The sequence below is a fragment of the Leucoraja erinacea genome, chromosome 15, assembly GCF_028641065.1.
Source record: "Leucoraja erinacea ecotype New England chromosome 15, Leri_hhj_1, whole genome shotgun sequence".
NCBI lineage: Eukaryota > Metazoa > Chordata > Chondrichthyes > Rajiformes > Rajidae > Leucoraja > Leucoraja erinaceus.
In genome coordinates, this window is record NC_073391.1 from 34974404 (window position 1) to 35086431 (window position 112028).

A 112028-nucleotide genomic window follows, 5' to 3' on the forward strand; every position below is an offset into this window, starting at 1 on the left:
TCCCGGGATGGTGGGACTGACATATGATAAAAGAATGGGTTGACTAAGCATGTATTCGCTGGAATTTAGGATGAGAAGGGATCTTATAGAAACATATAAAATTCTTAGACGATTGGACAGGGTAGATGCAGGAAAAATGTTCCCGATATTGGGGGAGTCAAGAACCAGGGGTTACAGTTTAAGGCCATTTTGGACTGAGATGAGGAAAAACATTTTCTCCCAGAGAGTTACGAATCTGTGGAATTCTCTGCCACAGAAGTCAGTGGAGGCCAATTCACTGGTTGTTTTCAATAGGGAGTTTGATTAGGTCTTAGTGCGAAGGGAATCAAGGGACATGGGGAAAAAGCTGGAACTGGTTTTGGATGATCAGCCATGATCATATTGAATGGCGGTGCTGGCTCGAAGGACCGAATGGTCTACTCCTGAACCTATTTTCTATATTTCTATAATCAAGGACAATTGACACCCTAGTCACTCTCGCTTCTCCCCTCTCCTATCAAGCATGAGGCACAGAAGTGTGAAAATGCCTACTTTCAGATTCAGGGACAGTTTCTGCCCAAGATAGACACAAAATGCTGGAGTAACAATGGGTAAGGCAGCATCTCTGGACCCAAAACATCACCTATTCCTTTTTTCAGGAAATAATGCCTGACATGCTGAGTCACTCCAGCATTTTCTATCTCTTCAGCGTAAACCAGCATCTGCAGTTCCTTCCGACACGGTTTCATCCTCGCTGTTATCAGGCAACAGATCCGTCCTCTCACCAACTAGAGAGTGGTTCTGGCCTCCCATCTACCTCATTTAAGACCTTTGAACTATCGGACTATTGGACTTTATCTTGCACTAAACATTATTCCCTTTATCATGTACATAGAAACAGATCATTCGGCCCACCACGTCCATGCTGACCAAGTCATCATACTGGGCTAGTCCCATATGCCTGCATATAGCCCATCACCCTCTAAACCCTTTCTATCGATATATCTGTTCAAATGTATTTTAAAAGTCGTTAATGAATCATGTTCATATATAACATATATAGTAAAACCCATAACTAATTTTAGCTCTTTACTTACAAAGTTCACATTTTTTCTCCATATCGTCCAGTCTGTTTGTCGCCTCGCTATCCCCTTACATGGGTGTCTGTGTTCTCCCTCCCTTCCTCTCACTACCCCCCATCTCTATCTCTCTATCGCTCTCCCTCTCTCTCCCTCTTTATCCCTCACTCTCTATCCCTCCCCTCCCTCTATCCACCCTCTTCGTCTATCCCTCCCTCTTTCAATCCCTCCCTCTTTTTATCCCTCCCTCACTATCCCTCAACCCATCCCCCTCTCTCTATCCCGTCCTCTATCCACCACTTCTCTCTATGTTTCGCCATCTCTCTCTATCCCTCCTCCCTCCCCTTTCTCATTACCCCCTCCCCCCCACTGTACAACCCCTCTATCTATATTCCTCTCTCTATTTTTCTATCCTCTCTCCATTCATCCGACTTTACCTCCCTCCACCCCTCTCTCTATCCCTCTATCCCTCCTCCTCTCTATCCCCCCTCTCTCTATCCCTCTATCCCTCCTCCTCTCTCTCTGTCCCTCCCCCTCCTTCTACCCCCCACCCCCCTCTCTATTCCTCCCACCACATGTCATCTCTCGCCCTTTCCCGTCCGCACCCCTGGACGCGTTGCCATGGCGTCGTATTTCTTCAGTTAATGAGATCGAATAGTAAATCGGAGTCCTGGCCGAAACAGCCAATCGCACGAAAGAATGCTGTCGCTTGGCAACGGCTTGGTTTCAAGCCTGGGAGTGAGGCGGAGGGAGGGAGTGAGAGAAAACGAGGGAGTGAGAGAGAGGAGAGGGTGTGAGAGGAGAGGGAGTGAGAGGAGAGGAGAGGGAGTGAGATAGAGGGAGAGGGTGTGAGAGAGAACGAGGGAGTGAGAGAGAGAGAGGGTGAGAGAGAGGAGAGGGAGTGAGAGAGAGGGAGTGAGAGAGAGAGAGGGGGTGAGAGGAGAGGGAGTGAGCGAGACAGAGAGGAGGGGGAGTGACAGGTTGTGAAAGAAAAGGAGATAGTGAGAAAAGAGTGAGTGAGAGGAGAGGGTGAAGGATTGAGAGGGAGGAGAGGGAGTGGGTGAGGGAGGGAGGTGAGAGAGCAGAGGGAGAGAGGTTTAAGCGTGAAGGGTACAGAGTGTAGAGAGAAGAAAACGGAGTGTGGGCCGAGGAGGAGAAGGGAAGGGGGGGGAGTGAGGGCAGAGGAGGAAGGGAGGGGTGGTGTGGGGATTCAGGAAAGTGGAGGGGAGGGAGAGGGAGGGGAAGGGCAGGGTGGGAGAGCTAGTGAGCGAGGGGAGGTGCAGAGAGGAGGGAGTGAACTGAGTGAGGAGAGAGACTGAGAAGAGAAGGAGTGAGTATCGGAGGGGGGAGGGGGGGGGTGGGTAAACCGTGGACTGAGAATGGGGGGGAGTGAGAGTGAGAAAGTGTGACTGGGGCTGAGACAGCTGCGATCGTTTACCTGTCCCTCACACTCACCCTTGCCCTGTCCATCACACTCGCCCTCACACTCACCTGTCGATCCAGCCATCTTGGGAATATCCTCGGCTGGTGAGAGAGCTGGCAATGCAGAACAAAGATACCCTTACACTCAGGTGAGACCCTCCACAGAACCATGAACATTTTGTTTACGGCCTTCGCTGTTGAGGAAGAACTTCTAGAAAATGGCAGGGGAAGGAGGTGTGTGGCTGAAGCTGTGGACTGGGCAGTCTGACCCATCAAGAAGGATGTTTGGCCCATTGATACTGTACTAGCACCATACAAGAGCGATCCAGCTAGATGCAATGTCTAGACCTCCAAATTATCTCCTTTCAGATTCTAATCAATTCACCACCGATTGATTCTCAATTGTCCATTCCAGACCATAACCATTTGTGTAAAGTGTTGTTTTTCATGTTGCTAGTGACTCCCTTCACATTTATTCATATAATGTGGAGATCAGCATGAGTTCAGCATTTAGAAATGTTAGAAATAAGATCAGGTTCAGGCCATTCTGCCCCTCCAGCCTCATTCACCATTCAACTAGAGCATGAATGATCTTCCCCCATCAATCCCCTTAACCCGTGATTCCTTCCATATCCAGAAATCTATCATTCTGTCCTTCAAACCTCTTTTTAATTGATCTCCATCGCTTTCACAATTGTGTAAAATTCAATTGTGTAAATCGGTCAAGAGTCAAGAATCAAGCGTTTTATTGTCATGTGTCCCAGATAGTACAATGAAATTCTCGCTTGCTGCAGCACAACAGAATGTGTAACCAGAGAGCAATATGATAAACGAGAGAAAAAAAAAGTTCTGTGTGTTTCGCCATGTGCCTTTGTTTAAAAAGATAATTAATTTAACCTTTAACATTGCACTGTTCTAGCTAAAAAATATCCAGAATATATTTTAGATATTGAGACTACCTCGTTTCTGATCTAGATATCTTTCTTGCACACATCCCAGGAATTCCTTTTTATTCCTATTCAATTTAGGTTTATTATTGTCACAGTATCTCCATAATTTCCTTTGGCCTCTGCACCCCTTTTTACCTCTGTAACATTCTCTAGGTTTTATCGTTTGCTTATCCAAGATCATTCCAGCACTTACAAGAGGCTATCTTTCTTCTCTCCACCTTTTTTTAAGATACTCATTTAACACCTTCCACTTTGACCAAATTGTTGGCCATTTCTCCAAATGTGAAGGTGTGTAATTGGGATACCTCTGCTAAGGGTGCTTGGTATAGGCGGGAGGTAATGTTAGGCACCGGGGGAATGTAATGGGTCTGGGCAGCTGCAATCACCTTTACTATTCATCTTCTTCAGATGGGTGAAGGGTTACACCACGCAGAACGTGCTATTTGTCGACGACAGCACAATATGCTACCCCTGCGGGAACTTCCTGATATTTGTGGACACGGAAACGAAGGAGGAGATGGTGCTGAAGTGCGAGACAGGGAGCATTGGGGCTTTCACGGCCAACAGCAACAGCAAAGTCGTGGCCTTCGCGGAGAAGAGGTTAAAGCCGTCCATCTATGTGTACAATTTCCCTGAGCTGAGCAAGGCTGCGGTCCTCACTGGTTAGTTCCCTCGCAGCGCGCCTGCTGGTTATTCCCGAAACTGGCTCAGAGGCACTCCATAAACCACATACCATGTGACAGCTATTATTGCTACGTTTATGTTCATAAGTTATAGGAGCAGAATTCGGCCCTTCAGCCCATCATCTACTCCGACATTCAGTCATGGCTGAACTATCCTTCCATCTCAACTGCATTCCCCTGCCTTGTCCCCTTAACCCCTGACACCCTTACTAATCAAGAATATGGTAATTTCTACCTTACAAATACCCATTTACTTGGCCTCCACAGCTTTTTGTAGCAAACACTTAACCTGCACCTGAGGAACATATTTGTCCACACAGACAGTGGTGGGTGTATGGAACAAGCTGCCAGGCGAGGTATTTGAGGCAGGTACAATAACAACATTTAAGACATTTGGATAGCTACATGCATGTCAAAGATTGAGAGGGATATGGGCCAATGCGGCCAATTAGGCCTAGCTTGGCTGGGGCATCTTGTGATCGAATTGGGCCGAAGGGCCTATTTCCATGTTGTATGAATCTATGACTTAACATTACAATTGCAAGAAATCATAGAAGCAAGACCACATTTGGGCACAGTGTACAGTTCTGGTCACCCTGAGAGCCTTTATTCAGCAGTGGGCCTTTCTTTAAAACCCCTGCACCTACGCATTCTCTTCTGTGCCTTTTTTGCTTCTTTCAAAAATGATTTTATTAAAAGTGAAGAGACAAATGAGACCCCGTGAGGTGCCGACTAATTGCAGGTCTCAGTGTATCAAGGACGTTGTGTACAAACTCTCCTGGAATGCTTTGTATGAAGATCACCTCAGAAAAGAGCAGGGCTGAATTGCCAGCTGTCAGGACCTTCAAACAGCCACCTTGGCAGCCCTGGGGTAAATGGGCAAGGAGATTGGCATCCCCGCTTGGGAGTGTTTGATGAATATAAACGTCATGTGGGAATCTCACCATAGAGTCATCGAGTTCATGCAGCGTGGAAACAGACCAACTTGCCCACACCGACCAATATGTCCCATTTACGCCAGTCCCATCTGCCATATGCCTCTAAACCTGTCATCAAATTTCCCTTAACACAGTCCTCTCTAAGTAGAGAGCAGTCCTGACCTCCCATCTACGTCATTGAAGACCCTCGGACTATCATTAATCGGACTTCAATGGACTTTTTCTTGCACTGAACTTTATTCCCTTTATCCTGTCGTCTTTACACTTTAGTCTGTACACTGTAGACAGCATGATTGTAATCATTTGTAGTCTTTCTACTGACTGGATAGCATGCAACAAAACAGCTTTTCACTGTCGCTCGATACACGTGACAATAAGCTAAACTAAACTAAATCACTCTCTGCAGCCCTCCAACCTGCATCCTGTCTACCCAAGGATCCCACCACTCCCCTGCGATCCACAGTCCAACCCTGCACCCCTGGAGAAAGGTCTTGGCATGTCCAAGTCCAGTTCTAATACTGACTCTCGCATTAATTGAATACATTGTGTAGAAATGCTGGATTAATCTGCAGGCCTCACCGGTGCACGTTTTCAGGGAAGCTCCAGTTTCTGGCCTGAATCATTTTTAATGTTGTTTGTTTGTATTATTCAGATGGGGCAGAGCTGGAGTACACACTGCTGGATTTTAGCTACATGGGATCCTACTTTGCCAGTTTCTCCTCAATCCCGGACTTCACTTTAACCATCTGGTACCTTTTACGGATACTTAATTCTGTTTTACAGTGATCTGAACCTGTGGGGGGCACAATCAGCATGGATATGTTTAAGGGGGAGTTAAATAAATGCACAGAGGAGTGAAAAATAAAAAGTCTTGCTATTGGGCTGGAAGGAGAAATGTGCAGAACAAAATGACCAGAACAGACCATTGGGCAGTGTATTATTCTACATTGTTTCACAGGATCTATCTGCCCAGGGAGTGCGTGACAGGGCCATGTAGAGGGAGCATAACCCTAGATCTAATGAATTGTTGTACCTGCCCTATAGAGTTTGATGGGACAACACAGGGTGAGCTTTATACTGTGGTTGTCCCATGACTTGCCCTAGGATCCTGGTACAATGAATATAATAAAGCTCCTTTAAACATTCATTGGGCAAATTCATTCAATCTTAACATTGGAGGGTTTCCCTCAGTAAATTATTGAGGTTAAAGAAATTAATATAGTTCATTGATGGAAAGTCGTGTTGAGTGATTTAATCACAGTTATAATATTTCTTCTATACAGAATAATTTATTTTTGTTGTAGATCTCTTGTGCTGGTTGTAACATGTGCCAATAGTACTTTGTCACCACGGTGCAAGGAGTTAGTCAATGGTGATACCACTGGGCGTCACAGTGGTGCAGTGATAGAGCTACTGCCTCACAGCAACAGAAACCCGGGCTCGATCTTGACCTCGGTGGCAGTCTGTGTGGAGTTTGCACGTTCTCCCTGTGACCGCATGGATTTCCTCCAGGTGCTCCAGTTTCCCCCCACACTCCAAAGAAGTGTGGGTTTTGTAGGTTAATTGGCTCTCTGTAAATGAATGAATGATACTTATTGTCACATGTACCAAATGCTATGTTGCAAAAGTGCCAAACTGTCCCATGCGTGTAGGAAGTGGATGAAAAAGTGGGATAACATAGAACTCCTGCCCCAAATTTGTTTATGTGGATTATGTGAAACCACACAGCAACTTGCAACTATAAGATGAGTGGCTCCACACCATTAATGTCCTGTGTAGGTGCAGGTCTGATGTTCATAGCTTTGCTGGGATGACCACGCCTTGAACATTTTGGCTCTTGCAGAAGGACCGATGCATGTATCGCTGACAGACGCTGACAATCTCCTTTTGTTGTTATCTACTGTCTTAAGGAACTGGAAAACGGGCCATAATCTCTGCAGCAAGTCAATGATGCGGATGCAGGCATGTGTCCTGTGCTTCAACCCTATGAACCAGCTGCAGCTGTGCTTGGCCAGCTGCGACTGTCTGCTGGTGTGGAATATTGAACGCTGCAATGAATTTCACTTATTAACACAAGTGTAAGTGACACAGGCTGAAGAGTGGTAGCTAAGCAGATCATTTGTCTTAAGACACACTAGAAATTACAGGTGCTGGAATCTTGATCAAAACACAAAGCGCTGGAGGTATTCAGCAGTTCTGACTGGGAGCACTCGTTCCAACTGGGAGTACAGGTGCACAACCTTTTATCCGGAGTTCCGGAAACCGAAAAACTCCGAAAACCGGCCATTTTTTCCAGGATGTTGTCTGCACACCAAAGCTCGCGTTTGGCGCCAAACTTGACCCGAAACGACCCATGGTCAACCCAGGTCTGTACTACTGTAGCGGCTGTCTCCTCCCCGGAGATCGGGGAGACACTTAAACATCTGTAAATCATTGCTTAAATGTTAGTCAGTTAGTTTGGAGGGCTTTTATGTGAAGGAGGAGGGGAGGGGTAAACTTTAATTCTTAGTCCCCTAGCTGGTCGGAGAGGCGGTGAGCGGTCAATGCCTTACCGGGTCGCCGTGCAGTAAGCTCCGCAGCGCTGTGGCCGCCAACTCCCAGCTGGGGCTGCGGGTGTCCGGCAGCGGGCGGCGCCGGTTGTAGCTCCGACCCCGACAACTCTACCCCTGGCTGCGGGGCGCTCCAAATCCACCGCCGCCCGCGGCCGGACGCCCGCAGCCCCAGCTCCGCGAATGTTGGGAGTCGGCGGCGTCGCAGCGCTGGGATACCAGCGGGGAGCGGGCAATGCCTTACCGGGTCGCCGTGCGGTAAGCTCCGGGGCGCTGTGGCCGCCGACTCCCAACATTCGCGGAGCTGGGGGCTGCGGGCGGCGCTGGATTTGGAGCGCCTCGCAGCCAGGGGTAGAGTTGCCGGGGTCGGAGCTCCAACCGGCGCCGCCCGCGGCCGGACGGAGCCCCCAGCTCTGCGATGTTGGGAGTCGCCGACCAGGTAGGGGACTAAGAATTAAAGTTTCCCCCTTCACCCCACCACCACCACATAAAATCCCTCCAAACTAACTGACTAACATTTATGCAATGATTTACAATGATTCCCCGGTCTCCGGGGAGGAGGCAGCCGTTCCAGACTTTTCAAGCCGCCCGCGCTACCTACCTAATCTACGCTAAAAATCTTCCATTCAGAAATCCGAAAATGTCCGAAATCCGACAAGTGTCTGGTCCCAAGGCTTTCGGATAAAAGGTTGTGCACCTGTACTACTTCTGTCTGGGAGTACTCGTTCCGATTGGGAATACTAGTTCTGACTGGGAGTATTAGTTCCAACTGAGAGTACTAGTTCTGACAGGGAGTAATAGTTCTGACTGGGAATACTAGTTCTGACTGGGAATATTAGTTCCGACTGGAAGTACTAGTTCTGACCTAAAATGCTAGTTCTGACTGGGAGTACGAGTTCTCACTGGGAGTGCTAATCAAAAGTACGTCCTTACCTGAAGTACTAGTCGTGACTGGGAACACTAGTCCTTAGCTAAAGTAGTAGTTCTGACTGGGATTACTAGTCCTTACCCAAAGTACTAGTCCTTACCTAAGGTACTTGGTCTGATAGGGAGTACTAGTTCAGTCTGGGAGTACTAGTTCTGTCTGTGAGTACTAGTTCTGTCTGTGAGTACTAGTTCAGTCTGTGAGTACTAGTTCAGTCTGGGAGTACTAGTTCTATCTGGGAGTACTAGTTCTGTCTGGGAGTACTAGTTCTGTCTGGGAGTACTAGTTCAGTCTGGGAGTACCAGTTCAGTCTGGGAGTACTAGTTCAGTCTGGGAGTACTAGTTCAGTCTGGGAGTACTAGTTCTGTCTGGGAGTACTAGTTCTGTCTGGGAGTACTAGTTCTGTCTGGGAGTACTAGTTCAGTCTGTGAGTACTAGTTCAATCTGGGAGTACTAGTTTTGACTGTAGCAGGAAGAGTGGGTAAATAGCTGGAGCTCTGGTTCACTGGGTGTTGATGGCAGAATAAACCGAAGCGTGCAGAAACTGGGACAGAGTGAAAAACAACTAAAGAGAAACATAATGAGTCACTAATCTGAAATGTTCTCAGTCACCCCCCGCTCTCTTCAGTATTTCCTGTGTTTTGTGCTTTTGTTGACAAAGAGGAGCTATATTAGACCAAGCTGCTATTTGGATAATTCTTGCTTCTATTTCTCAATCAGACTGTACACATATTGTAGAATAACATTTATTAATAATTACAATAATCCTATCATACATTTAAAAGACATTTGGACAAGTATATTGATAGGAAAGATTTAGAAGGATATAGGCCTAGTAAAGATGGAGCATCTTGGTTGTCATTAGCAAGTTGTCCCAAAGGGCCTGTTTCTGTGCTGTGTGGCTCTATGAGAATGTAAAATATCAACGGCATAAATCTCAACCTTGTTTGGCATTGTCAGATGGATGATAGTGAGTTAGCAAACTGCCAAAGAGTACTATGTACCTGGAACGAGCAGTTAGAGGAAGATGTTAGAGAATCAAGCAGTTAGAATGAAGCAGATGCAATGATGACTTTTAAACATATGTGGATAAAGATATGGATAAGATACAAGCCAAGTGCATTGAACTATGTATTTTGACTTGCACTATCATGGTCTGGTTTACCTAGAATAACTGAACATTGCATATATTGCTGCATTTAATAAGTCTGTAATGTTGCAGCTAGCAAGAATGTACTTGTTCCGATCCCAATACTGATTATGGTTAAACGTTCTTAGTTTAGTTTGATTTAGTTTGGTTTAGTTTAGAGATACAGCATGGAAACATGCCCTTTGACGCACTGAGTCCATGCCGACCGTAAATCACCCATTCACACTAGTTCTATGTTTTCCCATATTTGCATCCATTTCCTGCACACTAGAGGCAATTTACAGAGGCCAATTAACTTACAAACCCACTCGTCTTTGGGATGTGGGAGGATACCGGAGCATCTAGAGGAAACCCATGAGGTCACAGGGAGAATGTACAAACTCCACACAGACAGCAGCCAAGGTCAGGATCAAGCCCAGGTCTCTGGTGTTGTGAGGCAGTGGCAATTACAACTGTGTCACTCTGCCACCACTTGACTCTCGCGCTGCAGTGTCCAGTTGCGTCCAGTTGCGGGTGCCACTCTTCAGGAAAGATGTAAAGACTCTACTATGATACAAGGAATAATGCTAGACTAGACAAGCTGGGATTCTTCTTGCAACAGTGGAGGTTACAAGAGGATCTGATTGAGTTATTAAAATCATAGCAGGCATAGATGGAAGATGGAGATAACTTCCCATTGGTAAGGGCCTCAAGTACAAGAGGACAGAGAATGAAGGTAATTGCAAAAAGAACCAAGATGAATTCATTTATTTAATGCATTGCCTGGTGTAGTTGTGGAGGTAGATTCAAATGTAGTGTTCACATGAGACGTGGATAAATATCTAATGGAAATAAACTGCAGGGCCTCAGGGAGGGTATCAAGGACTGAAGTTAGTTGGTTTACTCTTGCATAGAAACAGAATAATGAACTGAACGGTCTCTTTCCACACTGCAACCATTCTCTGGTTTAATATTTAATTGCATATCTTAATGTAGTTATCAATTGGTAAGTGATGTCACCTTTTTGTATAATTCAGAATTTCACTAACAGAAGAAAATAATGTTTTATCTTCAGAAATGTAGAGCTTCCTACAGAGGATGAAAGTATGACATTTCATGAGGATTTTAGGATCAGTCCTGACTGCAATGCATTAGCTTACTATGGACCTAAGATGTTAATATCAGCACAGGCTGGTCTTGTGGGAGAAATGGCCAAGACATTTGTGGTAAGTTGCTTTGTGGTTTTGCTCAACTGTGTGCCTATCAAAGCAAAGAGTTTGATTTATGTCAACACATTGAGTTTAGTTTTAGAGGCACAGTGTGGAAACAGGCCCTTCAGCCCACGCCAACCGTCGATCACCCGCATTCTAGTTCCATGTTATCCCACTTGTACACCCTAGACACGGGGTAATTTATAGAAGTCAATCAACCTACAGACCTACGCATCAATAGAATGTGGGAGGAAACCGGAGCGCCCGGAGAAAAGCCACGTGGTCACAGGGAGAATGTACAAATTCCACACAGACAGCACCCCTAATCAGGATTGAACTCAGGTCTCTGGCATTTTGAGGCAGCAGTTCTACCACTATGTCATCATAGGGTCAAATCTCTCACTTCTTCTCAAGAAAGGTCCAATTCCTGCAGGGGTCACTGCTGAACTGTTCAGAATAGGAGGTTCCAAGGCGCAAGAACTTTAGATACTGGAATCCTGCGCTTACAAAAAAAAGGGTCAGGGTGACTGTGCACAAATACTTTTCCATTCCCCTCCTCTGTACACTAGTCTCCCATCCTCAAGCCCCAGGAGGGGCAGCACAGTGGCGCAGTGGTAGAGTTGCTGCCTCATAGCTCCAGAGATCCGGGTTCAATCCTGTGCTGTCTGTACAGAGTTTGTACATTCTCCCTGTGACCGTAGGCTTTCTCTGGCTCCTCCGGTTTCCTCCCACACTCAAAGACGTGCAGGTCTATAGGTTAATTGGCTGTTGATGTCCTGTGCGGACTTGGTGGGCCGAAGTGCCTGATTCCATACAGTATCTCTAATGTCTTAAGTCTCCTTTTATCCTCCCTGTTTCACCTCCCACCTCCTGTCCTCTTTCACCTTTTTGGCCTCCCTCCGGTTTTACATTTCACTCTTCTCTCCTATTCTGACGCACCTTTGTCTCCTTTTCACCTCTAGACTGTTACTCACCACCCACCTTCCAATCATCCCCCCCCCCGCCCCCCTCCCATCACCTACCACTGAAGAATGATCCCGACAATGGGTGATTGTCACCATGGATGCTTTCATTTTGATTTTCCTCATTTTTATTCATCTCTCTCGTTTGAAGACACAAGAGCTCCAGAAGACCATTGTCCAACCCGTGTCTGTTTGCTGGACCCCGACCTCTGATTTATACGTGGGCTGTAAGAAAGGGGAACTGTTACACGTGGATGCGGACCTGCATAAAGCTGTTTTAGTGGCAGGTTCATCTCTTGAGTCGTTCATCATAGGTAAGATAATTTGCTTAATTACAGCTGGGAATGAGCATCATGTTCATCCTATCCACCAACTCTGGTGTGGCCAGGGGATGAGCAGTGTTTGAGAAACATTTTATTTAATTCAAGTCTAGCCACGGACCATTCATACTTTCCCCTTATAGACACAGCAAGGATGCCCGACCCGAAATGTCACCTACCCATTTTCTCCAGATACTCCAGCATTTTGTTTCTATCTTTGGTATAAACCAGCATCTGCAGTTCCTTTTTATTACATACTCTTCCCTGCCTCTCTATGTTCCCAGCGTTATGGCTATCTGGACTACACTTCTTCCCACCCTGCTTCCTGTAAAGAACGTCCCCTACTCCCAATTCCTCCATCTACGCCGCATGTGCACCCGGGATGTGGTCTTCCAAACCAGGGCATCAGAGATGTCCTCATTCTTTAGGGAATGGGGATTACCCTCTTCAACTATAGATGAGGCTCTCACCAGGGTCTCCTCTATATCCCGTAGCTCCGCTCTCACTCCTCATCCCCCCACTTGCTACAAGGACAGAGTCCCCCTTCTTCTCACCTTCCACCCTACCAGCCGTCACATACAACAGATAATCCTCTGACATTTTTGCCTCCTCCAACGGGATCCCACCACTGGCCACATCTACCCATCTCCTCTCCTTTCGACTTTCCGCAGAGACCGCTCCTTCCATTACTCCCAGGTTAATTCGTCCTTTTCCACCCACACACCCTCTCACCTGGTACTTTCCCTTGCATCCGCAGGAAATGCTACACTTGTCACTTCACGTCCCCCCTCGACTACATCCAAGAACCCAAGCAGTCTTTTCAGGTGAGGCAGAGGTTCACCTGCACCTCCTCCAACCTCATCTATTGCATCTGCTGCTCTTGGTGTCAACTGCTCTACATCGGTGAGACCAAGCGCAGGCTTGGCAATCGCTTCGCCCAACACTTCCTCACGGTTCGCATTAACCAACCTGATCTCGGTGTCTCAGTACTTCAACTCCCCCTCCCATTCCGAATCCGACCTTTCTGTCCTGGGCCTCCTCCATGGCCAGAGTGAGTCTCATCGCAAATTAGAAGAGCAGCACCTCATATTTCGCTTGGGTACTTTACACCCCAGCGGTATGAACATTGACCTCCATTTCCAGTAGTTCTTGCTTTCTCCCTCCTTCCCCTCCCCAGCTCTCCCACAGCCTACTGTCTCCGCCTCATCCTTTCTTCTTTCCCTCTCCCCACCCCCACATCAGTATGAAGAAGGATCTCGACCCAAAACATCACCTATGCCTTTGCTCCATAGATGCTGCCTCACCCGCTGAGTTTCTCCAGCATTTATGTCTATCTTAGTTATCAGCAGTGCTTGTTTGTAGAAAAAAGGTGCTGGTATGCATAATAAAAAATTAAGCCACAGTTATCCACATTTTTTATTCCTATCAATATTGGAAATATAATGTAAAAATCAAACTTCATATTAAAATAATGCAATTATACATCAAACATGTGAAAATCTAGTTTTTAACTTTTGAGAATTGCCAGTACACCGTAGCAGCGTATATAATCATAATAAAAGCATTGTTATAGGTAATTCAGTGCTCATTTCCTCTGAGACGGCACTTCCTGTATCCTCCCAGTAATGACACCACTGCACACTCTGCTAACTCCTCCGTCATCTCACTTTTTCCTCAAAATTCCAATCAGTGCACAGGATTCCCATTACAGGGAGCTAGGCACTCCACCCCAATAATGAGTGTTAAGCTAGTAGTGGTCACTTTTCTACAAGAAAGATGCCACTAAGCTGAAAAGAGTGCAGGGAAGATTTACAAGGATGTTGCCAGAAATCAAGGACCTTGGCTATAGGAAGAGGATTGTTTTTGGAAGTTTACCCTGTTATCTATCGCTCAGACTAAGGGGGCTGTTCCACTGTGGCGACCTAATTGGCAAGTTTAGAAGAGTTCGCCCTCGACTCATACTTGCAGCATGGGCGACACGATGTTCTAGGAGATCGTTGTAACTCTCCTTCATGCTCTAGAGTGGTCCCCGCATACTCGAAGCCTCAGCTAGATTGCAGCGTATTTTTCAACATGCTGAAAAATGCCCGCGAGTAAAAAAAGGTCGCCATGGAAAAAATCGATTTTTTTTTTTACTCATAGGTTTAGTCGAAGTAGGTCGTAGTAGGTCAGCATGTTATTCGTAGGGAATCGAGGGTGGTCAAAGGTAGTCGAAGGTAGTCGTAGATAGTCTTCAACATAGTCGAATGGAGGTCGAAGGAGATCGAAGGAGGTCATCTTCACTCTCCACTATTCGGTGTCCAATTTTCTCGAAGCTAGTCGAAGCTAGTTGAAGCTAGTCTTCAACATAGTCGAAGGAGGTCGAAGGAGGTCTTTTGCATAGTTGAAGGAGGTCTTCAACATGACACTTTTTCAAACTCTCCTAAACTCTTTTAAAGTCACCAATTAGGTCACCGCAGTGGGACAGCCCCTTTAATGCCCCAAGAAGCATTGGTGATGGCAGGATCTGAGCATGCTTGGGATGCCCCAAAAGGCTTGTAAGTTGTAAAGTACTTTTTGTAGGATAGTTACTGAGAATGGTGTCAAACATCATTCATATTACAATGGACAGCAACATCAGAAGGAAAGCTGGAAAAGCCATTCCCCATCACAGATCCTGCCTGACCCGCTGAGTTCCTCCAGCACTTTGTGTTTTCCTCTGAAACTAGAATATAGTTTTTGGGAGCCTGTTGGCTAATTCTCTGAACTGATAACTTTTGATTCAAAGCAGAGACATGGAGATGTTTTTCAGGTGTCTGCTCAATGCACAAAAATAGTTGTGTCTGTTCAATGATAGTTATGATTCCGTTGGTGGGATCTTGCAAACATGGGAGATTGATTGCGAGAGGAATTATGGTCAGAGGAGTCTGAGAAGCATAGAGTTGTACAGCATAGAAACTGGCCCTTCAGCCCACCATGCTGATTAAGTTGGCAAAATAAGCTAGTCATTTGCCTGCCTTTGACCCATATCCCTCAAAACCCTTCTGATCCATATATCTGCCCAGACCTCCTTTAAAAGTCGTAATTATATCTGCTACCACAGCTGCCTCTGTAGCTCATTCCATATCTTCTAAACAAAAGCTGATCTTATATCTCTCCCCTCTCACCTTAAGTCTTTTCCCTCTTGTTTTCGAATCCTCAATTCTGGGAAAAAGAGTGTGACATTTATCCATGCCCTTTCGATCTTACACACCCCGTTAAGGTCACTCCTCAGTCTCCATTCCAAAGAGGAATCCTCTGACCGGCAGCTCCTTCAATGGGTCGTGCAGACAAACTTCCATTTAATGTCTCACCTGGAATCTAGATTCAAGCCCTTTGAATGAAGCCTTGCCATCTCTCTGTTCGCTCCACCCTGTTTTACAAGTGTGTCCAATAAAAAAATCTTGCGTTCTCGTCCCCTGTTTCAGGTGCGGGGAATGTGCCGGATTGGCCTACATCGACCATCAGGATGAACATACATCCCACCCTACAGCCGTGCTCCGTGAATACGCTGGCATTCAGTACAAAGGGACTGTTTACAGCAGGGAAGGTACGGACTCAGCATGCTCCCAACTATTTTCACTACAGTTGCCTGTCCTAGGACCAGCACACCATGTTCATAATTCATAGGAGCAGAATTTGGCCATTCAGCCCATCGAGTCTACTCTGCCATTCAATCATAGCTGTTCTATCTTTCATCTCTCAACACTGTTTTCCTACCTTCTCCCCACAACCTTGGACACTCTTACTAATCAAGAATTTGTCAACCGCTGTTTTTTGATAATACCCATTGACTTGGCTTCTACTGCAGTCTGTGGTAATGAAATCCACAGATTCACCACCTTCTTACTAAATAAATTATTTTCATCTCCTTTCTAAAGCTACATCCTTTTATTCTGAAGTTGTTATCCCTGGCCTAGACTATCTCACTAATGGAACCATCCTCTCCACATCCACTCTAACCAGGCCTTTCACTATTTGGTAAATGTTAAGTTCCAGTGAGTGCAGGTCTGGTGCCGTTGAACATTCATCATACATTAACCCAATCATATCCAGGATTATTCATGTAAACCTCCTCTGGACCATCTCCAATGCCAGCACATCCTTCTTCAGATATGGGGCCCAAAACTGCTCGCACCAGTGGGGTTTGAACTACTGTTTGGAATTGGGGTGGTCAGAAGTCATGCTTTGGGAAATTTCAATTCAGCAAGTTAGTCTGTTTTTATAGAATGTATGTAAGTGGAGCTGAAGTTTAACCAAGAATTAATGGTTTTGATTATTTGACCCAAAACCTACAGTTCCACTTTTCCAAAACTCCTGAAGCCATAAGTCTTCAACCTGACCTCTGATAACATAGTTTAACTCATGTGTCGTTCCTGCTTCCATATCCCATCATTAGTGAACTGTCAGTGCAAAATAAATCCATTGGACGAAGTGGGTCAGGGGTTTGGGGTGCACTGGTTAAGGAACTCTTGCACTATCAGACATTATGCCCCTGATCTTAGCATTCCCCTTCCCCTTGCTTTCATCCACTCCCACTGTTAAAATCAAAGATATTTGGTATAAACTAGCATCTGCAGTTCCTTGTTATTACATAGCATAAAATTCACTCCTCTGTGCAAATGTGTTCATAACTAAACATTCATGTATCTTTCAGGATGGAAAACTCTACTGCCTCACGTTCAAATTCCACAATTTGGAGGTTGAAGAGTGCTGGTCTGCGGCTTCATCGATTAGGAATATTACATTTTCATCTGATCACACATCGCTGCTCATTGCTACTGAGGAGGTAATGAATCACCTCTATCACATCCGCTGCCCGGAGAGTTACAACGTGGTCTTACCCCTAACTCTAACTCATTCCGTTTTTTTGGTACAGCTGGTGCAACTGCTGCTCTACAACGCCTGACACCCCGGGTTGGATCCTGACCTTGGGTGCTGTCTGTGTGGAGTTTGAAAGTTCTCCCTGGGAGCAGTTTCCATCCACATCCCAAAGATGGGTGGGCTTGTTGGACAATTGTCTTCTGTAAATTGCTTCTTGTGTGGAGATAATAGATGGGAAAGTCGGATGACAGAACAAGTGTGAACGGGAGATCGATGGGCAGATGTTTCTTTCAATCGATACATCAATAGATTCCTTTATTGTACTTTATGTTTCACAAAAATGTTTTACACATTAGTTTAGATTGCATTACAACTTTGCATTACAATTGCATTACAACGTTGTACCATTTGTCATTATATTTATTGTTGTATTTATCATTACAGTATGTATAGTGTTTAATCTGGGAGCTTCATGTGAACGAGGAATTTCATTGCTCCCTGGTGTATATGACAATAAACTAATGGGAAGGTAAATGATCAAGGTCAGGATTTCCTGATCACAGGCGTGAACACTGGATGGCGCTCACGCACCATCCAGGAACCCGAATTACACTCAGAACTCTGTCCAATCTCGCCCTCTCTGAACACACAGCCCTCTGAGTATGAAGAAGGACCCTGACCCACAACGTTACTTATCCATGCTCTCCATGATGCTGCCTGACCCGCTGAGTTACTCCTGCACTTTGTGTGTGTTTGTTGTAAACCAGTATCTGAAGTTCCTTATCTCTCCAGAACTCTTTATTGGTTCCTTCCTGTTTGGTTCAAAAACACTAACTCCAGCTTCCCACGTGTAGTCCACTCACTCATAAAATATATTTATGCATTGCTTCTCTTGTAGAGAAAAAAGGTGCCAGTCAGTGTATCATTCCAGGGTGTTGGTGTTCTTGACAGGTTGGTGTTTAAGGACCTGACTGCCTAAATTAATTAAGATATTTAATTTTTTTAAGCAGTTCGTTCCCTATACCCACCATCCTCTGCGTGGAAAAAGTTGCTCCTCAGATTCCTATTAATTTTTAAATCTTTCCCTTCTCACTTAAAACCTATGCTTTTGATTCCCTTTCTTGATTCCCCTGCTGGAAAATGATTGTGCATTCACCCTATCTATTCCTAATGTCATCATCGTGCCCAGTGTAATATTAAACATTCTAAACATTTAATAGGAACCTGAGAGGCAACCTTTTTACACAAAGGGTGGTGGGTGTATGGAAGGAGCTGGCGGAGGAAGTAGTTGAGGCAGGTACTATCACAACAGTTACATGGATAGGATAGGTTTAGAGGGATATGGGCCAAATGCAGACAGGTGGGACTAGTGTAGATGGGGTATGTTGGCTGGCATGGGCAAGTTTGGCCGATGGGCCTGTTTCCAAGCTGTCTGAGTCTATTTGAGTATCTATTTTGTATCTTTATCGAGTTGTTGATATGCCATACAAGCACAAATTGAAATGTAGAAAGCACTGGGTTTATTCCTGCTTTCTTTCCTCTTCATCCCCATTTGAAGCCATTCCACGTCTCCCTCCTTTCTATAATCTCATTCATTGCCCTCGCCCCCATCCCCAGGTTGGCCGATACCCTAACTCCTGTGATTCTCCCCCGAGGCATTAAGAGGCTCCTTCTACGGTGTATCTTTGACCAAGCCTTTCCTCGCTGGCTCTCATGCCTCCCACTATAACGCAGCATCTAATTGTATTTAATAATCAGTCCTGGGAAAAGCTCCAGGACATTTCTCCTAACAAAATGACGGAACAAAATGTTTTGTTGGCATCAATTAGGGGAACTGCTTATCGTTCACTGTTGTGATGCTGATCCAGTCCTTACACGTGTGTAAAGTGAGCTGAGAGAATTGTTCTTTTTTTCCCTCAGGGTTTGGCATTTTTATATAACCCATTGGAGAAAGCTGATGTGAGCACAGCCTTGAATGTGTACAGTGGGGACTTTGTATCAGCAATGTTTCTGGGCACTGGGACTCAGTACTGTGTGGTAAGATGAAAGACTGGTGCTTATTTTTCCTTTGTTGGATCTTGTAGTGAATTTTTGTCATTTGTTTTGGCGCAGGAATGGGATGTCATTCCTGGGACAGACACAAAAAATGTGGAGTAGCTCAGCAGGTCAGACAGCAACAGAGATGCTTTCTGACCCGCTGAGTTACTCCAGCCTTTTGTGTCTATCTTTTGTTTAAACTGGCATCTGCAGTTCCTTCATACACATGTCTGTCCTGGGGCCTGGATTATTTCCTCAGGCACAGTCTTCCATTGATCAGTATTAACTACTCTTATCTCTGGGTCAGTTGGACTATGGTTCGAGACCCATTCCATAGAGTAGAATATATTATCAATGCAAATGGTGTGACTAAGAGAGTGCCATGTAATCAAAATACCTTCTTTCAGAGCCAAGATTAAACCGAGGTCTTACCCTGCGGGACCTCATAGAGTGTGATACAGTGTGGAAACAGGCCCTTCGGCCCGACTTGCCCACACCGGCCAATATTTCCCAGCTACACTAGACCCACCAGTCAAATACATTGCTGAAGTCCAGGTACACAACATCCAACCCCAGTTCTATCAATCCTCTAGTTAACCTCTTCAACCTCTTAGTTGACATCTTGAGAGACATGATTTCCATGCAAAAGTCCAAGCTGATTATCCCTGCTCAGTCTTTGAATATACAAATGGTGTTAGACCCTGTCCGTGCCAGTAACTAGGTAAGGACAGGAATCCATTCCTGTGTCTTGCCCATCACTGATGGCTCACTTACCTGTAGTTCCCTGGCTTGTTCTTGCTGCCCTTAAATAATGGTATGACATTAGTCACTCTCCAGTCTTCCAGTATTTCACCTGTGGCTAATCCTGATGCAAATATCTTGGCAAGACCCTCTTCAGTTATTTCCTGAGCTTCCGACCAGGTCTGAAGATGCATGTGGTCAGGCCCTGGGGATTAATGCGTGTGTAGGTCCCAATACCCCCTCTCTAGTGTTTAGTCCAAAACATCACAACTCATATTCCTCATTTCCTCCACAGTAAAAACTGATGAGAAATATTCATTCATAATCTCACCCATCTCCTGTGGGTCCACACATATACAGCCAGGCTGGTCTATAAGGGACTTTTTCCTCTCTCTGGCCACCCTTTCACTCTCTGTAGACTTTGCTTTATCCTGCCTCCCTCTTCAATCTCATGCTCACTCCTGATGTGTCCCAATTTATTAACATGCGTCCTCTGCTTTATTGTAGTCAGCAAGAAAATTGGGTATCATGCAAGTATGGTCACTCAAGGATGGAAAAAACATCAGCACTCTTGCACTGCCAGAAAGGGTAAACAATTCTTCAGCTGTTATTTATCTTCAAATGTGTGACATGGTAATGGGCAAAGAGCAGGGGAGTGGGATTGGTAGACACTTGGAGTACTGTATGCAGTTCTGGCCATCCAGCCACAGGAAAGATGTCAATAAATTGGAAAGGGTGCAGATCATCAGTTTACTTTAGTTTAGTATAGTTTATTATTGTCACGTGTACCAAGGTATAATGAAAAACTTTTTGTTGCTATCCAGTCAAAGACAAGACTATACATGATTACAAACAAGCCATCCACAGTGCACAGATAAGGATAAAAGATACAACATTTAGTGTAATATAAAGTCTAGTAGAGTCTGATTAAAGATAGTTCAAAAGTCTCTAATGAGATGGATGGGAGGTCAGGATTGCTCTCTAGTTGGTGAGAGGACGGTTCAGTTGCCTGATAGCAGCTGGGAAGAAACTGTCCCTGAATCTGGAGGTATGCATTTTCAAACTTCTGTCCCTCTCATCTGATGGGAGAGGGGAGAAGATGGAGTAACCTGGATGAGACATGTCCTTGATTACTTGGGCTTGCAGGCTTGAGTTATAGGCAGAGGATAGATAGGCCTGGACCTTGTGCTTTAAAGGGTAGAAAGCTGAGGGTCACCTTATTGAGGTGTATAATATCATTAGAGGCATAGATTAATTTTTCATATACCCACCATGCTCTGTGAAAAAGTTGCTCCTCAGGTTTCTATTAAATCTTTCCCCTCTCACCTTAACCATATGTCCTCTGGTTCGCGATTCTCCTACCATTAGAAAAAGGCTTTGTGAATTCACCCTATCTATTCCTCTCATGATTTTATACACTTTTATAAGATCACTCTCCAACCTTCGGTAAGAACCTTGGACTAACGTTGATTGGACTTTACTGGACTTTATCTTGAACAAAGCGTAATTAACGTAATTTCCTTTATTATGGATCTGTACCCTGTGGATGGCTCAATTGTAATCATATATTGTCTTTCTGCTGCCTGCTTCAGCTTGCAACAAAATATTTTCACTGCACATCGGTCCACATGACAATAATCTAAACTCAAACTCAAACTCAAACTGTGAGTAGAAGGCAGGAGGGAGGGAAAGATAGATCAGCCATGATTGAGTGGCAGAATAATTTGATGGGCCGAATGGCCTAATTTTGCTCCTATAGCTTATGAATTGAAACTGAAACCCCACAGCTTCTGCGTTGCAAGGAGTAAAGATTTTTAAAGTTTGGCATGCATGTTTAAAGGAGACATGTCATAAATCATAGGAGCAGGGGTATGCCATTCGGCCCATCGTGTCCACTCTGCAACATGGAGGGAGAGTAAGTGATATTGTCGCATGCATGGGGTGAAGAGGGTGAATCATGTGGTCCATTTTAATTCGCCTAACAAATGATGTACAAAGAGCAGGTGAATCTTGAACCCAGTGCACATGAGATGGACGTAGATGATACAGCTTTGGGGGATGAAACCTAATTGTATTTACTTACTCACATTTACAGATCAGTGCCATGGCATGCTGTCCTTCCTCTGACCACGTGGCTCTGGCCACTGAAACTGGTCATATCTATTATGCCAACTTGGTGACAGTGGAGACTCCTCAGCTGATCCACCAAGTCTTTCTCCACAGAATGGCAATACAGAGTCTGAAGTAAGTCGAAGCAGTAGATGTTAGTGAGGCCACATTTGGAGTATTGAGTTGTTTTGGTCCCCTGCTACAGAAGCGATGTTGTGCTGCTGGAAAGAATGCAAAAATGATTTCTACAGATGTTGCCAGGACTTGAAGGGCCGAGCTATAGGGAGAAGTCTGCAAGGCTAGGACTCCTTGGAGCGCAGGGGGATGAGGGGTGACCTAATAGAGTTGTATAAGATCATGAGGGTTATAGATTGGGTAAATATACAGAGTCTTTTACCCAGAGTACTGGAATCAAGAATCAGAGGACAAAGGCTGAAGGTGGGATGGGAATTTTTATTTTATTTTATGAAACATTGCAGAATTTAGATAATTTCGCTATGGTATGTATTATGTGAGATTTCTTTGCTAGTCCTTGCTATAGTACTGTCACCATTGCATCAGCTCCAAACATTAGATGGAACTGTGCCAGTACACATATCAATAAATAATTAAACCTCACTTTTCAACTAATTTTTTCCCATTAATATACCTAACGTTGGATAAGTTTTAACTTGCAACTTGACAATTGCATTTTAAGTCTAAACAAATAAATGTTCTAATTCATTCACATGTTATCCATAAATAACCCAACGTTTCATGTTAGAACGATACCACTACATGTCATCACAAAAAAGCACTGCTTGCACTGAGAAATTAAAAAAAAATGGAATAGCAACAGTCATAAGACATGAACTAGAGAAGTGAGCCACAATTGGTATTATTAAAATGGATCCTTTAGATTGCGAAATTGTAGCTGTAAATGATCAGGGAATGGGTCACGTCTGCAATAAACATTTACATTTGCCACATGCACAGTCCCGGACAGTGAAAGTATGCTCAAATTAAGAGGCCTTAAGAGGAGTTATCTCCATCAATTCCTTTTACCGACCATTAACCACAATGTACAGTTCATGGTTCAAAGTAAAGTGAAGTAAATTTAGGTAAAGATCTTGAGGAGCTGGTGGAAAACTGTGCAAACAGAAGATGCCAGAGCCATCCCAGGAAAACACCTGTACAGTGTTAAAATAGTTGGCAAGACCTTTCCAAAGAACACACATGTTAATTATTGTGAAAAAATGCTTGATAACTTCATACCTATCACTCAAAATGGATCAAGGAGAAACACGTTGGGTCCTGTATTACCCTGTTGATGCATTTCTCATGACAGTTTAAGGGAATAGCTGGCGGTGATGAACAGCCTGCTGCTTCATTGAGTCTTTTATTGGGAGCATTTTAAGAAACAAAACACAAAGTGCCGGAGTAATTCAGCAGGTCAGGCAGCATCTACAGACGGGGTTGCAGGCCAATTGTTTCTGCCTGCTCCTTCCCCACCAAACTCTTCTCCAGCTTTTCCACCCCTCTTCTGATCTACATCCGATGCACCTCATTCGTTCTTCAACAATTTTCAGTTCCTTGGTTCCCTTCGCCTCATCTTTAGAATGGACGCCCTGTCCCAAATTCTTTTTTATAACACATTTGTTTTAATCTCATATACTGATTTCACCAAATCAGGCAAGAGTTGCAGTGGAGGTTGATGCGGTTTAAAGAAGCTATGAAGAACCAGGTATTCCAAAAGTCGTCAACAACATGAGTTTAATTAGCCAAGATCTTAATAAACGTCATAATATCGCTACATTCAACAAGGGATTTTCACTGTTGCTGAGTTGCTAATATCCAGACCACTCAACACAGTCCAGTTAGTCCTGAGCAGAGGGAAAGAAGAGAAATTGAGACAAAATAAAATTATGACTCAAACGATGAAGAAAAATAACTTGAGCAACGTGATGGAACTTGTGTTCCATCAGACAGACATGAACATCTGAAAGGCAGCAATGGGATCAAAGTGTACGGTACAAAGAGAGATTTTGTGAAAGCAGATTAACCCAGTAATGTGTGCATATAATTCCCGTGAGGGAGAAATAGCAGAGAATATCGAAGAGTTGTGTTATTATGAATATGGTCAAGAGCCTACATTTGGTGAAAACTATGGAATAAAAGGGCACAGGATTCTACTGAATTTGATTGAGAATTGATTGAATTGTGAATCATATTTTTCACGAAGGGGGAGGCTGTGGGGTGTAACTAACTGTGACATGTGCAGTGAAGTGGTCGGCTAAAGCAACAGGATACATTCCCCTCACACATCTCCTCACAATTCTCTGTATGAACTGGGTCAGACGTAAAGGAATGCATCTTAGGCAGACTGATGGGAACAATGGTGACTTGCTTCCATTGTGATTACATGGAACATAGAACATAAAATAGTACAGCACAGGAATAATGTCTGTGCATAACATAATGCCAAGGCCTATTATTACTTGTCTGCACATGATCCATATCCTTCCATTCCCTGCATATTTGTGTGCCTATCCAAGTCTCGTAAACGCCACTATCATATATGCCTCTAACCCGCCTCCCTTCCCCCAGCACATTCCAGGCACTCACCATGCTCTGTGGAGAACAAAAATACCCAGCACATTCACTTTAAATTTTGCCCCTCCAAACTATTCTCTCCAGTATTTGATATTTCCATCCTGATGGAAAGGTTCAGGCTATCCCCTATCTATGATTGTTGAGGCCAGTGAGAGAGCCACAGGTCAGGCAAAAGGTGGCTAGCTTGGGAGATGAAATGCTTCATCTGCTATTTGCATTAAGCTGAGTGCTCCCAATACATCGTCTTATGGTGCCCAACGCCACTGCAAATGCTCCACCTCCACTTTGAGGATGGAGCACCAGAGGTTCCCCACAGCCACTTACTTACTACATCCCAACCACTGACAATGAGGAGGACTTCCTTAACAAATAGGATGATGAATCTGTGGAATTCATTGCCACAGACGACTATGGAGGCTAAGTCATTGAGTATATTTAAGGCAGAGATTGACAGATACTTGGGATTAGAAACAATATCAAGGGTCATGGGGAGAAGGCAGGAGAATGTGGTTGAGAGGGTAAGATAGATCAGCCATAATTGAATGTCACTTGAGTTCACTTGATGGGCTGAATGGCCTACTTCTGCTCCAATGACTTATGAACTATCTTTCAGGTATGATCCAGAGGGACAATTCCTTGTGGCTGGATGCTCCGATGGGTATATATTCAGTATGAATGCCAAACCCTCCAAATTATTTAAAGTATTTGGATACACAGGTAACTGTTGAATGAATTGCCTTGAAACTCCCTGTCTCAGTCACTCTGACCAGTGAGCCCTCCCACCGCGTAGAATGTTGCAACAGAGACAAGATCCATCAGTGCTGTTTACAAGTATGTTTGCATATGATGTGAGGATACTCTTAAGGATTTCCTCTGCCTCCCCTGTCCTCCTTCTCAAAGTTGCTCCTCCACCCCTCCATGGGATGCAACATAAAGATTGGACCAGGAATGGCGGTGCATCCAAGGTGCTTTCGCCTGATTTAGTCTTTGGTCTTGACCACAACCCTGCCTGTTTGCGATAAACCTTCATTTCTCCATAGTCAAACATCACCCGCTTCTCTCAGCCCGGAAACATATTTAATAACTCCACCTCTAACTTTAGTGGATGTTTCCTTACCTACAGACTGTGCCCCGGTCCTGTACTCTCCCACCAGAGAAAGTATTCTCTCAGTGTATCCCTTTCAAGTCCCCTCAGAATCTTATTTTACACAACAGAATGTAGGCCCAAGAAAAATAACACGCAACAGGTGTTGGAAATCTGAAATAGAAACAGAAAATGCAGATAAAAAATCAGCAGGTTAGGCAGCATTTGTGGAGAGAGAAACAGGTAATGTTCAGGTCGAAGACGCTATATCGAAAAGCACATTCTCAAACTTTTCTCATGAAACCAGCACTTGTTCCAGAGCAAGTATTTCCCCCGTTAAATACAGAGTCCATAATTGTACCCAGTACTGTAAGTGGGAGCTCACCACAGCCTTGGACAGTGGTAGCAAGAATTTGCAACTTTGTGCTGGATCCCACTTGCAATAACTGGCACGTTTCCCATTGAGTTCCTCCAGCACTGATTCCAGTGTTAGCAACCAGCATATGATTTTTAAAATTCTTGTTAACTTTTTATGTTACTTTGTATGACACTCGAGTCCTTCTAACACCAGGATTTAATAGTCCCAGGTTACCTAAACAATATTCTGTATGGAAAGACAAAACTGCAGATGCTGGAACCCTGAGCAAAACGCAAAGCGCTGGAGAACTCAGTAGGTCAGGCAGCATCTGTAAAGGGAATGAACAGACAACATTTTGGGTTGGAACCTAATTTTAGACAACGTTTTCCTTTTATATTCTTCCAAAGCTGACATGCTTACATTTCCTTACTGTGGACCCCGTCTTTGTTTGACCTACCTATATTCCTTTCCAAACTTCTTGAGTTCTTGGCAAACCCTCCTCCTCAAAATGTGCCTCCTTTCTTTGCATCATCTGCAGACAGTCCCTCTGTCTATATGATTAACATGGACTGCAAATGCTTAGTCATACAGTCATAAGGCATGGAAAAAGGCCCTTCAGCCCACATACCCATGCCAACCGAGATGCTCCATCTCAGCTATCCCACGGCGGTGTAGTTGAGGCATGACAGGGTTTAATACTCAGTATGGCTCCACTATGGTATCTCATCAGACAATCCCATGACAGGAACATCCTGGGTTGGAGACACACTAAAACCCAAATGTGTTTATAAATGTTTCCCCACTTTGCACCCGCTGATCATTCCCGTTGCTGTGCTCGATGTTCTGACTGAACTGTTATTCGACTGTTGTTGCCGCACCTGCAGTTTTCACCCCTTGCTCTTTTTGTGTCCAAACAGAGATAAAAGCTGAGATTTTGGGGGTGTCTGTTGTGTTGAACAATTTGAGGAAGAACGTGGACTGCCTGACACTGTCCTGTCAGCCTGGAGAGCACAAATGTCACGGAGGGACCGAGTTAACCATGTTTCAGCTGCTGGGAGAGGATACTGCAGGTAAGCAGGCTATCATGGCACTGGACAGGAGATCAGTGGGAGAACCTACTGCACTTCATACCTGAGCTCTGTACTAATCACCAAATCTGCACCTACATCTCGGCAACCTGTGGGGCGGCACAGCGCCAGAGTCACGGGATCGATCCTAACTACGGGTGCTGTCTGCGCAGTTTGTACATTCTCCCTGTGACCGCGTGGGATTTCACTGGGTGCTCCCGTTTCCTCCCACACTCCAAAGACGTGCATGTTTGTACGTTAATTGGCTTCTGTGAATTGTCCCTAGTGGGCAAGGAAGAACTAGTGCATGGGTGATCTCTGGTTGGCACAGACTTGGCGGGCCGAAGTGCCTGTTTCCGCAACTTATCTCTAAACTAAAACTAGAACTAAAACCCTCCCCAGCAGCGTGTAATAGCACTGAATCTAGTTTAATGTATTCATTTTGATTATGATCTGACCTCTGTGGACAACATTGTCCTTGCGAAGGTGGTGTGGCCCACGTATGGTGCCATGGAAGATTTCATAAAGTGATACACCACAGAAGCAGACCCTTCAGCCCAACTTGTCCATGTCAACCGCAATGCCCCATCTACTCTAGTCCCACTGCCTGTTTTTGGCCCATATCCCTCTAAACCTTTCCTATCCATGTATCTGTCCAAATGTTTTTCAAATATTGTTATGGTACCAGCTTCAACTTCCTCCTGTGGCAGCTTTATCCATATACCAACAGCCCTCTATGTGAAAAAAAAATGCTCCTCAGGTTCCTGTTAAATCTTTCCCTTCTCTTGATTTCCCCACCCTGAGTAAAAGACTGTGCACTTACGCTATCTATTCCCCTCATAATTTTATACACCTCTGTATGATCACCATTCATTCTCCTAGCCTGCTCAACCTCTTCATTTTGCTCAGACCATCGGGTCTTGGCAACATCCTCATAAATCTCTCTCTACTCCTTCCGGCTTAATGCCATGTTTCCTACAGCATGGCAACCAAAACTGAACACAATACTCCATATGTCCCCTCCAACTATGATACAACTGCAACATTACACCCTAACTTCTGCACTCCATTCCCTGATATGCAAGAGGAGCCTGCAGGTAATGGTTCCCCTACACCTGAAGCCCTTGTCGTCCATGTAGGTAGAGGCAGCATCATTAGTCTAGGTACTGGTGTTACGTTCCTGATAACTTAACTCTACAAAACCCTTAACTGCTGATCAAAGCCTCGCCACTTACGTGGTGTCACAAGTCCACACGGGGATCGGTGTGTGCCCATCGCTTGCAGTTTTCAATACCGTGCGATGCGATGCGATCCAATATAACTTTATTCATCTCAGGAGGGAAATTGATCTGCCAACGGTCATTAAAAACACAAAATATATGAAACATGAAATTAAAGTGACGAGTGGAAAGGATTGGGGATGTGCAAAGAATGGAGGGGGGGGGGGGGGGGGGGAGGAGTCAGTCTCAGTCTACCCCATGATGGAAGGAGGAGGAGTTGGACAGTTTGATAGCCTCGGAGAAGAAGGATCTCCTGTGGCGTTCTGTTCTGCATCTTAGTGGAACCAGTCTGTTGCTGAAGATACTCCTCAGGTTGACCAATGTGTCATGGAGGGCTGAGCTGTATTGTCCAGGATGTTCTGCAGTTTGAGGAGCATCCTCCCCTCCAAGACCACCTCCTATGAATCCAACTCCACCCCCAGGACGGAGCCAGCCTTCCTGATGAATTTGTTAATCCTATTGGCGTCCGCAGCTTTCACCCTGCTGCCCCAATGCACGGCAGCGAAGAAGGTGGCACTAGCTACCACCGATCTGCAGCATCTTACTGCAGACATTCAAGGAGCGGAGCCTTCTCAAAAAGTACAGCTGGTGCTGTCCCTTCTTGTACAGAGCCTCAGCGTTCCTGGACCAGTCCAATTTACTGTCCAGGTACACACCTGGTAAACTGCATATTCACACCGTTGATGGAGACAGGGGTATTCCTCTCCTCCTAAAGTTCACCACAACTTAGTCTTGTCAGTGTTGAGCTGCAGGTAAATCATCCCACACCACTCAACAAAGTCGTTGATGACATCTGTATTCAGTGTCCCTCCCCTCACTGATGCAGCCCGCAATTGCAGAGTCATCTGAATACTTCTGCAGGTGGCAGGAGACCGAGTTATATTTGAGGTCCGAGGTGTAGATGGTGAACGGGAAGGGAGAGAGGACTGTCCACTGTGGGGCCACTGTGGTGCTCACTGCATTGTCCGAGACACAGTTTTGTACCCTGGCATACAATTTCTGGCAGAGACGGGTGAGTATGCAGAGATCGGTGTATATGCTTGCATGGAGAGACTGGCGTGTGTGTGTGTCTGTGTGAGTGTGTGTGTAAGTGTGTGTGTGTTTGTGTGTATTTGATGTTGTTCTACTGATTAAGTTCCATCTTGTTCATTTATTGTTCAGCTAAAACGTACATCAATAACCGAGGAATGATGAGTGATGTGGCCATTAAGAAGATGTCCTGTCGTAACAGGCTGCCCCTCACCTCTGCAGTCCATGACTGCGAGGATAATCTGTACGGGTTCTGCAGTCAGACCCGCAGCATCCTCAAGTACAAGATCATCAAGGTAACTCTGACCCCCCTCTCCCACCCAATCTCCGCACCCCACACTCTCCCTGCTCTCTCCGCCCCGACCCACTCGCCATGCTTCCTTCCTACTCTCATACATGCTTCCTGCTCTCTCACCCTCTCTCTCTCACCCCTCACTCTCACCCCCTCACTCTCACTCTGTCTTTCCCTCACTCACCTTCTTTCTCTCACCTTGTCTCTCTCACACTCCCTCTCTCACACCTACGTTTGCCATTTTGTCCTCCTCTGCTCGTGCAATCACTCACATGCACTTTTTTCACCACTCCCGCCCCACTCTTTCACTCACACTCTTACACCCTCCCCCACTCTCACTCACGTATCTGCCCCCACTCGCTCACGCTCACTGACTCCCCACTCTCACTCACACTCACTCCACTCTCTCACTCACACTCATTCCCCACTCTCACTCACACTCACTCCCCACTCTCACAAACTAATTCCCCACTCACCCACTTCCCACTCACTCACAGTCATTCCCCACTCTCACTCACTCCACTCTCTCACTCACAGTCATTCCCCACTCTCACTCTCCCACGCATACTCACTCCCCACTTTCACACCCTACTCACTTCCCAATCTAACTCACTCACTCCCCGCTCTCTTACACCACCCAACCACTCACAGTTCAGTAATAATGCTCGCCTTCCTGCTTTTTCCCACCATTACTCTCTGAAACGTACTCTCCACTGCCTCTCAGTTTTCCTTCCTTCTCTCCCACTCCAACATTGACTCTTCCATGCAGATGCACTCAAGACCCACTCATTCTACCTGCCTCTCTCCTTCTACCCCCTCCCCCTCTCCCCCTGCCCCCTCTGTTTTATCCCAGTCACAGCTGGTTTCATTTCACCACCTTCCCTCTCTCCCCCTCTGCCCAGGATGTGAACAACAAAGCATTTAACCTGATGCTCCAGGTCAAGGTGCAAGCCCACCAGCTGGGACCTGGATTCCTCCACCTCTCCCAGGATCAGGAATACTTGGCTTCTGCAGCCAGGGATGGATTCATTCAGATCAGAGATGCCAGCAGCATGGTGAGCAGCAGTGTGGGGCGTGAACGCCACTGAGGTGGAAAGGCAATATACACCTCGCGGGGAATTACAGCCACTGGAATCCCGAGCAAAACACAGTGCAGGAGAGGTTTGATGGGTCGGGCAGCATCTGTGGAGGGATTCAGAGCAGAAGGGTCCCAACCTAAAACAACATTGGTCCATTCCCTCCACAGATTGTGCCAAACTCGCTGAGTTCCTCCAGCACTTTGTGTTTTGCTCAATATATAGCAGATTCTCAAACACCCCCTCCTAACCAAGCTCCCCACCCCAAAGCCCCCCCCCCCCCAAACCACCCCCCCCCAACTTCCCCCTCAAGCTCTCCCTCCAAGCTGCACCCCCAAGCTCCCCCCAAAGTTGCCCCCCTGCTCCCCCCAGCTCCACCCCCGACTGCCCTCCCCAAGCTGCCGCCCCTCGCTCCCCACACACAAGATTCCCCCACCCACCCCAAGCTCCACATTCCCCTCCCACACACCTCCTCACTTTACTCTGATGGTGACGTTTTTGCTTACATTTTAGAATCTAAATTGAGTGTAATCCCCTCTGGAGTTGGTTGAGCGGGAGCTGGAATTGAACTGTTTGCAGATAACCACCCGACTGTTTCCCATCCCCAGGAGATTAACTTCGAGACCCAGTGTCACTCGTACCACTCCGGGGGAGTGAGGTCAGTGGACTTTTCCTTGGATCGGCAGACAGTTCTGACCACTGGCATTCATGACGGCACTCTCATCTGCTTTTCGTCAAAGTAAGTGACCTGATGATGGGAATTAAGAAGAGGACATTTAGTCCTTCCAACCTCTTCCTCCCATTAAATCATAGCTGTTCTGGACTTTAACTCCATCTGCCCTGTCCCAAGAAAGCTCCCTCAGTCTTGGTTTAGTCGGGGAGGAGAGTTGGAGGAGTCTTAATCACATAAAACTCACAACCTATTTCAGCTAACCCCATTAAATTATCCCATTCCTTTTGCCTATATGTGTAAGAAAGAACTGCAGATGCTAGTTTAAATCGAAGGTAGACACAAAATTCTGGAGTGACTCAGCAGGTGAGGCAGCATCTCTGGAGAGAAGAAATGGGCGACGTTTCGGGTCGAGACCCTTCTTCAGACTGATAACAGGGTAAGGGGTAGGACAAAGATAGAATGTAGTCAGAGACAGTAAGATTAGTGGGAGAGCTGGGAAGGGGAAGGGGATGGAGAGAGAAAGCAAGGGCTATCTGAAGTTAGAGAAGTCAATGTTCATACCGCTGGGGTGTAAACTACCCAAGCAAAATATGAGGTGCTGTTCCTCCAATTTGCGCTGGCCAATGACAATGGAGGAGGCCCAGGACAGAAAGGTCAGATTGGGAATGGGAGGGGAAGTGCTGAGCCACCGGGAGATCAGATAGGTTAAGACGGACTGAGCTGAGGTGTTCAGTGAAATGGTCGCCGAGCCTGCGCTGGGTCTCGCCGATGTAGAGGCGTTGTCACCTGGACCAGCGGATACAGTAGGTTGGAGGAGTTGCAAGTGAACCTCTGCCTCACCTGGAAAGACTGTTTGGGTTCTTGGATGGAATCGAGGGGGGGGGGAAGTAAAGGGACAGGCGTTGCATCTCCTGGGGTTACAGGGGAAAGTACCTGGGGAGGGGGTGATTTGGGTGGGTAGGGACGAGTTGACCAGGGAGTTCCGGAGGGATAGGATGGTCAGTTGGACAATTCGGTGGGACATGATCAAGCAGAAACAATAGGTCTGCCAGGATTGTGTTTGTGGATTTATGGAATAAGATAAAATCAGGACGTGCGGGGCTGGGGAACGATAAGGTTGGAGGTCTTGGAGGACAGAGAGTGGAAGTGATGAAATTAGTAATGGTGCTTGAGATTAAGGCCTGGTGCTTGTCTGTGGAGTCATGGGCGAAGGATTAGTAGGAGGAGGTGTCTGAGAGTTGTTGCCTGGCCTCAGTCCGGTAGAGGTCAGCGCGCCAGACTACCACGGCACCTCCCTTGTCGGTGGGTTAGATTCTCCAGTCGGGGATACTGCAGAGTGAGCGGAGGGCTGTACGATCAGGGGGGGGGGGAGGTTTGAGTGAGTAAGGGGAGTGGAAAATTTGAGGTGGTTGATGTCCCGCCAGCAGTTTGAAATGAAAAGGTCTAAAGAAGGTAGAGGGCCATCCGGGGAAGTCCAAGAGGATGGGATCCGTTGAAGATGGGAGAAGGTGTCATCACTGGATGGTGAGGATTCCTTCCCATAGAAAAAGGCCCAGAGGAGGAGGCGACGGAAGAAGAGGTCATCGTGATGGATTTTACAGGAAACAGGGTGGGAAGAAGTGTAGTCAAGGCAGAGTCACCCTTGTCCTCAGCTTCCACCCCATCAGCAAACAGTGGGATCCCACTACTGCCCACATGTTGCCATTTCCACCCCTTTCTGCTTTCCACAGAGATCGTTCCCTCTGGAACTCCCTGATCAATTTGTCCCTTCCCACCTAAACCATCCCCTCCCCAGGTACTTTCCCCTGCAACCACAGGAGATGCAACGCCTGTCCCTTTACCTCCCCCCCTCGATTCCATCCAAGAACCCAAACAGTCTTTCCAGGTGAGGCAGAGGTTCACCTGCACCTCCTCAAACCTCATCTACTATTTCAGGTATCAACTCGCACCCCCTCCAACCTCATCGCTGTTCCAGGTGTCAATTTCTCTACATCGGCGAGACCCAGCGCAGGCTCAGCGATCGTTTCACTGAACACCTCCGCTCAGTCCTTCTTAATCTACCTGATCTCCCAGTGGCTGAGCACTTCAACTCCCCCTCCCATTCCCAATCTGACCTTTCTGTACTGGGCCTCCTGCACTGTCAGAATGAGGCCCAGCGCAAATTGGAGAAACAGCACCTCATATTTTGCTTGGGTAGCGGTATGAACATTGACTTCTCTAACTTCAGAAAGCCCTTACTTTCTCTCTCCATCCCCTTCCCCTTCCCAGTTCCCAGTTAGGGTTACTGTCTCTGACTACATTCTGTCTTTGCCCTGCCCCCTCCCCTGATATCAGTCTGAAGAAGGGTCTCGACCCGAAACGTCACCCATTCCTTCTCTCCAGAGATGCTGCCTCACCCGCTGAGTTACTCCAGCATTTTGAGTCTACCTTTCTCCTATATGTTTATCCAGCCTTCCACCCTACGCTCTATGAGGGGTGGATTCCACATTCTTCCCTCTCTCTGGCTAAAGATTTTTTCTTGGATTGTGAATAATATTAAGCTGAAAAGGGTGCAGTAGAGACTCACATGATGTTAGCTGGGCTTGCGGGCTTTGTTGGATAGGCTGGGACTTTTCTTATTGGCGTAGGAGGCTGGGGGTTGACCTGATTGGGGTGTACAAGATTATAAAGGGCATGGATAAAGTGAACGCTTACAGTCCTGTTCCCAAGATAGAGGACTCTAATACTAGAGGGCACAGGATTAAGGTGTGAGGGGAGAGATTTAAGAAGATCCTCAGGGGAAACATTTTTACTCAGAGACTAGTTTGTATCTGAAATGAGCTGCCAGAGGAAGCTATAAAAGTGGATACAATTATGTATTTTAAAAGATATTTGGTCAGATATGTAGGAAGGGGTATGGGCCAAATGCAGGCAAATGGAATTAACCCAAATGCCAACTTGGTCAATGTCGACAAGGTGGGCCGAAGGGCCTGTTTCTGTGCTGTGTAGTTTTGTGACTAATTTTCTGTGACATTTGTTAGTGACTGGCTGCAGTCCCTGGTTCTGGTTCCCTCCACACAAGATATCTTCTCTACATCTACCTTTCCCCATGGCCAGGACCACCATCCATGTCATTGCTCAACCAGGCTCCCCTGTCGCTCGCTCTGACCTGTCAGCCTGGCTTTGGCCACTTTTTCCCTGCCCCACTGACGACATTTGTTTTGTTTAGGTTTGACACGGAGAACACTTTGCGGACTAAGGCAGCAATAGAATTCAGTGTCTCAACATTTTCATTGCTGAGTCAGACCTCCAAGACAGAGAACAAAGTGCTGGACCTGATTGAACACAAGCATCAATTGGTGAAGAATAGTGCTGAGTTCAATGTGCATAAGTACAACTGCTATCGTTCTTGTTGCTGTGACTGCCTAATTAGTTTGCAATGACTGGCCTGGCAGAAGACCAAATAATATCAACCTCCTTCATTTATGTACCTCCCTCAACAGAGGAAGATGTCCCATGGTGGCTCTGGGGAACTTGATTCAGGGAGCTCACAAGGAAGGGGAGGTTGAACGAGCAGAACCCTAGGCGCAAGGTGCTGGAGTAACTAAGTAGGTCAGGCAGCATCTTTGGAGAACATGGATGGGTGACGTTTCAGGTCGGGACCCAGATTATTGGGTGGGTGAATGTGCAACCAGTAATGATGAAGGGTGGCTCCTCCTTAGACATCCCCTAGGGCCCAGGATTGTCTGCTCTGTGGGTCTCAGGTGACTGATGGAGTGGGCACCACAGACCCAAGTGGGGTAGGATTTGGTGAATGAGGCAATTGGGACAGGGTCCCCTCTCTCGCCCTCGAGTTTGGGCTTCTGGGTGCTCTTGTCTGAGGACCGTAAATTCTCTTTCTCCATTCTGAGCAGCCACAGGTCTGGGATCTCCTTCAGTGAGTAGAAATGCAATTTGCAAGGAAGCTTTGAGAATGTTTTCATTCATTGAGGTGACGGAGGAGATTGATGAAGGACGGTGGATGTTGCATTCATGGATTTTAGTAAGGCTTTTGATAAAGTCACTGTTGGTACATAAACGAGCCAGAAGTTTAAGATGCACAGGATTCACGCTGATTTGGTTGTACGGATTCAACACTGTCCGATTCTTCGAAGATAGAGGGTTGTAGTGGAAGGAAGATATTCTGGTTGGTGGCCTGTGACCAGTGGAGTTCCACAGGAATCTGTGCTGGGGCTTCTACTAATTATAATATGTATAAATGACTTTAATGTTGATGGGTTGGTGAGTAACTTTGCTGATGACACCAAATTTGAAGGAGTTGCAGACAGTGAGAAAGGCTGTCAGAAGATACAGAGGGATATAGGTCAGCTGCAGAAATGGGTGGAGAAATGGCAGATGGAGTTTACTACAAGGTGTTGCACATTGGGAGGTTAAATGTAAGTGCAGGTTATACAGTTAATGGCAAGACCCTTAACAGCGTTGATGTGCGGAGGTACAGTATCTTGGAATCCCCAAGTTCATGGTTATGAATGCTTGCCTTCAGCAAGAATGAGAGGGGAAAGAATAGGAACTCAAGGGCCAACTTTTTCACAAAGAGGGTGGTGGGTATATGGGCCAAGCTACCAGAGGAGATAGTTGAGGCAGGTACAGGTAAAAGCATTTAAAATACATTTGATACATGGATAAGAAAGGTTTAGATTTAGAAGGATATGGGGCAAATGCGGGCAGGTGGGACTAGTTTAGATGGGGCATCTTGGTCAGAAATTTAACAGGCATTGGCCTATTTTTGTCTGTATCACTCTATAACTGTGATTCTGTGATGTAGTCTTGTGCTGCAGTCAGTTGAAGCCTCTGAAGCAAACAATAGGATGAGATTATCACATCCTCAGAAAGCCAAAAGCAATTATTTTTTTTATTATCAACGTCTGCCTTTCCAAAAGACACGGTTCCCCAAGATATGGGAGATGATCCATATTTTCCGAGGTCCTGGCATTGCCGTTGTTGCTGGAGGGCTACAGCAGTGGCAGGTTTTAATGAACGCAATCGATATTAATGCAATTTGTGTTGTTGGAAATGCCCCCGTTTTGTTGCAGTCATTTTTAATGCTGTGCCCTTTCATTGGTGTCACAGGATGGGAAGGAGGACACCCACCTACCCATATCCAAAAGCTCCACATACTCCGTGGCCTCCAACATCTCCCACGGCTCCATGCCCGAATCCCAACGGCTCACCGATGAAAGGTCAATTACTTCGTTGGAGGAAACTTGGCTGGAAAAAAAGAATAAAGAAGTAAGTCCTTGGAGAAACAAGAACCTGCAGATGCTGGTTTACAAAAAAGACACTAAATGCTGGAGTAGCTCAGCATGTCAGGCAGCATCTCTGGAGAACACGGACAGGTGACGTATCGGGTTGGAACCCTTCTTTAAACTGGAGAAACGTCACCTATCCATGTCCTCTAGAGGTGCTGTCTGACCCGCTGAATTACTCAAGCATAGTGTGTCATTTAGAAGTAAGTCCTTGGCAGACAAGGGCACCCTGAGGGAAGACTACCGCTCAGGTCAGAACAGGAGGTGGAAGGACCGATCCTGCAGAGAGTGAGGTAAATTGGCCCAAAACTGTATGAATTAATCCCACTGCTGGAAAATGGAGACCCATGTTTCCGCAGATGCTGGAATCATGAACAGAACACAGTGCTGGTGGGACTCGGCGTCTGTAGTCAGATCAATTTCTCCAATTTTTGCTCAAGACTCCACCTACAACCATTTGTGGCTCCAGGCCTATCATGACGCCTGCTATAGTCCAGCAGCCCGTCTGGATTCCCAATCTGGGTTACCATGTGCCAGCTTGGCTCACGTTACTGACCCCGATGGAGCGGCCACTGTTATGGAGATGGGACTACAACAGTAAAGCGGGTGGGAGCTGGGGCAGGGTGGGCAGTGGGCAGATGTCAGAGCTAATCAATTGTTAGACTCAGTCGCAATGGTCCGTCCCTCGATCCCTGACATACAGTAAATCATAATGTCAGGAGCCTTCAGCAGCCCCAACCAGAGGCATAATGTTGGCCTTCTTTAATGGGTATACAGGCAGTTCTGCTATGTTTACATCACCAGGAAACCTCACATTATAGAGCATCACGTTATAAAATCAATTTTGTCAATGGAGAAAAGGGAGTGAGGCATTGCAGTGTTTCAGACTCGCAATAACAAAGTTATATTTCCCACAGGATTTACAAACACAATTTTTAAAATCGCTCTAAGTTGATTTTTGGTGCTGCAAGCTAAGAATACCGGAGGGTATGTCTCACATTGTTTAATAGAGCATTGTTGCACAGGTGTCAATGGAAGCGATTGCTTGTCAATCTCAATGTCACCCCGCGGCGAAACTGACAGCTTTAGAGACAGTGGCATCTGGTTACTGCAGGAAGGTTGCATGGAAACAGTCTCTGAACCTTTTTTCAAGACAGATTTTTTTCTACTTGTCAATTTGCAAAGTAACTTTGAGATGGTTCTCTGGTTCTCAATCTAATTTGCACTATAACCAATTCAGCCCATATAATTCAAATGGTGCCCTAACCCCTCAGTCACATTATTTCTAATTAGCAGTGTGGAAATGCCATTATAGCAGAACTCCCTTTTTTTGATATGATACAGTTTTATAGAATTCCAACAATTTCTCTATTTAGGTTTTCACTTCTTAGGATATGGATATGTGACGTTGTGGGTCGGGAGCCTTCTTCAGATTTTCACTGATAATTAATTTGAATTGTCGAAACAAATAATAACTGCAGATGCTGATTTATACCAAAGGTAGACACAAAGTGCTGGAGTCACTCAGCGGGTCAGGCAACATCTCTGGAGCAAAAGGATTGGTGGCATTTCGGCTTGAGACCCTTCCTCAGACCCACTGAAGAAGCGTCCTAACCCGAATTGTTATTCATCATTTTTCTTCATAGTTTAAATTCTATTTTTGACCAATGGACCTTGAACTCAAGTTTTAACCCCCGGTCTGGTCGGAGCTGGTCGCTAACACGGTGCTGCCCAGAGGACAGAGAAACCAGGGGCATTAATCTTCAGAGCTGTGAGCCTGAGCCACTGCTGACTCTGGGCCGTTGACGTGATTGACAAAAGGCTACGGGTTGATTGTCACATCTGTATTTCTCCAGGCCATCAAGAAAGACAACTTCCACCACGCAGATGTCAAAGCTCACCTAAGGGAAGGAATCAAGAAACTTCGTCAAACGGTGAGTAGCCCCGGAATCCGTCTCCTTTTATTACAGCCGCCAGTCCTGCTTCGGCTGCTCCGGTTTGGGCCAGACTTCGGACCTTTACAGAAATTGAGGCAGAGTGACTGGAGAAATCCCACTCCTCACTGAGACAAGGGGGTCAGTCAGATTCCCGCTCCCAGGGTCAGCCACCCTGCAGTCTCCGCGCTCCCTGCTCCTCGCGCTTCAGTGGAGCTCATGCTCTTCCCCAATCCACCAGACACCATTTCCCACCCCTCTCAGTGCAGGACCTTGCCTTTTACTGCACTCAGAGAGATATAGAATTTCATCCTCCATGGCTGAAATCTTTGGAATTTTGCTCACTAAGAGAATCAGAGCGCGTAGGACATTGTTAGTATACAGGATGATCGCTGGTTGGCATGGACTCAGTGGGCCAAAGGGCCTGTGTCCGCACTGCATCTCTATGATCTAAAGAATAAGGAGAAGGTCCAAGGAGCAGAGGCAGAGAACTCAGCGAGCCAGTGAACTGAATCGAGACAGGGCAGGAAAAGTGGTGATCCTGTTTGCCACGCAATCTGATTCCATTGGTCAAGGAGCACATGAAGGGCCGAATGGCCTTCACCATCTGACCCATGGGTCGGAGCTGTCACTGAAAACAGTCAAGAATGCTTAATTGTAACAATGACACACCGATAAAGATACAATAATTAATAATAGAATAAATTAATAACCATAAGATTAGGTAATCATAGTAGTGCAAAACTGAAGTGCAAAACTGAAGTGCAACCAGTCACAATCCAATCAATACACTTTGAGGAACAAGTTGTAGTTGGATCCAAGATAATTCCTCATTTCTAGCCATCCTCAGAATCATGAACACATCAGGGACCAAATGTTACCCATCTTCTTTCTGAAGGGAAACCATAGAACTTGACCAACCGGTCATTATCGGTGTCAGGGCTATATTAGTCCTAGAAGGATGAGTGCTGTCCTATAAGCCTTTGTATGGTTTATTATTGTGAAGGTCCCATATAAAACAATGTTTTGTTTGTGCTATCCAGGCAAATTGTACCATTTATGAGTACAATCCAGGTTGTGCGATAGAAAAGGAATTGGAAAGTAACATTAACATTCAAAGTAACATTAGCAAATTTGCAGATGACCCAAAGCTGGGTGGCAGTGTGAACTGTGAGGAGGATGCTATGAGAATGCAGGGTTACTTGGACAGGTTGTGGGAGTGGGCAGATGCATGGCAGATGTGGCAGTCTGTGGCAGTCTGGAACTCTCTGCCACAGAGGGTAGTTGAGGCCAGTTCATTGGCTATATTTAAGAGGGAGTTAGATGTGGCCCTTGTGGCCAAGGGGATCAGAGGGTATGGAGAGAAGGCAGGTACGGGATACTGAGTTGGATGATCAGCCATGATCATATAAAATGGCGGTGCAGGCTCGAAGGGCCGAATGGCCTACTCCTGCACCTAATTTCTATGTTTCTATGTTTCTATGAAGTTTAAAACGGATAAATGTGAGGTTATCCACTTTGGTAGCAAAACCAGGAAGGCAGATTGCTATCTTAATGGCGTCAAGTTGAGAAAAGGGGAAGTACAACGGGATTCGGGGGTCCCTGTACATCAGTCTATGAAAGTAAGCATGCAGGTACAGCAGGCAGTGAAGAAAGCAAATGGCATGTTGGCCTTTATAACAAGAGGAATCGAATATAGGAGCAAAGAGGTCCTTCTGCAGTTGTACAGCGCCCTAGTGAGACCACACCTGGAGTATTGTGTGCAGTTTTGGTCCCCTAATTTGAGGAAGGACATTCTTGCTATTGAGGAAATGCAGCGTAGGTTTACAAGGTTAATTCCTGGGATGGCGGGATTGTCACATGCTGAGAGAATGGAGCAGCTAGGCTTGTACACTCTGGAGTTAGAAGGATTGAAACATATAAGATTGTTAAGGGTTTGGACACGCTAGAGGCAGGAAACATGTTCCCAATGTTGGGGGAGTCCAGAACCAGGGGCCACAGTTTAAGAATAAGGAGTAAGCCATTTAGAACGGAGATGAGGAAACACTTTTGCTCACAGAGAGTGGTGAGTCTGGAATTCTCTGCCTCAGAGGGCAGTGGAGGCAGGTTCTCTGGATGTTTTCAAGAGAGAGCTAGATAGGGCTCTTAAAAATAGCGGAGTCAGGGGATATGGGGAGAAGGCAGGAACGGGGTACTGATTGTGGATGATCAGCCTTGATCACATAGCTGGCTCGAAGGGCCGAATGGCCTACTCCTGCACCTATTGTCCATTGTCTATTGGAATATGGCATTGGAGTTACAGAGGAAGTGCAAGTAAAAGAGTGCAAGGGCCACAATGAGGTAGACTGGGGGATGGGGAATGCACCCTTAGCATAAGAGAGGTGTATCAAGAGTCTGGTAGTGGAGAAGAAGCTGCTGTGAATCACTGCTGTGGATCGCTGCTGTGTATAACGTGCCTCACCCCTCTCTACCTCTGCCCAGATCCATATAATGATGATGGAAAATGAGAGAGTGCCTCCGAATGAGCGGCTGAACCAGCACGAGTTTAACCTGGACCTGAAGGAGCAGAAGAAGCTGCACATTGAGGGAGAGGAGAAGGTGGCCAAGGTGCGTGTCCAAGACAGCGAGCTTCACTCGGGTCAATGCACGGAGTTATCTTGCAACAGCGTTAGAACATTTTGCTTGTCTGCGTTGAATCATTGATGGGAAAGCCTTACATTAAAATCAGTGTAAGCTTGGTTCACACAGAAAGGTCTCTTCAACATGGTTAGCTTACAACCCAATGGTATGAACACTGAATTCTACAATTTTAATAACACTCTCCAACCCCCTCTACTCTACTCCACCCCACAGTGGTATCAGCCATGGGGAATACACCAGGTGTGTGCCTGGCATGTGAAATATATATTCACAGTGGCAGTGTGTGCCAAATGTTTTGCAGTGCAGATGAATCTTTGGGAGCAATGTGTGATGCCCATCCCATGTGCCCAGGATCATGTTTAGTCGGGGCATCTAGCTCACTGGGCATGCATCTCCCCCAGGCTGGGGAGAGGCTAGTGTGAGTCCTGCCCACCGTGTAACACAGTCTCTCTGACCTGCTCGAGGTTCCTTCATGCCCACAGGTGCGCGAGTCCATCGAGATGACGAACCTGGCCAACCAGTACCTGCGGGAGGTGATCAAGAGAGAGTGCTGGGACCAGATGGAAGTGAAGGGCCGGATGCTGGAGGTAAGGGGGAAATGGTGGGCAATCTACAGCAGCCTGTACCCAGTGACCCTTGGGGTGGACAGGCCTGGTTCTCTCTCCACACCAGGTTCATGGGAGCAGCTCTCTCTGGGTCGCTGGGTCAGGGATGGAACGCAGGAATGCATGGAAACTTAAGGACCTGTCCTACTTGGGTGTCATTTGTGCGTCATTTACGCAACAGGCCGGTAGTGACTGATGCGCGACTGTCGCCTGAAAATTGTCTAGCAGTACGACAGTCGCACGCCAATTGCTCTTGAGGGCCCGCTTGTTTTGGGAGCCATTTGCGATGTCGTTCGTACTTAGCCCGATCTCCGTGGCAAGGATTTTCCCAGTGAAAAATGTTCAAATCTACGCGCGCTTTGTACCACGGGTGGTCATGTGGTGCAGCGCTCAAACGACATGCAAATGGCGCGCCGATGGCGTACGGGCAGCGCATGGTTACGGATGTTGACGCACGGTGATGCATACTAAATTAGCATAGACAATGTTCGTGTGTCACCATGCGTAACCATGCGTCACCACGCGCTACACGTACGCCATCCGTACGTCAGCGCGCGCAAGGGATATGTCATGCAGGTGGAGCACAAGGATTTTGAGCATTCAAAAATACCTGGGCGCTGTGCGTTACCGCACGTCACTACATACGCCACCACGCCTCACCACGCGCCATGCGCGCATCACAAAGCGCCAACCAATTTTTAGGATGTTGCGTAAATGACGCGCAAATGATGCCTAAGTGGGACAGGCCCTTTAGTGTTCAAGTGGACTGGGTATACCCAGGGGAGGGGTATCAGAGAGCTACAGTACCCGGGAACTGGTGTTAAACTGAGTTATTTTGTCAATCTAGACTCAAACGCTTGTAGCTGTTGAAATCGATTCTTTATTCAGCTGAGACTAGTCTCTGAACCTTCCAACACAGAGCTGAAAGCTCTGGGGCAGGTCCAGAGAATTGGTGACTTTGATACAAACTCATGGCATTTATATAGGTCTTAGATATTTCTGAGGGTATGACAAACTAGCAACCAATCATCTGAGTCCTTCTGGTGATTAACAACAGCAGTCACATGATCCCCCCTCCTCTGGCCTCATTTTACAACTTTCGTTCGCCTGTGGTTTAACTTTGTTTAGAATAATTTTATTTCAACACAGCAAAACCCCAGTAAGCTCAATTATCAAAGACCACTCCTCAAAATATGATACATATGTAATACAATGATAACACAAGTCATACAAACAAAACACACTTTCCATACCAAGAAGAAAAATATTTTTATAAATCTAAACAGAGTCTAATGTTTACAATCCTACTTAGACACAATACATTTCATAAATGGTTTAGGCTGCGGGACTTTGCTAGCGCCCACCGGGGGCTCCAACAACAAGACCCTGAGCACGACATTGCATCGCCCGGCGCGGCGTTAATGGCCGCGGGACAATTGCCATCGCCCGCCAGGGGCTTTGACTCTGACATCGGGGGGGGGAATGGGGAGTGCAGGGGAGAGATAATTTTTTTTGCCTTCGATAACAGCGAGGAGGAGATGCGCTGTGATGGATGTCTGTGTAAATTGTGTTGTGTCTTGTGTCTTTTTTTCTTGTGTGTATGACTGCAGAAACAACATTTCATCTCAATGGGGTTCAACTGACAAATAAATTGTATTGTGTATTGTGTATTGTGTGTACAATTTTACACAGTTTAAAATACTATTACCTATGTAATATAAACATTAATTATATGAGTTCGCCAAATTACACAGCTTCTAAGTTAAATTCAAAACCCACACACACCTCCCAACTCCAAGCATACATGGGTCGTAAATCTGTCAACTTAATTGATACTCTCGAGAATTTTGGAGGTGCCTTAAGGGGTTGAGGATTGTTCCCGACAGCTTAATTCTTTTAAAACCGAGATGACAGCCTCATACCTGAATCTCTGGAATTCTCTGCCACAGAGGGTATTGAGGCCAGTCATGGGATATTTAAGGGGAGTTAGATGTGGCCCTTGTGGCCAAGGGGATCAGAGGGTATGGAGAGAAGGCAGGTACGGGATACTGAGTTGGATGATCAGCCATGATCATATTGAATGGCGGTGCAGGCTCGAAGGGCCGGGCCTAACCTAATTTCTAATAAGTGTTTGGTGCCAGGATACAACTTCATTCTTAACTTACAACCTCCCCTTCTCCTGCTATCTCTGGGAGATGGATTTTTAATCTCTCTGCAAGGCCTTTTACAAATATTATAGAACACGGTAAATTTACAATTTCAGATCATTACCTCAAAAGAACAGCTTCTCAATCCCTTATCTCAACCTCATTATAATTTAACATAGCCAAAGCTAACCACAGAATCTATTATCTCTCAGCCTTGAATTCTGTCTCGAACTCAGCATAAACAGCCATAACTCTTCATCTTTATGTCACACGCAGAGCTCAAGAATGTGCCATAGAGAAAGAGCAGATGACCTCTGGCCTAAGAAGATGCCCTATTCAGTAATCCATTCCTCAACACAAAATTATATTAAATATAATTTCCTCCAGTTATAATTGCTTCAAAGCAATAAACTAAGCTATGCAGGTTCAGATTAGCGTTTCTATGTTTTTATTAATTTGTTCGCTGTATGTATTTCTTTATACTTTATTATCTTTAGGAGATGTGTTTCTGAAAACCTTAAGCTTTTCTTTTACAAATTACCTAGCTTATATAAAAGTCACTATCCAAGCGGTTCTATTATATACTATTTCCTCAATGGCAGTGTAACATACCAGAGAGAGGGGGACAGAGATTGTTGATACACCTTGATTTTGGTACACTTTTTTTCCCTCATAGTCACTCAAAAATTAAACGGAGCACAGGGTAAAACATAAACACATTCCCCATGATAGACACAAAGTACTGGAGTACCTCAGCAGGTCAGGCAGCATCTCTGGAGGAAAAGGATGGGTGACATTTAAGGTTGGGGCCGTTCTTTAGACTGGAGAAACGTCACCTTTCCATGTTGTCCCGAGATGGTGGCTTATCCGCTGAGTTACTCCAGCAATAATGGTTTCAGAGATATAATTATTAAATTAACATAGCTAGAATTAACATAACAGAGACTAGCATTTTCCCCAATTTCACTTTCAGCAATAAAATACTGCTATTTACATGAATTATAATTTTCTGGTTAGATTAACAATGATACTTTGTATTTTGAATGTGTTTGCATTCGACACATATCACAGTGTTTCCTGCCTTCTAATTAAAATGCGAAAGTCTTCAGACCTCAAAGCATTTTTATGTTTCCTGTTTACATTTACTCCAGATGTTGTGATCCATGTGCGCTGAAGAGCCTGTTCCTGTCTGCAGTGTTTTATGTTCTATGAGAGGGAGTGTAGATGTGAAAGGAGCGATGCACTCCTGAACCTTCTGGAGGAAAAATGCAGAGTTAATGTTCTCCAGGAGTGATAGTGAAGACTGGCAGGTGGAGTAGAGTAGAGGTACTTACTTGAGGAAGGGCCAAGGGGCGTTGCAGAATTGGTCTATATGGGAGAAGGTTGCGATGGAGAGTTGCTGTACAGAAGAGAGGAACGTTGTGTACTGGGGGGGGTGTGGTGTGTGATGAAGGGGTGGTTATACAAGGCGGGGACATTGTGGGTTTGTGTACAGAGACAGGAATGAACAGCTATTGTACAACACAGGAACATGAGGGGTGTGTGGAGTGGGGTGGAGATCAGATATACACAAGGGATGTTGGGGGTTAGTTACACGGGGTGTGTGGCCTGCGATGGAGAGCAGGTGTACAGGGACGTTGCGGAGTGAATATTGGGGGAGATGTACGGTGGAGAGCCGGCATACACTAGGCAGGGATGTTGTGGGTTGAATGTACCAAGGGGGAGTGGTATGTGGTATGTGATGGAGATCCGGTGTACACAAGGTAGGGATGTTGTAGTGTTAGTGAGCACCGGTTGTGTGATGGAGAACTGGTTACATGAGTCAGGGACACTGTGGAGTTAATGTACGGAGCGGTGATGGACACCTAGTTACACAATGCAGGGACGTGAGGGGTGAGTGCACTGGGGTGTGTGGTGTGGGATAGAGAGCAGTACACACGGCAGGGATTTGGGGGGGGTGAGTGTACAAGGGGTAGTACGGTGCAGGTGTACACATGGGAGCAGCAGAATGGCTTCTGACGTTTCTGTCTTTTCCTCAGGCTTTTGATTCAGGTATAGCAGTGACCAATTACTCGAAGAGAGAGCGCAGAAAGAAGGACCTGGACTTGCTGAAGCAGATAACACGTCAGAGGACAATTGAACAGATCGACATGAAGGTATCCTTCCCAGCTCTCTCCCCTTCACCAACAGCACTGGAAGGACCATAACCTCTGGCCGTTCACCTTGCTCACCTGGATGTTTCACCTTGCTCACCTGGATGTTCCACCGTTGTTCCTTGGCCCTTGCAACAGAGAGCCAATATATTAACATAAGATTTGATTGTAGAAATACCTGTCCATTTCTCTCCACCGCCAGTACATACCCTGATAAGTAACTAGCCTTGTGTTGACCTTCCCCTTTCCTGCAGTCCATGCTGCCCCAGCCCTATCTCAGGCGAGAACTCCAGGAGAAACAATGAACAGCTTGTTTGCAACAGCATCAAGGCACATAGACATCACAAAACATATAAATTATACGGAAATTATACAAGACTGTGAAAAATAGACTGTGCAAACACAAGACATTTGGGCAAAAATACACCATAAGAAAACAAGCCCGCGATAGTGCAAGAAGTGGTCCGTGGGTGCGGAGGTAGGATTAGGGTTGCGTGGGTCGATTCAAGCACCTAATGGCTCTGGTGTTTCTTAAGCTGGTGGTGTGGGACTTCAGGGACCATGTGATAATGACAGGGTTTTCTCCCCGTTCTACTTGCAGGCTCGGAAGGACATCGTTGAGACACCTCCTAAGAAGGAGGAGAAAGATGAAGAGGAAGCGGAGGAAGACGACTCAAAGGAAGATGAGAACTTGGCCGTGAAAGGCAGCCTGACGTACCTATATGGTTTGGTGAACCCATATTTGTATAGACAGTTGGACCTGCACACAAAGGATCAGAAGATTAACCAGATCATCCTCTTGCAGGTGTGCAAAGTGCATCAAGCAGTTCAAACGCCAGCCCATAGTCCTTCCATTCCATGGTGTTTCACGCTGTTACTCTTTGGCAAATCGCCGTGGTATGACCCAGGACAAGAGCAGGCTGGATTACGTGAAACAAGACCGATTGGTGGGTCAATTGTCATTGTGTAGTCCAGAGAGAAAAGGTTTAATGTGAAGGGGAGAAAGGTTTAATAGGAACCTGAGTGGCAACCTTTCAACAAAGGGTGGTGGGTATATGAAACGAGCTGCCAGAGGAAGTAGTCGAGGCAGGTATTTGAAAGACATTTGGACAGGTACATGGATAGAAAAGGTTTATAGAGATATGGGCCACACACACACAAATGGGCGTAGATGGGGCATGAATGAATAGGGCCGAAGGACATGCTTCTTTGCTGTTTGCCCGTGAGCACCACATGCATCAAGTTCTAGAGGGTCAGGCAGAGTTGAGGGACTGAGATTAACAGCAGTCGTGGAGTCCCTGTTCCCACCCTCTGCTCCCACCACCAGTCCAAGCTGACCACCCATGGCCAGTGTAGTGAGCTGAGACGACACCGACCTCTCCATGTCTGGCCTGATATTCATCTCTGCTTTCTGTTGCTTTAAGGACATGATTCACAACATCAAAACCGACTTCAACAAGGAGTTTGATGCAACTTACAAGCAGAAGGAGGTGGAGATCTCCCGAGTGAACGACAGAAACGTGCGCATCAGAGAGATCATAATGCAGCTGGACATGGACGAGGCCGTGTGGTTGCCCACCATGAGTAACAACGAGAAGCCCGAGAGAGACCTGGAGGTGTTAGAGTCAGAGGTAAAGCCGGCATCGTCAGAGTTGGAGAGAGATGCACAGAGATTTATGGAGCTGTACGGAGACGCAGGGAGATGCACAGTGCTGTACAGAGATGCAGAGAGCTGTACAGAGCTGTTGCGAACTGCTGTACACAAGTGTTCTGCCCTTCCCTGGCGCTGCACAGCAGGTGTGGCATCAGGTGGAGCGGCAGGTGAGAGGGCGAGGGTAGAGAGTGGGTGAGGGTGGGGAGCGTGAGATTGGGCAGGGGGGGAGGATGAGGAGGTAGAGTACGTGGGGAGGGTGAGGATGGGGAGAGAGTGAAGGCAGGGAGGGTGTGTGATGGGAACGGCGAGGATGCATGGGTGAGGGTGGAGAGGGGGTGAGGGTAAAGTGAGGTACAGGTACTTGCGTGCAGCAGCATCACATGCACATAGACTCCGCAGGTTTTAACAATATAACAAAAAGGAAAAATGCTGGAAATATGGGTCAGGCATCATCTGCAAATACCAATACAGTTTACATCTCAGATCAATGTCTTATTATCAGACCATTCTGATGAAGGGTTATCAAAATTGGAATGTTAACTGCTTTCTCTCCCCACAGGTGCTGCCTGACCAGCTGAGTATTTCCAACATTTAGCGTTTTGATTTCAGATTTCCAAGATTCCCGTTTCCCTTACCATTAATTCTTTGGCTTCAGATTTCAGCTGAACGGTACCTCACAGAGGAACAGAAGGCAAAGCTCGAGGAGGAGTTTAACGCAGAGCAGCTTCGGATACTGCTTGCTAAGGTACCCCATTGCTGAGCTCCACAGCTCAAAATCATAAGGCAGTGATTACAAACCACCGCAAAGCAAACCCTTCTCCTTTTTCTGCAATTTATTCCACACATTATTCCATACGAAGAGTCTAGGACCGGAGGGCACAGCCTCTGTATAAAACAACATACTTTTAGAATGAGGATGAGGAGGAATTTCTTCAGTCAGAGGGTGATGAATCTGTGAAATTCATTGCCACAGACAGGCAGTGGAGACCGTCATTAGGTATTTTTAAAGCAGAGATTGATAGGGTTTTGATTAGTAAGAGTGTCAAAGGTTACGGGGAGAAGCTAGGAGAATGGGGTTGAAAGGATGATCAAATGGCAGAGCAGACTCGATGGGCCAAATGGCCTTACTCTGCTTCTATGTGTTGTGAACATGAACACACAAATACACAGATGCTCTCCCTTTTTTGCACACAAATCGTATAAGACAGGAGTGATTCATTTGTTTTTGTCCAGGCTGCATTGTGCAGATGCTCACACACACATACAACACAAACACATGCTCATGGACCCTACAGGAGCCAACAGTAAGCCATGGGCACTGAGTGCAGAGCTGCTGCTGTCACTGACACGCACATAGCTGCCATTGATATGTACACAGGGTGCACAGCACCAGTCAAATGCTGTTCTATACTCAGTGCTCTCAAGCATTGTCCCTTGATTTGCTAACACTTGCTTGCACTGCAAAGTTTATTTATAGTAATGGTTTTGGTAAGGACTAAATGAAGGGATGTGCCAGTGATTCTAGATTTAGGGAAGAATTACAGTAAGAAATATGGCCTGAGAACAGTGGTGCAGCGGTAGAGTTGCTGCTTTACACATATTCACATATTCTATTGTGCTGCAGCAAGTAAGAATTTCATTGTCCCGTCCAGGACATATGACAATAAAACACTATTGATTCTTGAGACCCGGGTTCGATCCTGACTACGGGTGCTGTCTGTTTGAAGTTTGTACCTTCTCGCGTGGGGTTTCTCCAGGTACTCGAGTTCACTTCCATACCTCAAAGGAGTGCAAGTTTGTAGGTTAATTGACTTATGTAAATTGTGAACAATCCCTGGAGTGTAGGATAGTGCTAATGAACAGTGTGATCGCTAGTCGGTGCGGACGAAGGGCTTGTTTCTATGCTGTATATCTAAAGTAAAGAACAGTGAAAAGCAAAGTGGCCAGTTAAAGATCAGGAAGGTACACAAAAAATGCTAGAGAAACTCAGCGGGTGCAGCAGCATCTATGGAGCGAAGGAATTCCTTCTCTCCATAGATGCTGCTGCACCCGCTGAGTTTCTCCAGCATTTTTTGGTGTACCATCGATTTTCCAGCATCTGCAGTTCCTTCTTAAACAAAGATCAGGAAGACTTGGTTTTGTATGTGTACAGCTCAGATCTTAGCGGAATCCTGAACCATCAGCACTGAACTTGGTGCCTGTTGCTTTCAATAGTCATGGTCTGTTGCCTGGTTATGTTTGTGTCTGTGTCTGCCAACCTGTCCTGTCAACCGGGATTCATCTCAAAACTTTAAACCGGGTATACTGGACAGTCAGCTCCAAAGTATGTGCCTTGGACATGCGGGTGTTACTGTGTCCCCTGTTTATTCACTATAACACTCAACCTGCTTCCCTCTTTCCCCAGGCTGACAACTGGCGTGAGCGCGCTCTGATGGACATGATGGGGGGAGTCCTCGAGGCCAAGAAGTCAGACATCCTGAAAATGGTGCGAGTCTCAGCGGCTGCGCGTTGCCGGCCGTCGTCCTGTGTGTGAGCGCGGTCACCCAGGACTGGCAGTGGCGCTACTAACGGAATGACTATGGCCATAAATGGGGCTTAAAAAAAAGTGGTGCAGGGTGTGGGGAAGGTTATAGATCCAAAGGACCAGGACATGGCTATTGGGATAAGTGAGTAGTACCATCAGTAATGGTGTATGCAAAGTCAACCCAAAGACACATGGATGGTGTACAAATTAAAGATGACGACACAATACTTGATGTGACAAGCCGATGGCAAAGAGATCAATGATTTGATTCAATCGCTGTGAAGAAATCATGGCACCAGACATTGATAATTATTGATATTTCAAGGTAAATTACTAAAAATAGTCAAATGGAAAAGGATGGTGGGAGTTAGAATAATAAAATAAAGGCAATACGAAGGAAGGATCTTGATCCAAGCAGGTGGGAGAATCAGTACAGATGCAGACAAACGATAACAAGGGGTTACTTACAGCACTGGTTTGAAGTGGTTTTCAGGGGTAGGGTTGCCTGGAAGCATTGGTACAGAGACATAATTAACCAATAAGAGAGAAATTGATAAGGGCCATGCACATATTATTTTATCCAGAGTAGTGGAAATCAAGATAGACACAAAAAGCTGGAGTAGCTCAGGCAGCAGCTCCGGAGAGATGGAATGGGTGATGTTTTAGCTCAAGATCCCGCTTCAGAATCAAGAACAGATGTAGGTTTCAGGTGAGACCGGATGATTTAATAAGAACCCGAGGGGCATTTCTTTCCTCACAGAGGGTGGTGTGTGTGTGGAACGAGCTGCCAGAGGAGATGGTTGGGGCAGATACAATAACAACATTTAAAAAACATTTGGGCAAAATATAGAAAGGATGGATAATGTTTAGAAAGACATGGGCTAACAACAGGCAGTCGGATTAGTATAGATGGGGCATTGTGGTTGGCATGGACAAGTTGGACCGAAGGGCCTGTTTCTGTGCTGTATGACTTTATGAATCTCAATCACTGGTTCTTCTTTCTACTTGAATCCCTCCTCATGGTTGCATAGGAATATGGATATACAGGGAATGAAGGGTTATGGATCACGTGCAGGTAGATGAGTTGGTCTTGTTATATTCGGAACAGACATTGTGCTGTACTCTTCTATGTTATAGGAAATGGTAACGAGCCACCTCACATCAGTATTGTTTTCTCTGCCGTGTGGGAAGTTCAAATAAACCTCAGGGGATCCCGCAGGGTGAGAAAACATTGGATATTATGTTGCTGACTGGTCATCTCTTCCGCTGGTTCGTTTTAGGAAATTCCTGCACCGCTCTTCATGGTAATGCCGGAGTACGAATGGAATGATGAGCAAATAAAGCAAGCCAAGGAGTACACCATCAAGGACCAGGCTCTGAGTGAGGAGAAGGACAAGTACAGGAAGGTAACACCAGCATGGCTGGATTGAAGGTTTAGAAAACATAGAAACATAGAAAAATAGGTGCAGGAGTAGGGCATTCGGCCCTTCGAGCCAGCACCGCCATTCAATGTGATCATGGCTGATTATCTAAAACCAGCTTTTTCCACATATCCCTTGATTCTGTTAGCCCTAAGAGCTAAATTTAACTCACTCTTGAAAGTGAGTTTGTTTCCAGTTAATTGGCCTCCACTGCCTTCTGTGGCAGAGAATTCCACAGATTCACAACTCTCTGGGTAAAAAAGGTTTTCCTCATCTCAGTCCCAAATGGCCTACCCTTTATTCTTAAACTGTGAAACCTGTTTCTGGACTGCCCCAACATCAGGAATATTTTCCCTGCATCTAGCCTGTCCAATCCTTTAATCCTTTCCATGTTTCCATAAGATCCGCTCTCATCCTTCTAAATTCCAGTGAATACAAACCCAGTTGCTCCATTCTTTCATCATATGTCAATCCCACCATCCCGGGAATTAACCTGGTGAACCTACGCTGCACTCGCTCAATAGCAATTATATCCTTTCTCAAATTAGGAAACCCAAATTGCACACAATACTCCAGGTGCGGTCTCACCAGCACCCTGTACAACTGCAGTAGGAACTCCTTGCTCCTAAACTCAAATCCTTTCGCAATGAAGGCCAACGTGTCATTAGCTTTCTTCACTGCTGCTTACTTTCAGTGACTGATGTACAAGCACACCCAGGTTTCGTTGCACCTCCCCTTTTCCTAATCTGACACCATTCAGATAATAATCTGCCTTCCTGTTCTTGCCACAAAAGTGGATAACCTCACATTTATCCACATTATACTGCATCTAACCTATCCAAGTCACCCTGTCTTATAGCATCCTCATCGTAGCCCACACTGCTACCCAGCTTAGTGTCATCCGCAAACTTGGAGATGTCACATTTAATTCCCTCATCTAAATCGTTAATATATATTGTAAATAACTGGGGTCCCAGCACCGAGCCTTGCGGCACCCCACTTGTCACTGCCTGCCATTCTGAAAAGGATCCGTTAATTCTTACTCTTTGCTTTCTGTCTGCCAACTAGTTCTCTATCCATGTCAGTACCCTACCCCCAATACCATGTGCTCTAATATTGCACACTAATCTCTTGTGAGGGACCTTGTCAAAGGCTTTTTCAAAGTCCAGATACACCACATCCACTGGCTCTCTCTTATCCATTCTACTTGTTACATCCTCAAAACATTTCAGAAGATTAATCAAGCATGATTTTCCCTTCATAAATCCATGCTGACTGACCGATCCTGTCTCTGCTTACCAAATGCGCTGCTATAACATCTTTAACAATCGACTCAAGCATCTTCCCCACTACCGATGTAATGCTAACTGGTCTATAATTCCCCATTTTCTCTCTTCCTCCTTTCTTAAATAGTGGACTACCCTCCAGTCCACAGGAACTGATCCAGAGTTGAGAGAACATTGGAAAATGATAACCAATGCATCCACGATTTCTAGCACCACCTCCTTGAGTACTATGGGATGCCGACCATCAGGCCCTGGGGATTTATCTGCCTTCAGTCCCAACAGTTTACCTAACACCATTCCTGACTAATGTGGATTCCCTTCAGTTCCTCCCTCCCACTAGATCCTCGGTCCCCTAGTATTTCTGGGAGATTGTTTGTGTCTTCCCTAGTGAATATAGAACCAAAGTATTCATTTAACTGTTCTGCCATTTCCTTGTTTCCCATTATAAATTCATCTCAGGCTCATGAACCTTCTTCCCGATGGTAGTAACAAGATGAGAGTCTTTAGAATATCAGCTGATATGGAGAACACAAAGGAAGTGTTAAATGGAGGCTAAGGAGAGCATGGGCTGGGTTTTAAGGTTACTAGAATTCAGAGATGGCATGAAGGAAAATGGGAGAGAAATGGAATTGGAACTGGGACTGGAAACTCAAAGAAGAATTATTCAGGTGGCCAAGGCACTGAAGGATAGGGAGAGAGGACATGGTTTGAACTGTAACAACAAGAATCGTGCCAGTCTCTTGTATGGCCTCAATCAGACCTGATGTTTTGGGTGATGGAGCTCAGCTCCCGAGAGAGGTTCTGATTCCAAACCATAGCATAGCTGATTCAAAACATGCCTGTGTCCGTGTGTGTTTGTGTGTCTGTGTGTCCATGTGTTTATATATACACATCAGCACCTGTGTGTCAGTAAATGGTATGTTAGGCTACGTGTGTGACAGTCTATTTGTGGTGCGGAAACACCTGTATGTTTCTGTGTACATATGTCTGGCAGCATATAGGTTGTGGTGAGGCAGAGCTGATTGCTTGCCTGTCTTACAGACCCTGGAGTCTGAGCTGAGGAAACTGCAAGCGTCCATCGCAGAAACAACAAATGGATTTGACGACATAGTTAACAAACTCTTTGAAAAGAAAGTGCGAACGGAGATGATTATCTACCAGGTAATTGCTCGGTCTGTTCTCTGAGCCCAGTGCTGACAGTGAGAGAGTCCAGTGCTGACAGTGAGAGAGTCCAGTGCTGACAGTGAGAGCCCAGTGCTGACAGTGAGTGAGAGCCCAGTGCTGACAGTGAGAGAGTCCAGTGCTGACAGTGAGAGAGTCCAGTGCTGACAGTGAGAGAGCCCAGTGCTGACAGTGAGAGAGTCCAGTGCTGACAGTGAGAGTCCAGTGCTGACAGTGAGAGTCCAGTGCTGACAGTGAGAGAGAGCCCAGTGCTGACAGTGAGTGAGAGCCCAGTGCTGACAGTGAGAGAGAGCCCAGTGAGAGAGAGGCCAGTGCTGACAGTGAGAGCCCAGTGCTGACAGTGAGAGAGAGCCCAGTGCTGACAGTGAGAGAGAGTCCAGTGCTGAAAGTGAGAGAGAGCCATGTGCTGACAGAGAGAGAGTCCAGTGCTGACAGTGAGAAAGTCCAGTGCTGACAGTGAGAGAGTCCAGTGCTGACAGTGACAGTGTGAGAGAGAAGTGAGTCCAGTGCTGACAGTGAGAGAGAGCCCAGTGCTGACAGTGCTGAGAGAGCCCAGTGCTGACAGTGAGAGAGAGTCAGTGCTGACCCAGTGCTGACAGTGAGAGAGAGCCCAGTGCTGACAGTGAGTGACAGTGACAGAGAGAGCCCAGTGCTGACAGTGAGAGAGAGCCCAGTGCTGACAGTGAGAGAGCCCAGTGCTGACAGTGAGTGAGAGCCCAGTGCTGACAGTGAGAGCCCAGTGCTGACAGTGAGAGAGAGCCCAGTGCTGACAGAGCCCAGTGCTGACAGTGAGAGAGAGCCCAGTGCTGACAGTGAGAGCCCAGTGCTGACAGGACTGTGAGAGCCCAGTGCTGACTGTGAGAGCCAGTGCAGTGCTGCTGACTGTGAGAGAGAGCCCAGTGCTGACTGTGAGAGCCCAGCGCTGACAGAGAGAGAGAGCCCAGTGCTGACAGTGAGAGAGAGTCCAGTGCTGACAGTGAGAACCCAGTGCTGACAGTGAGATCCCAGTGCTGACAGTGAGAGCCCAGTGCTGGCAGTGAGAGCCCAGTGCTGGCAGTGAGAGAGAGAGAGAGAAAGAGAGATAGAGCACGCCTTGCAGTGATCATTGTGTCCGTGACTAACCAGCACTCTGCTTCCAGGAGGAGCTGAAGATCTGCAACCTGCTCTTCTCACTACAGATAGAGGAGGAAATACAGAACCGGAACGCTCAACTCAACTTCCTGCTGGCTGAGCAGAAGAGCTGTGTGGTACGACAGCAACAAGATCAAGTCCAGACCCTCACCTGAGACAGCTCTTCCTATCCATTCTCCACTGTCACAAAGCTCACTTGATTCCTGCTGTCCCAAAACGGAGCCAGTCTCTGCTCAATTGCACACTACAACAATGCAAGCATATTCCAGCTGCATTCCCACCATTGCAAAAGTCATTCAAGCCTTTGCCAACTCTTTTATCCACTATGCCAATTTGGGCCAATTTCCACTCCAGTATCAACCATCACCATTGGCAGGCAGCCACTGCACACATTTATGCCCTGTCCCCCTTCCATGTATATCCTTCCCTCTAGCAAGGTCATTAACTTGGAAAGGATGCAGAGAAGATTTACAAGGATGCTGCCAGGACTAAAGGGCCCGGGCTAGAGGGAGAAGAGTTACGAGGATCTGTTTCGCGAGCTTCCTCTGACAGCTCATTCCAGATACAGACTACACTCTGTGTAAAAATTGCCCTCATAAACCCTCTCACCTTAAGCCTGTGGCTGCTAGTTCTAGAATCCTCTACTTAGGGGAAAGGACTGTGAGCGTTGACTTTATCCATGCCCCTCGTGATCTTGTACACCTCAGTAAGATCACCCCTCAGCTTCGTACGCTCGAGAGAAAAGCTCCAGCCTAATCCCACCTCTTCCAATAACCCAACCCCCAAGGCCAGGCAACATCCTGGGGAATCTCTGCTGCGCCTTGTCCATCTTAATGAAATCCTTCCACACCGTGCATGCAGCAAGTTCCATTTTATTCACATGTGGTAGACTTTCCTTCTAAACTCCTGATTCACCTGCTTTGTGTCCCTCCTTGTCTTCGACTTAGCATGCACGGTCTGTGTGCTGTTCGCTGCTAAGGTGACAGCCTGGCACTTTGAGGGTGAGTTCAGGTGCCATCCCCAGGGCTCTGCCCTGCAGCCTGTTGCCCATGGCACTGGGCCTTGCCTGGATCATCTCTCGAGAGGACACATTTAGCAGCATGCGGGGGGCTCGGTTACTGGAACCTGCCTTCCCCACAAGTAAACCTGTTCCCTTTTCTCAATGCCAGGGGAGCAAGGCTCAGGTGATGCAAGACACCAAGATGATGGTGGACCAGTTCCGAGAGACCTACGACGATCTGGTTGCTGAAGACAGGGTAAAGCACTTGGAAGATTCACAGCTCATGAGCTGAGTGTATGGGCCGCGGGGTCGGGGTTGGTGGGTGACACAGCCCCAGAGCCCCAGGGCTTGCAGGGGGGACTAGAGGCATCATTCCTGACGCAGCCCAGTGACCTATCTCATTACTGCTGGTGTGTCACTCACTGCTGTCTCATTGCCTCAGACGACAGTATAGGCCAAGGCATTAGGTATTTTTGGTGGAGATTGATTTGTTCTTGATTAGTAAAGGGCCTGTGCCACGAGCATGCGACAAAACCGGAAGTGGGGGCCACGCGGAGGTCGAGTGATCCCCGTACAGGGCCGGTCCCACCAGCAAGCGACTGCATGCGGCGAGCGCGCCAAACCAGAAGCGGAGGCCGCGCGGAGGTCGAGTTAGTGGCGTGAAGTTCGAGCGAAGTCCGCGGGAAGTTCGTGCTGACGTATGGCGTTGAGATGCTGCGTATGGTGTCGAGACGCTGCGCACGCCCATCGAGGCGGTGCGTACGGCCTCAATACGGCTGCGGGCCGGCAGGCCATTGGCGCGCGGAATGTTTGAACACAGTCAGTTTTGCGGAGCCCTGCGCGATGTCGGGACCCGCTCCGCACAACTCCATACGGCTCCGGCGATCGAAGTGGGACCGGCCCCGAGAGGCCGTACAGCTCAAGCGACCACGTTAGGTCGCACTCGTGGATCAGGCCCTTTACGATGTCAAAGGTTTTGGAGAGAAGACTGGAGAATAGGGTTGAGAGGGGAAAATAAGTCAGTTACGATCGATTGCTGGAGTAAACTCAATGTGCTGAATGGCCTAATTCTGCTCCTCTGCCTTATGATCTTCGCGCTGGCTCCAGGGACGGGAGCTGTTCCCAGGACCCTGGGGAAAGGACTCTGACATGGTGAATCCTGAGAATGAATACCTTTCATTTCACATTGTCTGGCATGATATGTCGGCAGCAGAGGCAAAGTCTCCTCTTCAACAGCCCCACCATACCTCCCACATCCAGCCTGTTCCTCCCTTCCTGCAGCCTCTAACACATGTCCCCTCTGCTTCTGTTCAGCTCCTGGAACGTGGGTTTAGGAAGGAGTTCTTTGATGTCAATGCTGCAACGGTCGACCAGCTCTACAAAATATATAAACGTCGACCCAAGTGAGTACCCAGCAGCACAGGGTAGCACATGGCACACCGTAAAGCACGGCAACACCAGCACACGCAACCGGCACGACTCTGCCCTGGTATGTGGAGTCACCATCTCAGAGTGGGCGTCCTGGTCTCAGTGTGGGGGTCCCGGTCTCAGTGTGGGGGTCCCAGTCTCAGCGTAGGTGTCTCGGTCTCAGTGTGGGGGTCCTGGTCTCAGTGTGGGGGTCCCGGTCTCAGCGTGGGGGTCCCAGTCTCAGCGTGTGTCTCAGGGGGGGTCCCAGTCTCAGCGTGGGGGTCCCAGTCTCAGTGTGGGGGTCCCAGTCTCAGTGTGGGGGTCCAGTGCTCCATGTGGGGGGGCGGGGTCCTGGTCCCTGTGTAGTTACAGGGCTCCTCATGGGGGTCCCGGTCTCAGTGTGGGAACCCCCTGCTCCGTGTGGGGGCCCCAGGCTCCGTGTGGGGGCCCCAGGCTCCGTGTGGGAGATGATGATTCGGGCTATGTATGGGGGTCCCAGGCTCCGAGGGGCTCTGGAGACGGGCAGTGGTTTGCATCCCCTACTGTGCTGTTCTGCTGTGGGCAGGATGCAGACGAAGAGAGCCCAGGTGGCAACAGCCAACCCTTTTGGCTACTGGCCCGAGTCAGCCAGCGAAGGACACGTCAACCTCCTGTCGTCCATGGAGGAGCTGAACACAACTCGCTTCAAGCCCGAGCACCTGGACCAAGCGGTGTGGGAGCGGCTCTGTGACATCCGTAACATGAAGATAGAGAGCGAGCACCAGGTGAGACGAGGATTCCCCGGGGAAGCAGAGGGCAGACAGGGGCCCCTGTACTCCCTCCTGTATCCCCTCATAAACAGAATCACTCAGTCGCACAGCACAGTAACAACTCTACAACTCAGCACGCTCTTCCGCCCGACTCATCCATGACGATCAAGATGCCACATTTAAGCTGGTCCCATTTTCCCACGTACTGCCCCATATCCCTCTCAAGCATTCCTATCCTTGTGCCTGTCCTAGTGTCTTTTAAGTCTGGGTTTTGTATGTGCGCAGCTACTGAACCCCACATCTGTCCCACCCAAAGAATTCCAAAGATTAACCACTTTTGAGTAAAGAATTCTCTTCTGGCCTGAATGACGGACCCCTTATTCTGTTACTATTACTCTTGGCTCTGGGTAACATCTGCCCTTGTCCACCCTGCCAACGCCAGCAGGAATTTGTGCATAAGATCACATCTCATTCTAAACTCTTGACAGTAGCTCATGCAATAAACCACATTCCCAGGTGAGCTGGTAAACCTTCGCTGTAGTCCCTCTGTAGCAAGTAGGAAGGGAGACCAGATCGATACATGATGCCTTTAGTCAAGTCAAGTCACTTTTATTTATATAGCACATTTAAAAAACAACTCTTGTTGGCCAAAGTGCTTTACATTGGTATAAGAATAGTATAACAAACAACAGTGGTTCATAGATTAAATACAAGCATCACTACATACATATAATATAGCCCTCGCTCAGAGGACGTCAAGAAAGGCCTGGGAGTAGAGATGAGTTTTTAGTCTCGACTTAAAGGAGTCGATGGAGGGGGCTGTTTTAATGGGAAGAGGGATGATGTTCCACATTTGACAAGGACCCACATGGTAAGCTGGTCCAGAGGGTAAGGCACATGGTATCCAAGGAGAGCTGGCAAATAGGCTCCAAAATGGGCTTGATGATAGGAGGCAGAGGGCATTGGTGGAAGGATGCTTTTCTGATTGGAAGTCTGTGCACAGTGGAGTTCTGCAGGGATCGGTGCTGCGACCCTTGTTTGTTACGTTACGGGTTAACTACTCGGATGTGTGGATAGGACATGTGGTCACTAAGCAGATGTCGCAAACATCGCTGCTGTTGTGAAAAGTTGTCTGAGCCTACGGCGCCATATAGATCAGATGGAAAGTTGCATGAAGTGTTGTCAGATGGGAATTCAAATTAAGGTAGGAGAAGTACAATAAATGCCAGGGGACATTAAAGAGCGGAGGGGTACAGAGGCATATGACATAGGTCAGGGCACAGAATATAAAAGTTTGGTTGTTACGTTGCAACTTTACAAACACTGATTAGATTGCACAGAGTATTGTCTGTGGTTCACCACATAATAGCAAGAACGTGGTTGTGCTGGAGAGAGTGTGGGGGAAACTCACCAGGATCTTGTCTGGATTGGAGGACTTTAGTTATGGGGAGAGATTGGACAGACTGGGCTTGTTTTCCCTGGGGCGAAGAAGGCTGATAGATGTGTATAACATGACGAGATGCAGAGAGAGGGTAGATAGTCAGAATCAGCCGAGCGCAGGCATGAAACACTGGCAAACGGGTACAAGGCATGAGGACAGGGGTTATCCACTGGCTTTCCAACGGGCTTACTGGTAACCTGAACAGTGCATCACACATACAAACATGTTGGATGTCTGTTCAGGTTCACCTGTATATATGCATCAAAGGGAGAAAGTTTGAGGCTGTTAATTGTGGAAGATTACAGGGCAATGTAATTACATTCAAAGGGTTTAATAAGATCAATAGGAAGGAGGGATTTCCTCCTGGAACAAGGAAGCAGAGAATAACATTACTGTTCACGGCGATGTCACATATTGTCCTTACTTATTGCATCACAGGCCATTCAGCCCATCAAGTCCTTGCCAACTCTCAGCAGAACAATCCCATTCCTCCTCTCCTTATATCCAGAAGCCTTAACCTCTTATCTCCAGGTCTAAGATTAAGCTATCATCTAATTCATAGCTGCTCATAATTTTAATTAATGCCATGTTTTAATTAAATGAAATGTTGTAATTTAACGGTTTAAATGCCATTTATGCAAATTGCATCATTAAATAAATTGTAAGAATGCTTCCAATTTTGATTTTAAACACCCCAATTAACTGGGGAATGAGTTTCATCCTCTCACCATTAAAACACCAGGTTTCTCTTCATGATCATCTACCACAAGTAACGCCAGTATACCTTCCGTTCTTTCTACATCCGCCATCCTTTCTCTGATCATGTTCTGCCATTGTCTCCCCCACCTTGTGTCAGCAGCTTAGAAATACTGATTTACAAGAGTCAAGAGTGTTTTATTGTCATATGTCCTGGATGGGACAATGAAATTCTTACTTGCTGCAGCACAACAGAATAAGTGAATATGTAAACATTGTACATAACAGGAAAAATTTCAATAATATAGTGCAAATAACAAAAAATAATATAGTTACAATTCTGCATTGACATTATTTCTCTGAAGTAGCCACCCAAGATGTTTTACCCACCTGGTGTGCACCTACTGATCTAACTGAATGGTTCACAGAAGGACAGAAAGGGCTGGAGTATCTCAGCAGGTTGGGAAGTATCCCTGGAGAACATGGATGTCGTTAGACCAGTTTGCTGATTCATTGGTACTAACATTTGCTGATATGAATGTTATCTGTAGAAATTAATATCTTACCAACTGCTACCGTAGAAAGCATCCTCTCAGATTCCCAACCATCAAACACATCTACGTCACATTGCCTCAGGAAAGCACCCAACATAATGAAAGGACCACAAGGTAGACACAAAATAGCTGGAGTAACTCAGCAGGACAGGCAGCATCTCTGGAGAGAAGGAATGGTTGACGTTTCGGGTTGAGACACTTCTTCAGACTACCCACACACCGGTCAGTCCTTCTCCTCCCAAGCAGAAAATATCAAAGCTTAAAAGCAAAGGTAGACAAAAATGCTGGATAAACTCAGCGGGTGAACAGCATCGATGGAGCGAAGGACATAGGCGACGTTTCGGGTCAAGACCCTTCTTCAGACTCAAAAACAGCTTAAAAGCACATGCCATCAGATTCAGGAACAGCTTCTTCCACGCCATTATCAGAGTTTTCCCATAAATTAAGGTGTAAACCTCATCTCCCAATCTACCTCGTTGCTGTCATGCATATTTTCTCTGCATTTTCACTATATCACTGACACTATATTCTGCACTCTGGTATTTTCCCCTTAGCCTTGTGTGTGGCTTGATTGTACTCATGTATGGTTTGATTTGACTGGATAGGATTCAAGCAAAGCTTTTCACTGTTTCTCGGTATATTTGGCAATAATAAACCAATATCGATACCGTCTTCCTGCCCATCGTCCCAGTTCATCAGCCAGTGCTGAAGCCAATGCAGAAAACGGAAGACACACACCAGGTAGATCAGATTCACCTCAAGGCCTGGTATTGCTCTGGGTTACTTGGTATTATGTGCAGCCCTGGGCTGTCAATTATACATTATCGACCCATGGACGTAGATACAGTGACATTCTTTGTTTTTGCATACAATACAAAATAACAAAATATGTAAAGAGTCGCCACGTACCTAGTGCTGACACAGTTGCGAAACTATTCATTAGATTCCCGACGGTCGCTCTTTGTTTTTGGTGGCCCATTCCCCGCCAGGCCCCTCCTTGTTCTCGGAAGCACCGGGAGCATTCTCGGCGGCCTCCCCCAATCTGTCGATCGACATGTGTTCTCTCTGCTCTCAGGTGAAGCTGAAGGCTGTGACCCTCGCCGAGATGCAGACTTTCTTGCAGAAGAGGATTGAGGAGGATGAGTACTGCAACCAGATGATCACCAATTACACACAAGACATCAGCAGGTCAGTGTCACCATGCCACTCTAAGGCAGTTATCATGGAGACTGCCTGTTGGGGAAGGGCCCTTTGGCCAAACTCCTGCATGCCAACCAAGATGCCTGCTTGAACTCTGATTTGCCTGTATTTGACCCATATCCCTCCAAGTCGTTTCTATCCAAATGCCCTTTAAATGTTGTCATTGTACCAACCCCCACTACCTTTGGCCACGGGTTCCAGATATCAACCACAGCATAACGTATTCCTCAGATCCCCTGTCAAACTCCTTCCTCTCACGTTAAACCTCTGCCATCTTATCTTTGACACCTCTATCCTAGATGCGGACACTAGGACTTTCATTCTCAACCCCAGGTGATCCTTTCTAACAAACCTTCTCTCTGCTCCTCTCGTTACGAGCAGTCTGTGTGAGATCAAGTCACAGTTCCAGATGAACCTGATGGTGCAGCTGGTGCTGAAGCAGGGCCAGGTGGAGGTAATGAGTGACGACTTCATCTCCGAATACAACACCTCCATCCTCCTGCACAAGGCCGTGGTGGAGGACCTGAACAACACCATTCAGGTAAGGAAGGGGGCAACAAGCCCTCAGACCCAGTGCAGTTCCTGCTCTGCTGGAAGGAGCAGGCTTAAACTGAACCACGGGATGCTTGCAGTCTGAGCACTGGTGTGAGGGGCACAGTCAGGGAACAGTGTGGGCGACTTTGCTTTCAGCTGCGTCCTGCTGGTCTGCTGTTGTCAGAGCTGTGAGCACCATCCCATAACCGTCCATTATGTTGGGGGTGCTTGCAGTGATGGCCATCAGAACCGGAGACTATTCAGCTCCCCCCAACCTGTTCCAACCTGGTCTCTTTCTGAACTACACCCTCACCCACCCTTACCCCAATTCTATTTTCTTCATCCACTTACCAGACGAAGCATGGCAGTCATGGTTTTGGGATTTCTGTTTGATCCTCAGCACCAAGGGTGAAAATTGTCGAGACAATGGCTTGTATCAGGGCAGTTTCCGAGGGCTGGAGAACTGCAAGTGATGCGCCTTTAGTGAACAAGTGTGCAAGGATAAACCAGGAAATTACACGTCGTCAATGTAACTTGGGCATTGATGAAACTTTTACAAATGGTAAACAGGGCCGGAATAAGCAGTACTTGGACAAATGTGGATTGATTAAGCAACGACAGCACTGGCTGGTTTAAGGCATATAGTGCAGAGCGAACTTAATAATGTTGTTGAACAAATAATGAGGTAAATGAATGCAGTTGGAGAGGTGTTTAAACTTTTAAAAGCAGCTTGGTAAAATAACAAGCTTGTCATCAAGATTGAAACCCATGGAAGGTTGTAAAGAGAGACATTTATAAGCATTGATTCAGCCACTATTGGAGTGTTGTGCTCAGTTCTGGGAGCTGCACACTACAAAAGATGTGAGCGTAGAGAATCGGTTGACTAATAATTCCAGAGATGAGAGATGTCAATTATGTAGATGGACTAAAGAGGCTGGGGTTGTTCTCTGGACAACTGAGGAGGTGCCAAGGGTTTCTGATGGGGCATGTACAATCGTGGATGAGATGGACAGACTGCTTAGAGGAACAAACTAAATGCTGGACTGGTTGCATCTGTCCTCTGCTCACTGATCTGAAATGTTAACTGTGGTGATTTCTCCACAGCCACTGCCTTACCAGCTGAATGTTTCCTGCACTGTGTTTCATATTTCTAGCATCTGCAGGTTTTTATTTTTTATTTTTTTGTTAATTCCTTTAGTGGAATGGTTAATTGTCAGGGAATGAAAGTGATTGGCAAAAGAACCAAAGTGATATGAGGTGTGGATTCATGGGGCAGGGGGGAACAAGCAAGGAAGGACGGGGCAATTCCCACAGGATAGCACAGACTCTGTCCACTGAGTGGAGTCGGGCTACACTGATCGCAGTGGGGAAAGATGAGCAAATGGGCCAAGTGTGGACGGGTGTGTCTGGGTCTTAGGTGTGATCAATGTTTATTAATGTTTAGCTATTAGGAGAGAAGAAGGTGGCGATCATGGTGGAATGCAAGGACTTCAAGAAAGGAATTGTCCAGTTGGAGTGGGAGTACAGGAAGATGCTGATGCAAATGGATGACTTGCACAACAAGATACGCGACATCCTCAAATTCACAATCACCAGACAGGCACAAATGGTAATGTGTGACTGGGAACGACATGGGGATGGGAGCTCCAGGACAGGGACATTCAGCCAACACGGAGACCCCAGGCTCCAGCTGCGGAGGGAACTGTGGTTCCTGGGGACGTTCGCTGAGGGGGAGCCCGAGACTGGGACATTCCAACACTGAGTCCCATCATGTGTGGACAATCACCAACTAGAAAATCCGGCATGCAGGGACATCTACCACGGGAATCCTGAATACGATCGTGGGGGGTGGGGGTGGGGTAGAGCTCTATTAACAGTCACGTGGAGGGAATGACTCGGGGACAGGGACGGGGGAAAATGGCCAAATGGGAGTGAAAGCTAAGGTGCTGGGCTCCAGGGGAAATGTGGTTATATTTCAGTGTTGTTGCATAGTAGGTGTCCCATCTACTCCCAGAGGGCTGCACAGATGAGTCCTCCACAGCTAACGTCATCTATTTAATTATCTCCTAGTATTTAAGAGAGGATAATTACGAAGCTCGAGTCACTGATCACATAATGGTAATGGAGCGATCTGTGGATGGTCAGGAAACGGTAAGCGATTCAATGCCTTGATATTAAATCTGCTGTTAACCTCATTAAGTAGACAAAACCCAGACAGTTCCTGGATCAAGGGCGGCTTGGACTGGGGTTGATATTGAACATTCCTGCAGCCAGAACAAGGCCCCTCCACTATGCAGCTACTAGAACTCAACAACTTCACCACACAGGACATCTGTGAGGCAAGTGATGGGCAAATGGGATTAGTGTAGATGGGCAAAAAGGTTAGTATGGCATGGTGGGCCAAAGGGCCACTCAACCCTATCATTAAGACCCTTGGCCTTCCTTTCAGAGACTGACTAATTACATCAACAATCAATTGAACAGGATAAGGCCGTAACTCCAGAATGAGAAGCCCGATGAACTATTGTACAGTGATGGTGGTAGGGCAACAGTGAGGTTGCTGCACCCGCAATGCCAGGATCTGGAACAATGATCCAGAGTTCAATCCCAGCACTGCAACTGAGGAAGCTCATTCAGTTACTAAACTTAAGCAACTATTTGTGAACATTGATCACCCCCAACACTGGTCGCCTGCCTTAGAGACCCACAAGATTCACGGATGTCCTTCAGAAGAGGGAATCTACTGTCTTCCCCAGTCTGGTCTGTGCATGATTCCACACCCACGAATGTGGTTGATTCTTGAATGCCTGAGCAAACCAGTCAGGGCAACTAGGCTTGCCAGTGATGCCCAGATCTCTAAATATGTATGAGGCAGACACCACAACTACAGCCATGAAAAGAAACTATAGTCCAACGAAAACTTCCCATCCACAATTCATAGAACATTGTTATTCAGACTACCACTTTGGTTCTTTTAAAGATCAATCCAGTTAAAACAACTTTAGATTTTGACTCTCTATAAATTGACCGTAATATGATATGCGCCAAATCAAAAGCAGTTTATCCCAAACTAGCTTGGTACCAATTAAAAACTCAGAACTAGAAGAGATAGAAAACTAACCAGTACTGAATCTCTTTTGGAACTTGACAAAGATTGTTGGAAAATATTGCTGGAGCAGGGATACATGTTTGCAATGCCTCGAGAGTGAATGTGCCAGTGTTCTTCAGCCGTCCTTACCCACCCTGGCCTGTATGTGACCTTAAACCCACATAAACATTGACTCTGAGCTGCAATGGCTGAACCTGCAGTTTGTACGATCTTTGAAGGAATAAATGGAAGAAATTTCAGCAGGTGACTGAGGAGCATGTCAGAGATGCATTTTAGGGGAAGCTGGATCAAACACGTGAGATGAAGTGTGGGACAAAGCTTGTGCAGAATGTGGCCTCCAGGCAACTGACTTGTGGTTGGCAAGTTAATCACCCCTAGTGAAAATGCTGGAGCAACTGAGCAGGACAGCCAGCATCTCTGGAGAGAAGGAATGAAGGTCTGAGAAGGGTCTCAACTCGAAAAGTCACTCAAGTCATTCTCTCCAGAGGCTCCCTGTCCCGCTCAGTTACTCCAGCATTTTGTGTCTATCTTTGGTGAGGTGGAGTTGATGGGAATGTGGGGAGAATAAAAATGGGAGTAGTATTGTTGGGATTTGATAGCTGATGGAATGTGTGGACTGCAAGGGCCTGTCTCCTGCTGTGTGACTCTTAAAATCTGTTCGCGTGAATGTTCTCAACTGGATTCCTAAAGTATTGTCAATATTTGTCTAACTTTGGACTTTATTTTCTGCAGTTTCATGATAGAGTCCTGCTCCAAAAAAGAGACAGCATCAAAAAGCTGCAGAAGCAGATCTCGCAGCTGAAGCGGGATCTCAAGACAATGGATCAGCTGTTGAAGGAGCAGCACATCTCTGTCAGTGAGAGACTGCACATCCAGGAAATGACCGGTGAGTTGACATCAGGCCCTGTTGGTTGTTGGAGTGGGGAATTTAAAAGGCAAAAGGGTCAGAACCCACTATATCTGAACCCTTCATCAGTCAGACACAAACATCTTCTGATCCTTGACGTCAGTAGAAGGGTATACTTGGCCTCAGAGAGTTCATACAAATAAATTGAGAAGAAAACTTTGTCCTTGACGTGAGATGGCATGGCTTGAACTTGAAGTTAAAATGGCATTTACAGTGTCCTCCATAATGTTGGGGACAAAGACGCATCATTTATTTATTTGTCTCTGTACTCCACAATTTGAGATTCGTAATAGAAAAAAAATCACATGTGGTTAAAGTGCACATTGTCAGATTTTATTAAAGGTTACATTTATCCATTTTGGTTTCACCATGTAGAAATTACAGCTGTGTGTATACATAGTCCCCCCCATTTCAGGGCACCATAATGTTCGGGACATATGGCTTCAAAGGTGTTTGTAATTGCTCAGGAATGATTAAATGCCTCCTTAGTGTAGGTATAAGCTCTCAGCACCTAGTCTTTCCTCCAGTCTTTCCATCACCGTTTATGCTGTTTATCAACATGACCAAAGTTTAGTTTAGTTTAGAGATACAGCACGGAAATAGGCTCTTCGGCCCATCGGGCCCATGCCGACCAGCGATCCCCGCACATTAACACTATCCTACACCCACTAGGGACAATTTTACATTTACCAAGCCAATTAATCTACAAACCTGTACGTCTTTGGAGTGTGGGACGAAACTGAAGATCTCGGAGAAAACCCACGCAAGTCATGGGGAGAACGTACAAACTCCGTACAGACAGCACCCATAGTCGGGAGTGAACCCAGGTCATCGGCGCTGCATTTGCTGTAAGGCAGCAACTCTACCGCTGCACCACCATGAAAGTCAAATAAGCCATTATGAGACTGAGAAACAAGAATAAAACTGTTAGAGACATCAGCCAAGTCTTAGGCTTACCAAAATCAACTGTTTGGATCATCATTAAGAAGAAAGAGAGCACTGGTGAGCTTACTAATCGCAAAGGGGCTGGCAGGCCAAGGAAGACCTCCATAGCTGATGACAGAAGAATTCTCTCTATAGTAAAGAAAAATCCCCAAACACCTGTCCGACAGATCAGAAACACTCTTCAGGAGTCAGGTGTAGATTTGTCCATGACATTATGAACAGAAATACAGAGGCTACACTGCAAGATGCAAACCAGTGGTTAGCGGCAAAAATATGATGGCCAGGTTACAGTTTCCCAAGAAGTACTTAAAAGAACAACCACAGTTCTAGAAAAAAGGTCTTGTGTGTCGAAGAGTAACTTATATCAGTGTGATTGCAAGAGCAAAGTATGGAGGAGAGAAGGAACTGCCCAAGATCCAAAGCATACCACCTCATGTGGTGGTGGGGGTGTTATAGCCTGGGCATGTATGGCTGCTGAATGTACTGGCTCACATCGTCATCGATGATACAACTGCTGATGGCAATAGCATAATGAATTCTCAAGTGTATAGACACATCCTATCTGCTCAAGTTCAAACAAATGCCTCAAAACTCATTGGCCGGCGGTTCATTCTACAGCAAGACAATGATCCCAAACATATTGCTAAAGCAACATAGGAGTTTTTCAAAGCTAAAAAATTGTCAATTCTTGTGTGGCCAAGTCAATCACATGATCTGAACCCAATTGAGCATGCCTTTTATATGCTGAAGAGAAAACTGAATGGGACTAGCCCCCCAAAACAAACATAAGCTGAAGATGGCTGCAATACAGGCCTGGCAGAGCATAACCAGAGAAGACACCCAGCAACTGGTGATGTCCATAAATCGCAGACTTCAAGCTGTCATTGCATGCAAATGATATGCATCAAAATACTAAACATGACTTCTTTCATTTACATGACATTGCTGTGTCCCAAACATTATGGTGCCCTGAAATGGGGGGACTATGTATAAACACTGCTGTAATTTATACATGGAGAAACCAAAATGTATAAAAATGGCCTTTATTAAAATCTGACAATGTGCACTTTAACCACATGTGATTTTTTTTCTATTAAAAATCACAAATTGTTGAGTACAGAGGCAAATAAATAAATGATGGGTCTTTGTCCCAAACATTATGGAGGGCACTGTGTAAAACCTTTTGTCTATTACAGGAAGGATGTAGAGGCTTTGGAAAGGGGGCAGAGGTTTACCAGAATGATGCCTGAATTAGTGGGTATTAGTTACAGGGAAGGTTTGGACAAAATTGGATTGTTTTCCATGGGATACCGGAGATTGCAGGGAGACTTGTTAGAAGTATAGAAAATTATGAGAGGCACTGATCTTCTTCTTTCGTGTACATCTTCCATGTTTCAAATGTTGACATCGCTGTCATCGTCCGTCCTGAAAAGGACGCATGCTTCTGGCGACAATCAGTGAGAGCCATCACTTGTTGCAATAGATGATGGTGGTAGCAGAATTTGTTCAGTATATTTCCAGTTTCCAGCCCTGCGACGTAGACGCTTCTGCTATGGGGCCAGAGGCACGGATAAGTCAGTCAGAACCTTTTTCCCAGAATGGAAAAATCAAATATTAACATATAACATATAACAATTACAGCACGGAAACAGGCCATCTCGGCCCTACAAGTCCGTGCCGAACAACTTTTTTCCCTTAGTCCCACCTGCCTGCACTCATACCATAACCCTCCATTCCCTTCTCATCCATATGCCTATCCAATTTATTTTTAAATGATACCAACGAACCTGCCTTCACCACTTCCACTGGAAGCTCATTCCACACCGCTACCACTCTCTGAGTAAAGAAGTTCCCCCTCATGTTACCCCTAAACTTCTGTCCCTTAATTCTGAAGTCATGTCCTCTTGTTTGAATCTTCCCTATTCTCAAAGGGAAAAGCTGATCCACATCAACTATGTCTATCCCTCTCATCATTTTAAAGACCTCTATCAAGTCCCCCCTTAACCTTCTGCGCTCCAGAGAATAAAGACCTAACTTATTCAACCTTTCTCTGTAACTTAGTTGTTGAAACCCAGGCAACATTCTAGTAAATCTCCTCTGTACTCTCTCTATTTTGTTGACATCCTTCCTATAATTGGGCGACCAAAATTGTACACTATACTCCAGTATTGGTCTCACCAATGCCTTGTACAATTTTAACATTACATCCCAGCTTCTATACTCAATGCTCTGTTTTATAAAGGCTAGCATATCAAAAGCTTTCTTTACCACCCTATCTATATGAGATTCCACCTTCAAGGAACTATGCACGGTTATTCCCAGATCCCTCTGTTCAACTGTATTCTTCAATTCCCTACCATTTACCATGTACGTCCTATTTTGATTTGTCCTGCCAAGGTGTAGCACCTCACATTTATCAGCATTAAACTCCATCTGCCATCTTTCAGCCCATTCTTCCAAATGGCCTAAATCACTCTGTAGACTTTGGAAATCCTCTTCATTATCCACAACACCTTGGTATCATCTGCATACTTACTAATCCAATTTACCACACCTTCATCCAGATCATTGATGTACATGACAAACAACAAAGGACCCAACACCAATCCCTGAGGCACCCCACTAGTCACCTGCCTCCAACCCGACTTACAACCATCCACCATTACCCTCTGGCTTCTCCCATTCAGCCACTGTTGAATCCATCTTGCTACTCCTGCATTTATACCCAACAGTTGAACCTTCTTATCCAACCTTCCGTGAGGAACCTTGTCAAAGGCCTTACTAAAGTCCATATAGACAACATCCACTGATTTACCCTCGTCAATTTCCCTAGTAACCTCTTCAAAAAATTCAAGAAGATTAGTCAAACATGACCTTCCAGGCACAAATCCATGTTGACTGTTCCTAGTCAGACCCTGTTTATCCAGATGCTTATATATATTATCTCTAAGTATCTTTTCCATTAATTTGCCCACCACTGAAGTCAAACTAACAGGCCTATAATTGCTAGTTTACTCTTAGAACCCTTTTTAAACAATGGAACAACATGCGCAGTACGCCAATCCTCGGGGACTATTCCCGTTTCTAATGACATTTGAAATATTTCTGTCATAGCCCCGGCTATTTCTACACTAACTTCCCTCAATGTCCTAGGGAATATCCTGTCAGGACCTGGAGACTTATCCACTTTTATATTTTCCAAAAGTGTCAGTACTTCTTTTACTTTGAAATTCATAGTATCCATAGCTACTCTACCATCACATAATTCAATATCCTTCTCCTTGGTGAATACCGCCGAAAAGAAATTGTTCAATATCTCCCCATCTCTTTTGGCTCTGCAGATAGCTGTCCACTCTGTCTCTCCAATGGACCAATTTTATCCCTCATTATCCTTTTGCTATTAATATAGCTGTAGAAACCCTTTGGATTTACTTTCACCTTACTTGCCAAAGCAACCTCATGTCTTCTTTTAGCTTTTCTAATTTATTTCTTAAGATTCATTTTACATTCCTTATACTCCTCAAGCATTTCATTTACTTCATGCTGCCTATAATTATTGTAGATCTCCATCTTTTTCCGAACAAGATGTCCAATTTCCCTTGAATACCAGGGCTCTTTCCACTTTTTACTGTTTCCTTTCAACCGAACAGGAACATAAAGATTCTGTACTCTTAAAATTTCCCCTTTAAATGTCCTCCATTTCTCTTCTACATCCTTCCCATAAAACAAAATGTCCCAGTTCACTCCTTTTAAATCATTTCGCAACTCAACAAAGTTAGCCTTTCTCCAATCAAAAATCTCAACCCTAGGTCCAGTTCTGACCCTCTGGACCTAGGGTTGAGATTTTTGATTAGAGAAAGGCTAAATTTGATGAGATGCGGTATTAGAGGGCATAGCTTTAAGGTGAGTGGGGCAAAGGATGGTGGTTGAGGCAGATACAATAGTGGCATTGTAGAGACTTTTAGTCACATGGATATGCTAGGAATGGAGGGATATGGATCACTTGCACGCAGAGAATATTTTAACTTGGTGTCATGTTCAGCGAGATCTTTCTGGGTCGCAGGACCTGTTCCCATGCTGTGCTATTATATGTTCCATGTTTACTCTCTGCTGTAAACATCCAAATGTTTAGTCAGTATGACTAATTATAGATTTCGGTATTAATTTCCCCAATTACAGACATTATAACTAGTCTGTACATACCCAGTCTTGTCCTCTTGCCCTCCAATCTGAAAATAATCCCAAATTGAGAAAGCTTTGGAAGATTATAATTAAAGTATCAGCATTTATCAGTCCAGCCCTAGGAGTGCGGGATGATTAGTGCCATGTGCGAACTAGCACCAAAGAAGGGCACAAACATGGGAACACAAGCAGTAAATGCAGTCATCCACACGGCACCTGTAGTCAAAGACTGATTCTTTTGTTTCTATTAGCAACTATCAAACCAGAAGAAGAAGCACGTGCTCGCTTCAAGGAACTGATGCAGCACAGGAGATTGGTGGAACTGACCAAGGCCCAAGTCGAGGACATTAACACCCTGAGGATGGAGTTGGAGAAGCAGCGCATGAGAACCTTTCCAGTGCTGTCCGACAGAGAGCAAGAAACCTAGTTAAACCACTTTTATTTCTGGTCTTCAAAATAACATGCAGAGCTTTATCGGAGACTTAATGCAAATCTAGACTTTCTACACACACTCTAGGTTGCTGTTCTATTTGAAAGTTGTTTGCATAAGAAATAAATATGTTTTCTCAGCTGCGTGAGCCACTCCCATATAGCATGCTGTGTCACCTGAAGAACTCTTCCTATTCACCCTACCCACAGCAAACATCTCTGCATAGTTCAGGCATTTGTGTTAGTGAGAAAGTCAACATTCAGTGTTTAGTTACGTTCCCGCTTCTCAGACACCATATGACCAGTGTTTTGTATTTTGCACCCATAATCTTTCGTATTTCTATGGAGTTCGATATGAAAGTGAAGGAAAGAAATGCAGATGCTGGTTTACACCAACGGTAGACACAAAATGCTGGAGTAACTCAGCAGGACAGGAAGCATCTCTGGAGGGAAGGACTGGGTGACGTTTCAGGTCTTGACTGTTCTTCAGACTCTGGGACCCGCTGAGTTATTCCAGCATTTTGTGTCTATCTTCGATATGAAACAGTGGCAGCTTGTCTTGAGGCAGGTCAGTATTGAGTCACCAACTATATATGTAGTCATCCTGTGCGTTCAGTTTGAAACAATTCAATCAGAAGCTAAAATCTTAACTTCAAACCGATCACTTGATTATGTGGGAGTGCTGTCAAAGACTAGGTAAAGAGATTTAAAAGATCTGCCACAAAATAAACAATGGCAAACATTTCAATAAATATTTCAAAATTCTCAACATATTTACATTCAATTGAGAAATTAAGACTCCAGGGGGAGTGCTCCAATTGTGAGTCTTATAGAGGAGCAGGAATAGGCCACTTGGCCCTCTGTGCCTGCTCCACCAGTCAATATCATGCCTGATCCTTCCTGCCCGTTCCAAATTTCTACCCATATCCCTCGTTCCCTTTCGCACTAAACACCCAAACTCCTTCTCCAATATTTGCCTTTAATTGTGTTCTTAGGGTGAAGACATCTCTTGGCTCAATCCTTCACAGCTTATCTTTGAGACTGAGCCCTAGTCCTGGACTCCCCACCGTAAGGTACAATGGGACATCCCTGCTCCTGTACTCAAATCTGCACGTTATGAAGGAAACATACATTTACCACTGAGCAGGTAAGGTGGCATCTCCGGAGAACACTTATATGTGAAGCCACCTTTGGCATCATGGTCTTACGTTCATCAATGACACTAAGGTCTCGCTATACTACCCCCTTTGCCTGACTGATTTTACCACAGAAGTTCATAAGTTTATATCTGATGCATTTCACTGCATCTCCATACATTTTGCCCCTTCCCCAGTCTGCACAAATTATTCTGAAGCCTTTCTGGTTCTCTCTCATTTATTCTGCTGATTAAATCCAATAGATATGTCAAGTATGATTTCTGTTTCATAAATCCGTGTTGATGTTGTTCAGCAGTTGCATGTGCTTTAATGGACCCCACTATTTACCTCACCACCAATGTCAGCTTCACAGCTCTATAATTCCCTGCATTTTCTCTAGCCTTTTTAAAGCAGTGGGGTTACATTAGTTATTCTTCAGTCAATGGAACCGTCCAGTCTACACAACTTTGGTAAAGGTCCAGCAATGCTTCTTAAGGCAATTCCAAAGTACTCTGGGATGTGGATGATCAGGGCCTGTGTCCGCAACACACAGCATAGAAATGCAATCAGCAACAAGCTTCAGAAAATAAAAACAGAACACTTAGAATCCAGTGGAGTAGCCTTTACAATAAAGCACACATCATTGTTGCACAGAATGGCACAGATTGCATGGAAAGAAAAGGCTTACATCACAGTGCCAAGAAGTATTATCATACTGACGTTGTGGTTCTCATGGATCTGTGAATTCGTCCTCCAACCTGTTGTAATGCAGGAGTCGATCTTCCACGGCCAAGCTGTCTATGAGCTGCCTGAGGGTGGGCTTATTATCAATAGAAAGCGTCTGCTGAAGTTCGTACAACAAAGTTTGGCTACTCTTCCTCCATTTTTCTATCAGGGACCCCAGTTCTGCCAAATTATTCTGAAAGAGACATCAGACACACAAGGTTGACAAGTTATTGAGAAAGGTACAATGTCCCTGCAATATCAGTAGTTGAAAATCACCCAAAGAACACGTCTAAATATGCATTGAACAGACTAAGAAGCAGAGGATTAATTTCTTAGCACTTAGCATTCCAGAACTTGGAAATGCAAAATCAGGCACTTGAGCCATCATTTCTGAGTGGAACTTGATGGTCCCACACAGGAGTAATCCCGATAAAACATAGCATCCATTTTAGAAACATAGAAAATAGGTGCAGGAGTAGGCCATTCGGCCCTTCGAGCCTGCCATTCAATATGATCATGGCTGATCATCCAACTCAGTATCCTGTACCTGCCTTCTCTTCATACCCCCTGATCCCTTTAGCCACAAGGGCCACATCTAACTCCTTCTTAAACATAGCCAATGAACTGGCCTCAACTACCTTCCAGAGATTCACCACTCTCTGTGAAAAATGTTTTTCTCATCTCGGTTCTAAAATATTTCCCCCTTATCCTTAAACTGTGACCCCTTGTTCTGAACTTCCCCAACATCAGGAACAATCTTCCTGCATCTAGCCTGTCCAACCACTTTAGAATTTTGTAAGTTTCTATAAGATCCTCCCTCAATCTTCTAAATTCTAGCGAGTACAAGCCGAGTCTATCCAGTCTTTCTTCATAGTCCTGACATCCCAGAAATCAGTCTGATGAACCTTCTCTGTACTCCCTCTATGGCAAGAATGTCTTTCCTCAGATTAGGAGACAAAAACTGTACGCAATACTCCAGGTGTGGTCTCACCAAGACCCTGTACAACTGCAGTGGAACCTCCATGCTCCTATACTCAAATCCTTTTGCTATGAATGCTAACATACCATTCGCTTTCTTCACTGCCTGCTGCACCTGCATGCCTACTTTCAATGACTGGTGTACCATGACACCCAGGTCTCGTTGCATCTCCCCTTTTCCTAATCGGCCATCATTCAGATAATAGTCTACTTTCCTGTTTTTGCCACCAAAGTGGATAACCTCACATTTATCCACATTATACTGCATCTGCCATGCATTTGCCCACTCATCCAGCCTATCCAAGTCACCTTGCAGCCTCCTAGCATCCTCCTCACAGCTAACACTGCCCCCCAGCTTCGTGTCATCCGCAAACTTGGAGATGCTGCATTCAATTCCCTCGTCCAAATCATTTATATTGTAAATAGCTGGGGTCCCAGCACTGAGCCTTGCGGTACCCCACTAGTCGCTGCCTGCCATTGTGAAAAGGACCCGTTTACTCCTACTCTTTGCGTAGGAGATTTTAATTGTATCTGTTCACTCGAGACCTGAATCAGACTCTCCCTGTTCTCATGTCTGTGGTTATCCCATTCTCTGGGCAGTGTCAGCCCTTTGGTTAAAGAGATCTTACTCAACTGCTATCTTCCCCAGAGATCTACAAACCGTGTGTGGGCACCTCCTCCAAACAAAGGCTTTAAAACCTCATCACGTGAGAAATGCTAATCAAGATCAAATTAATTGCTTGGCAGCTATTGCCAAAGAGTGTCTACAATCTCCTACCATGTAGACCGTACAACACATGAATAAATTCAGACATACAGTAACTTCATAAGAGATTAGTATACAAACTTAAAGCACACGGTATTGGGGGTTCAGTATTGATGTGGATAGAGAATTGGCTGGCAGACAGGAAGCAAAAAGTAGGAGTAAATGGGTGCTTTTCACAATGGCAGGCAGTGACTAGTGGGGTATCGCAAGGCTCAGTGCTGGGACCCCAGCTATTTACGATATATATTAATGATTTGGACGAGGGAATTGAATGCAACATCTCCAAGTTTGCGGATGACACGAAGCTGGGGGGCAGTGTTAGCTGTGAGGAGGATGCTAGGAGGCTGCAAGGTGACTTGGATAGGCTGGGTGAGTGGGCAAATGCATGGCAGATGCAGTATAATGTGGATAAATGTGAGGTTATCCACTTTGGTGACAAAAACAGGAAAGTAGATTATTATCTGAATGGTTGCCGATTAGGAAAGGGGGAGATGCAACGAGACACCCAGGTGTCATGGTACACCAGCCATTAAAAGTAGGCATGCAGGTCCAGCAGGCAGTGAAGAAGGCGAATGGTATGTTAGCATTCATAGCAAAAGGATTTGAGTATAGGAGCAGGAAGTACAGGGTCTTGGTGAGACCACACCTGGAGTATTGCGTACAGTTTTGGTCTCCTAATCAGAGGAAAGCCATTCTTGCCATAGAGGGAGTACAGAGAAGGTTCACCAGACTGATTCCTGGGATGTCAGAACTTTCATATGAAGAAAGACGGGATAGACTCGGTTTGTACTCGCCAGAATTTAGAAGATTGAGGGGGGATCTTATAGAAACTTACAAAATTCTTAAGGGGTTGGACAGACTAGATGCAGGAAGATTGTTTCCGATGGTGGGGAAGTCCAGAACAAGGGGTCACAGTTTAAGGATAAGGGGGAAATCTTTTAGGACCGAGATGAGGAAAACATTTTTCACACAGAGAGTGGTGAATCTCTGGAATTCTCTGCCACAGAAGGTAGTTGAGGCCAGTTCGTTGGCTATATTTAAGAGGGAGTTAGATGTGGCCCTTGTGTCTAAAGGGATCAGGGGGTATGGAGAGAAGGCAGGTACAGGATACTGAGTTGGATGATCAGCCATGATCATATTGAACAGCGGTGCAGGCTCGAAGGGCCGAATGGCCTACTCCTGCACCTGTTTTCTATGTTTCTATGTTTTATCATTACAGAAGGCTGAAGGTTTAGTAACACCCAGATCGCAAGCTGCGACTGGCAAATGACATTTAATGCAGCATCGTTACAAGCGAGCAACATTTGCAGAAGTGCAAGGGAAATTGATATGGAGGCAGAGGGAGATTCGGCAAGGTTGCAAGTTTCAACATTTGACTTGGCAACTTTTATGCTGAGTAACGATTGGGTATCAGTGTTGCAAATCTGAGCAGTTTCTATCTCTGTGAACAGACACACTTGATGCAGGTCCTGCACTCAGCCATTGCTCCAGCCCAAACAAATACATTCCCAGCAGATTTGAATTTCACACACCGCAGGAGAGTATCAATCACAACCAAGAGCCTAGAAAATGTAAAACCAATCTCACGCGAGAGATGCAAGAAATATAAATGTGTCTCAATAAAGCCCAAGTTATGATCATTGCCCCACTCCACAATAAAGGGCACCATGCACAAGTCTAGATGCCACTTAGTCCTGGGTTAATCTGGATCTGATCAAAACCTTACATGACAGTTCAAAATCACTACTTCATCTTTTTCAACAACTGATCACACACCATCTGGGACCCCACTCATTGCCCTTCAATCTTAGCCAACTGGTGGGAACCAGAAATTCACATGCAACACCTTTTAATCTATTCGTCAGCCTCCTCTCTGGAGCTCCAAAGGATCTATCCTTTGCCCCTCTAATATTTCTTATCTACATTCCGTCTTTTCCCATAATTCACCCTCTCTACTTCACGTCCCTGCATTTCCACAAATCTGTTTTTGTAATCCTAGAATGAATCACCCACCACACAGTTTTGCCTTCAGCTGCCTGGACCCTAAGCTCCCTCCCTAAATCTGCAGCTTTATCCTTATTTGACACTCCTTAAATCTTACCTCTGTGGCCAATGGCCAAACTTTTGATCATCTTTAGAACCTTTAGAATCTTTAGGTCTTTGCTACACTTAGAATGTCAACCAATAGCAATTGTATGGTGGTGGGGGGAAAGATGTGAAAGTTGGAGTCATAGTTTGAATGGAGCCAAGGACAACAAGGTATGAATAAAATTGTTGGGTTTCTAACAGCACTCTGGGGAAACTGCCACATGGAATGCAAGCAGGAATTAACGGTCATGGGGCCAAAGTCATACCTTCTCCCTGTACATCTCAACCATTTTCAATCTGCGAAGAAGATCCTCTTTCTCTCGCACTTCCTGCTGCAGTCGATCCTTTTCCTCAAGCAGCTCCTGCTGTTCGGTGCTCACAGTCACTGGGTGAGGTCTCGGTGATTTGCCGGGAGTCCAGGCATGTTGCAAGGCTGCTCTGGATGCACCTGGACTCAGCCGATCCCCCTCTGCACTCATGTCCAGTCTTCCACCCACTAACCTCTGGCAAGCACTCTCTGTCTTTATGCTTCCACTCCTGCCAGCAGCATGAGTTTCACCAGTGAGCTGGCTGATGCCAAGGTCTACCCCAGTCTCTGAACATCCACTGTCCTCACCGTCAACCTTCAATCGCTTTGGCACAACAAATGGAGCATTGAAGGAACGCCGTGTTTTCTTCAGCCGCTCCCGGAGGCTGGCACTCATTGGCTGACAGAGGAAGACAATAAAATTAACAATATTGGGTTTGTAAATAACTTCATATTGTACCTTATGCTATTAAATGAATTAAGATTGCAGTCCCCAAATCTTAGCAAGTCAGTGGCGGTCTCTCCGCATCCCACTGCAGAGAAGTGCTTGCACAATCCACACCATTGCAACACCAAGGAAAGTCTGCACCATCTGAAAGCCACTGCTAAGGGAGCCAGTGTAGGTAAATACAATCGACCTATCGCTCGTAGTCTTTTATTTGAAAAACTGAATGTTTCTCTCCTCCCTCATGCTGCTTGACCTGCTGAATGCTTCCACCATTCGCTGGTCTTGTTTCAGATTTGCATATCTGCTGTTTGTTAAGGGGCTGTCCCACTACGGCGACCTAATCTGCGAGTTTAAAAGGGTTTGCCCTCGACTCAAACTCACAGCATGGTCGACACATGGTCCTAGGAGGTCACTGGAACTCTCCTTCATGCTCGAGGGAAGTTCCTGCTTACGCGTGACCTCAGTTGGGTCGAGGAAATATTTTCAGCATGTTGAAAAATTTTCCGCAGGTAAAAATTGGTCGGCATGGTTCTTTTGAACTCGTAATGCAGTGGAATGAGGTCCCTATGCAGTTACAGGCAGTCGAGGGCAGCCGTAGGCAATCTCCTTCGCTGACCGGGCATTTTAATTGGCTCATTGGAGTTTGCAAGGAAAACCGACTGGTAATGTAAAATACCCACAGAATTTTATTAAACATTGTCTGACTTCTTAAAAGTGTCTCCACACCGTCTCTCCCCACTCCACTCCACCCCCCCCCCCCCCCCCCCCCCCCCCCCCCCCCCCCCCCCCCCCCCCCCCCCCCCCCCCCACGCTCTCTAAGGACACCGTCAAACCGCTGTGGAACTTCGTTCACGAAAACCACAAACAAAATGTGTTTTTTCCTCAAGTTTTTGCAACAGTGGGAAATGCAAATTCTTATCCAAAATTTTCCCTTTCCAGGAATGATATTGCAAATAGTTACCAGACATTATTAATATACAGGAGCAGCGAAATGCAGATAATGAAATGGCCTGTGTCTCACAATTCTGGCTCTATCTTAGAAATGGTCAGTAGCTGCCAGCCATTCGCAACAAACACACTTCCTTGTGTATGGTGTAGCTACATTAGAACTGCACTAGCAGACTGCTGACGTGCATTGCAATATTAGTGTTTGACTCACCGTTTTCACCACCATTTTGCTGTGAACTGGGGTATGAACATCTGTGCCCAGTCTGTCTGCCGACCCAGGCTCACATGGTGACCCAAACGTTTGATTCTCCATCATTGCACTCTATCGCTCTGCAACATAACACACATCAGGTTCACATAGCAGTCCTGGACAGCAGAGAGTATAATTCACACTGAGATTGAGTTATTATACTGTAGACTGGGACATTGGCCGCTGTTAGGTCAGATACAACACAGACTAGGTGCTCATGCTCCTCCCTCACTTTACATGAGTGAACTGGAACTTCACTTCCGTGGTATTGAGGGAACCAAGCTGACCTACATTGAACCTCACCTGATCCCTCTCACCCTCAATATTCTGTGCCTTAATGCCTCCTTTGAGTGTTCTTCCAACTCATGACCTCCTCCCTTTCTTTCAGACTGTTACACTCCCTCAGTCTCTGGGTACCCTTACCAAGCTCCTCATCATCCCTAACCCAGTGACCGGTGATATAATCCAGATGTATGCTGAGGAAAATGTTGAAGGTAAAAAACTGGCAATGTGACCGCTCTAGGTGACCCCTGACTCTTGCCTCTCCCCCACACCCATCCCCAACCCTACGAATCCCAGCCCATCATTCTTGCTGCAGTATTGCGGCTGTCCTCAAGCCTCCCCCTGCAGTAGAGCCTATCAATAGGAGTAATCGGAGATAATTCCACCCGCGTCGCCTTCACTCACAGATTCAGGATCAGCCAGCACCTGTTGACAAGTTGTAGTGTGCAGGATTGACCTGCACATGCACATATTCAAGCTGCAAATCACAACTGACTTATTTAAGGAAACATACACAAGGATTTCACCAGCGCCCTTTCAGCTAAATTTTCCAAATCTATGACAGGATAAATTAACCAATGTCAGTATCCACTCGCTGGACAAGTCCTAACCTTGAGGCTCCATTCATATTCAGTTGGCTCCAATCGGCAGGTCATGTCACTCACATGACACCAGGCTCCCACTAAGACACTTTTCACCTATGCTATTTACATAGATAACAAAGTACAACACAGAAACAGGCCCAGAAACCAAATACAATGTCTATGCTGAAAACAATGGCAAGTTAAATTAATCTACTCTGCACCAGGTGTATCTCAGGAGAACAGCAACATCCTCTACCTCCATCGCCCCACCCTCAGGTATGTTAAAAACACTGCCAACAAGAGACTCCAGATGCTGAAATCCCTAGCAAAAAAAAGTTCCTTCCTGAAGAATGGTCTCGAGCCGAAACATCACCCATTCCTTCTCTCCAGAGATGCTGCCTGTCCCACTGAGTTACTCCAGCTTTTTGTCTCAACTTCAGGGGAGCTCCCCTACACTGCCTCTAACCTGATAGTTCCCCAGTCCCACGCTGCTGTTTATTTCTCCTACTCAAAATTCACAGGCAGGGCTGCCCTGGTGAGCCCACTGTATCTACCTGTTCTTACTCCGCTGACCTTATCTCCTCATACCTTGACAAACTATCCATGAGTCTACGATAAACCCACCGACTCACGCAGCTACTGGACTACACCTCACATCCTGCCTCCCTCCCTGTCCCAGCTCTCAGAGAGCGAGGCACGATGCGAGGTGTAATCCAGTGGCTGCAGGAGTCAGGAGCAAAGATTAGTTGGTCAGGAGTGATGGGGGAGGTCAGGAGTGAAGGGGGGAAGGCAGGAGTGAAGGGGGGAAGTCAGGAGTGAATGGGGGAAGTCAGGAGTGAATGGGGGAAGTCAGGAGTGAAGGGGGGGGGAGTCAGGAGTGAAGGGGGGAGTCAGGTGTGATGGGGGGGGGGGGGGGGGGGTTTCAGGAGTGATGGGGGGAGTCAGGAGTGATGGGGGAAGTCAGGAGTGAAGGGGGGCGTCAGGAGTGAGGGGTGGAAGGGGGGGGGGGAGTCAGGAGTGGAAGGAGGGGTTTCAGGAGTGGGAAGGGGGGGTTTCAGGAGTGGAAGTGGGGAGTCAGGAGTGGAAGTGTTTCAGGAGTGATGGGGTCAGTCAGGAGTGGAAGGGGATGGGGTGTCAGGAGTGAAGGGGGAGTCAGGAGTGGAAGGGGGGTGTCAGGGGGAGTGAAAGGGAAGGGAGTCAGGAATGAAGGGAGAGCCCATGAGTGAAGGGAGGTTGCCAGGGGGTGAAGGTAGTGTCAGGAGTGAAGGGAGTAGGGGAGAAGGATTAAAAGTTAGTGGATGAGGGGTATCAGGAGCCCTTGGAAGGGGGATGAAGAATCAAGAGCTGAGGGTTGGGGTAAACAGAAGCTGGGGAGGGGGTCAACCAGGGAGGGGAGAAGGATTATGAGCCGTGTAGCCTACACTGTAGGGGGCTCGGACCCGGGTGGAGGGAAGGTGAGGATCAGCGGCGAGTGGGAGTAGATCTCCGCCGGTGGTGGTTGTGTTTTCGGGGTCGGGGGGGAGAGGTTAGTATTCGGGGCCGGTGAGAGTGGGGCCCACGGTGAGAATGGAGCCAATCGGTGCTGGCCCGGGGGAAGGTTGTTTGGAGCCGGTAACTCCGGCCTCACCCTCTGGCAGCCCGTCCACCAGTGGGCAGGGCCAGCGGACGCCCGTTGCCATGGATACCCCGCCCTTTCCCTCCCAGCGCTGGCTCTGGGAGTTGTAGTCCCGGGCCCTGGCGCTGTTGTGTGTGGGTTTATACCGAAGATAGACCTAAAAAGCTGGAGTAACTCAGCAGGTCGGGCAGCATCTCTGGAGAAAAGAAAAGGCGACATTTCGGGTCGGGACCCTTTTTTCAGCCTGAGAGTCAGGAGAGAGGGAAACTAGAGATATAGAAGGGTGGGGTGTGAAAAGGACGGATCAAAGGAGATGTGACTAGACACAAAATGCTGGAGTAACTCAGTGGGACAGGCAGCATCTCTGGAGAGTAGAAATGGGTGATGTTTCAGACTGAAGAGAAGGGTCTCCACCCAAAACGTCACCCATTTCTTCTCTCCAGAGATACTACCTGTCCTGCTGAGTTACTCCAGCGTTTTGAGCCTATCTTCGGTTTAAACCAGCATCTGTAGTTCCTTCCTGCACAAAAGGGAAGAGGCTAAAGGAAATGTACAATGGTTCATCGTTAGCTGAGCGAGGTATACAATCAGTAATATTAATAGTGAAAGAAGGACAGTGAAACTAGTCGGAGAGCTAGGGTGGGGGAAGGACGGAGAGAGGGAAAGCAACGGTTACTTGAAGTAAGAGAAATCAATATTCTTTCTCTCCAGAGATTCTGCCTGTCCCACTGAGTTACTCCAGCATTTTGAGTTTCACTTTGGTGTAAACCAGCATCTGCATACACATCTCCTCAGGAGCCAACAGTTTAATTGTCATCTAACCAAAACGGAACAGTGGATTTAATACCAGCAGCGGCATAACAGGTTTGTAAATACAGTACTCATTGATTACATAATATACAAATGTTCAATAAACGAAAAATAAGCCAATATTAGTGCAAAAATTAAAGCCCGAGGTCCCTAGTGCAACCAAGACAGATGGTAGTTCGAAGAGTAATTGGTGTTTGTGGTATTCAAGAGCCTGATGGTCGTTGGGAAGATACTGTTCATGTCACGGTTTTCAGATTCTTGTACCTTTTTCTGGTGGCAGGTATGAATTGAGAGCGTTGTTTACCTTGAACACAGCAAGATCCCACCACTGAACCAGATCAGTCACCAACTGAAGACAGTGTTTTCAGTTTGTGGGATAATTTTGTGTGCAAAGCAGAGGGGAGCCGGTGATGTGAAGAGGGTATCAAGCTTCCTTCATCCACTGTTTAAGAAAGAACTGCAGATGCTGAAAAAATTGACGGTAGACAAAAATGCTGGAGAAACTCAGCGGGTAAGGCAGCATCTATGGAGCGAAACAAAAATGTTGGAGAAACTCAGCGGGTGAGACAGCAGTACATTCCTTCGCTCCATAGATGCTGCCTCACCCGCTGAGTTTCTCCAGCATTTTTGTCTACCTTCCTTCATTCACTGATCAGCGGCTCTGCTCGGTTTGGGTTATGGTTTATTATTGTCACTGGTATCAAAATACTATGAAAAACTTTCCAGTCCTAGCCTTTCCTAGTCTTTTAAATAATGGCATTGTGCTGACCTGCTCTGGCAGCTCGTTCCATATACCTCTCTCTGTGGAAAAAGCTGCCTCCCATGTTCCTATTAAAAACTTCCCCTTTCACCCTAAACTCACTATACCCCCTTGTTCTTGATTCCCCTGTCTGCATTCAGTCTCTATTCCCCTCATGATTTTATACATATCTATAAAATCACCCCTCAACCTTCACATTAATACTGATGTGCCTTACCGAGCCCCCATTCGCCGTGATGGTATTTCAGTCGCAGTCACAGAGGCCGACGTCAGAAGATCCTTCAGAGGGGTGAACCCTCAGAAATTGCGTGGACCTGATGGTATACCCGGTCGTGTTCTCAAAACTTGTGCAGACCAACTGGCTGGAGTTTTACAGACATTTTCAACTTCTCACTTCTGAGGTCTGAGGCTCCCACCTGCTTTAAAAGGGCATCAATAACACCATTGCCCAAGAAGAGCAAGGTGATGTGCCTCAATGACTATCGACCAGTGGCACTAACATCTGTGGTGATGAAGTGCTTTGAGAGGTTGATTATGTCGCATATCAACTCCTACCTCGACAAGAACCTCGACCCACTGCAGTTCGCTTACTGCCACAACAGGTCACAACGGTGTATGCGATCTCACTGACTCTCCACTCCGCTCTGGACCACCTGGACAACAAAAACACATATGTCAGGCTGTTGTTCAATTACTACAGCTCGGCATTTAATACCATCATCCCTTCCAAGCTGGTTACCAAGCTCACGGATCTAGGTCTCTGCGCATCCCTCTGCAATTGGATCCTCAACTTCCTCATCCACAGACCACAGTCTGTCCATATTGGTGGAAATGTGTCATCCTCGATAACAATCAGCACAGGAGCAGCTCAAGGCTGCAAGCTCAGCCCCATGCTATACTCACTCTATATTCATGACTGTGTAGCCGGACATAGTGCGAACTCCATCATCAAGTTCGCTGACATCACCACTGTTGTGGGACGAGTCACTGATGGCGATGAGTCAGAGTATAGAAGTGAGATCGATCGATTGACCAAATGGTGCCAGCACAACAACCTGGCTCTCAACACCAGCAAAACCAAGGAATTGATTGTGGACTTTGGAAGAGGTAGGATGGGGACCCACAATCCCGTTTATATCAACGGGACGATGGTGGAAAGGGTCAAGAACTTCAAATTCCTGGGCATGCATATTTCCAAAGATCTTTCCTGATCCCAGCACACTGATGCAGTTATAAAGAAGGCACATCAGTGCATCTACTTCCTGAGAAGATTATGGAGAGCCGGTATGTCAAGGAGGACTCTCTCCAACTTCTACAGGCGCACAGTAGAGAGCATTCTGACTGGCTGCATCATGGCTTGGTTTGGCAACTTGAATGTCCAGGAGCGGAGAAGAATGTAGAAAGTTGTGCCCACTGCCCAGTCCATCATCGGCTCTGACCTTCCCACTATCGAAGGGATCTATCGCACTCACTGCCTCAAAAAGGCAGCCAGCATCATCAAAGACTCACACCATCCTGGCAACACACTCATCTCCCCGTTGCCATCGGGAAGAAGATACAGGAGCTTGAAATCTGGAACATCCAGGTTCAAGAACAGCTTCTTTGCCACAGCCAGCAGGCTACTAAATACGACATCAAGCAAGCTCTGAACAATAACAGTCTATTGCACTTTATCTGTTTATTTATTGTGTACATATATGGTATATAGTCACACTGAACTTATATCTCCTGTTCTGTATTATGTTTACATATTCTGTTGTGCTGCAGCAAGCAAGAATTTCATTGTCCTATCTGGGACACATGACAATAAAACTCTCTTGACTCTTGTTTCAAGGAACACCTGCCCAACTTCTCCCTGGCAACATGTTCGCTGCATTCTTTCCAGCTTAATGATGTCTTTCCTATAGCAAGGTGACCAAAAACTGAACACAATACTCCCAATTGCAGCCTCACCAACATCCTGAACAAGTGGAGAGTAGAATTGTTACTGATCTGAAAGAACATGAAGGGATTAGGAGAGACTTTAAAAAAAATGCAACTAGGAATCAAACGAATTGATAGAATTAAAACATAAAACAATAATTACATATATTTACAGTCAAAAAATGAAGACACGGAAAACTTCAGTTGCTGGAATCTTGAGCAAAACAAAGTGCTGGAGAAACTCAGCGGGTCAGTCAGTATATGTAAAGGAAAAGAATAGACGATGTTTTGGATTGTGACCCTTCTTCAAAAGTAAAATTGGATGGGAACTGACTCAACAACGAGTAGACTGCACAATATCACAGGAAACAACAGGGAGAGAGGTTGCAGAAATATGAACACATAATTTTTCAGGGAGACATATTGGAGGGGTGGAGGCGAATAAAACCAAAGCACTTAAGGGGAGGCCAGAGAAGGAAATGGATAACAAAGACAAAGCGCTGAATGAACTCAAAGAGCCAGCAAACACCTGTGGAGGGAAATGGATCTGTTTGAAGAAGGGTCCCGACCCAAAACGTCTGTCCATTTCTGTTCACTGATGTTGCCTGACCCGCTGAGTTACTCCAGCACTTTGTGTTTTGCTGAAGATTCCAGTATTTGCAGCATGATGGTTGTTGGGAACGCTGATAGTTAGATGGGGATAGATTTGAGGAAGCTGGATTAGAGCAGGAACGATAACACAGCCCACAGCTCATCTACGCGTAAATGCCAGGGACGGCTGTTTGGAAACGGTGTGAAAGTTGTTGGGAAACTGCTTTGCGCACTGGCTCGAGTCGAAGTGTGGAATGCCGACGACCAAAGAATTCTGGGGACAATCGAAGCTTTCAAGACTGGTGTTGAGACATGACAAGAGACAAAAAGTGTTTAAATGTAATATGTACCTGGGTATGGAACTCTGAAACTCTTACTTGCCACAGCTTTACAGGAACCATTAACACAAAAATAAATATAAACACACAGAGAAAACTGACGTGGAATGAAACACAAAGACATTTAGAAGAGAGCGTATTAAAAGTCATGTGGACAGATATATGGGAAGGAACGGTTTAGAGACATATGGACCAAATGGGACTAGTCCAACTTGGTCGTCATTGAAGAGGTAGGCCAAAGGGCCTGTTTCCTTGCTGTGCCATCTATGACCAGTACAGATTTCTATTGTGAATGGTTTCACCTCTTCTAGTGGCAGATGCATAATGGGTTGAATGGTCTACTGTTTAGAATATCATACACCAATGGGCTGAATGGCCTCCTTGAATGTGTGCAAGGCTCAAGGATGTGAACGGGCTCCTCCAGCTCCTGTGTGTGATGATGAATCTCTCTCCGGCAGTACTTTGTCTGCAAGTTCTATCAGGTTGTTGCCAGCAGCCACACCTCCGACTGGTTAATCCAGCACAAAATGCAGAGCCTGGGGGAGCTAATGTTAGTCAGTGGTTTATTTATTGTCACATGTACAGAGATGCAGTGAAAACCTTGTTCTGCACGCTATTCAGTCAAATCATACTACACATTAGTGCAATAGATCCTCTTCTGGAACAGCATGCAGAGAGTTCTGGCGCACTTACAACTTCCACGTCTCTGAAAAGTCCGATCTTGACCCAAAGAAATATGCGATTGCTTATTTTCTCACTTTAAGGCCCGGTGTCCAGGCGGCACTGGGTGGGTGAAGTAGGGGGTCGGCCTGGCCCAGCCCGATGCTGTCGGCTTCTTCCACTGCCGCTCTGTGCAGCTGCCGTAGGCAGCCCTCGATCCGCGGCTGCCTCCGCCAACACCACCGCCCGCAACCACCGCGGTAGATTTGGTAGATGGGGTGCAATGTGTGAAATTGTCCACTTTGATAGGAAAATGAATGAAAGTATTTTAGCTAAATGATGTGAGATTTGAGAACTCTGAGTTGCAGAGGGATCTGAATGTGCCGCTGCCTGGTTTACTGAAGGCTAGGATGTTGAAAAAGCAAGTACATAGGAAAGCTAACAGAACGTGATGGCAACACGAGGCAAAAAAAAAACAAAGTGCTGGAGGAACTCAGCGGGTTGAGCAGCATCTATGGAGGGAATGGACAGATGATGTTTTGTATTGGGACTTCCTCAGAATGAGAGGGGAATTCGATCCAAAAAGTGAGGTTTCAGTAATATGTGGCATCATTGAGACCACATCGGGAGCACTGTGTTCAGTATTGGTCTCCTTTATGTCAGGAAAGATATAGACAAATTGCAAGCAGTTTGGTGGTTGACTGGACTGATATTTGGAATGTCTTAAGAGCAAAGGTGGATGGGCAGAGTTTGTTCTAGAGTCATAGAACCGTATAGCATGGAAACAGACCTTTAGTCCAACTCATCCATGCCAACCAAGTTGCACAACTAAGCTTGTCTCATTTGCCCACGTTTGGCCCATATTCCTCGAAACCTTTGCTATCTATCTGCGTCCAAGTGTCTTTTAAATATCTGCCTGAACTACCTCCTCTGACAGCTTGTTCCATTTAGCCACAACCTTCTGAGGGAAAAAGTTGCCCCTAAGATTCATAGTAAATCTTAATCCTCCCACCTTAAACCCATATCCTCTGGTTCTTGATTCCCCTATCTGAGTAAAAGACTCTGCATTCACCTATCTATTCCCCTCATGATTTTATACACCTCCATAAAATCACTCCTCAGCCTTGTGCACTCCAGAGAATAAAGTCCTAGCCTGCACAACCTATCTCTAGCCCAGACCTTCAAGTCCTGACAACATCTCTGTAAATCCTCTTTGCTTTCTTTGTAGTGTCTAGTTTAGAGGAATTCAAGTGGATTTGATTGAAAACTGTAGATCTTGGATGTTCTTGAAAGGCCGAGTGTGAAAGGATATATCCCCCTGTGGGAGAATCTACAACGGGGAAATACCAGGATTATCCATTTAACACAGAGATCAGGTGAATTGTATTGAGGGTTAGAGTCTTTGAACTGCTCTTCCTCAAAGGACAGGAAAGAATAATTTTTGAAGGTGTATGTAGGGAAGGTTGTGATAAACATGGGAGGAGGGGGCTAAACAGTCAGATCATTGAAGAAAATTGAAATCAAGCTTGACTAATCTTCTGGAATTTTTTGAGGATGTAACTAGGAAAATGGACAATGGAGAGCCAGTGGATGTAGTGTACCTGGACTTTCAGAATGCCTCTGAAAAGGTCCCACATAGGAGATTAATGGGCAAAATTAGAACACAGTAGGGTATGGTACTGACATGGATAGAAAATTAGTTGGCGGACGAGAAACAAAGAGTAGGGATTAATGCGTCCCTTTCAGAATGGGAAGGCAGTGACTAGTGGGGTACCGCAAGGCTCCGTGCTGGGACCGCAGCTATTTACAATATACATTAATGATTTAGATGAAGGGATTAAAAGTAACGTTAGCAAATTTGCAGATGACACAAAGCTGGCTGGCAGTGTGAACTGTGAGGAGGCTGCTATGAGGATGCAGGGTGACTTGGACAGGTTGGGTGAGTAGGCAGATGCATGGCATGATGCAGTTTAATGATACCACTTTGGGGGCAAGAACAGGAATGCAGATTATTATCTGAATGGTGTCAAGTTCAGTAAAGGGGAAGTACAATGAGACCTGGGTGTCCTTGTTCATCAGTCACTGAAAGTCAGCATGCAGTTACAGCAGGCAGTGAAGAAAGCGAATGGCATGTTGGCCTTCATAACAAGAGTAGTTGAGTATAGGAGCAAAGAGGTCCCTCTGCAGTTGTACAGGGCCCTGGTGAAACCACACCTGGAGTATTGTGTGCAGTTTTGGTCTCCAAATTTAAGGAAGGACATTCTTGCTATTGAGAGAGTGCTGCGAAGGTTCATGAGATTAATTCCCAGGATGGCTGGACTGTCATATGTTGAAAGAATAGAGTGGCTACACTGGAATTTAGAAAGATGAGGGGATCTTATTGAAACATATAAGATTAATAATGATTGGACACACTAGAGGCAGGAAACATGTTCCAGATGCTGGGGGAGTTCAGAACCAGGGCCAACAGTTTAAGAATAAAGGGTAAGCCATTTAGAACGGAGATGAGGAAAAGCCTTTTCACACAGAGGGTTGTGAATTTGTAGAATTCTCTGCCTCAGAAGGCAGTGGAGGCCGATTCTTTGGATGCTTTCAAGAGAGAGTTAGATAGCGGAGTCAAGGGATATAGGAGAGAAGGGAATTCAATTCAATTCAATACAATTCAACTTTATTGTCATTGCACAGATACAAGTATGGGTACAACGAAATGCAGTTTAGCGTCAGTCCGTAGTAATAGTGCAATATAGAAATAAAAATACGGAATAAGCAAACAATGTGGACAGAGAGACTGGAGAAATCTATCGGCATGACTCCGAGTTCAGCAATGTGATAGTGTTGATAGTGTGAAGCTGTTCCTCATCTTACTAGTACGAGACCTGAGGCTCCTATACCGCCTCCACTGATGGGAGGAGGGCAAACAGTCCATGGTTTGGGTGGGAGGGGTCTTTGATGATCTTCCCGGCCCGTCTCAGACACCGTTTTCGGTGGAGGGCATCCATGGCAGGGAGCGGGGCACCGATGATGTACTGTGCGGTTTTCACCACCCGTTGTAGTGCCTTCCTGTCCGCTACGGTGCAACTGCTGTACCATACCGTAAAGCAGGTGGTCAGGATGCTTTCGATGGTACAGCGGTAAAAGTTGGTCAGGATCTGGGGGGACAGGTGGGCTTTCTTGAGCCTCCTCAGGAAGTAAAGGCGCTGCTGCGCCTTTTTGATCAGCTTGGAGGTGTTGAGGGACCAGGACAGATCCTCCGAGATGTGTACCCCGAGGAATTTGTAGTTGGAGACGCACTCCACCTCAGTCCCGTTTATATGGATGGGGGTATGTCTGCCCCCTCTGTTCTTCCTGAAGTCAACAATAATTTCCTTCGTCTTCTTGGAGTTGAGGACGAGGTTATTGGTAGCACACCAGGTTGTCAGGTGCTGGACCTCCTCCCTGTAGGCTGACTCGTCGTTGTCACTGATTAGTCCTACCACCGTCGGCAAATTTAATGATGGCGTTGGAGCCATTCTTAGGGATGCAATCATGGGTGACGAGGGAATAGAGGAGAGGGCTGAGCACACAGCCCTGTGGCACGCCGGTGTTCAGTGTTATAGTGGAGGAGGTGAGGTTGTTGACCCTAACAGACTGTGGTCTGTTGGTGAGGAAGTCCAGTGTCCAGTTGCAGAGGGAGGTGGAGATGCCAAGTCCGCTGAGTTTGGTGATCAAGCTAGCGGGGATGACAGTGTTGAAGGCAGAGCAATGAACAGTAATCTGATGTAGGTGTTATTGCTGTCCAGGTGGGTCAGGGCAGAGTGTAGGGCCGCCGATATGGCGTCCTCTGTAGACCTGTTGGTCCGGTAGGCAAACTGATGGGGGTCCAGTGTGGGGGGGAGGCTGGCTTTGAGGTGAGCCAAGATCAGCCGCTCAAAGCACTTTGCAATGACAGGGGTGAGTGCCACTGGGCGGAAGTCGTTGAGACTCCCTGTAGCTGATTGTTTGGGCATTGGCACAATGGTTGATGTCTTAAGGCACGTGGGGACGACACCCTGGGCCAGTGACAGATTGAAATGTCAGTGAAGACCAGGGATAGTTGTCCAGCACATGCCCTGAGCACCCGCCCGGGGATGCCATCGGGGCCGGCAACTTTGTGCTCATTCACCTTGCTCAGTGCATCTTGTACAGCAGAGGTGGAGAGACTGAGGGGTTGTTCATTCGGGGGTGGAGCAGCTTTGATGGCTGGAGTTTTGTTGTCCCGGTCAAAGCTAGAATAGAAATGGTTTAGCTCGTCAGGAAGGGAGGCGTTGTCTGGGGGGGGGGGGGGGGTGTTAACTTTATGGTAATCGGCAATGGATTTGATTCCTTGCCACATGCGCCTGGGGTCGGAGTTGTTTTGGAAATGCTCCTTGATCCACCGTTTGTGATTGAGTTTAGCATTCCTAATTCCCTTTTTCAGATTGGCCCTGGATGAGCTGTATCCCTCAGAGTTGCCAGATCTGAAAGCGGCATCGCGAGCCTTGAGCAGGAGTCTGACCTCCCTGCTCATCCACGTCTGCTGGTTAGGGAAGGTCTTTATTTCTTTGTGGGTAGCGACGTTGTCAGTGCAGAATTTTATATAGTCCAAAACGGTTGAGGTGTATGAGTTGATGTCCACTTGGGAGTTAAAGATGGCCTGGGTATACACACTTCACGTTTTTCTACTCTCTGCCATCTATTTTTCCACTTTTTCCCCTTTCTATTGCTTTCTTTTTCTTGATCTGCTTACTTTTTTCTTATAACATAAAACTAGAGGTTGTACATAGAATGGATTACGGTATTACATAGTTGGCACCTAAAATTAGGCGCCACTGTACTGTTTTGTGCTGTATTAACTTCTAATAAAATAAACAAAAAAAAAAAAAAAAAAAAAAAAAAAAAAAAAAAAAAGATGGCCTGGGTGGCAAACAGACTCCAGTCTGTTTGCTGAAACTGTTCCTGTAAAACAGAGACAGCCCCCTCAGGCCAAACCTTCACTGTCCTCACGGTAGGTTTCACACGTCTGATCAGAGGTGTGTATTTGGGGTTCAAGAAGGAACTGCAGATGCTGGAAGATCGAAGGTACACAAAAATGCTGGAGAAACTCAGCGGGTGCAGCAGCATCTATGGAGCGAAGGAAATAGGCGACGTTTCGTGCCGAAACGTCGCCTATTTCCTTCGCTCCATAGATGCTGCTGCACCCGCTGAGTTTCTCCAGCATTTTTGTGTGTATTTGGGGAGCAGGAACAGAGAGAGGTGGTCAGACTGTCCAAGGTGGAGGAGGGGAAGGGCTTTGTAGGCTTCAGTGATATTAGTGTATACTAAGTCCAGAATATTGTCTCCTCTGGTTGGGCAGGAAACATGCTGATGGAACCTGGGGAGTACAGTTTTAAGGTTAGAGGATACTGATTGTGGATGATCAGCCATAATCACGGTGAATGTCGGTGCTGGCTTGAAGGGCCGAATGGCCTACTCCTGCACATATTGTCTATTGTCTATAGCCTATTGACACAAGAAACTGCAGCTTCAGAAGCTTGAGCAAAAAAAACAGCACCTCAAATTCCACTTGGGTAGCTTACAACCCAATGGTATGAACATTGAATTCTCCAATTTCAAGTAATACTCCCTCTACCTCCCTCGTTTTCCCCCTTCCTGTCGCCTTCCACCCACACACACCCACACACCACCCACCCCCCCCCCCCCCCCCCCCCCCCCCCCCCCCCCGCCGCAGCTTTGCATTTTACTCCTCTCCTCTCCTTATCTTTTGTCTCGCCTCCACCTCGAGCCTGCTACATTTCCTCCACACCCCATACCTATCACTCGCCAGGCTTTGTCCCACCCCACCATTCTTTTCCAGCTTTCACACCCCCCTGAATCCATCAGTCGGAAGAAGGGTCCCAATTTGAAATGTTATCTGGAAGCAAGGAACTGCAGATGCTGATTTACAACAACAAAAAAAGAGACGCAAAGTGCTGGAGTAACTCAGCAGGTCAGCTGGAGATATTGCCTGATGTGAAAAGTTGTCTGTCCAGTCCCTCCACAGGGCGGCACAGTAGCGCAATGTTATAGTTGCTTCTTTACAGCGCCACGGACCCGGGTTCGATCTTGAGTTTGCACATTCTCTCTTTGATCTTATGGGTTTTCTCCGGGTGCTCCAGTTTCCTCCCACATCCCAACAACATGCAGGTTTATAGGTTAATTAGCATCTGTAAATTGTCCCTAGTGGAGGATAGAACTAGTCTGAGGAAGGGTTTCGGCCCGAAACGTTGCCTATTTCCTTCGCTCCATAGATGCTGCTGCACCCGCTGAGTTTCTCCAGCTTTTTTGTGTACCTTTGATTTTCCAGCATCTGCAGTTCCTTCTTAAACACTAGTGTATATGGGTGATTGTTGGTCGGCGCGAACGCGGTGGGCCGAAGGGCCTATCTCCATACTATATTTCTAAACTAAACTAAACTAAACTAAACTGAAATTATGCTTAGCCCATGGAGTTCCTCCAGCACTTTGTTTTGTTAGATCTTATTGAATGGTGGTGCAGTTCGAGGGTCTGGGTGTTCTAATCTAGCTCCAAACTTCTGCACATTTCCTTTTGGGTTTGTGTACCCTCGAGGGATACATGTTGTAAACAATGTGTTAATTCTTTAAATGATAATCATCGCTGGTTTACTTTTCATTTAGTTTTGCAACCACCCATAACAACTCACTCCTCCCTGCCGTGTGTGTGAGGCTTTCCATTTAGTTCGCAAGGATAGAAAAACAAAATAGGTTTTATGGTGTGTGACTAATATATTATGGTGTATGAAGAGATTTCAGTGTCATATTACAGGAGATTAGCATGCAGGTAAGCAAGTAAGGAGGAATGTAGGAAGATGGATCGTTCGTCTTTATTGCAAGGAGGATGGGGTATTGAAGTGGGCAATCTTGCGGCAAATGTACAGGGCGTTGGCGAGGCCACACCTGGAGCACTGTGTACAATTCAGGGCTCCTTGTTAGGAAGGGTGTGCTTGCATTTCAGGCAGTTAAGAGAAGATGCACTGGGCAATGGAGACACGAGGAACTGCGGATGCTAGCGTCTTGAGCAAAGAACAAAGTGGTGGAGGAACTCGGTGGGTCAGGCAGCATCTGAGGAGGGAATAGACAGGTGCCGTTTTGGGTCGGGACCTATCTTCAGACCGATGGAGGAGAAGGGAGGGGTAAGAGCTGGCAAGTGATGGGTGGACTCAGCCAAGGATGGTTTGCTAGACAGATGAATAAGGTGGGGTAGAAGACTAGGGGTAGTAGCCAAGACTGGAGGCGATGAATGGAGAAGAGTAAATGGTGCTAAGTCTTTCAATAGACAATAGGTGCAGGAGCAGGCCATTTGGCCCATCGAGCCAGCATCACCATTCAATGTGATCATGGCTGATCATCCCCAATCAGTACCCCGTTCCTGCCTTCTCCCCATATCCCCTGACTCCGCTATTTTAAGATCCCTATCTAGCTCTCTCTTGAAAGCATCCAGAGAACCTGCCTCCACTATCTTTCACTGTATCTCGTTGATAATTCAATGCCAACACCAAGAGGTGGCACCTGATAAAAAGGAAGGCGGGGAGTCACTGAGCTGAATGCTTGGATGAGGAGGTTAAAACATGCTGATAGAAGCCATTCGGGATTACATTCTTTAACTTCTCAAGTGCCTTTAACACAATTCAGCCCCGACTGCTAAGGGAGAAGATGGAGAAGATGAAGGTGGATCCATTACTGGTACTGTGGTGTTTGGATTACCTTTTCCTCAGACCACAGTACGTGCGCCTACAGAACAATGTCTCAAACACCATCCTGAGCAGCACAGGGGCTCCACAAGGAACTGTGCTGGCTCCATTCCTGTTCACCATCTACACAGCAGATTTCCAATACAACACCAACAGCTCCTTTTTGCAGAAATTTTCAGATGACACAGCTGTTGTCGGCCTCATCAAAGGGGGCAATGAGGAGGAGTATAGAGATACAATAAACAACTTTGTGGAGTGGAGTGCACACAATAACCTCCATCTCAACACCACAAAAACGAAGGAGATAGTTGTGGATTTCAGGAGGGGGAGGAGGAGGACTCAACCAACACCAATCACCATCAGGGGCACTGAGGTGGAGGTGGTCGCCAACCACCAGTGTGCAGCTTGACAGTGAGCTGGATTGGAAGAGTCATATGGAGGTGGTGTACAGGAAGGGACAAAGTCGACTGTATTTCTTAAGGAGGCTAAGGTCATTCAACATCTGCCAACCCCTACTGTGCAGTGTCTACCATTCAGTGGTGGCCAGTGCTCTGTTTTTTGCTGTGGCCTGTTGGGGAGAAGGCGCCCACATAGCGGACAAAAACAGACTGGACAAGCTGATCAGGAAGGCCGGCTCAGTGGTCGGGGCTGAGCAATTAACGGTCCAGCAGGTGGCAGAGGCCAGAACTCTGAATAAACTGGGTTCAATAATGACCAACCCCACTCACCCACTCCACGCCCTGAAGGTGATCAAGAGCAGCATCTTCAGTCAGAGACTGATTGCACCAATGTGCAAAACTGAGAGATATAGGAAGTCTTGTATACCAGCTGCTATATGGTTTTATAATGCACAAAAATAATTTTGCATTTTTTAGTATTCATTCATTGTATTTTAACTTATTAAGTATGGAAGCTATCTGAGGAAATGTGTGGTGTTATGTCTGTCTTGAAGCTGTTGTGGCACTGTAAAGGATTATTAAAGGATCCAATCTAATCTAATCTTCAGCTCTTCCAACACATCCCATGATGCTGCAAAGCAAGGGAAGATTTCGGTTCATGATTGTCACTGGTACTGAGATACAGTAAGAAGCTTTGTTTTGCATGCTATTCAAAAAGATCAAACTTACTATACATAGGCAAGGCAAGGCAAGTTTATTTGTATAGCACCATTCGTGCAAACAGCAATTCAAGGTGCTTTACAGGAAAGAAAAAATAAAATAGTCCATAATTAAAAATTGTAATAAATACAATCAGTTCAAACTCAAGGACAATAGATAGAGCACAAGGGAAGATACAAAGTGCAGAATATCTGTACTTACAGGTGGAAGAGATTTAAAAGAATTGATTGTATCAGATTTCCTTCACTGGAAAGAGCACATAAGGGTCACCACACTCCAGTGCCATCTCGGGAGCTATTAATTAAAAACAGGACCTTCAGCGCCATTGACCGTGCCAAACATGATTCCAAGCTAAACTCAATGATTCTGCCTATGATTCATATCCATTTTCTGTACATCCATGTGCCTATCCAAGAGAATCTTAAATGCCACCACCTCCTCTGACAGCGTTATTCCAGGCCCCACTACTCTCTGTGTAAAATACTTGGGGGGGGGGGGGGGGGGGAGGTTCTGCTGTCTATCCTAACTATGCCTCTCATAAAATTATATACTTGTATTCTAGAGAAAACTATCCATGTTTGCCTAACCTCTCCTAACAGCAAACACCCTCTAAGTCAGGCAGCATCCTGGTAAACCTCAGTTGCACCCATTCTAAATTCTCCATAACATTTCCAGAGAAAACAATCCAGGTTTTCCTTCTGGTTAAATTATAGCTTCATTTGATTATGACCAAGAATCAGTCTCAAGATCATTCTCTTCCCTTGGAACCGCTTGGGCTGATACTCATGGCCGAGATGAATGAAGCATGAAGATGTGTGGAGCATAGGATCGCCACCTTTACCACCGCCCCACTGCTCAGCTTCTTTCCAATGCCATTCCCTCCTGCCTGCTCTGGCCCCTCAGCCCGGGTCTGGGAGGGTGGGTTTGCAGAGTGCTGGTGCGGTGTCTGCGGAGTGCGGCCTGCATGGGTGCCTCCGCCCTGCATCGGTCACACGGCATGCAGGAGGGCGCGGCTGTTGTTCCCGTCTCAGACGTGCATGTACCTGCCATCAGCCGGCTGGGCGTGTGTGCGGGGTGAGAGGCCCCGGCACTTGTCACTGCCTGTTGTCTGCTCTTGCTTAAGGGTTTGAATTTGCTCTGAGCTGCAGCTCCCATGATCTCTCTCTATTCCTATGCAGGCTTTTGATGACATTCTCTCACCCATCTCTTTAGCTTCACTAGCCTTGTTTATAAAAGCCGGTCCCATCAGGCAACCTTTTAGGCGACTGTCATAGTCGTAGCAGGCCGCCGAAAAACCAGTGACTGATTTAATGGGCCTGTCCCACTTAGGCGATTTTTTAGGCGACTGCCGGCGACTACGACAATGGAATTCACCAAAGTCAGCACTGGCGACAACCTACATCACCTGGCGACAACCTACTCCATCCTGGCGACCACCTATGACAACCTACAACAACACCTACGTCAGGAGAAGACAAAGCTACGTCATGCCCACGGTCACTGACTGTCACCGAAACGTTTCGAACATTTCAAAATCCAGCAGCGACCAGAAACACGCTACGACTTTTAAGGCGACCGAGGAGACTACTCACGACCATACAGGCGACACCCCGGAGACCGGTTGGCGACAGCCTAGTCCCCGACAGTCGCCTAAAAAATGCATGGAAATTGACCCTATGGTCGACTGAGTCCACGCCGAGCATCGTTTGTTTCCCTTTCCCCTGACTCTGAGACTGAAGAAGAGCCTCGACCAGAAACATTACATATTCCTTTTCTCCAGAGATGCCGTCTGACCCGCTGAGTTACATTTTGTGGGAAGAAACCGGAGCACCCGGTGGAAACCCACGCATTCACAGGGAGAATAAACTCCACACAGACAGCACCTGAGATCAAGATCAAACCTGGGTCTCTGGCACTGTGAGACCAGCAGCTCTACCAGCTCTGCCACTGTGCTGCCCTTTAGCAACATAACACACTCTCTTCATCCAGGTCTTGGAGCTACATGAGGCCGCAGCACTGATCCCTGTGGAACTCCTCTGGGTACTGATCATCAGTCTAACAATAACTTCATAGAGTCATATAGCACGGAAACAGGCCCTTCGGCCCAACTCGTTTATGCAGACCAAATGCCCCATCTAAGCTTGTTCCATTTGCCTGGGTATGACCCATATCTCTCTAAACATGTCCTATCCATGTACCTGTCCAAATATATTTTGAATGGTGTCCTTGACATAGGGCATTGTTGAGGCATGTACAATGATAATGTTTAAAATACATTTGGACAAATACATGGATTAGAAAGGTTTAGAGAGATATGGGACAAATGGATCAAGCAGGCAAATGGGACAAGCTTACATGGGCATCTTGGTTGGCATGGACATGTAGGCTGAAAGGTCTGTTTCCGTGCAGTAAAGCTTTGTGACTCAGTACCTGCCACAACTACCTCCCCTGGCTGCTCGTTCCATATACACACTAACTTCGAAGTGAAAAAAGCCCCCCTTAGATTCCTATTAAATCTTTCCCCTCTCATCTTAAACCTGTGTCCTCGGGTTCTTGATTCCCTTACTCTGGGTAAAAGACTATGGATTCACCCGATCTATTCTCCTCATGATTTTATACATGTCTCTAAGATCGCCTCTCACCCTCCTGCGCTCGAAGGAACAAATGGATCACCTGCCAACCTCACCCTACAACTCAGGCCCTTGAGTTCTGGCAACATCCACATAAATCTTCTCTATTCTCTTTCCAGCTTAATAACATCCTTCCTATAGCAGGGTGACCAAAACCAAACATAATTCTCCAAGTGCAGCCTTACTAACATCTAGTAAAGTACAACATAACATCCCAACTTCGATATTCCTGGACTGATGAAGACAAGCATGCCAAAAGCCATTTTCATCATCCTATTTACCCATAGCCCCACTTTACAGAGCGGAGGTGCAGAACCTGGCGGACTGGTGCGCACGTAACAACTTGTCACTAAACACCTCCAAGATTATTGACTTCAGGAGGTCCCATAAGCTGGACACTCTCGCCACACTTTCCCCGTAATTGGAGAATACGCCCCAATCTCCATTTACGGGGAAAGTGTGGAGAGAGTGTCCAGCTTTAAGTTTCTGGGCACTCACATTTCAGAGGACCTCACATGGTCCACCAACACTGCTGCGCTGGTCAAGAAGGCACAGCAATGACTGTTCTTCCTGAGGACACTATAAAAGACTGGTCTGTCCCAACAGCTGCTGACAACCTGCTACCGCTGCACCACAGAGAGCATATTATCGTATGGCATCTCTCTGTGGTATCTCAGCTGCACGGAGGCGGAGAGGAGAGCTCTTCAGCGCGTCGTCCACAGAGCGCAGAGGATTATTGGGACACAGCTACCAGCCTTGGAGGGAATCTACCACACATGGTGCCTCAGGAAGGCCGTCAGCATCCATAAAGACTCCTCAAACCCTTGTAACGGACTGTTCAAACTACTTCCCTTCCGGCAGACGTTACAAGGCCTTCTACGCCCGAACCTCCAGACTCAGAAACAGCTTCATTTCCAGAGCTATAGCGGCTCTGAACCGGCCCCGCTGAGTGCCCCCCATCCCCCCTGGACTGTCTCCCTCAGATGGTCACGTCGCACAGTTTATTTTTATTGTTATTTTTTTTTGACATTGGTTGGAAGCTGCATACCAAATCTCGTTGCACTGATGTGCAATGACAATAAATGATATTATTATTATTATTATTATTATTATTATTATAATTATTATTATTATTATTATTATTAAAGGAACTATGTACTTATTCTCCTAGATCCCTTTGGTCTATTCTTCTTCGCAGTCTCTGTTCGATAATCTCTGCCCCAAATTGGTTAATATACAATATCCCCCCAATCCTGCACACACTAATCCTGTGTAGGTGGTCTTTGAGGTAGAGTTCTGGTTTTTGCTGCTTCATCAATGACCTTCCTTCCACCAAAGCCTCAGAGGTCGGGATGTTCACTGGCGATCATTTCCATTCACACCTCCTCAGGGAATGCTTGCTTGCAACAAGATGCAGATAACCTCTGTAATGGTTTATCATTGACACGTGTACCAAGACACAGTGAGCATCTCCCCCAGACTGGTCCAACAACACCTCCCAAACATGACCTGCACCACCAGGAAGGACGATGGGCACACAGACCCAGGGGAACACCATCACCCGCAGGTTCCTCTTGAGTCCTGACTTAGAAAGAGTCACCAGTCCTTCATTGTCGCTAGAACTCCCTCCCCACCAGCACCACGGGAGTACCTTCACCACAAGGACCGCAGCAGTTCAAGAAGGCAGCTCACCCCCATCTTCTCCAGAGAAGTTAAATGATGGCCTGGTCAGTGATGTCCTGGAAAGGAATTTAAACTCCTCATAACTCCTGCCATCAGTGGTCTGGTCTGCTGCCTGGAAAAGCCAGACCTTTATTTGCCTTTGAGTCAAGTGTCAATGTTTTTAATTGTCAAGTTCATAAGGCGTAGAAGAATTAGGACAATCAGCCCATTGAGTCTACTCCGCCATCCAATCATAGTTGATCTATCGTTCTCTCTCTGCCCCATTCTCCTTGTCCTAATCCTTGTTATCCTTTGACTTGGTCTTATCCAAGTCTTTATCCTTGTATCCTTTGGCACTCGTATTGATCAAGTACCTGTCAATCTCTGCTCCCCCACAACTATCAGGCTATTTAAACGCTACAACGTCCAAGTAAGCTCTCAACTGCATAGACTTGGGGCATTGTTACTGTCCTGTGTTTGTTCAATTTGAAACTGAACTTTTTTGTTTTTATTGTGCTCACAGTGTACTATGTTTACATATATGTTGTGCTACTGCAAGTACCAATTTCATTGTTCTGTTTTGGGACATATAACAAAAAAAAATCTTGATATCTCTAAAATTTCCCAAAGACTTGACGTCCACAGCCGTCATATGTGCAGACGACGGAATAATGACATTTGTACTTCCTGCAGCTTAACAGGCCCGTAAATGCAATAACATGCAGATAAATATAAAATAATCAATAATGCACTAAATTAATAACCGTAATACAGGGTAACCCTAATGGTGCAAAACCGAAGTCCATAATGCAAACAAAGACACAGTCCGTAGAAGATCATGGTTTGCTGAGGTTATTGATGTGCAGTGTTCAGGAGCTGAATGGATGCTGGGAAGAAGCTGTTCTTGAAGCTGGAGGTCACGGTTTTTAGGCTCCTGTACCTTGTTAGATGAGAGCATGGCCAGGGTGGTGTGAATCTTTAATGATATTGGCTGACTTTAAGAGGCAGCGCCTCCTATAAATCCCTTAGATGGTTGAGAAGTCATACAGTGTCTAACACTCTCTGTGGTCTCCTTCATTCCTGGGCATTCGAGTTACTGGACCGGGTAAGATGCAACCAATCAATATGCTCTCCACACTTCAGTTCAATATAATATTCAGAAACATATTGAATCTCCTCGATTTTCTAAGAAAGCGATGGCGTTGTTGAGCTTTCTTTGTTAATACATCATGTTACCCTTTCTCAAGCCGTTTGCTGGTGTAAAGTTTTGGGACTTCCCATTGCATTGTTATTGCTGTGTTACCTGGTGCATTGCCTTTTTAAGAATGCTGAGCACTGTGTGTTTCCTCTTTAAGCCTGTCTGTCCTCAGGAGCCTTCTGCCTTTCTCAGGTAGATGAGAAAGAAAGCATTCATTGTTCCACACTGGAAGAATGTAATTAATCACATACTCAGGTGCACCCAGTGGAAATTTACTGTCCTTAGGTTATGAAACGCCCTCCTCCTTCTCTGCTGACATAAACACTCTCTTTATAACCATATAACCATATAACAATTACAGCACAGAAACAGGCCATCTCGACCCTTCTAGACCGTGCCGAACACGTATTCTCCCCTAGTCCCATATATCTGCGCTCAGACCATAACCCTCCATTCCTTTCCCGTCCATATAACTATCCAATTTATTTTTAAATGATAAAAACGAACCTGCCTCCACCACCTTTACTGGAAGCTCATTCCACACAGCCACCACTCTCTGAGTAAAGAAGTTCCCCCTCATGTTACCCCTAAACTTCTGTCCCTTAATTCTCAAGTCATGTCCCCTTGTTTGAATCTTCCCTACTCTCAATGGGAAAAGCTTATCCACGTCAACTCTGTCTATCCCTCTCATCATTTTAAAAACCTCTATCAAGTCCCCCCTTAACCTTCTGCGCTCCAAAGAATAAAGCCCTAACTTGTTCAACCTTTGTCTGTATTCTTTGGTAGGTCGAGACAGAAATGCAATGAGTTTAACCAAGCCATGCATTTCTGAAGAAGGGTCCTGGTCTGAAATGTCTCAGGTCATTCCCTCCACAGATGCTGCTTGACCTGCTGAGTTCCTCCAGCATTTTGTGTTTTTTCTGGAGCCAGACATTAAAGAATTAGGAACCAGTTCAGGCTTCTTGAACCCACTGCCCATTCAGTGAGGTCAGGGCTGGACTGATCTTAACCAAAAAACACCAAATGTTGGGGTAACTCAGTACCTGTGGAGAATATGGATAGGCGATGTTTTGGGTCGGGACCCTCCTTCAAACGCCTTGATCCCAGCACTTCCTTGGCTCCATTGGTGTGACACAAAATGCTGGAGTAACTCAATCTTGGCTTGATTCCACTTCCTCAGACCTGCTGACCTCTTGCAGACCAAACCCCTGTCCGTCTCAGCCTTGAATTTAATCAATCTGCCTCTATTTTACTGTGGAGAGAATTCCAAGCGTCCACAATCCTGTTTTTGGAGAATCTGTGTCCTGTTTCTAGATAAACTGACACCTCCCCCCTATGTAGTCAAGATCTTTACCCCATTAAAAACAAGAGTGTACAGGTTTAAGGGGAGAGGAAGTAGTTTTAAACTACTGAGAGGAATGTTTTTACACAAAAGCAGGTATTTAGAACAAGGTGGTGTAGTCAGATACAATTACTGTGTTTTATAAGTATTTAGACATTTAAATAGGCAAAGCATAGAGGGATGTGGACAATAGGAATGACCAGGTCTGGCTTTTAATGGGCACCTGAGGGGCAACTTTTTCACACAGAGGGTGGTGGGTATATGAATCGTGTTGCCAGAGGAGGTAGTTGAGGCAGCTTCCATAACAACATTTAAAAGACATTAGACAAGTAGATGGATAGGAAAGATTTGGAGGGATAGGGGCCAAATGTGGGCAAATGGTACTAGCTAAGATAGGGCAACTTGGTCAGCATGGATGAGTTGTGCCGAATGGCCTGATTCTGTGCTGTGTTTGACTGTATAACTCTCTGACCCAGGAATGGACACAGCCGGGGGGGGGGGGGGGGGGGGGGGGGGGGGGGGGGGGGGGGGTTGCTTTTTAAATGTAGACCATATACGAAGGATCTGCAAAAGCACAAGGGTTCCTGACCTCAGTATCTGGTCACCGGGTCCAGGTGATGCCTAAGCTCCAGGAATCATTACAAAGGCATGTTTGGCTTTCAGTTCTTGATGGCAGGGAGGAGATCGGGCAATGTGAACTAAGTGAGGGAGGAGTTTGTTGGCTTATGGCCAGAAAATATGTCCTTTTGTTGACTACAGAACTTGTAGCTAGCTCTCTCTTTATGCCAATAGAAAAGTTTAAAATTTGATCCAAGAGAGACTTGAGAGGATAAATAGATTAAATAAAAACCCCATCTGGTGATGAGTCAGCAACTGGATATAATTCAGTTATTATTTTCATCATAAAGAGGAAGGGAGAGGTTCAGAGAATTTGATTTGTTCAGTGAGAGCTGTTGAGGCATGACTTGTTGGCCAGACATTGGGCTGAAAGCAGATTCCATCACAGGAGCTCCTGAAAGGGGAATTGAAAGAGATGTTGGGAAACAAAACATAGAAAATAGGTGCAGGAGTAGGCCATTCAGCCCTTTGAGCCAGCACTGTTATTCAATATGATCATGGCTGATCGTCCAAAATCAGTACCCCGTTCTGGCTTTTTCCCCATATCCCTTGATTTCCTTAGCCCTAAGAGCTAAATCTAAATTTTACATGTTTCTATAAGATATCCTCCCATCCTTCTAAATTCCAGCAAATACAAGCCATGTCGACCCATTCCTTCATCATACGTCAGTCACATCATCCCAGGAATTAACCTGGTGAATTTATGCTGCACCCCCTCAATAGCAATAATGTCCTTCCTTAAATTAGGAGACCAGAATTGCACACAATACTCCAGGTATGGTCTCACCAGGGCCCTGTACAACTGCAGTGGGACCTCCTTACTCCTAAACTCAAATCCTCTTGCAATGAAGTCCAACATGCCATTAACTTTCTTCACTGCCTGCTGTACCTGCATGCTTACTTTCAATGACTGATGTACAAGCACACCCAGGTCTCGTTGCACCTCCCCTTTTCCTAATCTGACACCATTCAGATAATAATTTGCCTTCCTGTTCTTGCCACCAAAGTGGATAACCTCACATTTATCCGCATTATACTGCATCTTCCATGCTTCTGCCCACTCATCCAACCTATCTGTCACCCTGCAGCCTCATAGCATCCTCCTCGCAGCTCACCCAGCTTTGTGTCATCCGCAAACTTGGAGATGTTACATTTAATATTCTTGTTTAAATCGTTAATAAATATTGTAAACAACTGGGGTCCCAGCATCGAGCCTTGCGGCATCCCACTAGTCGTTAATTCCTACTCTTTGCTTCCTGTCTTCCAACCAGTGGTCTCTCCATGTTAATAACCTACCCCCAATACCATGTGCTCTAATTTTGCACATTAATCTCATGTATGGGACCTTGTCAAAGGCTTTTTGAAAGTCCAGATACACCACATCCACTGGCTTGCCGTTATCCATTCTATTTGTTACATCCTCAAAAAATTGCGAAAGATTGGTCAAGCATGATATTCCCTTCATAACTCAATGCTGACTTTGACTGATCCCATCAATGTTTTCCGAGTGTGCTGCTATAACATCTTTAACAATCGACTCAAGCATCTTCCCCACTACTGATATAAGGCTAACTGGTCTATAATTCCCTCTTTTTCTCTCTCCCTCCTTTCTTAAAAAGTGGAGTTACATTGGCTACCATCCAGTCCACAGGAACTGATCTAGAGTCGAGAGAACATTGAAAAATGATCACGAATGCATTCACAATGTCTAGGGCCATTTCCTTGAGTGGAATGCAGACCATCAGGCCCTGGGGATTTATCTGCCTTCAGTCCTAGCAGTTTACCTAACACCATTTTCAGACATGTGGATTCCTTTCAGTTCCTCCCTACCACTAGATCCTCGATCCCCTAGTATTTCCAGGAGATTGTTTGTGTCTTCCTTAGTGAAGATAGAACCAAAGTACTTGTTTAACTGTTCTGCCATTTCCTTGTTTCCCATTATAAATTCACCTGTCTCTGACTGTAAGGGACCTACATTCGTCTTCACTAATCTTTTCCTTTTTACATACCTAAAGAAACCTTTACAGTCAGTTTTTATATTCCCCGTAAATTTTCTTTCATGCTCTTTTCCCCCCTCTTAATTAACCCCTTTGTCCTCCTCTGTTGAGTTCTAAATTTCTCCCAGTCCTCTGGTTTGCCACTTCTTCTGGCCAATTTATATGCCTCTTCTTTGGCATTAACACTATCCTTGACTTCCCTCGTCAGCCACGGTTGAGCCGCCTTCACAGTTTTATTTTTCGCCAGACAGGGATGAACAATTTCTGGAGTTCATCCACGCGGTCTTTAAACCTTCAACAGTGCCATTTACTTTAAACTCCCTTTAAGTATTATTTGCCAGTCTACCCTCATCAATTCCCATCTCATACCTTCAAAGTCTTCTTTATTCAAGTTCAGGACCCTTGTCTCTGAATTAACCGTGTCACTCTCCATCCTAATGCGGAATTCCACCATACTTTTATGGTCACTGTTGCCCAAGGGGCCTTGCACAACAAGATCGCTAACTCATTACACATACCCAGTCTAGGATGGCCTGACCTCTGGTCGGTTCGTCTACATATTGGTTTAAAAACCAATCCTGTATACATTCCAGGAAATCCTCCTACTCAGCACTGTTACCAATTTGGTTGGCCAAATCAATATGTAGATTAAAGTCACCCATGATAACCACTGTACCTTTGCTACACTCATCCCTAATTTCCTGTTCGATGCTATCCCCAACCTCCCTACTTCCTTGACTAGTGTTTTCTGCCCTTGGCTATTTCACAGTTCTACCCATACCAATTCTACAGCATCCAAGCTAATGTCTCTCCTTGCTATTGCATTAATCTCCTCTTTAACCAGCAATGCCACCCCACCTCCCTTTCTGTCTATCCTTCCTGATTATCGAATACCCCTGCATGTTTAGCTCCCAGCCTTGGTCACCCTGGAACCATGTCTCCGTAATTCCAACTATATCATATCCCTTAACTACTAACTGTGCATTCAATTCATCCACCTTATTACGAATACTATTCGCTTTAAGGCACAAAGCTTTCAGGTTAATTTTTCTTATCTCCCTTCTACCTTTTGCTTCTGTCCTCCTTTTATGGCCCTCTGACTCCTTGCAATGGGTCCCATCTCCCTGCTCTGTTAGTTTAAATGTGACCTTTTCTACACTTTCTTCCTGTTAGCTGCACAGATACACGTCCACATTGTTGACTCCACCCCCCACCTACCCCCCAGTGTTAAAGAGAGAGAGAGGGAGTTCACTTGCAGATGGGGCCAGTCCTCATGGGCTGAATGGCCACCAGCTGTTCTCCACAACATCAGTGTCAACATCTGTTTCCAGATACCTGTGGGTCGAAGCTGCTTGCACCTCATGTAGTCCCACCAGCCCACACGGCCCCTGCTTGCAAGAATCTCCTCAGGGTGGAAATATCATTAAGGGTGTCATTTATTTGGAAAGTGGTGCAGAAGAGATTCATTTACCTTGGCTTTGGGGCTTGTTATAGGGAGATATTGAATAGGCTGGGACTTTTATTTTTGGAGTATAGGAGGCTGAGGAGTGACCTGATTGAGGTGTACAAGATCATGAGGGACATGGATAAAATTAATGCTCACAGTCTTTATCACATGGCTGAGGATTCAACAATACAGGGCATAGGCTTAATGTGAGATGGGAGGGACTTAAGAGGGACCTCAGGGGCACTAAGAAGGTGGTCTGTTTCTAGAACTGCCAGAGGAAGTCATAAAAGCGGTTACAATTATGACTTCTAAGAAGCATTTGGACAAATATTTGAACAGGAGAAACATGGAACTGTACAGCACAGGAACTGGCCATTCAGCCCACAATCTCGGAGCTAAATATGATGCCAAGACCAACTCTTATCTGCCTGCACGTCATCCATACCCTCCATTCTATACATCCATGTGCCTATCCAAAAGTTTCTTAAATGCCACTATCATATCTACCTCCTGAGGCAATGCGTTCCAGGCACCCACCACCCTCTGTGTAAAAAAATGTGTGTTGCACATCTTTAAAGGTTTTCCCTCTCTTAAAACTATGCCCTCTAGTATTTGATTTTTCCATCCTGGAAAAAGGATTGTGACTGACTGCCCTATCTGCAGGGCTGCCTACTCTCATGCATTGAGCGTGAGAGTCACGCATTTCACAAAATTCTCACACTCTCAAGCTGATCACAAATTTCTCACACTCAAAAATCTGTAGGTGCTGGAAGTTCAAAATAAAGCAAAAACCATGAGGGGGAATATAAGGTGAATGTATAGTTTTTTTCCCGGGATATGTGATTCAAGAAATAGAAGGCATTGGTTTAAAGCAGGGCTCTCAAACTACTGGCCCGCAGGATGAGCTGAAGGGCTTGGTGGGCTGAAGGGCCTGTTTCCATATATATGTTTTACATATATATCTTAATTTCATTGAACCATATACGATTGACACCCCCCCCCCCGCCACACCCTCCCCCTCTCGGTCGCTACACTCCCTCACATTTTCTCACTCTCAACTGTCACCCAATGTTGGCAGCCTTGTCTCTGTGAATCCCCATTTTTTTATTTACGTACTTATATACGATCTCCCCAGAATCTCCATTGTCTGTGACAATCCAAGTCTGTGTTGGATAGGAAGAGTTTAGTGAGATATGAGCCAAATGCAGGCAAGTGGAACTAAAGATAAAAGTCCCAGCTGACCCAACCTCTCCCTACAACTCAAGCCCACAAGCCCAGGTAAAATCTTGATGAAATCTTCTGCTCCCTTTCCAACTTAATGACATCCTTCCCAGAGCTGGGTGACCAGAACCAGAACCACACACAGTACTCCCAAGTGTGGTCCCACCTGCGACTTGTACAGCTGCATAACGATGTGCAGAGAGACTGCTGGAGCAATGAGTAGCTGTAAAGATAGAGCAGAGGGGGCCGACCTGGTGCCACACCACAGGGTTGGGACCCAGACCAGGGCAGGTGATGTCTGAGTCATGACCCATGAGCTTGTGTGGAGGGAGCATCGCTCCTGTGGAACATGGAGTGGAGATGAAAGGGTTAAGCTGCGGGGCCGGTCGCACGGGCTTGCTGTGATATGTTTTGAATTCATAATGTCAAAGGATGAGTGAAGTAAGACGGGTGGAATGATGAAGGGAGCCAGAAGTGTGGGGACGGAATAATTATGCCCTCCGGTGAAGATCCAGAGCAGATGGCAAACTGTGAGTCAGTCACACTCCAGGCAGCCTCAGTCACAGGGCTCTGGGTTCCTACCCAGGTCCCGATAAATTAGTGGGAACGAGCAGGAACTGGGGGAGCTCCACACCCTGGGAGGGGCGGTACTTAGGGAGCTCCTCACTGTGGGAGAGGCAGTACAGACAATGCCAACACCCCTCAATGCTCTCTGTATTCGCTGCATTGAATCTGATGGTTGGCTTTGATCTGAAGGGGCTTCATGACTTCAGAATTCTAAGTGGGTATATTGGGAGGGAGAGGGTGGGCAGGGAAGGAGTGGGCCTCCTTCGGAACCAAATGGGTAATATTTGTGTGGACCATGTGGAGGTGGACAAGGCCCTCAATGGTGACTTCTCGTTGGTGCTCCAAAGGCGTGGAAGACGGTGAGAGTGAGCCGAAGAGAGACACAAAATGCTGGAGTAACTCAGCGGGACAGGCTGCATCTCTGGAGAGAAGAAATGGGTGACGTTTTCTTCTTCAGTCTGAAGAAGTGGTCTCGCCCCGAAACATCACCCATTCCTTCTCTCCTGAGATGCTGCCTGTCCTGCTGAGTTACTCCAGTATTTTGTGTTTATCTTTGGAGCATAGCTAATGTTGTTCCTTTATTTAGAAGGGCAACAAAGGGCAGTTAGGATCACCCAGGCAACCACAGGCCTGGGAGCTTTACGTGAGTGGTGGGGAATTTTTGGAGAAATTTATAAGAGGCAAGGCTTATTTATATTAGGAAATGCAAGGTGAGAACAGCATGGCTTTGTCTAGGGAGATCCTGTCTCGCTGATTTGATTTTAAAGGAGGTAACTGAGAAAATTGATGAAGGCAGGGAGGTAGACGTTGTCTATGTGGACTCTAGCGAGGCATTTGGCAGGATCCCGTGTGGTAGCAAAACACAAAGTGCTGGAAGAAGTCAGTCCGAAGAAGCGTCCCGGCTCGAATCGTCGTCTGGCATTTCCCTCCACAGATGCCTCCTGAGCCACTGAGTTCCTCCAGCACTTGCGTTTTTCTCGAGATTCCTTCACCTGCAGTTCCTCATGCCTCCCGCATGGTAGTATGAGGACTAAAGGGCCTGTCCCACTTACGCGACCTTTACAGGCGACTGCCGGCACCCGTGATAGGTCGCCAAAATTTTCAACATGTTCACCAGAAAGACGCTACGACTCTTTGGAGACCTCTCACGACCATAGGAGACCTCTCACAGGCTGTATGGTCATGAGAGGTCTCCTATGGTTGTGAGAGGTCACCCGCGACATGTCGCCAGGGGTCGCCTGTACGGTCGTGAGAGGTCGCCAAAGAGTCGAAGTGTCTTTCTGGTCGCCGCTGAATTTTCAACATGTTGAAAATTTCAATGCCCTCTCATGGGTGCCAGCAGTCACCTGTAAAGGTCGCGTAAGTGGGACAGGCCCTTAAGTCTTATGGATCCAAGGAGAGTTGGCTAATTACTTCCAGAATTATAGAAAGCAGAGGGTGGTGTTTCTCTAATTGGATGTCTGTGACTGGTGGAGTACTGTAAGTTTGTTGTTTACAATATAAACTATTGGATGGGAATATAGGAGCTTTGATAAGTAGGGTTGCCAAACGTTGGCGGTGTTGTAGATATCAAGTACAGCCGTCTCAGGTTCCACCAGGATAAAGATCAGTTAGAACGTTGGGCAGTGTTGACAGGTGGAAGTTAATCCCAGCACGTGTGAGGTGATGCACATATGCAGTGAATGGTAGAGTGTGAAGGAATGTTGATGAACTAGGAGACTGGGTTCAAGCCCATTGCACCCTGAAAGTGGACAGGGTGCCCGTACAGGAGAGGTATATATCATGCTTGCCTTGATTGGTTGAGGTATGAAAATTGTGACAATAACAAACACAATGCTGGAGGAGTGTAAGAGGGTGGGCAGTTTCTTTGGAGGTGGAAGATGCACGCTGGGGTATCGGGTGAGACCCTGCATCAGGACAGAGAGGGAAGAGTGTGTAGCGGTGCGGGGGGGGGGTTTGGACAAGGGGGTGAGAGCTGCAGGTGGAACAAGGTGAGGAGGGGGCTGTGATTTGCTTCTTCCTTTGTTCACCTCTCCTAAACACTTTCCCCCATCTACCCCGTCTGGGTACACCCATCCCCCCCTCTTCTGGCCCACCCCCTCGTACTGCTGGCCTTCCTAGTCAGTCCTGATGCAGAGGCTCGATGCTCTGTTCTTCCGATATTCTGTGCTTGGTTCCAGCTTCCAGCACCTGTGCTGTCTGTCTAGGGACGTTGTGTTGCAACTTTACAAACACACACGATATGCTGCATTTAGAGTATTGTGTGTAATTCTCCTCACCTCCCCCCCCCCCCCACATGCACACACACACACACACACAAGTGACACAAACACAAATATATATACTGTAGATACACGTGGACACACAGGGACATGCATACGGACACACTCCTTCGTAAAGACATGGAAGCCCGAGAATCTCACAACATTTAAATCTCCAGACAACCGCAATCGCCAAGGCACATAAGGCCGTGGACCAAACGCTGGAAATTTTCCTGTAGATAGGTAGCTGATGGTCAGCATGGACATGGTGGGCCGAAGGGCCATTCCTATGCTGTGTGGCTCAGAGTGGGGAGTCTGGCCATCCTGAGTAATATCCGTCAGCTTGTTGGGGTCGATCCAGTCGGATTGGGAATGAGTTCCTGGATGGTGTGAGTCAGGCATTGTTGATGAGGAGAGACATTCAGGCCCAGTCCTGTACGGGCAGGTAGCCCTCAGCTGCTGGATAAACTCCCAGTCATACATCAGTGGAAAAACATTCCGATCCCCACTGTCACTTCCCAACCCCACTCGCCACACCCAAACCTGGATCTGAGCCCCAGATTCCATGTTT

At 46.2% G+C, this 112028-nt stretch overlaps 2 protein-coding genes across 4 annotated transcripts; one reads left to right on the forward strand and one right to left on the reverse strand.

Moving 5' to 3' along the window:
• The first annotated feature begins 2434 nt into the window (after positions 1-2434).
• On the forward strand, positions 2435-72588 carry cfap43 (cilia and flagella associated protein 43). Its single transcript, XM_055647131.1, has 38 exons — positions 2435-2629; positions 3839-4092; positions 5704-5800; positions 6962-7129; positions 10730-10880; positions 11979-12141; positions 15594-15715; positions 16823-16954; positions 18910-19026; positions 20275-20355; positions 21863-22011; positions 25082-25185; positions 26828-26980; positions 29419-29582; positions 30481-30633; positions 31263-31393; positions 34536-34665; positions 36437-36595; positions 38469-38546; positions 41028-41153; positions 41669-41773; positions 45978-46094; positions 46693-46896; positions 47516-47722; positions 48401-48490; positions 50150-50230; positions 51550-51675; positions 54018-54137; positions 55298-55405; positions 56459-56545; positions 57604-57692; positions 58262-58460; positions 62212-62324; positions 62718-62877; positions 64315-64479; positions 64941-65021; positions 66712-66865; positions 72265-72588. Exons 1-38 carry the CDS (start codon positions 2601-2603, stop codon positions 72438-72440), a joined length of 5043 nt encoding a protein of 1680 aa, XP_055503106.1. The 5' UTR covers positions 2435-2600; the 3' UTR covers positions 72441-72588.
• A 1597-nt stretch (positions 72589-74185) lies between these two features.
• On the reverse strand, positions 74186-82651 carry sfr1 (SWI5-dependent homologous recombination repair protein 1). 3 transcript variants are annotated; one of them, XM_055647133.1, is made up of 4 exons: positions 82583-82651; positions 80051-80169; positions 78403-78843; positions 74186-74497 (listed from the first exon to the last, which is right to left on the reverse strand). In XM_055647133.1, exons 2-4 carry the CDS (start codon positions 80153-80155, stop codon positions 74309-74311), a joined length of 735 nt encoding a protein of 244 aa, XP_055503108.1. In that variant the 5' UTR covers positions 80156-80169; positions 82583-82651; the 3' UTR covers positions 74186-74308. The 3 variants fall into 3 exon arrangements, with proteins under 3 accessions (XP_055503108.1, XP_055503107.1, XP_055503109.1); XM_055647132.1 differs by lacking the exon at positions 82583-82651 and adding an exon at positions 82377-82530; XM_055647134.1 differs by lacking the exon at positions 82583-82651 and adding an exon at positions 81510-81530.
• Between the last annotated feature and the right edge of the window lie 29377 nt (positions 82652-112028).

Coding starts and splice junctions, on each gene's coding strand:
- cfap43 (XM_055647131.1), top strand. CDS start 2,601: ATGCAGAACAAAGATACCCTTACACTCAG. Junction 38,547..41,027: donor TCAAGAAACTTCGTCAAACG/GTGAGTAGCCCC, acceptor ACCTCTGCCCAG/ATCCATATAATGATGATGGA. Junction 41,774..45,977: donor TGAAGGGCCGGATGCTGGAG/GTAAGGGGGAAA, acceptor TCTTTTCCTCAG/GCTTTTGATTCAGGTATAGC.
- sfr1 (XM_055647133.1), bottom strand. CDS start 80,155: ATGATGGAGAATCAAACGTTTGGGTCACCATGTGAGCCTGGGTCGGCA. Junction 78,844..80,050: donor GCAAAATGGTGGTGAAAACG/GTGAGTCAAACA, acceptor TTCCTCTGTCAG/CCAATGAGTGCCAGCCTCCG. Junction 74,498..78,402: donor TTGAGATGTACAGGGAGAAG/GTATGACTTTGG, acceptor TGTCTCTTTCAG/AATAATTTGGCAGAACTGGG.